The 114,703-nt window shown below is 45.9% G+C and overlaps 1 protein-coding gene and 1 long non-coding RNA gene across 4 annotated transcripts; both read right to left on the bottom strand.

The window, feature by feature from the left end:
• Positions 1-22,759: 22,759 nt before the first annotated feature.
• Positions 22,760-23,899, bottom strand: LOC135447233 (uncharacterized). Its single transcript, XR_010440027.1, has 2 exons — positions 23,368-23,899; positions 22,760-23,269 (listed from the first exon to the last, which is right to left on the bottom strand). It is a non-coding gene; the product is annotated as an uncharacterized LOC135447233 (long non-coding RNA).
• A 12,636-nt stretch (positions 23,900-36,535) lies between these two features.
• Positions 36,536-91,452, bottom strand: FGFR3 (fibroblast growth factor receptor 3). Of its 3 annotated transcripts, none has more exons than XM_064710178.1 (18): positions 91,387-91,452; positions 90,962-91,196; positions 70,673-70,936; positions 66,292-66,345; positions 60,298-60,467; positions 55,535-55,658; positions 54,928-55,118; positions 50,238-50,382; positions 47,446-47,639; positions 46,431-46,576; positions 46,217-46,338; positions 44,859-44,969; positions 44,534-44,724; positions 43,745-43,867; positions 42,081-42,151; positions 40,529-40,666; positions 39,909-40,014; positions 36,536-39,820 (listed from the first exon to the last, which is right to left on the bottom strand). In XM_064710178.1, the coding sequence occupies exons 2-18, from the start codon at positions 91,143-91,145 to the stop codon at positions 39,656-39,658; spliced, it is 2,499 nt and encodes an 832-aa protein (XP_064566248.1). In that variant the 5' UTR covers positions 91,146-91,196; positions 91,387-91,452; the 3' UTR covers positions 36,536-39,655. The 3 variants fall into 3 exon arrangements, with proteins under 3 accessions (XP_064566248.1, XP_064566249.1, XP_064566250.1); XM_064710179.1 differs by having other exon boundaries at positions 46,431-46,579; positions 47,452-47,639; XM_064710180.1 differs by having other exon boundaries at positions 47,452-47,639; positions 91,387-91,451.
• Between the last annotated feature and the right edge of the window lie 23,251 nt (positions 91,453-114,703).

Genomic DNA, 114,703 nt, shown 5'->3' with positions numbered 1-114,703 from the left:
ATAGGCCACAGCTGTGTCCAATAAGAAGACGAGTGCTACAAAAGAGTGGAATTTGTTGGCTGTGCTGTGAAGAGTGTTTGAGTTTGTTGGCTTTGCTGTGAAGGAATTAGTGCCGTGAGGAGGTGCCCATGAAAAAAATCACCCAGAAGGTATGGAACTTTTGAAATAAGATGACGTAGTTACACACTGGAATCTTTGCTTCCCCAAAACTTGTCTTGAACCTGATTGTGAGCTGAGTCCGTGCAATTAAGACTGAGCTTGGGCTTGTGTGGGCTTCAGCATGCAGAATACCTAGCTGAAAGATAGGATAGATGTCGGACATGAGTGAAGCTAATGAAAATACAGATGCACTGATACTTAGTGTTCTCAGAAGACACCCATGGGGTTGGTTCCTCAAAGGAAAAGTTGGTTTAAGCAAGTGTCTCTTCATTCCTTGCATCCTCTATTCTGTGTCTCTGGCCAAAAGCTGAAATTCATCAAACCAATTGACTACCCAGAAAGAGGCATTACTTTCCTTAAGCTTTGGTCAGTGTGTAAAGCACTTCTCCTTGTCATCTTGTTGGTTGAAATGTCTCAAGTTCTCTTGCTTACCTTCCCCCCGAGCCCTTCAAGTGCTCAGTTCTGTAAGGCACATCAACTCCAACCAAGAATCAATACTCTCTGCAGGCCAAATCCTTTCAGCCAAACCTGAATAGCTGCTTAGTTACAGTCCTCTCTATAACTGGAGCATTTTCCTCTGCAGGTGATCAGAAAATTTGTCTGCTTAGGGAAGATTTTGCCTCAGCCCATAAGTAATTTTAATTCTCATGACTGTGGACTAAACTTTTGTTTTGGCAGCTGCAGTGTCCAGCCTTGTTAATTTATTTCTTTGAGAGCCCTGAAGAGCTTGGATTAAGCTCCAAGAAGTGGACCATAGCAAATGTGAGAGAAGAGGAAATCTCATTTTCCCTGTCCTTCTGAGCCTGGGGACTGTGTCAGGGTTTGCTGGTGCAGAAACACCTCCTGCCCCTACACAGATGCTCAAGCAATTAACCTTTCCTACAGCCTGTAAATGTGGAGGATGGACGGAGATCTCCAACAGGATCAGTTCTGCAGGGTTCTAACTGACTTTGGGGGGTCTTGGTAGGCTGAATAGTACAGGCACACAGCAGAGAAATAGGCTATAAGAGGAAAATAAAACAGGAGGGTTTTGGTGGGCTTCTTGTTTATCATTCCATGAAGCATCTGTTTCATTTCAGCAATAGTAACAGGCTGGATGTTGCTTTGATCCCCGATTGCAATTCCTGTTTGTGTTACTGGGAGGGCTGAAGGTTGCTGGTGATGTCTCTCCTGATGGCTGTACACTGACACCAGCAGCAAAACATTCCAGTTTGTCTGGAGAACCTAACCAATCTCCTGCTTACACAACGGCTCTGAAAGCTGCTGTGCCCTGGGAACAGCTGTGAGCTTGGATTTTTGGGGCTGCCTTGAATAAAGGACTGCAAATACTGCTGTTGAGAAGCAAGTCATAGTGCTACTTAGTATGGCTTTTTGTTCTAGGCTTCTTTTCCAGCAGCCTCTCCTTCTAATTTCTCTCCTTGGTGACACTGTTATTTATGTAGGAATGATAATTTTGCCTTTTCTTGGCAATATTATTAAAATACCAATGTCATTAGCAAAACTTTTGGTTGAGAGTCACAAGGAGCATTGGACATTACTGCTGCTGTGAACAGCAAATGGTTAAATCTATTTAATTTGCTTGTATGTTTTCTGTCAGAATAACTGCACAGACTACTTCAATTGCACACACAAGCTATAAGAATGCCTCTGATAAGCCTTATCTTGGACAGTGTTTTTGCAAAGAAAGCCACTTCAAATGAATTATTGCAAGCTTCCTCCTTCCCTGGGTAAATTACTTCATTCATTGTAAATTATGTCCCTGCAAATTTTGAATTGTGTTCCTCTGAAAAGGTTTTTCCTCTGTATACGTTTTTTGTATTTCCTATTATTCTGTGTCCAGAGGATTCCTTCTTGGTGGCAGAGTTCTGTTGCCTTCTGATATAAGGCAGGCGGCCTGGTTTCAGGAGACAGCACGGTGACCCATTCCCCAGGGTCACTCGGGCCTAAGAAACACGCGGACACCAATATGGTGGAGGATCAAAGGCCTTTATTCTCTCTTCCCGTGGGGTTTTATAGTCTAGGGGGCTTCTACGTCAGGTGGGGGTCTGTCTTTACCATCTATGGTTAGTAGGGGATGGAAAGTTACCTGGGCAAGTGGAAAGTTACCGGAATCCAGTTTGGTGGGCTACATTCCTATGTTAATTTTCTTATCTAAGGGGGCAGGGGCCCTGTCTTCCCGTAACATCACGAGATCTTCCGGACGCCAGGCCCTATCTGCTACATCTCCCCCCCCTTTTTCACAAATGAATGAGGTAGTCATATACTGAAATGAGATATGAAGTTGCAGTTTGATAAGGAAAACGGGGTTTGGTAAATCTGAGTATGCTTTCGCCAGTCAAGGTTAGAACTTGTGGCTGGCAGTGTTCCCTGGTTGGATTCGCCGCCCGATGAACAGGATGTTGGCTCGTTCCAGGCGGGCCTGAACGAATGAGACCAACTTGTTCAGCAGGCAAGGTCCGAAGGTAACCGCTAGAAGTAGCAATGCCAGTGGACCTATTAGGGTAGAAATCAGAGTGGTTAGCCATGGTGATTGATTGAACCAGGACTCGAACCAGCCCTGTTGGGCTTCTCTGTCCTTCTGCCTCTGAGCCAGTCTGTTTCTGAGTTCTGCCATGGAGTCTCTCACGACTCCTGTGTGGTCTGCATAGAAGCAGCACTCCTCTCTCAAGGCGGCACACAGGCCCCCTTGCTGCATGAACAGGAGGTCCAGACCTCGCCTGTTCTGCAAGACCACTTCCGAGAGAGAGGAGACTGACTTCTCCAGGAAGGAGATGGATTTCTCGATCCTTTGCAGGTCCTCGTCGATGGTCATTTGCAGCTGGGACAGTCCTTGGTGCTGTGTCGCTAGGGCTGAGACACCCGTTGCCGTTCCTGCTGCTCCTAGCCCGAGCAGCATTGCAATAGTTACACCTGTTAGTATTTCTCTTTTGTGGAGCCGGCTGGGTTCCTCAAAAAGGTGGTACACTTCTTCATCTGAGTGGTACAGGACCCTAGGAACAATCAGAACTTGGACAAAAAAGTCATTAGAGTCATCGAATTTGGCAAGGGACGGACAGGGACTCACTCCAGATCGCTGGCAAACCCACATCCCAGGTGTGGATGGGACTACCCACTTATTGTTTTTCCTGTTAGGCTTGACAACTTTGGTGCAGATGTTGCCTCTCCGCCTAGCTAGGGTTTCATTGCCAAAGCATCTGCCCTGGCCTGTGACCTGGCTCAGGGTGATTCCTTTGCGAGGGGTTTCCCATCTGCACTGGTGAGGGGCATCGGCCGTGGAGTAACTGAAGGGAGTGTTTAAAGTGATTCCTTCATAAAAGGGAGGTTTGACATCGTAGCAAAGCCAGCAGGATTCGGTTAGGTTAGGGTTGGATTCATTCAGGGATATAAAGGTAGCTTCTAACATACGAAGGATTGGGTCTGAGTACGATCTGGCTGCACGGTCTGTCTGAAAGACCTCCGCATGGCCGGTTGGGACTTTGCTAACTCTAGTGGGTAGGGTTTTAGGGTAGGTTGCGTTTTTCCCTTTCGGCACGCTTTTAATCACTTTGTTTGGTCCGACCACTCTGCCATTGCACCGTAAGCGGGGATGCAAAATTGGCTACTCCCTGTGGGGGGATAGGATATGAGGGTCCCCTGCCCCACTGGGGGTTGCTGTAGCTGGGCCGCTGCATATTCCAGGTGGGAGGGGGCTGGACACGGCCTGGCTGCCCCCCCCCCCCTCTCCCGTTTCCCTGAAGCCTGGATCTGCATTCCTTAGCCAAGTGCCCCTTCTTCCCGCATGCCCAGCACGGTCCCTTAAGTCCCCCTTGGCGTGGCGGAGCAGCTGCTGATAGGCGCCTTGGCTGGGGACAGTTTGCTGCCAGGTGGCCTGCCTGGCCACACTTAAGGCATGCCATCACACTGGTTATTGCAGTGTGAACTGCTGCTTGGATAGGAGCCAGATGCTCTTCCTTTGCAACGTGCCTAATCATGGTTGCTGCATTAGCCTCAGGTGGCAGTGACCTTAAGATGTCCTTGGTGGCTGAGTTACACTGCTGGCGCAGGCAGTCTGCCAGCACGGGACCCTTAGCCTCCGACGGCAACGAGGAGGAGTCCAATGCTGCCTGAAGTCTGTCCACAAACTGAGTGAAGCTCTCGCTCTCACTCTGTTTGATGGTCGACCATGGGGCTGGACTGGCTACTACTTTAGCCGCTGCACGGATAGCTTCCCGGGCAGCACGGGTGGTTGTCATAACCTCATGAGCCCGCAAGCCCTCAGCCTGCGCCTGGGGTGTTATCATGGTGGGGTCTCTGCCCATGAGCCTTTGTAAGCTGGAGCCATGCAGTGGATGGTTAGGTCCTGTCACTCGGGCCAGCTCCTTTGTGCATTGATCTTCCCACTCCTGTTTAAAAACTATCATCCCCGCACCATCAAAAATCATCCTACACGTCTGTTTAATATCAAAAGGCAACATATCATCCCCTCCGAAAACGCCATCAATAAGTGTGGTAACCATGGCAGAATTAATTCCCTTGTCTGCAATCGCTTTGATTATTGCCTGGATTTCCTTTGGGTTTACAGGGGAGTAAGTCCTCTGTTGGTTATCGCCTGTTCCCCTTACGCGGACCGGGAGCACCAGGTTAGCAGACGGGCTCCACTCCGCACAAAACATCTTTATTTTCCGCCAATCCGTAAGCGGAGTCTGGTCTTTCTCTAATGATCCCTTCACCCACGCAGGAGCCTTGCGACTAGAAACCTTGTATGTCGCTGATCTCCCTCTGTTAAAGCTAGAATCCGAATCCGAGCTCTCTGAATCCGAACTCCCTGACTCCCCCTCGTCCCAGACCGAGTCAGAGTCAGAGCCGGAAACAGAGTGAGCCCGCACTTCCGGGCTGCTCTGCCTTTTTCCCGGGCTCCGACCCCGCCCCCTCCTGCGGGGGTCGGGCCGTTCCCTCCCCCTGGGGTCCCCCCGCCTCCTGCTGGGGGAGGGTCTTGCCCTATAAGGACTTAATTTGAATAGAGCGCTTTGATTGGTCTCACGCCGTACCGCGGGGGCCGCCCCTTCTCCCCGCTCTCCCGCACATGCGTTCTGGGGCGCGCTGACTGCATTTCCGCCCCCCGTCTCCTTACTTCCGCCCTCACCACGTGCTTCGGCGCTTTTTTCAAACCCATATGGCGGCGGGGAGTCCCTGCCGCTCCCGGCGCCACTCCCGGCGCCGCTCCCGGCGCCGCTCCCGGCAGGGTCGGCCGCGTTCCGCGCCTCCTCCGCCAACCCCCGCCAGAACGCCCGCGCGTGTCCTTCCCCCCCCGATGGCGAGCCCGCTCTCTGGGGGGTTTCCGCCGGCCGCGCCCCCCCCGCCCGGGTCAAGAGTCTCCGCAGTCTGTGTCGCCGCACCTACCCCGGGCTGTGGGGGGGCTAGCAAGCAGGTTTGTGCGGCTTTCCAGGCTTCCTGCTCTTGTCGAGCTTTCTGTAAAGCCTGGAGAACTTTGCCCCAGGATTTTAGGGCTTTCCCTGAGCCGGACGACATAGTGTCTTCGGCCAGAACCTTAGTAATATCGTCCCAAACCTCCGGATGGAGGATATCCGTGGGGCTTTCTATAGCCCCGAGCTTAACCAATCTCGGCAATGCGAGAGATAAATCCTTAATTTTACATTCTAACCCAAACTGTGCATGCATATCTGATACGACCTTTGCATAGGATTCCATGTTCCTTGCCGGTCCGGGGACGTCTCCCCCGCTGTAGTCGGACCTGCCGCTGCAGCCGCTGCCTCCTGTCCAGGCGAATTCCCGTTCCCCGGGCGCTGATCGGCTTCCCGGGTTTCGGCACCAGAATGTTGCCTTCTGATATAAGGCAGGCGGCCTGGTTTCAGGAGACAGCACGGTGACCCATTCCCCAGGGTCACTCGGGCCTAAGAAACACGCGGACACCAATATGGTGGAGGATCAAAGGCCTTTATTCTCTCTTCCGTGGGGTTTTATAGTCTAGGGGGCTTCTACGTCAGGTGGGGGTCTGTCTTTACCATCTATGGTTAGTAGGGATGGAAAGTTACCTGGGCAAGTGGAAAGTTACCGGAATCCAGTTTGGTGGGCTACATTCCTATGTTAATTTTCTTATCTAAGGGGGCAGGGGCCCTGTCTTCCCGTAACATCACGAGATCTTCCGAACGCCAGGCCCTATCTGCTACAGAGTTCAATCTGAACAAATCCATAGTGCTGAAAACTAATCATAGTAAATGCTGGGATTGTTTCAGCTGTGTTTTGTGTGTATTTGTCATGTGTATGTTTATCCAAAACTTGGCTTAACATTAAAACAGATGAAATGGGAACGGTTTGTCTTCCTGTGACTGCATCCATTCCTTGGATATTTCCATGTCATGTAGATTTGACTCTGGTTGTGTATTTTATTAAAGTAAGTATCAATGAATGTACTATTTTTAGACAAAATTGACAAAATAATAGATCATTGCATACACCCCCATATGAAATAAAACCTGTGTTGTAAACAACACCTGTGATTACCAGAAACAAAAACATTTTACAAATGTAATTAATTTGTTGCTATTTAATGCTGTTATAATAATATATGTTTCCATTGCTGATTTTTTTTTGCTGATTATTGAGAACACCACAATAATTTGGCTTCATAGAGTACAAGGAAACAGTGAAACGGAAAACTGCAATTCTTAAAAGCTGTCATGAAAATACTTCCAGTAGTGGGTGGCCAAATAAAAAGGTATTTAGTAAACTTGAAAACAGGCATACAAGGGCATGTATGGATGGATGCAAACAGATGTGAAATCTCTTGCTCTGCAAGCCAACTGGGCATAAGCCAGCCTCATCAAGAAGCCATGAAGCCATGTTCATGCAGTGCTGGGCTAAAATATTCCCCCTGCCTGTTAGGAGGCAGTTTCAGCTCCCTTCCATAGCCAGAGAGCTCATGCAAGCTCGCTGTGATGCTGAAGCCAGCTCAGTCGAGCTGGGTTGGAAGGCAGACAGAAGAGCCTGTGTGTGTCTGCTCCCATCTGTGCAGACATGCCCCAAACCAGGCTGGGTGAAATTTGGAGTCTTAATTAAAAACTATGTTAATTAATTCAATAGGCCAAAACTTTGCCTGCTGTTGGCATGGATCTGTATCGGACAAGAAGAATGTTTTTCCACTTCCCAAGCAGACAAAATATTGGAGCTTGTATCTTTGAAGTTGGAGATGACAAAAATGACTTGGATTATTTTAGCTTGAAGATGCCTTTGTCACCTTGTGTTCGTTGATGTACAACTCTAACACCTCTGTGAGAAGGGAACATGCTGGTTTTTCCCATTGGGCAGATGGGGAACAGAATCCCAGAGACAAAAGGGACATCTCCCCAAGGCTACCTGCTGCCTCATGCACTGGTATCCTGGACCAGCTCCTCCAAGGAGTCATGAAGTGTCTTAAGACTCCTTCAGAACTTCCCTTTCGCCTTTTTCTTACAGAAAATGTGGTGCCTTTGCTTTTCTAAACAGGTCACACACTGATCTGGCAGTGTGAGATCAGCACAGGCACGTCCCACTGCTCCATGGCCCTGGTGTCCATGAATGGCCAATACAGTGTCTTGGCCCTGGCCCTGACCATTCCACAGCTCCAGTGTGAACAAATGCCTCGGCACAGCTTTGGTCCGCATTAACTCACTCTCACCAAGAGGGTGTCCTGGCACCATCTGGGGAACACACAAGCACAGAGCTGTTCCCAAAACTCGTCCTCTTGGCATGAGGAGAACATTCATTCATCCAGCCTCTCTTGAGTGCCCAGGCTTGGGGGGACAGCCCCTTGTCCTGTTTTATTTGGATTTTTAAGCATCAGCTCCCTTCACTTGCAAAATGCTTCCATGGACTTCCCAGGGAAATGAGGAGGCTGCTTGACCTCGTGCTTGGGTGGGACAGGATGTGAGGAGGAACAGGGCACAGAGGGAAAACATCTGAATTATGAGCCCCTTTGGGGGAAGAGTGACTTCATGCTGATGACCTACAAGTAGCAAAACAGGCCAAATTACTGCAATAAACTATTAATTGAGAGGAGATTGCCATAATGCTACTAAAATATTGCTGTGCTGTTTTTCCAACCACTGCTCTCAGGGAAGCTGAGCTATCAGGCCGTGCATTCTAGACAGGATTATGCCTTTATTCAGGTAAAGCCTTTGGACTGGCACAGCTTTTGTGGCAGTATGCAGCAGGAAGAGCTGGGATGGGATGTGGAATGGGAGGGACTCAGACATCTGAGGACTGTGCAGTTGGCAAACAGGGCACGGGCACTCACCTCATCTCAGGCAGCACGAACTCTCAGGGTCTCCTGCCTTGCAGGTGCGGGGGGCAGATGTGTTTTTAGGGCACCACTTATTTCCCAAGGTAGACAGATGTGCTTTGAAGCAGCTGAGGTTTCTGAGCTGTTCTCATGGCTCCTCCGCTTGCCTAAGGACAGGGAACGGGGCTGGGCTTCAAACGATGCGTTGAATCCTGCCCTCTTTGAAGTCCCTGGCAGAAATTCCCAGCACCAGCTCTGAGGTCTGTGTGGCTGAAGGGGCTACAACAGAGCAAAATGCCTTGTCTGGCCAGTTTAACTGGAGAGCCTGGGACTGCTTGGTCTGGGGGGACAAGATGGGGCACACCAGCTGGGTTGGTCAGGCTGGGGTGCAACAATCTTCATGGATCCATGCCCAGAGGATGGCTTGAAGCACCCTGTTAGAATTTAATACAACTCATCCCTATCTTCTTTCTCTCCTGGGAGTCCACGCTTTGGTGCTGTGACCAACACCTGAGTCATGGCATGGGAAATAGTTTGGGAGGCTTCAGGCAGGGTTTGCAGTGTTGAAAATTAGAAAAATAAGAAGTCTCATAGAAACGGAGCCAATTGGATCTGGAAGCCATGGAAGAGAGAGAGAAAAAAATATCAGCCTCTTGGCATGGGGATGTTTGTGTGTGTTTGCTTGGCTGTGCTTCTGATAGATGCCTTGAGCTTCTGTACATGATGCCTGGCACAGCTGGGGTGGGGAGGTGCATCAGGCAGAGGAACCATGTGACAAGACTGCTGCTGGTTGGTCTTGACTTTTTGAATAAGTAAAGTGGCCCTGCATCCTCCACCTGCTTCTGTAATCTTGTCCTGCGCTTAGTTTGTAGAGGTCTGCAAAGCTCTATATAGGAATGTATGGTAATAGACCAGTGGGCTGCAGCCAGGCAGGAGAAGGGATTGTGGAACATCACTGTCGATGTATTACACTGGCCCAAATGTGCGAAAATAATTGGAAAAATTGACTTTACTGTATAGTCACAGGTGACACCAATCAAAGTACTCCAGGTGTTGTGTTTGCCTCCTGCCCTTCAATATGAAAGACACCAAGAAGGTCCAGAATCTGCTTTCATTTCCCAGGGCTGCACTAGCAGAGGCTGCCCTGGGTCCCTGCTGCCCAGCATTGCTCCAGCAGCAGCAGCAGTGTGCCGTGCTGCTCCCAAGGAGAGTCTGTGCTCCATCAGCTGCATGGATGGCCCCAGCTGGCTTGAAAGGCAACACCATGGCTCCACAATGTGTCCAATTCTTTTTAATTTGTTTCTCATTATGTGAAATTTCAGGCACATGTCTAATGCCATCTTACATTTAGACCCCTACAGTAGATGCTTGCAAGGCTGCAAACTCTGTGAGACTCTGGGTTTTGCCCTCTGCCTGTTGGACTGCTGCTGTTGTTCCCCTCTGTAATCTGCTCCTCCCCCTGCCAAGCCAGATTTGCTGCTGCTATCGAAGTCCTGCAGCTGACATATTTCTAATCATCCCTTCATTGCAGTCTATCTTCTGTAAACAATTAGTGAACCCCTTCTGGGATTCGGAGTCATTGTTCTGACTTCCTAATTATTTATCTTTTTTTGGCTCTTTTATTTCTTGGCAAGAAAGATTTAGTGGCCAGGAGACATTAATACACTTGCTCTCCAAGTTCCTGTGCTTTGGTTAATCACTCCAGCTGAAACCTGTTGATACTGGACGATTTCTGGAACTTTATTATGTGAGTCTTTACAGCACATTTAACAAAGGAGCAATAAATGAGGTCGGTGGCAGGCATATTTGTGTGATGGAAATTGCTTTTCCCTTTGGGATGGGATCCAAACACCACAGAAGTGAGTGAGATTCTTTCCAGCAGCTCAGTGGGTTTGCTCTGGTTCCTGATGGAGCGACTGCCACCCAGTCACTGATGGCTGAGATGCCGTTGCTCTCCTTGCACCCTTGGTCACATGTTGGTGCCTGGCAAGAACTGCTGGTGAAGAGCCTGAGTTACTGATCCCGGATCTCTTGGGGGTGTGGGGGAACCCAGTGGATGTGAGCTGTGCTCAGTAAATTTGCTTTAAAAACTTATCCCCCGAGGAATCTCACTCTTTACATTGTTCTAGACTGAGTTGGACAAAGCAAAATTATTTTTAATGTATTTTTCCTCCCGATGCAGCCGTGATTATCAATTACTACTTGCACAAATCCAGAGCACAGCCATTAGCCAGGTTTGCTGCATGAGATTACCTAAGGAATCTCCAAATCACCTTTGGTTGATCTCAGCTACATCAGCCATAACAAACTGACTCAGACTGGCCTGTTTTTACTGTTCATGCTGGCCTTCTGCTTTTATCTCCTCAGGTTGTGCCATCCTTGTACCTACATGCTGAAAGCTTTCTTTGTTAAACTGGTGAAAACTAATTACTCATCAGACTTGGAAAGGTTCTGCTGTCCTGTCCTGGCAGGCTGCCCCTCCCAGCTAGTCCAGAACACCATCTTCTGAACTCTGAGGAAAAGGGATTCCTCCCACCATTTTCCAGACATTTCAGTGTCAGCATTACATAATTCATGTATTGTTTAAGTCATGTTAACATTGCTCTTTTTCTTGATTACTCCTTATTAAAGTGCTATGTCAGCATATTAGTTTGTTTTCTTTCCCATTAGCTTCCAAGAGCTTGGCTCAGTCCTTTACATATGTTAATGCTCTCCTTTGACCAGTTACAGGTCAGTGTGTGAATAATCTTTATGCAGGAAAACCAAACATCCACACAAACATCCACTGGAATCATACGGGGTCATATTAATGAATTTCATGAGGGGAAGGGTAGAGGAAACTGAGATTTGCTGCCCAGGTTGCTCACTTCCAACCAAAACCATTTGATGAATCTTTTTTCAGCAGCAAGGAATGTTCTTTGCACCCTGGTGGCCAGGAGTCCCTCTTCCTTCAGTAAGAAGAGACACCCCCATCTGGAGGGACATTTGAACCTTCAGTGTTATTTTTGCCTTCTGGAGAAGCCCATCTCTGGCCAGTGACCACAGGGGAAGCTCAGTGGAGCCCTTATCACACTCACCACCTCAGAGAAGCCTCTGCCATTGCCTTTGGAAGTTACTTCTGCAAGGACTAGAGGTGTCTGTTGTGTCTGGAGGCTCAAGCATTGTATTGGTCTGTGATACACAAGAAGAGTTAATCATTTCTGTCCACTGAGGAGCTGGAGAAAGCAGTAATGCTGTGCTTCCCTCACTCCTTCCCATGCCCAGATTTATAAATTATCCATGTGGGACATGGGAGACTCCTATGAGTGATTTTCCTCTGCTTGATGGGACTTGAACTTGCTTTTCCCAAAAAAATGTCCGAACAAAGCTCTCAAAGCCTCTCCCAGACTCAAACTTTTAAAGATGTTCCCATTTGTATAAAATAATTAAATTGACAGTGGAACAGTCCAGGTTTCTCTCCTTCCCAGCTGAAAGCCCTAATAACAGGGTGTAGTGATTCAGGAAACCTGCCCACACAACCTGTGGCTTTTGTTTGAAGGTCTGAGATCTCAGAGCCTCCTGTGCCAAGAACCCTTTCCTGGCTGGGTTCCAGCCCCCAGCAGGCACTGTCCATCAGACAGGGGCTGTTAAGCACAGTGGTCCTCCCTTCCAACCAAAGCATCATGGACAGCACCCTGGGACCTCCAGAGAGGTGCTTTGCTTGAGGAGGTCACCTTGCCTGTGGGCCCCCCAGGCAGCTCTCCCTAGTGGATGGCACCTGTTTAAAGGGAAAGCTTGAAAAAAGGTGCTGGTCTGCAGGGAAAGCTTTTCCCCACACCAGGCTCAGAGGAAACTGCCTGAGTCCACAGTTTCATGAGGACAAAAGGATCCCACCAGGAGGGTGAACTTCATGTGCTCCAGCTCAGTTTTGATTTTCAAGCTTGCATCCAGCGAGACTCTGAGTTTTCCAAACCCTCTGTGCCACAGGTCTGCTGCTGAGGACAGCTTGGTGGGCCATGAAGACTTAGAGCCATTCTGTAGCAAGCATAATATTTCACTACAAATTTTATTTTCCTATTAGAAGTGATATAAATAAACAGTAAAAATTTTTTTGTGCAGTCAGTTAGAAGTCCTGTATTTCATCAGCATTTGAACAGGGATTCATTAACATTCTAGTTATATTTTAACATGTTTTTCTAAGCATTAAAAAAATCCATTCACTTTGCAGTAAAATATTTTATTTTCTGGTTGGGGGGTTTCTATTTTAAACACACACATTGTGTGTGAGTTTATATATTTTTATATACATATATATATATATGCATATACATAAAATATATGTGTATGTGTGTGTGTATTTTATATAATATAGGCTTGTGTGTGTCTATATTATATTTGGCCCGTATCCACTCTGGCCTGACTGCCCTGAGCTTAGAAACTAAACAGTTGCAGGCTTGGCTGGTGCTGGGCTCAGGGACCACCTGGGAACCTGGGTGCTGCAGGGACTGGCCAGGGAGTCGTGGTTAAACACGTGGTGAATTTCAGACCACAAAAATTGCATGAGTGGAAAGACTTCATTTGGCACCATTTTCGCTGTTGAGCTGATGGATGGGAGATTAAAAAAAAAAAAAAGAAATATATATATTAAAAAAATCCCTCCTCCTCATGGTGGGTGTGGTGGCTTAGATGTCTGAACAGCAGAGCCTCCCTACCCTCCGGAGCTTACACTCTGAGGCCTTGAACCTGAAAAAATAAAAACAAATATGCTTAACAGCATGCATGTGAGAACTTGAATAACTGTTCACAGGTCTGGAGCCCGGGGGGAGCTCTGAGAACTGCAGGGATTCAGAGCAATGCTGGCCCTCAGCATCCGTGGAGGCTCCAGTGAGGAGCGGGTGTCCCCTACATTTTGCCTTTCTGGCTTCAGTGTGGTGAGGATGCAACTGGTGCTGGCACTGGGGGGAAAGATGAGGCTTTAGATCTCTCTGCTTTTAAGGACTGCAGCTGTTTTTTACTTTTTTACATTTATTTTTATATATTTACATATGAGTGTGCCTGAAGACCAGTGTGTACGTATTTTCTGCCATCCTGTCCCTTTGCAGGCACCAGGGGAGAAGCACCCAGGAGGGGTGAGAACATGATCCCAGGGGGTTTGGCAGAAATTCAAGAGGAGCATTTTGCTTTGGTTTTTATCATTCCTGGAACTGTTTTTCCATTCCCTACAGATAGGACTGTGCCTGCACTCAAAGGAGCCCAGGGGACACCAGCACATGGCTGTGGTACAACACCCTTGTCCTGGCCAGCCTTTGGGATGCTGCTCATCCCCCTGGGGTCACCTCTGGGGTCAGTGGGGTGTGTTTGGGGATGCTTTCCTCAGCTGGGATGCATCTGCTGTGCCTTGGTGAAACCTTTCACACAACCTGCTGCCAGTGCTCTGACAAGGATGATTTCCTAGCAGATAGATATCCTCACAGATAGTTATTTATAGCTCTATACATCGCTGTGTCTGGCAGGTTTCACCCCCAGCGCATCGCCCACAAAGGCCCCCGGACAAAAGCAGAGATATGAATAAGGGCCAAGGATCATTACCTTGGGCAACAAAAGCTGTCCTGGAGAACAAAAATAACACAGAAAGAGCCCACAAAAGGCAGAAAATCCTTCCTTCCTGCCAGCTCCTCTGTGGGCCTTGCCTGCAGCGGTACCCGGGGCTGCAGAGCCCCAACAAAGAGCGCTCACTCGCTCAGGCCCAGCCCCGGCTCCCTCCGTGCCCTGCCCTGAATGCCGCCCCTTTGTGAGGGGACACAATGGCCGAGAACCCCACAGTGACACTGAATGGGCTACAATGCCAACATCTGTGAGACAGCTCCTTTGCCGGGCCATGGAGAAGGGGCAATAAATCGCTGATAGGCCTGCTCGGAGAGCAGTCACCCATGGCAGGGCCGGGGAACGCGGGGACGGAGGCGCCCATTGAGCGCGGCCGCGTGTGTCCCCAGCCCGCTGCCCGCGCCTGGAAACGGGGGTCAAACGCTGCAGCCCCCCTGTGACAAGGGGCTGCCGAAAGTCAACAGAGAATTAGGGACAGGCAGCAGCCACCGAGCCATTTAACTCATCTTCTTGGGGCCGTCTGCTCTTTGTTCGGCTTAATGTGGATTGACCCAGCAATTGTTGGACTGTCTAATTCTTCAAGCTGCAGGCTGGATGCCTGTTTTTTGGTTTCTGGTGGGTTTTATTGTGTTTTTTTATTTTAGTGAAATGACTTTCTCCAGCTGCCTTGTCTCCTCTAAAGGGGTGAAGCAGCCTGCAGGGATGATAGGAAGTATTGACAGCTGGAAGTTTGAGGAATGTGGGTTGAAATAAATTGAATTGAGTTAGGTCTGGACAGTGCAGATATCTGACCTCCCCTGTGCTTGCTCATTAGGGTATGAAGCAACAAGAAAAGGATATTTTCTATTTCAGAAAACTGCTGCATATGATCTTAAAATTGATTTTCCTCTTAATAAAGCCTATTTCTCTGTCTAATGCAGGTTGTGTGGTATCACCCAGTGACTCCTGTGGCCAGGCCATTCCACCTGGCTGAGATACATCAAGTCTTCAATAAGAATGTACAATTTCAACTATGGGCTGAGATAGTATTTTCTTTTCCTGTCAGATGTCCAGCTAATCATTATCAAAGATGAGTTGCCTACTAAAAATAAGCCCTGGCATTTACATTTCCCAGTTTCCTGAAGATCTTGTAAAGAACACAGAAGCGCTGATTAACTATCCTGCTGCTAATTAATTATCAGACTTTTAGGAGGCCATCGATATCCATCCCATGCATTTTTAAACATTCTTTCTGCTGCATTATGCATCATCCTCTTGGGACTACTCCCCATCTGAATTGGGAAGCATTACAAATTTCAGCTCTTGTTTTTTGCAAGGACTGAACTTGCTTTTAATGGTTGAACCTGTATGAACTTGTGGGAGAGCTAAAGCAAGTTTCCCTTCTGAATTCAAACGTCAGTATTTAGTGATGTGCAAAATTGTTTTTGGCAAAGTTCCTCTCCAGTCAACACACTATCTCAAGTTAATTATTATAATTTGACCTAAAACTGTTACATGTGCTGGAGACTCTCTGAGACTGAAGGGAAATCCTTTGAGTTCTTAATCCCTTAGCATGCCGTCTAAAACCAACTAAAAGCTGATGAATTGATCTGTCTTTTGATCTTTTCTCTCTGAGACTATAATAAAACTGCTGATCCATGGTACCCTCAATTTGTCAGCAAAAACACTGCATATTTGTTTATTTGTTGTTATATGGATCTTTAATTCAGCTTGGTCTCCCTAAATCTTATATCTCCTAGGAAAGATGCAAAAAGAATTGCAGAGGATCCAAAAATAAAAATCCCTTCTAAAAAGCCATTGATGGAGTTACAGTCAGTGGAACCAGGAGGGCCAATTAGATCATCCAGTCTCATCCCCTATAAAATACAGAGGTCACAGAACTTCATCCTTTTACTTTTGTATCAAGCTCAATACTTTGTGTTTCACTGAATTATATCTTTCAGAGAAGTAGGCAGTTTTAGTGTTAACATGGAAAGAGAGATAATCCCTCTGGGTAAAAGGCTGAGCATGCACAGAAAGTGGGGATGAAAGAAAAAATAACCCTTCCATTTCCCTCTATTAATACAACAATTATTTAATGTATATGTTCTGTCTTCTTTCATCCAGTGTCCATAAAACCTTCTGAAATGTGACTTCTTTAATTTCCTTTGACAAATTATTCCATTATTAAGGAAACTGGGAAAACAGCAGCTGACATTCAGACTGAGTGAGTTACATTTCATTCTGTTTCCTTAAAATGGCCATACTGGTTGTTATTACTCTCATTTTATTGCATGAGTTCCTATATTTGCCAGTCAGGAACAGTGGTCCCCTGTACCACAGAGGAATTATGGAATTATTGTCTCCCACAGGAGCTGCAGCCCCCCTGCACAGCAAAGGATAAAGATGATCCTTGCTTTAAACAACTCATGCTGCATCATTTTTCTCATTCAGCCCCTGTGAGTTTCCTTTGCCTTGTCACCAATGACATCCTCAATCTTCCTGCTTTCTTTCCACCACGTAGACACTGGAAAGGACTGAGCCACACAAAGGCCACAGTATCTGAAGATCTTGTTCAGTTTTACTCTGGGAGGTACACCTTGCTCAGTTACGCTCTTTGAGGTTCATCCTGCACCTGGGGATGGCTTGGTGTGGTAACAGGGTTTGTCCCTTCTCAGGTCCCAGAGTGCTGGGCAAGCTGCTTTGCCTTGACACAGAGCCACAGAGGTGACACCCTGGCTTTGTCTTGCCCTTCCCACATATTTAATTCTGTTCCTACATGGCTCAGAAGAACTGCTTGTCCCAGGGGAGGGAGCTCCTGTTATCTGCTTGAGTCACTGCACTTCTGAAGGACCAATGTGGCCTCCTGTGTGGGAATGGTGTTTGGGCTAAGTAACTTAACCTCTCCCCATGGATTGTGGTGTGAAGCTCACCCTTTGAATGGTGTATTTAAGTGAAAAACTTGAAAACAGGGGTTCTCTTCTGCTGAGAATATATTCAGTGTGTTTGAGGCTGCCTGGACACACTGAGCTAATGCAGGAGGTCAGGGTGTCTCATCATGCTGGGGATGGAGGTGGTTGTGGGTCTTTTGTCAGCATGAATGCATTGACAGGTTGGTTCCTGTGCTCAGACTCAATCTCCCTCTTCTGTGGGGTCCTGCATATTGGCCTGGATCCACGGCTGAGCTGGCGCTGCTGTGTTCCTTCATCTGGGCTCAAAGATGGCATGATCCTCCTGTACCGTTTCTCCAAAACTCCTGAGACCTTTTCCTATGTAGAGAAAAAGGAATTTTGGCTCAGGGATGACCACAGACTTTTTTCTCCTCTCCTTCACAGTGACACCTATGGCCTGTCCAGGGCTCTTAGGGGAGAGATCCCATTGCCAGCTGTGGGCTGTGGGCAGAGGAAAGTCCAGCCTGGCCCTGCTCTGCTGGTCCCCATGGCCACCCTGCTGTGCCTCTACAGTGGCACTGCTGCCATTGCAGCTCTTTGAACTGGCCCTCCACAGTCCCAGGAAAAAGGGTGTTCTTTGGAAGTGGCTTCATCTGCTTCTGAAAATTACTTTTTCTCCTAAAAGCAGTGGAAATCAGACATGCCGGAAAGGGTTAAGCACCCAGTACACTCACTGTCTGCTCTTTGAAAACAGTTCCCTGTATTACCTTTACAAAATATTTCAGGGGATTTTGGTGTCTGTCTGAGTCATTCCGTTAAAACCACCACAGTAAAGAGTTGAGGATATCTTGTATTTCCTAAAGGGCTGATTTTAAAACTATTCTGATTTTCCTTTTCTCCAGGGCTGAGTGCTGCAGTCAGGAGGCTGCAGGAAGCTCTTCCTTTCCTGCTTTCACTTTGGTGGTCACTGGGAACTTCTGGGCTGCAAAGATATCTTGACTCCTGTGCTGGAGGTTTCTCCTTTAGGCTTTTCCTCAGGATAGTAGTTGAGGCAGGCTCATGAAAGCAATGTTTTTGAGTTCCCTCACCCTGAGGAAGCAGCCAAATCCCAGTTTTTTATTTCTTGGCATGTTGCCATGGCTGCCATGGTGTTGAGAGCTTCACTTGGGATGTGTTTTTGGTGAAGGTGCCAGTGGCTGCTGTGCATCATGTTAGCACACCACATTCAATTGGCCCTGACATTTCATGCTGTTAGAATTCCCTGCTCAAGGAACTCATGTATCCCAAATGGATTTGTGCAGGAAATTGTTTTTTCCTGTTTTATCCAAGGAGAAGGTAGCTCTGGGCATGCACAGTAACAGAACTTTGATCACCCTCTTAAATATGATGAAAACATAATTGATTTCAGCAAATATTTTTTTCATCAAATAGGAAATTAAAAACAAGTTGTACCTTCAGAGTCACCCTGTTGTTAATCCAATATTGTGGCAACACAATTACAGCTGCCCCAGCGTGGGGTTGGCACAGCAGGATCCGGATACTCGTGGCACTGGGGATGGAGAGGAGTGTTAGGAAACCTGGCAGTGCTGTGCAGCAAAGCTGGGAAGGCTGCAGTGCTTTTGCTTGGGAAACTGTGAGATAATGTGCAGACCTAGAGGGGCAAGCTGAACTGAAAGCTGCCATGACAGCAATTAGTGCTGTGCTAGTAATCGGAGGACAATCAGGACTAATATTCTCATAGTTCTGGTCAGTCTGTACTCGAGTTAAATATTTCTTCCTGTGTCTGTGGGTTGGGATATGGCTCTAGAAATCTGTCCTGGATACTGGGTCATTTGCTTTAGCCATTTATTACTTGTAACTGCATTCAGATTTCAAGAATGTGTTTAGCAATCCCCTGCTTGATGTGTTGCACTGGATTTGTTGTAATGGGAGTGGAACCATGGGAAACAGAACAGAAATCAGAGCAGCCCAACTCACATTGTCTTTGCTGCTGTTAGATGTCTCTGTACCTTGGGTTTATACCCATCTTTTTGTGCCAGAGAGAGAGATAGCTCAAAATACACAAAATCTGGATGCAAGCAGCAGGTTGAGAGCTGGCTTGGGTATTTGGGCAAGTCTGCACAGAGGGAGTGTGGATCCAAGGTAGGAAACCTCTTTTCTTGGAACACTGTCATGAAAATAAATACATTTGAGTTCCTCAGGGATCAGATTAACTGATCCCTTGTTCCATATTAAGTAGAATTTGTACATTTCCCCTGCCTTTTTATTGTGTCTCCTCGGGGCTGTGTCAGCAGCTGCTTGGGTAAGTTCCAAGTGAGTGGGGCTATGCACAGAGAAAATCCAGCCAGTCTAACCCTGTGCTTGAAGTTCTGCTATGGATATTGATGGGGGGCATGAAGATGCCTGGGCTGGGTTTTGCTGTGGCTGCGTAAGATGCAAAATGCCAGCTTGGATGCCAAAAGAGCTATAGCAGCAGGATCTGGCAGAGATCAGTTTGAGCTCCTGAGGGGTGATCCCTTTCCTCTCTGTCTCTGGCTCCTGTAGTGGTCCCACTGCTGCAGAGCCCAGTGGGACCCACAGTAGCATCAGCCTCAGGAATCCTAATGCAGAAAAATCTTCATGTGGTCTGCCTCAAACAGCATCCTCAGACTGTGCTTGAGGAAGGTGTAAAAATCTTGGCAGTTGTGAACTCCTAAATCCCTTGGTTTTAAAAATGCTCCCATTAGAGGAGAGCTGCTTTCCCTCTCCTACCCAAAGTACTGCAGCACTCAGCTGCCTCCACAGATATTCCACCTCCCTCTCCTTGTTAGTTCAGCCATTCTCCTCCTCCAGGGCTTGTCCAGACTTGGCACAAAGGTGCTAACACGCTTGTACTGACACATTTCCAAATGAAAGATGACATATTTTCAACTGAGCAGCTTTATCTTTTCCTGCTAACACCTGCTAAAAAGCAGCTCCTTCTGTCCACACTGGGATTTGAAAACCTGCTTGTTCAAATATTTTAGCTGACACGTTCCAGAAATGCTCTTTTTGCTGCCATCAGACTCAGCATTGCACTGTGGGCTGTGCTCTGTCCCCACCTGGGAATGAGGCTCACAACAAAGCCTGGCTGATTTGAGTAGTGCACGATCAGGTTCAAAAAGAGCGAAGAGTTCTGTTTGCTTTCACTTAGCATCCAGGCTGTGTGACAGAGGAAAGGTCCACAAGCTGCAAACACTGACCTCCTGCAATTTAACATCTCTTTCAGCTGAACTTCCAAATGAAAACAAATTGTCCTGACCTCTACCTTCCTCTTCTACTCCTTTTGGATGATGTCTTCAGCTTTGACTCATTTCTCTTTGCCCATCTCAGAGTATCTAAACTTAATCAGAAAGCTGATGATTTCTTTATTTTCAAAGAAACTGGCATCAGGTATCTCTGGCAAGGTGCACTGCCTCCCAAGCCAATTGGAGTGAGCTCCTTCCTCTTGCTTTGTCAGGTCAGGATTACCTGAGGTCTCATCCCAAAAGTCCTCCAACCTCATCCACACATGGAACTAAGGGAAGAGCTGTGGGAGTGATGGCTGCAGGGCTGGACTCAGGCGTTCCAGGCATTTTGGGTAAGGAATCATGCTTCACTCTTTTCTTCACCACTCACACAGGAGCCAGCCAGCTGAATGGCTCTGCTAACAAAATGTGTAAGTTAAGGCTCAGTAATGATGTCCTGTCTGGGCTGAATTCCCCTGACTGAGCTCACTGACAGCACCTCAGGTGATCATGTTTTATGTAGCAGGTCCCTTCTTGGGAATAAGGAACTGCCCAATGTGCAGGAGGATTGGCAGAGTCCTGCCATTATTTCAGGAAATGAACAGCAAAGCCTTCCACTGCTCCTCACAATGCATAAGGAATGTAAAATATCCTGGGCCCAAAAATTTAGGCAGGGCTATGTCAAGATTTATTTCAGGGAAAAATCTGGTAGAACCTTGTTCAGTCTCTATTTAGCAATACCACCTCTTGCCTTGTCCCCATCCATGCCATGCCCCAGCCCACATCTCCTCAGGCCTTGCTTTGCCAGCCTGGAGCTCCACAGCACCTTCCTTGGTGGGAGCTCTGCTGAAGATGGGAGCCTGTGCTGGGAGGGGAACACAGCCAAGGGGAAATCAGAGAGCCACAGAACCTTAGAATGGCTTGGCCTGGAAGGGACTTGAAGCTTATCTTGTTCTAACCCACCTGCATAGGCAGGGACTTTTTCACCAGACCAGGTTCCTCAGAGGTCCATTGAATCTGACCTTGAACAGTTCCAGGAATGGGGATTTCACAGGTCTCAGGCATGGTGATGGATAGATGGCTGGTGGGGCCAGGTGGGGTTAATTGTCACTTATCACTGCCAAAAGACAAGAAACTTGGTGAACATTCCTTCCCAAAGGCCGTACTTTGTATCCGTGTGGTCAGTGGTGGAATAAAAAACATTCACTGTGTATAACCTAGAAAGAAGACTTTGCTTCCCAATATATTTCCTTGAAGATATTAATGTTCAATAGCATTAACAGGGAAAGGAGTGAGGGAAAAAATCCTCTCTAATTACAGCTGCAGCGAGAATTGACTGGCACTGGCTGGGTTAATTGGTTTTCTAACATTGTCCCCTACAGCTACTGATGTTTGCAGACAACTCAGTGTGTTTCAGCTTTCATACCTTCAAAGATACTTTTCATTTTGCATAGGAGCAGGATAGAGCTGTTTTAGAGGGGTGTCCTAAAATGGAATTTTTAAACATTACGGGGTTTGGGTCATGAAGCTCTGTAAAAGAAATCTACACCATACCATTACATTCCTCTAAGACATAGATTCCTCCAGCTTCCAGAATATACCAAATCCACCAAATACATTGTCAAACCCAAATGTCTTTGCAGGAGGGCTCTGCTGTGATGTGGTGACACATTTTGAGAAACTGAAGATTTTCGGTGTGTTTCCCTTGCTGCCTTGAAGTCCTCTGTACAAAACATTTGAAATCTCACATCACAAACCTTTATTTCTAACAAATTAATCCATGGCTCACCAATCCCAGAAAACATCCCCTCACTAATTCCCTCACTGAAAAACTGAGCTTCTTCTCCTAAATATATATGTAAGGCTGTAAGTCCACTTTAGCCATTAAAAGCAGATCTATTCACAGAACAGATGCATTTTTTAAACAGATTAATCTTAGGGGGACGATTGCGCTCAAGCCAATGGAGCGAAGCCAGTTTGCCCCCACAGGCCCCTGTTTTAAAATGAAGTGATGAAAATGGGTGACGGAAATGATAATTGCCTGATGATTTTCATTGCCCTGAGCCCACTGGTTGCTCTGTGTGTTTTGTGATCAAAGTGAGGCATGGATGGGAATCTCTGCTGCTCCTCACGTGCATTCCTCTCGCAGTCCCTGGGCTCGGTTGGTTTGCTGCAGAGGCATCTTTGACTATTCACACGTCATTTCAGCTCTGGATGTAACTACCAGGTTTTATTTGATGTGAGAAGGAGCAGCAAGCGCTGTGCTTGGAAGCAAAAGGCACTGTTTGTTTTGTGATGCTCACAGGGATTCCTGTTTTGCAGATATGGTGTGCATATTTCACAGCAGTGCAGACAGCTCCTGTCAATTGCAGTGAGTTATGGCTCCAGAAGCCTTCATTCACCATAAACCTGCACTGCATTAACTCCTCAGTTCCAACCCCTGCCAGTGGCAAACTCATTGCAATGCAGATAGAAATCACTTTGAAACTTATGACTGGAAAGACTTTTCTCTCATAGATTGCTGTTTCTGGTTCTGGGGGATGCTTTCTGATGTCTCTTGGGGTCACTTTGCATATCAGATTCAGGCTACAAGCTCCTCCTGAAGCGTGTGGCTTCTTGCCTCCCATTCTGTTCCCAGCTAGAGAGGGAAAATCCCTGCCCCTGGCATGGCAATGGTGGCACAGGCTGGTAAAGCTGGCCTGTCTCTCCATGTGCAGGAAGAACAGCTGAAGGGAGAGGAGAGGAGAGCCTCTCCCAGCACAGCCCAGGATCCCCTCACAGGAGAACACAAGAGCCCAAGGACAATTCAAAAGCTCATTTAGGACAAATCCCCAGTTTACTCTTCTCCTTCCTCCCGCCTACATGGGAAGAAGGAGAAGAGTACCCCAGGCTGCGTGGTTTCCAGCTCTTCCTGAGCCCTGGGGCTTGCCAGAGGCCAGCAGGCTTTATGACAGATAGATTAGTCTTCTTCTGGTCATTGAATAGGATCATAGAATAATCTGTGTGTGGCTTGGAGGTAGGAGATGGGATAAGGGATTTTGTGAAGCCACAGGGTTTCTGAGATCATGAATTAAATCGGATTTGTCCTCTGGCATTGAAGGCTGGGAGCTCTGGTCTCTTGAGAAATCTGAAGACCTCTTGGTAATGTTTGGTACCTGTCAGGGGGTAAAAGATTTGCAGGTGTAAACAAGAGTAAATCTTAGACAGCAAAGGGAGATGATTGCCTCTGGGCTATATCCATGCAGTAACTCACCAGCTCATGTCTTTTAATAGCAAGGAATGCAGGGCTTGCTTATGTTTACAAGCAGAAAGAGTGGAGAGAACTCTTTCTTTTTTGGATCCACAGACTGGATGCCATGTGTAGGTATTTAGGCAGTGTGCTCAGGCACTCAGCTGTGGAGGACAAATGGATTTCAGGTGGGGGTTCTGAACTGGAGCTCAGCTGAGCTGCCATCTCCACTCTGCTGCAGCTCCTTTTAGAGTCTTTGGTCCTTTATTAAATCTTGCCTGTGTTTCAATTACCACCTTTGAAACTAAGGCAAGGGAAAGCACTGATCCAAGCATGTCTTTGCAGTGCACAGGTTTGCTGCTTAGGGGATCAATGAAAGCACCTGGGCTGGCAGATAAAACAAAATGCTGGTTAGAAGTTTCTCCTGACTGTGAGGAAAAGGTAACTTCTACCACATGGACTTTTCTGGATGTTGGCCCAAGTTCTTTGCAACACCATCTCTCTGGCTTTTCTCAATCCAGGGCAAATCTTTCTGAATCTGGTCTTTTGACTCCTATGTTTGCTTTTATTGATGAGTTTTCCTAGGCAGCTGAGTAAGAGTCAGTCAGCCAGGGGAGCCACACCACCTGCTCCATACCACTGTGTCAGTGCAAAGCAAACCAGAAAAACTGGCTAAGCTGCTAAGGGAGAGAGCTTCCATGGGCTGGGGAATCCTCTGGTGGGGCAGAGTCAGTGCAGAGCAATTCCCTCTGCCAGCACGAGGTCTGGATTAGAGATGGGTAAAGAGCCAGTAGTGCCTATTGCAGTGTGTGACAGGTGAACTTGTGTAGGTGGAGCTCAGGTGATGACAGGAACCTTCAGAGACCTTTGATGGTGTGAGTTGGCCTTGCCATTGTCTGTAGCTCACCAAGTGAAGCCCAGATGGATTGGATGCTCACAGGTTGGTCCTCCAGTGCTGCTCTGATGCTGCTGTGCTGACTGATCTCTGCTGAACAATCATTTCTTTGCTGCATTAGAGCACTCTGGTAGCTTTTACATCTCCCAGGTGGGTTACAGAGTGGGTGTGTGTACTTTACCCCAACAGGTGCTCTTCACTGGGTGTGTGTAGGGAATAAGGAGCAGCTGGAGGAAATATCTTACAGACACAGCAAGGTTTGTTAGGTCCCTCTGACCAAACAGCTATTCCTGAGTGCACAGTATATTCAATTTGCACCTCATCTGTCACCTGCTTGCACAGGTAGAGTGCCTGCAACCACTGGAGAGGGAGCCTGTGCTTCTCAAGTGAGTAACATGATACAGCATTTGCAACTGAAACCTTTGCAGGATCAGCTTTGGGAAAGCAGTTTGATGGGAACTGGGGTGCACACAGTTGTTCCCAGGTCTGGGGAATGCACAGGGAGGAGATTTATGGATGTGGCACAGGCACAACCTGCTCTGGTGTCCAATAAGTCCTTTGCAGGGAGTGCATTGCTAATTTATCTGGAAAACAGACTCCAGAAATTCCCAAGACAGATTGGAGATCCCAGCAGTGCCTAATTCTGTGGAATTTTCCTGGGACTGTGCAGAACTCCTGTTGATGCTGCCCCTATTGAGGTGGGTGTTGACCCAGACCACACATTTAAAACCTCAGAAAGATTTTCATTTACTCAGTGGCCACCAAAACTGGTTCCTTTGCTATGGCTTGTCTGTTGTGGGAGAATGGAGAGGATATTATCTGACATGCCTTTGCTAGCACTGTGTTAAATGCTGCTTTGCCCAGCTGTCCTTGCTGATGCCAAAGGCAAAGTAAAATTGAATATTGTGGTGGTGTTGATCTAATCATGCTAACGAATATATTTGCCATGATGAACTTTTCCAAGATGAACTTTTCCACTGTAGACATAATCTGTAGTTCCAGACAAGTTGAAGAGTACATAAATGATTCATCTCTAGTTGTGCTCATTGTGGTTGTAGCTACAGCTGCTTTTACAGAGGTGTTTAGAGAGGAGAGCATTGGCCCATTTACCTCAACAGAATTGTTCATGGGAGAGGTGGGGGAACTTGGAGAAAAACTAACTGCTCCCTCAATTTCTTTTCCAACTTCAGGACAGGTGGGATACAGGCATTAGGAAGATGGTGAAAGTCATTGTAGGCACAAAGTAAGGAGCTGAGAATGTGCTCTTGCCCTTTCATTGCTGGTTTTTGCTGGCCTGACCCTGTGCAATGCACACACACTTCTAAGGAATTTGGTAAATTTTCTATCTTGAACTAGGAAAGTGGATTTTGAAAATAGTTTCACTAAACTCTGAGACCAAGACATGCACAAGGGCCACTAATTTATCTGGAGTATGTGAGCAGTTGTCACTTGGTCAGCCCAGTTCATGGCTGAAATATTAGCATTCCCCAGGAAGGAGAAGTTGTGGCTGCCCCATCCCTGGAAGTGTTCATGGTCAGGTTGGATGGGGCTGTGGGCATCCCAGCCTCGTGAATGGCATCCCTGGGGTGGCAGGGAGGTTTGGAACTAGGTGGTCTTTAAGGTCTCTTCCAACCCAAACGATTCTGGGATTCTGTGATTGCCTCTCTGGTAGTTGGGAGGCCAGAAGGTTCATGTGTAACTGCCCATTTAATCTTGCAGAGATATTGAGAATTTTATTAAGCACGACAGAGATGGAACTTGAACTGGATTCAAACAACTCAGTAACAGTTTTGCTCACTCTTAACTTTTCTCCTGCAAGCCAAAGTCAGCTCATCTCTTCCTGTGGGAGCCACATCTGAGAGTCCCAGGAGGGTGTGGGTGATGAGATGCATGGCTCTGAGGGTGGCTGCAGGGCTTCCCTGCACACTGAGTTCTTCCAGGGCAGTCCTTCGTATCACAAAGGGCTTTTCATGGCATGGTCTGGCATCTGAGGGGGCAATTCACTCACTCAGCTGCAGGCAGTGGCCTGGAGCATTTTAGAAGGTGGTGAAGCTGTGAGTGAGGCAGTGCAGCAAGATCTGAGATACCGCCATCACTCATGCCTGGATGCACTAATTGGTAGGAGACTGGAGGCAAATTTAAATAAAAAAACACTGCACAATTATGAGAGATTAAATCAAGCTGGATTTACCAAAGCTGTAGGAGTGAAGGGAAGAAGCACATGGCTGCAGTTTGAGTAGGTAGTACAGACACTCCCTGACCCTGGGCATCCCACCAGAGACAACTCGAGTAGCAGCTGAAGGGGGCTCAAGAAATGACACTTTTGGCCTTACTCTTGGACCAGATGACTAACTCTGCAAAGGACTAAGTAAAAGGGTTTGTAGAGATTTTAGTAGAGGGGTGTGGAGGTCAGAGCTGAGTCCTGAAGAGCTTGTGTTCATTTCCTTTCTTTGGTGCTGTCCACAGCCTGGGTTTTGATCTCAGCTGTGCCACAGCAGCCATTTAGAGGTCAGGGGTTGGGTGCCATGTGTTGAACAAAATAGTGCTTAAATAAAACAGTGAGACTGAGCCCAGGAAGCCCAGGAAAGGCTTTTTGCCCATGTCTGCTCAGATTCTGTTTGCAGCCAATGAGAAGAACACACAGAATCTCCAATCTCATAATGAAGCTCTGAAGAGCAATCAGCAAATCACAGAATCATTTAGGTTGAAAAAGACATTTAAGGTCATCAAGTCCAACCATTAATGCAGCTAAACCATGTCCCTAAGGGCCACATCTGCACATCTTTTAAATGCCTCCAGGTATTTAAATACCTCCAGGAATGGTGGCTGCACCACTTCACTGGGCAGCCTGTTCCTATGCAACAGCGCAGGGCCATTTAAGAGAAGGTTAATAATGAAAGACATAGAGTATTAAAGTATTACTTGCTTTCATATGGCTGAAGATTAAGTGTGAAGCACAGAAGTGACTGAAACAGAAGCTCTACAGAGATTTTAGTGGTCAGTCAACACCATAATTCTAAAACACCGTTCTACTGAAAGCCACATCATTGTCAGAGAGAAGGAAAGAGGGAGAAGTGCATTCAGAACTGAAACATTATTAGTTTTGCAAAACTTAACAGATATTTTCATGGCTGAAGATTGTCTTAAACAATACTTTTACATTATCTTAAGTGTGAGTGAAGAGCAGAGTTGGTAACTGTTATCTTTGCTTCATTTCTTTGAGACTTTAGGTATTGGGATTGTGACACTACATGGTGTTTGGGTCTTGTGAAGAACAGCTGTCCACACCTCTTGGAAAGTACTCTCCCAATTGAAAAATGAAAATTAAAAAAAAAAAGGTGTCCAGCTGGTGGCTTAGACTGAAAAGTAATCAGAATTAAAAGTCCTGCTTCTTTGGGCTGGAATTGTGACTGTGTGGGTCTATTAGTATAGAACATTGCTATAAACCCCATACCCTGCATTTGCCTGGCACAGCAGTGTCTCCTGCCATGCCCATTGAAGCAGGACTCCTCATCTTCCATGGAAATTCAGTCTTTGGTGCCAGGGATGGAGTTTGCTGTCACCACCAGGGACTTGGGGAGAGTTGGCCTAGTTGGCCAGACAGCCCATTTCACAAAAGCCAAGGTGGAAGCCCTGCTAGAAATCCATCCCCTGGGCTCTCCCTGAGCATGGATTCCCATGGGGAAGTGCAGTTCCCAGGGTGCTCTGCATCCACACTCAGGCCAGTGCTGACCTGGGTTAATTACAATAAATGCTCTTTGGAGCGTATTATGGAGAGGGAATGGCAGGTATTTCACCTTAACTGACTGAATTTAAGCTTCCTTTCCTTTTGCAAGCTGTTTCCCAAAGTACAGCAGTGTTAGTTTGCTCCTCTTCCTCCTGCAGTGAGAATAATTTGTGTGGAACGTGTTTTCCCTCCTGTTAAATACTTTTCCTTAGCATGTCAAGCGTGTACATTGCTGCTGGCAAAAAGCAACCAGACTTGCAGAAAGAAAAATTTCTGAAGAATGTGTGGGGTGTTTGGGTGGAGCACAAACGAGCAGATGTTCCCACAGAAGAACAGGGTTTTATGGTGAATGAGCAGAGGTAAAGCCCTGGCTCCAGGGCAGCTGGATGTGTTAGATGTGCTCCAGTGTAAGAGACACAAATGCAGCAGGATTGCAGGAAAATTCACTGCTGGGATGTGACTGAACCCTTGAAATGCTGTGTCTGGGTGTTTCGTGCTGAGGGGGATTATTGGGATGGTTGGATGTGGGATTACTGGGATCATCTGTGTCCAGCTCACAGCCACCCTCAACTGACACTGTTTGGCTTTCTGAAGCAAACTAATGTTTCATGTCTGGCAGAAGGATGCCTGTAAGAAGTTTCAGACCTGAGCATTTGAAGATGGGCCATCTAAATCCACGTTATTTGGAAATAGTAAAATGCTATTTCTTTGGCTTGCAATTACTTTATTTTTGTAAGTGAGTGGTCAAAAATTACAAAACATCTCTTTCACCTCACTCAAGCAAGATTGAGAAGCCCAGAATCCATCCGGTGTGGTCTCCGTGCCCCAGTTCCACGGGGTACTGCTGCAATGTGATCAGATAGTGAACAAAGCTATTGCTTTAATTTGCAACATATTGAATCTCTCAGCCCTTCTGAAAATATGTGCCTTAGCTTCAGTGTCTGTAAACTATGGTAATTAGCTGTAGAAACTCATCTCTCAAGTCTGACATCTTTGGCACCATCCTAAAAGATTACTCAGAGAAAGGAAAAGCCCCTCCAGTGCCCCCACTTGTGACTGGACCCTGCCTACATCCGAGTTCCTGGGAGATGTGTTGCCAACTCACTCCATTCCTTGAGCTTGCATTGCCCTACTAAATACTCTATTAACTTTGCCAAAGTCTTTCTTTTTCAGCACCTGTAAGATGTGAAAATAGAGAACTTAATCATTAACCTAATGGTTTCTCTGATAATAATTTATTTTCTGCTGAAATCCCCACTCTCTGCACATTAGATGCCCCACCCAAGATCTGCAGCATTAGTGCCTGAATTTCAAGGTGTGCCTAAGAAGAATGTTGTGAGCTGTGCATCTGGGTGTTACTGGGAGCTTGGTGATATCTGAGTTCCTCTGTCTTGTTTGCATCTTGCTCATGCATGCATTCTGCACAGAAATCTGGCAAATGTTTAGCTGGACTAAATTGAGATGTTGCACCTCATCTGGTGTTTAATGTGAACCATTCACACCTTTGAGGCTGGAATTAAGTGTCAGGTTTCAGTCACTGTAATTAGCAGTTGCTTGAAATGATAGTTAAATCCATTTTCTGAGCCAAACATATCACTCAGATACTGAGGAGAGAAAAATAAACTCAGATCAGAATTAGATTTGATCATTTGGAATTACATGTAAAATTAGCTGGAAACTTTGAAGAGCAAGGAGATGTGGAAGCTCATCCCATTGTATCCACAGATTCTCAATTCTCAGGAGGACAAGAAAGCTGTGTTATAAGCCATGGAATGGCTTTACTGGCCCTGACTGTCCTGTGTAGCTGAATCCTGAGGGAAGATGTGGACTTTGCAGGGAAGTAACTGCAGGAGCATTTTCAGGTGCTTTTAGAAAGGGGTTGTTGCCTTGATATGACTTGTGAGGAACTGTGAGGAGCATCTCAGATCAGAATCACAAACCAGGCAATTCCTGAGTGAAGAATGAGGTCTCAAATTAAAGTGTTGTCTTTTTTAAAATTTATTTTTCCCTTTGCAGGATAATCACAGGTTGACTTGTCCCTGAACAACCCCAGCTATAGCAGATCACAGGTCTTGGCTATTGCATGGAGTCACAGTGAGAAGCAAAACCTCCCTGGAGGTGTTTAGAAGGCACAGAGCACTTGGGAACATGGTCTAGTGTTGGCCACAGTGATCCTGGGCTATCTGGTGGACCCAGTGATCCTAAAGCTCTTTTCCATTCTCAGTCACTCTGTGATGACCAACACTTAATACCAGGAGGCAACATTGCACCTGAGAATTCACCCCTAACGCTGCATTGCTTGACTGCCTCATTTCTCAACTTTAATGTTGCATAAACAACTGTTTTTCTGCCCTGTCCTACATGCTCACACATGCACAGAGGCCTTGCTTCTCCAGTCCTTCCCACACAAGCAAACCTCTCTTGGCTTTGCTGGAAATTTTGCCTAACACCTGAAAGGATGGTGTTTTACAGGGTTCCTTGGGGCTGACTGTAATAATGAGGATGTGCCTCCCTTTAGGAGAGCTGCCCACTCTCCTTGGGCCCATACAGTTTGTGCACTCTTCTCTGTTCATAAAATCCATGAGACTCACTGATCTGGGCAAGGCAAATATGAGTTGTACCCCTGACGTGAGGATTGTGATGCACTCAGAAAAATTAACTAGCTGTTGATCAGCCAACCAAAATTATTTTGGATTCTGTAACCGCAGAGCAACCCCTTTTGCAAGAAATTTCTTGCCTTTTCTCTACCTTGTAAAAATATCTTAAATTCTACTTTTGAGTACAAGACTTGGAAAAGTCATGCCAACGGCACTCTGTAATGTTGTAATGAATACAGCACTTACCTTTCTGTTTTGTGAATATCCAGCAACAGCCTTGCTTTTGCCAACTCAATTCCTGAAAATATTATTAAAATCATTCTCAAAGAGTGAAAACTGATAGTGGGGTTTTGCATGACTTTCTGAAGGCTCTCACTGGCTCAGGTGTTTTAAATCCTGTTTATTTTTTTAAAAGAGAAAAAGAAATCATCATCACAAATAAATAATAATTTGAAATAAAAACAGAGTGTGTGTGTATCTCCTATGCTCTGAGACCCTTTGGATGAAAAATCTCGTCACAAGTAATTAACAGTTAGGGGGCACAGGTGGAGGCGAAAGGAAGTGCACCCAGAATGTTTCAGCCCATCTGAGACTTTCTCCAGCTTGAGGCAGAATTGGTCTTAGTGGTAAAGATCAATAAAACTGTAAGCAATACTAAAAGCATCCATTTTCCCAGAATTTTAACCTAACAACAGAACTGTTCCTAGGCTGAAATTGTACCTAGCAAGCATATAGATATCACTATATATTAATTACAATGTATTTGTTAATAGCAGGGAAAAAACCACTTGCAGAGAAAAGGAGAGTGATGCCCAACTGGCAGAGCTCCAGGTGTTCCCTCCTGCCCTCTGCACAGACATTGAGCTGAGCAGAAACACCAATTTTCTGCCATTATTAGGCTGCAGGAGGTCCAGCTCCACTCATGCATAGTGAACCTCTTTGCTCAGCCTGTACCAGGAGAGATGGAAGCTCCTTTGTCTTCCTCCTTCATACCCTGGAGCCAGCAGCTCTGTCTGGATCTCAGTGTTGTTTCAGCATCAGCCTCAAAAGGTGTGTTGCATTTATTTGCCTTTTTTGTTTTTTTTTTCTTTTTTCTTTTATTATGTTGTTGTTTTTTTTTTTTTAATCTCATAGTCACTGTGCTGTCCAGGAGCCAGATATGGTGGTTTCAGACCTTGGTAATTGATTTGCCCTGGTCATCAGGGTTATATTGCATATCCTCTCCTCTCTCTTGAGCTATTTGAAAGATGATAAAACTTGCAAAAGTATTACCTAATTTTCATGTTTTTGTCATATGAATATTTCCTTGGGTAGTTTGTAAAGGGCTTTTGGCAGATTATTTTTATCATTTGGGTGTTTATACACCCCAGGCTGAGGCAATAAGGGTTGTTCTGAGTGGAATGACTTTTTTGAAGAGGGAGACTCTGCATGGTCTCATCAAGATGGTGCAGGTGTTCTCCCAGAGTTTGACCATAAATGCCTTTGGGAGGTACTCGCAGAGGTTTTGCATGTGTAAACCATAAACCTCCAACAGAAGCATTCCATAGGAATGTATGTGCTGACAAGCGCATTTCCACAAAAGCATTTTACAATGCCAGATCAAAAAGGCCTAAAATTTACCTCCTGCATCCCTTGTAGGTTAGAGTTGGCTGCATGGTTTCTGTCCAAGAAAGAAAATCACCAGATATTTGCATTTTGTGTATAATAAGAGCTCTGCGATGGCTTTCAGACTACCACAACTTTGAAATTCTTATATGCAGGCTGTAAATGAGTGGCCCTGTCTGACAGCAGCACATTCCCAGTGTGTGAACTCAGAACTGGAAAGGTATTGCATGTTTCTTAGGAAACCATCTGACAGCTTGGAACTTTCCCTCCTTTTACAAAGATGACTCAGCTTCCCCTGTGCCCATCTCTGTTCTTCTCCTTTGGTTTCCATATTGGCTTTACCATCGGAACATCTCAGTGTCTTTACGCTGGCATGCCCAGCAGTGCCTGCTCAGCACTTTCCTGAGGGTTTAAGGTCCATGGTCCTGCAGTTATCACCTGCTGGAGTCCCTTGGCTGGGCCAGGAGGTGTGTGGTGGTCAGGCTGCTGCTAAGGCAAGAAACTGACATCAAATGGGAAAAGACATCCCTGGAAAATGGTATTAGGCAAAACCCTGGGACTGGCACTGGACATCTTCTGAAGCCACTGGCCAAACTGAATCAATCAGACACATCCAAGAGCTGATCCTGTCCCTCTGCTCAGCCCTCATGGAGGTGCATGAAGGCAAGAATGAAATTAATGAATGAAAATACAGTGGGCATCATCCATGTAATGTTCTTGCCACGTGGGAGATGGCTGTCTGTCACTCCAAGACAGGGAGGTGGTGGTTCTGGAACTCTGCAATGTGCAGTGAGCATCTGTCAATGCTCTTTGTTCCTCCAGAACGACCTCAGGCACCATCACCTCAGGGCCTGCCATTGCCTGTGGGACAGACATGGATGTGGGACAGACAAACGCTGCTGGGAGGCACAGGAGGATGAAAACAAATCTCTGTCTCCTGCAATATGAAGAGGTTACCTGTCAGCACCACTAAAGCAGGTTTAATTAGCAGAGTTTGCTTGAAAACTTCCGCAAAGACAAGCCCATTTCTCGTTTGGGAGAAAATTGGCTTTTTCTGCCTCCTCTGTATTATTGGTGTGAAAGTGGAAAAGTTGGCCGAAACCAATAAATGTGTTTTCTGCCTTGCTGAGCAGACTAGACAAGTGTCTGATGGAAGGTCAGCAGAAAGAGTAATTTCTTGACTAAGTTGTTTTCTCTGCTGGGGGAAAAGATAACTGTGCTACCCAGGAAAGACTAGGAATGATTTCTCTTTGGGTCTGGGCAATTCAGCAGGATCTCAGCTACCACATAGAGTAACATGCTGGCTCCTGGGAAAGTGGCAAGCTGCTGGCTGGATCCTGGGTGTCCAGGCAGCTCTTCTGGCTGTGCAGGAACATGTCAGGAGTGCATAACAGCACTTCTTCAAGGAGCTCAGTGCTGTGTCTGTGCAGGCTGTGAGCACCAAGTTATTCTCCAAAGCTGCTTGAGGCAGCTTCACTGAGAACTTTTAAGAATTCATTTGGGTTTTTTCCCCAGTTCTACCAGTCTGGCAGAGCCCTCAGGGGACGTGCTATGTTTATATTGCCTTTCTCAGCCTTGATTTTTCTGCTGCCCATAGTTCTGCTCCTCTCCTATTAAGAGATTTTGCTGGTATGAGTCAAAAATTTCACCACTCCTGCTTGTAACCTGCTCTTTAATACAGTCTGTAACATCTCGAAGTCTCTCATTACACCAACATCCATGTTGCCTTTGGCTCAGGCTTGGCTGAACCCAGTGCCTACCTGGCATGCAAGACAGTGGTAGCACCTCCCACCCCATCTCAGTGAGCACGCAGAGGGTGCCCAGGCAGCCCCAGAGATGAGTGTGCATGGCATTTAGCTAAATGCCAGCAACAAGGGCTAGGCAGGGTGTGTATCACTGCAGAGGATATGTACTGATTATCCATCTTGTTCTGCCCAGTATCAGTTTGTGCTGCCTGATTTTCTGGCTAAATGTGTATGGAGTGCACCCAGGTGTCCTGGAGGTTGGGAGGTGCCTTATGGTCTCCTGGTGCCACATTTCCTCTTGCTTTTACTGTTTAAATTTTGTGCCCAATGCCTATATGAATTTAGTGCTGGGTTGAAGATGCACTTGGCTTGGTCCCTTATTTCTGCTCTCTTCTCCAAGCTGGGGTCCTTCCTTCTTGATGGAAATGCCAGTTTTTCCTGCACCAGTGAGGAAGCTGGAGCAAACCATGGATGGTGAGTGTGATGCAGACTTTGGTCTTCAGCAAAATCATTCCTGTGCCAATCCCACTTGCACATTTGGTGAGATATATCTTTCTTCTGCTTGCATGCTTCCCCAAACTCTACTCCTGCCAGACACCACCACCCAAGGAAAAAAAAAATGGTCTGAGACAGAGCTGGTCTTTGATGGGCACCAAAACCCAGAGTTGTGTGTGGCCAGAAATGTCCCCATGAGGCTCTGATTGCAACACTGCACACTACAACAATGATTTCTTTCTTGGTTTTAGATAACAATCTTGTTGGGGCAGGGCACAAAGGTTTTTCAGCTTGACATGTTACCGACACCTGAGATGCTGTTTGTGAAAAACAACACGATGGTTATGAAACAGAGGAACTAAGTGAAAGCTAACATGCCTGAGAAAGTGAAGGAAAAAGAGGGCATAAACAAGAGTGACAAATAATTTCCCTGTCTCTGGTGAGTCCTGGGCCACAAGCGCCAAGAAAGTTCTTCAGCTCCTGGCATCTCCTCTGGCTGTTCCCCTGTGCCCTCCTGTTGTTATAGCTCTGCTGTGTTGAGCAGAGCCATCACTCACCCTTTATTCTCCTTTTTAATATCAGCACAACACGTCTCCATATTCCCTTTTCTGGAGATTATACAGCTCCTGGGAGGGATGAGTTTGCTCAGAAGAATCACCAGCAGGAAACACCTTTGAAAGTCTGAAATCACACCAACCACCAGGAAACTTTGCTGTTCTGGTTCTAGCTGCCTTCTCCTACTGACCTTGCAGGGCTTCAGACTTTTCTTCCTTTTGCCAAATCCTCCCTGTCTCACCATGGAGCCATGACCAATGGAAATAAATCACAATTTTAGGAATTTATTTGAATGTTGCTATGAAACACGACAGCCAGTGAGAGGCTCTATTTGTGCAGTCACCCACGGAGGAAAGAAGACGTTAGCTTTGCTTTGCTTTGAAAAATAACTCTTTCATGTGTAAAGGGCATTTTGGGTTTGGGTGGAAGGCTGCAGCCACTGAAGGGGAGATGAGCTGCAGTGGGATGTTCACTCAGTCACACGGCCTAACCAAGTAAATTTGCAAATTTTCCTTGAGGTTGTTTAGTGCGTTACTCAATGCACGTCACATACTGCTGCCAAATGTTCATCCTGGGCTTAGGACTGGATGCATTGTGGGGCAATTAAAGTCAAATATTATCCTCTTCTTCTGGGCCACAAGCAAACACGGCTGTGGGGAAAGGCCAGCAGAGGAAGAATGACATCATGAAACCCAAGAGGGAAAGCAAACACCAAGCCAGCACCATGTTCAGGTCAGCCACTGCACCAGGACAGATTTTCCTCTTTGTGACTTTGATTTCTGTGTTCTCCGCTTGCCCAGCAGGCTTTTATTGGGAAAGCTTTCAAGCGCAGGTGTGCTGTACACCACAGCTCACTGCTGCAGAAGGATCTGATCCTCTCTGCTTTTCCAGTCCTGGCGGTGGCAAATGGAGCACAACATCCTCACCACCCTGCCCTGATGAAGCAAGTTCCTCATGAGCCAGCAAAGGCCATTCAGCCATGCTCTGCCTGCAGCCCTGCATGGCTATGGCTGGTCTTCATGCTGCTCCTGCTGGGGGTGGGCTCAGGGCTGGCCACCAAAGTGTGTCCTTAAAGCAAGGAAGCAACTCATTTCAGGTAGCAAGACTCCTCTCACAACACAGTGGTACTAAAAGAATGGTGTCTTTTCTTACAGTGGCAAGGAAATTACCCCAACCTGATGTAATTTTTAGTATTTTTGTAATCTAAGATGGAACAGCGCTGGTGCCAGTCCCAGTGCCACAGATACAACCTCCTTGGATGCATGCCATGCCATGCCCAGCTGCTTAAAGCACAAAGGTTTGCTAGTGGGCAGGCTGTACACAGGTAGGCAAACTTGCATGCCCACATCCAGGTGTCTGGGATGCATTCCAACAGGACCACTTGTAGGAATCAGCATTGTATGAAAGTGCTGGTAGGATTGGCCCAAAATTTCCCTGCATTGTCTGCTAGCAGCAAAACCGGGTTTTACTGAGTTCCCTTGCTTGGCCTCCCCAAAGTCAAAGCCAGGGCTGACACCTCACAATTGCTGGTGTGGCTACAAATACGCCCACTAACAAATACAGGAGACTGCCCTTCAACCAAAATGGCTACCATTTATTATGAATACAAAACCTGAACTGGCCAAGACTTGCAAAGCAGCACTATAAAAAAAATTTAAACCTTTCTGGCACTACAAGTCCCAGTGCCTGGAACACTTGGTTTTGCAAAGGACCCTCACAACTAGGAATAAACCCCAAAATTTATCAACTTGTTTATTTATTTTTTTTTTTTGGTAGAAGTAAGTTTTCCATGTTAACAAAAGCAGAATAGTTTTATTTAGTGTTCATCTCACACCTTTGACAGCTGCAGCTGTCAGGCACAGAAGTACAGTATTAAAATAAACTGAACAGAGTTGCTCATTGCAAAAAATCACACTATGCAAACCTGTGGATTGTAACATCAACAGTATAAAATGTAACAAAATTGGAACTTTTAATTTTTTTTAAGCTTTTAAAGATAATAGTCCAGGCTATAAAACTATATAAGCATTGAATAAGAAATGTTAAAGTCAACAAGTCTACAACAGATACATCTTGTAAAAACTCAATAAATTATATATATATTTATAATATCTAGTAACATTTAAAACCATGCACAGTTTTGTACATTTTCTTTTTTCAGTACAGGAAAACTCTTTGCTTCGAGTACTTGGAATGTACACAATTAGCAGACATTTGTAAGAAAATACCAAAAAATTCTTTTTTTTTTTATTCCAACAAAACAAAAATCTATAGAAATCTACCTTCTCAAACTTCCACTGAAGTAACCTCAAACTATAAATTATTTATTTTAGGATAAGGATTCTGTGGCTCTAAGAAGAAAAAAAATCTTTCAATGAGATGCTGTCATCCTGTTATTCTGAAACATTGATATGCAATATGCACCAGAGAAAAATGAAAAGAACGAATTCAGGATGTAATTTGCTTTCCCTCTTCTGGTAGTACATAAAGAAGTCTTCTGGACAAAAAAAAAAAAAAAAAAACAAACCCACCCACAAAAAATCCTCAGCCCAAACATCCCCCACCGTCAGCTTGATCCATGCTAACATTCTTTAGGTCACTCCTGTGCTTTTACACAGCTATCTGGTGTTGAGGAACAAAACAGCATAGCATTCTAAACACCAAAAATCAGGCATCACTGGCACTTTCCAATGTGTTAGATGCAAAAGAAATATGCAGCTGTAGCAGCTCTCCTGCAAACAGTGTCACTATTCTGCTCACATGGCATTTCTGAAGCCCAAAATACAACAGTACTGGCAAAGGGGAGAGAAAAAAACCTACCCTGCACCATCCAAAGTCAACATTTCACTTTGCTGCATACTTGTTATTAAATCGACCACAAAGAATACCTTCATTTGAAAATAGAAAAATAAACACCCACACCCCCTTAATGCACAGTGGTTAAACTGATGGAAGAATTCTTGGCCCTATTTTTCTGAAATGTGTAAAAATCATCTCTCTGCTGCTATTTGTTTGGTTTTAACCACTGGTGATGTATTGAAAAATAAACTTACCTTTGCTCACTGCAATCCAGGATAAACTAATATTTTTTTAATGAATACATATATATATTTATAACATTAAATGTAATTTGTTAAAGGACTGTACATCTATACATTCTTTCAATATTTCCCATAAACACAAAGGAAAAACTTGATTAATATATTTTTTCTCCATTTTAATAAGTTAAAAAAAACACCCTTAAGTTTGGTGAAATTTAAAGTTTACAGTAACGCTATGCTATTTAAACCAATGAACAGATATGTTAATGTCTATAAATAACTTTACAAATATACATGTTAAGGTACAATTTTTAAAACAAAACTGTGAAGATACAAAACAGACAATCAAAAACATCTTTTCTTTTGCCCAGATCAGTATATCCTAGATTGCAATGCTCGTATTTTGAGACTCTCTCTCAGTACTGCTTTACGTTGCATTAGTATTATACATTCTTTTCTTTCAATATATTTATTTATATATATACAAGATATATTTATAGATTTATACACAGATTCTCTGGAATAAACCTTTTTGATATAAGTTAAAGGCTCTTGCCTACAGGTACCCGTAACTTCTTTCTCCAAGTCACTGCATGTAGATGGAGCCAAACCTCTGGCCTCGAGGGGTGCATGGAGGAGCTGCTCCCCCCACTCACCCCTGGCAAGCAAGAACAGGCAAACCCCCAAAAATGAGATTTATTCCTTTTTTCCCCCCCCAGCTGGCTGGTCTCAAAGGTCAGGGTGTGATGCTCTGCTCCCCAGGGATCCCACAGGTCTCTGCCATCCCTGGGCTCTGCTCCTGCCCTGGCACCGACTCGTCGCTCCCAGCCCCGTGCAAGGGCCAAGGCGCTGACACTTCAGATGACTTGACCATCTCTTTTTCACCATTTTTACTTTCATTTCTCCATGACAAATTTGCATTTTATTTAGCTTTGCTCTCTGTTCTTCCAGAAAGGATTCCTTCTATGTAGCTGGGTAGTATGATCGTGAAGCTATAAAAACGACGACAACAAAAATATAGGTATTTTTATAAATATATGAATCCCTGCAGGCAACGTGGCTTTTCAGCTCCAACAAAAAGGTTCATGTACAGATTGCATAAGCGAAGAATTTCCACATTCTTGACACTTTTTTTTTGCTTTTTTATAAAAGAAGTTTTCTTTTTCTCTTTTCTTCGTATTGCAGGCACAGAACGGTTACTGTGGCACTCGGAACGCGGAGGCTGGGAGGTCAGCACCCCCCAGGTTCAACATTCTCCTTAGTAAAGGAAAAATCCCTAACAAAATGGAAAGTAAACAAAAAAAACCCCAAACAAACAAACAAACAAAAAATCATCTAGGACAGATCATCTTGGCAAGAGATTAGTTCCTTCAGGCCAAACAGTGCTTCTTGACTTTTCATACAGCAATAGGGGAAAAAAAAAATTAAAAAAAAAAAATTGACAAAAAAAAAAAGTTTCTTTTTTTTTTTTCTTTTTTTTTCTTTTTACCCTGAACAGCTTGTCAACAACACAAATCTCCAGGCACCATCACACAGTTCCACTGGAAGATCCTTCAGTACGGTTTCACGCTCGGCGCCCCGCACTCGTGCCTCCACGGGCACAATGCCCACCCGCCCGTCTGTCCGTCTGTCTGTCCACGTGCCCGGGCTGCTCACGTCCGGATGACGCCGTTGCAGGGCGGGTGCTTGGGCAGGCAGGGCTCATCAGGCAGCAGGTCATGTGCAAAGACCGAGTCATCCCCTGAGGAGCAGGTGCTGTGGGTGTCCTGCCCGGCCGGCGAGTACTGCTCGAAGGGCACCGAGAGGTCCAGGTACTCCTGCCAGGGTGACAGAGACATCAGTGCTGGGGGTTCTCCATGCCACGGCCCAAGTGACCCCCTCCCAAACCCATCACACCACACTCACATCGGTGGATGTCACAGTGAGGACCCTGTCCAGGTCTTCCACCAGCTGCTTGAAGGTGGGTCGCTGCGAGGGGACGGCGTGCCAGCACTCCCGCATGATCATGTACCTGCACATGGGGACATGGCACAGTCACATGTGGCCAAGTGACACCCACCCACCTGCCCATCCATCTCCAAATCACTGAAGGAACAGCTGTGGCCAATGCAGCTTCAGCCATGGCCAGCTGTGGGGAAGAGGAGGGTTTTGTGGAGCCATGGTCCGCATCACTGATCATCTGATGGTTTTGTGGAGCCATGATCCTCATTAGTGATCATCTGATGGCTTTGTGGAGTCATGATCCTCATTAGTGATCATCTGACACATGACTGTGCCCCCAGAGCAGGAGGAGGACCTGTCCTGAAGGTGACACACCAGAGCTACACCCCAGGTGCCACCTGCCCAGTGAAGGGAGGTGCTGCATGTCACTCAGCAGCCTCGGGCTGAGGAAAGTCTACCTGGAGATGGCCACACCATTTCCCAGTGGGGATGTCCCAACAGCCCAGAACGCAGAGCCCAGTGGGGTGTATTTGGCCTCAGAGGGAATGGGGAGTGCAGCAAGGTCAGCCCCAGCACACACTCACAAATCATGGGTGCAGTTGGCAGGTTTGTCCATCCGATGGCCTTCCTTCAAGAGCTTGAAGAGTTCCTCAACAGGAATTCCTGGGTATGGAGACCCTCCCAAAGTGAAGATCTCCCATAGTAGCACTCCAAAAGACCAGCTGGAAACCACAGAAAGATCTTTAAAATTCAATGAGGTTTTTTTCCAAGCCCCCCCATATCCCATCCCCCTTGCCTGGCTTTATTTCTGTGCAGCCATGCATAGCTAACAAAGTCATCAATAGCATGACTAATTGCCTAGGCCATTTTTACTAGTTACTTGGAGATCTCTGCTGATCCAACTCAATAGCAAAGAAATCCCAGGCACCAAGTCTGAAATTGAAATGAGCATTTAATCAGATAGGTGACAGCCCATCTATCACCGCCAGCTCTTTGTTAGGTCTTCCACCAGCTCCACTGAATGGAACAAATCAAATTATTCATGCACGGCTTCACTGAATTGCAGGCTTGGAACCACAGGCCACTAATTGTGCAAGCTGATACCAAAACTTGCTTGTTACAACACCCATTTCACTGGCCAAGCCGGGGGAAAAATACCCCAACAAAAATCAGCAGAGCACTAATGTTACACACTTCAGTCCTGCAGCTGTGCTCTGGTTAAAAGTCCTTTTTTCAAAACTATCTTTTGCCTTCTTCATTTTCTTTCTAAAAACAGGGATTATCTGTCTCTGTTTCACTTTCATGCACACTCACTCTCCCATTCTCTAGATTTGATTTATCTGTCATGCTCTCTGCAGCATTATCTAAGCAAGGAAAGTATGATTTAAGATGAATAAAAGTCAAAATATCTGAAAAATACAGAAATAGAAAGGATTTGTTTGTCCAGTTGTGAGTGGTGAGCTCTGGGGAGAAGGCAGGCTAGCTACAGAAATGCTATTATTGATCAAATATTAAAATAAAAAGCTAGTGTATATGTGGAGCTGCTTCAGCCCTTGCAAAATTCAGATGTGTTACTGATTTACATGTAAGGAGTGCTCTGCTGTTTGGTTACTGTGCAGAGGCACTAAAACAGATGAGACAGGATCAGAAAAAATGAAATAAATGAAATGACAAAATTAATCTGAGACTATATTTGTTGAATATTCTTTGATCAATTTTAACAAGAGGCAGAATATTTCAAGCTCATTCCACATCCCTGACTGAAGTGTAACAGTCTGGGACAAAGTGTGGAGGATGCTGAGGGTAATTTTTTTTCTCATGAGGTTTTTTTGGCACAGTATTTTTCAACTGCTGGATGAATCACCTCATCTACAAAGTGGACGAAATACCTGTCCGCTTTCCAGTAATTTTTCAGCAGCTCCCTAGAGACCCTCAGATGAAAGCAACCAGATAACAGCAAAATAAAACCACGTGCGTGAAGATGCAGCTTGGAATCAATTCCTGCACTTTTGCATCCCCAGGCACTCCAGCAGAGAACAAGCCCGGGTCATGGTTAGCAGTACTTTTGTCTGTAAGATACTATAGGTGTTGATTTCCCCGTTGTATTTTTTTTTTAAAAAGTGAGGGTTTGCTTACACATCGCTCTGGTGAGTGTAGACCCGGTCAAACAAGGCTTCTGGAGCCATCCATTTCACAGGCAGCCGACCCTGTAATTAGGAAGACAATGGGAACATCCCATCAGCATATTCCCCCAGCCACAACGGCACCATCTGAATCTTCTTTTCTAATCCAGTTTGAGACATTTTCATTAACAACCACATCTGCCTTCCCGGTCACTGGGCAAAGCAGCAGTGGCCATATAAACAGATTAGAGCATTTGATCCCCTGGATCTTCACTGACAATCTCTGCAGTGAATGCTCTCTGTAGAGGACTGTATTTCACTGCCAAGGCAGGTTTAGCATATCAGTGCATCTAAATCTTTGCATGGGAACAGCATCCAGGGCTCATAGATGCAGTGAACTCTGTGGCAGAGCATGGGACAACGCTTTCCATCTCTTTGTCTGGAAAGTACAGTTGACTCCAAGTCCAAACCCAGTTTAGGCTCAACTTGAAGGGAAACTTCCAAAGAGTGAAGGCAAGGGCCAGGTCCTCTAAGAAACAAATCCTGATCCTGCTGGAGGCTAAAGGAGGAGGTCAGATCCCATCCTACATCAGGGTCAGAAACACAGACTGCCATGTGAGAAATACAAGATGAGAAAGGCTAGATTAATCATAATTCTCTAGGGCTTTTTGTTTGGTCCCTGGAGGGAGACAGAAAGTACTGTTTTTTGTTTGAACCATGATTTGGATATGGAGGAACTTTGTCCTCTCCTCACCCACTGTGGGAGACAACTAGAGATGAGACACAGGCAGGATATACAAATGGGATTATGCTCTCAGTTGTTCCACACAGCTCAAACAGAGAAAAATCCATCTAATCTGTGATTAAAATTCCCAAGAATTGTTATTAATTTATGATTAAGAAATCCTGGCAATTAAGGAAGATTTCTGATATGCTATTGAAGTGGATCAGGATGGACACGGTAGACTTCAAACGATTGCTTGGACATTTAAACCCCTTGCAATCCCAGGACCCGCAGGTTCTGCACTGCCCTCAATCTTCCCCTGCCATCCCTCACTCTGTCCTAGTCAGGGTTTTCCCTCAGGGCTCAACATCTGCTGCAGGCTCTGAACCAAGACACAGGGCTTCTTCTCTCAGCCCTTCACTTGTAAATTCATCTCTACAGAAAATATAAACAGCTCCAGGCCTCAGCCCTTGTCTGGGACCATCTTCTCACACTTGGCAGTGGAGTCAAGAAGCTCAGATGCAAAAAAGAGAGAAATACATGAAAGACAGGTAGATCCAGGTATACAAGAAATGACATTCCTCTGTCAAGGGCTCTGGTGAGACAGAAGTTAGCTCCTTGGGTCGTTTATGAACAGGAGTGGAGCAGACTGGAAAGGGCTCCACTCCTGTTTGGGAGAAACCTGAGCTTCTCTTAGTCTAAAGCATCCTGGTCAGAGCTGAGACCTCACAACCAGCTGCTAGCAGGACCAGGATCTGTCAGGATAAAAACACGGTGGATAGACTCCTGGGACCAGCCTATCTACAGTCCCTCACCAGGTGAAGTCCTTGTCAGATTTCTTCCTCCTAAGCCCCTCTAGGAAGGGAGATGTGGGACAAGGGCCTCTTGCTGCAGGGATGACCGAGCCCCCTGCCAGAAGGAGAACTGTGTGTGCTTGGCAGCTCTGTACTTACATTGGTGGTTTTCTTGTAATAGTCAATGTTGTGAACGTCTCTAGCGAGGCCAAAATCAGCAATTTTCATCACATTATCTTCAGTGACTAACACGTTCCTGGCTGCCAAGTCGCGATGAATGCACTGTGAAAGGTGAGCAAGCCAATAAATTCAGGCTCGTTAGCTGGAACCAACGGCACCGTGTGGTTTATGAGCTGAGCTGCTGTTTCATTGACTCCCAGGCTCATAAAGCTGTGGCACTGCTCAGCTTCTGGCTCTGTGTGTCACCATGCCACCGTGCCTGCTCAGTGGGAGCCACCTCTTAGCAACACTGAATTGGTGGCCTTTTCGTGCTTTTCGTCTCCAGATGGGATTTAGGGGTGAGAAAACCAACTTCCCTCCCCTGGGATGGGCAGCTGCTTTTCTGTGCTGGTTCCCCTAGGAAGGGGAGTGCAGGGTGAAGTTTGGGTATCTTCAAATTAAGGTACCCCTCTACATCCAAAATGCACAGACTCACAGAATGGTCTGGGTCGCTGGTGCTTTTATAGGCGTTTTGTGGGTGCTAATGATCCTGGCAGGTGAGAGCTGTGCAGCTGCATGGTTCAGGAATGCAGCCTGCATACGGGGACTTTGCATATGGATGAAGCCTCCAGCTTCAAAACCCCAAGATACTTCATCCAGCAATATTTGGCCTCTAAAGGGAGAAGCCTGCAATGTTTTGCCTGGGGTTGTCCCAGACACAGAGCATTCCCTGCCTTTGAACGCGTGGCATTGACCAAGGCTTCTACCAAATAAGGTTTCTCAACTCACCTTCTGAGATGCCAAGTACTCCATGCCCCGTGCCACCTGGTAGGCGCAGGAAACCAGGTCCTTAAAAGTCAGCTGCTCCTCGGGCAGCTTGCAGGTGTCAAAGGAATAGTCCATGCCAGGTGGGCGTCGTGCCCTGAGGTATTCCCGCAAGTTCCCCTTTGACGCATACTCCACCAACACGTAGAGTGGTCCTGCAAGGAACAGCACATCAGCATCCAGCAGGGGAAGAGCTGACCACCCAAATCTCATCTGGGCCAGTTTGGGCAGCCAGTGATTATAAAGAAGGGAGGGCCAAATCTGAGCCTCCCATGACCCCGCTACGTACCATCCTGTGTGCAGGCACCAAGGAGGTTAATAATGTTTTTGTGCTTCCCAATCATTTTCATCATTTCCATCTCAGAGACCAGGTCAGAAAGGTCTTTGTCTGTGGCATCATCTGGACAAAGTAGAGGAGGAAAACAAAAAAATGTCAGGAAGAAAATGAGTGTTTAGGGGTATAGTTACAACTGCTGTGCAGCCATGTGGGGCTTTGATGGGGAAACAGTACTCAGAATATGGAAGTATTTGGCTTTATTCTACTTTGGAAAGAAGAATCAAAATAAAAACAAAACCTACTACCACGGCAACAAAAAAAGACAAAAGAACATATAAGTGGAGGTAAATGTTCATATGGAAATCAATAATGCCTTTTGTCTTCTGTTTCATCCTCACAAGTATTAAAAAAAAAAAATCACATTTTGGTACCTGGTACCTGCTCTTCAGATAGCATCTGTCCCTCAGTTCTAGGGGACAGCAGTTAATGATGGTGGAAGGTCAGGGCTGGGATGGAATGTATTTTTTGGATGAAAAGCTGCAATTTCTCTACAAAAATAGAAAAATCTATCTACAAACGTAGAAAAATTGGCAAAACCTCCCCAAAGGAATGTTTTGGTTTGTAAAGATGGAAATGCTCCTAACTTCCAAAACCAGCTTCAGAAAAGACTGAGGGAAGTGTAAACGTACGAAACCTGTTTCAGATAAGAAATGAAGGAAATGTAAATTAACCAAACCCATTTCTCATAAGAAATATTACTTTTTTTACCCAATGTCCCCCCATGTAACCTCAAGCCCAGGCTGCTCACTGCCCTGCTTGCTCCAGGTGAACTCCTCAGCTGTCTGTGGATACTGTGCCTGGGGGCAGGATGGGAAATGGAGACTTATCCAGAGGAGCCCACTGAATCCCCCATTTCTGTCTCTCTTTAACTTCTCAGGTGTCTGGGACCAAGCTTCCTCAATGAAAAAGTTCCTCAAGAAGGAGTTTGTCAGCTGAAATTCCGCAAACTCCATCTGAGATTGCTGCACAAGCTTTTGGTAGAACAGGCAGCGCTGGTTAGGGGAGGAGTAAGGAGTGGGCTGATTCATGGAGCTGGCTAGAAGTGAGGGGGATTCCCCTTCATGTCAGGGATGCTATTACCCCCTGGCAGAGAACTGGGTTAATTCCCAGTCCCTCTTCCTGATGGGATTTGCACTTTTGCCTGCTCTCCAGGGACAGCCCTCACCCCCAGGCTATGTGGGTAAAGGGGAGGAGAGGCTGTTCCTGCTTTCTTCTGTTTGTATCTAGTTTGAATAAAAGACTTAAAAGAGAGGCAAAGAGAGGAAATCCCAGCACAATATGCTGTTCTGTCCTCTGTGGACTCCCCGTACCTTTCAGCATCTTGACAGCAACTGTGATGGCCTTGTTTGGCTTGTCCTTATCAATCCCAATGGCTTCTGCCATCACCACTTGGCCAAAGCAGCCCTCGCCAAGCGGCTTCCCCAGGGTCAGGCTGGAGGGAGGAACAGACAGGAATGTTAGGGGGTCCTGGTGTGGGGACACTCCCAGCAGGCACAGAGACCCCAGCCCGTGGCTCTGACTGACCGAGAGCGTGTCAATTCCCACTTGGGATCTGGAGGTAGCTCCAGCTCGGAGACGTTGGCCAGCATGGGCCCGTCGCTGGAGGAGAGGCGCGTGATCCGGACCAGCGGCGTGTTGGAATTCATGGAAGAGTTGGACTCCAGCGACACCTGCTTGGGTAGAGCAAATGAAGTGTTATTGCCAACTGTATCTCCAGGGCAGGCTGTGGCTGAGATGGATCACTGAGGAGGTTTGAGCTCTCTGGGCCCATGGACAGATTTCTGGGAATTTCTAACTGGGAAATGCCCCAACCCTTGCAGAAATCCACTCCTTTAGGCACTTGTGGTCAAGTGTTTAGCAGATGGAAAAGAGGGACAGGTCAGCCAGTGCCCTCCAGTATGAGGAGGTGTAACCCATCCAGTTTTGTTGCCTCTCCACAACCCATACAGGCTATGAAGTGACTTCTCCATCCTGGCACTGTCAATGCCCACTGGGAGCTTGCAGCCAAAGCTTGAAATCTGTACTGTACCCCTCACTGTGGGGTTTCACAGGGTGTCTTTTGGTCCTGCCCCTCTGCAATTTCATGCAGCGGAACATCTCTAACTTCACAGAGGACCTTTGCCACCACCACAGGAACAGCTCTGGGTTCACCAGTGACATCTGTGAAAGCAGGAATGAGCACAACCAGTGCTTTTTCTCCCCAAATCCCCACTCCTCCAGGGAGCCTGGACTGGACTTCCCCTGCCAGATGTGCTTTCTGTGGCACTCACAGCTGCACTGCCAAAACCTCTTGGACACAGCAGTGGGGGCTGCTCACAAACCAGTCAGCTGCCACCTCTGCCAAAGCTCCATGGGCATAGAAACAAATAAAATATTATTTATTTTACACTTCTAGGCTGCAGCCAAACTACGTCCCTCTTGGGCAATGTTTTTTTGGTGGAGCTTCTCACCTAGAGAGAGAATTTCAAAGAGATGGAGGAGGAAAAAAAAAAAAAGGAGGGATACCATAGAGGGGAATAGGAATCTTGTATCTACTTTCTGTTACCTGTCTCTTGAGTGGGAATTTGGAGACTTTCTGAACAGTGGGGGTGTTCATGGCTTTTTTGTTTGGCATTTTCATCCTCCAGACAATCACCAAGACCAGCACCAGGAGAAGGAGGAAAAAGCCAGTGCCATAACTGAGAATGCCAGTGTACACTGAGCCCGAATCATCCATCTCCATGAGCTCCTCGGCTGCAGGGTGACAAGAGATGGCAGTCAGGACAGGCTGGGCAGCTGCCCACACACAACTACACACATACAGCACAGGGAATCTGGGCAGGACTTTTTCAGCTACGTCAGTGTCAGTGACTTCGGTGAGGGACTCTCCCAGGCCAGTGGTTTTCCACCTGCAGCTGTAGCTAAAATATTAGCTCAGTTTGCCCTTTTTGGGGTCATTTTACTTTGGGTTTTTAAGAGCCCCCAGCCCACAGATTGAAAACCACTGCTCTAGGCTGAAGGCATCTTCACACATCTGTGCTGTCCCTCTGACCAAGATCTTGCTCTCGCCACAAATCCACACAAGGTGGCTGGGATGCCTTGGATGTTCAAGATTGGGGTTTGCTGCACTTTGCTGATTCAGATTCTCCAACAAACATTTCCACCAGACCGCTGCCTGCCCTGAGGGACCAAGGGGCTTGAACAGCACCCTGCAGTGAGGATGAAAGCCTCACAGGGAGAAAGTCCCAAGGGAAAAATCTGCTTAATTATTTAATGAAAACTTAGTTCTGCTGGGAAGAGGCTGGAAGGTCTGTCCCAGAGAGGTGGCATAGCCAGGAGGGTGATGGCATGAGCCCATCAGCAGTGGCTACCTGCTTGCAAGGCTTCTTAGAGACCAGCATAGGTCAGCTGAGTTTTCCCCCTTGTTCCTTTCAGGACAGGCATGTTGATCAGAGGAAGGAGCCATGGTGGGACTGATTTTCTGTCCCCCAAAGGTGTGCTGGCATCAGAGGGACAGTCAGCAGTGGGAAGCTTTATGATGAAGTCATGCTGGTGCGGTTTGCTCAGGAATGGGTCATGTCCATTGCTGAGCAGTCCCTTCAGCAAGCAGCAGGAGCCTTTCCCTGGCAGCAGCAGGCTCTGTTTCAAGTGTTTGGTGGCAGAGCCCAGGAGGACATGGAGAAAGGGCTGTTGGTGACCTTTGGGGCTGCTCCAGCCTGTGTGCCAGCTGTGAAGGGCCTGACCCTGCCAATGGCCATCTCCTCCCACATGACAGGATACCAGATTTCCTGGGATCAGGCACTGTGGTTGGCACTGCAGCTGCCTTGCCCTCTGCTCTGTCCCTCCTCCTGTAGCATGGACAGGGCATTGCAAGCTGAAGTTCCCCAGGTGGGCTGTATCCTGCACCCCTCTCTGTGGGGGCCTGCTGCTGCTCAGACAGCTGTCCTTCACTGCATCTGACTTCAAAATAAAGTTCTACTTTTTGATTTTTGGTCAGTTTTCTCCTGCATATTTCTTGCTTAAATAAGAGGTGTGAAATCATAAACTGTAAAAGCAGAGTGTGAGTCAGATGAGACAATATCATGATATTCTGAAAATAACAGAGAAATTAGTCTTCTAACCAAAGGAAATGTTTTCTCATCCAGTGGATGCCAGAAACAGAAACAGGATCAGATCAGCTATTACAGAGCTGGCAAATAAACAGAAAAGATCAGCAGATCCCACTGGCAGCAGGGTTGGGCATGGAGGAGACCTTCTCAAGCCCCAGTGAAAGTGATTACATCCAAATCACCCGCACAGATAAAGTCAAGATTAGAAATGCCAAAGTTCCCGTTTCCTAAACACATCCTGAGATGGATGTGTTGTGAGATGGACCCCAAATGTGGTCGTGACTGGGTAAATCAAAGTGGGCTCTTCAGGACTTTGGGTGCCTTTTCAGTAGGGGGGTATTGAACATACCCAAGGTTTGCTTCTGCACTGTCTGCAAGGCACAGCACCTATGAGATTCAATGTGAATACTGCTGGTACTTCCCTGGACCATGCTCAAGCCGGCCCTGCAGCCAAAGGCAGATCCAGCAGGTGAAGGGGGCAGCACAGCCTCATTCCCCCTTTTGCAGAACAGCTCTCTCTGTCGCACATTCTGCGCTGGCTTCATTGTCAGTAAGAGCTTTGCACATGAAAGGACCACAAAATTGAGGTCACTCCGGCCTCGGGTTTCAAGCCCACTGCAGCTTTCATCGATCCCAGCTGGAGCAGGCAGCATGCAATGCCCCTGGGAGCCAGGACTCCTGTGCTCTGCCTACAGATGACTCTCCCTGACCTTCTGTTTGAGATCGCTATCTCGGCCTGCTCATCCGTGAAGTGGAAATAATGCTACAGGCAGGGAAGGGTGTGCTCACACCAGACACTTATGCATCTAATTTTAGGTTAAGATATGAGGTCAGACAGAAAGGATCCTTCATAAGATGATCCACAGTTCATGTCCAATTTAGGTGCCCTGGATCATCTGATGGGGAGATTTTCTTCTCCCACTGTCAGTGTAAGAAGACAAAGCTCCTTATTTTGGCACTTAACAGCCCTAACAAAGAGGCTGTTAATACCTCCCTGTTATTAGACAGAAAAAAAAAAAATCTGTGCATTTTATTGTATTATTACTGCAATAATTTAAATTTTGAGATGCAATGCAAAAAGAGTCAGCTGCAAGTATGCAACAGGGGTCTGCAGCAAATCCCAGAGAAGAGACCTCTCTGGAAAACACCCCTGCTCCAAGCAAGGGGCAGCCTCCGGGAACTTGGCATTTCCAAAGCAAAACATCCTGGAAAGGGAGGGAGAGGCCAGCACAGAAGGAAATACCTGGTAGCACCGTCAGCCAAGCAGAGTGATGTGAGAACCCAATAGAATTCCCTGCGAGACAAGTATATTCCCCAGCATCCTCAAAAGTAACATTTCGCAAGTACAGAATCTCTAGCTCCTTATCCGTTGTGTTAACACCTGCCGTCTAGGGGGAAAAAAAACACACACATATAGAAAGAGGGAAAACAGAGAATAAGCCACATTCCCAGCAAGTGTGAGGACACCACAGGCAAATTTCAAAAGCAGATTAAGGTGGTTCTTTTTTTTTTATTTTTTTATTTTCCAATGGCCCATCTTCCGCATTTATTTATTCATTCCCCTCTGCAACCTGTAGTCAAAAGCAAAAACAAAAAAAAAAGTTCCCTTCACCAGGTTCTTACTCTGTCCCACTAAAGAAGCATGCAAGCAAAAGCATCCAAATGAAAAATTGCCCCCACAATATGACTGACTTTGGGTTAGTGAGGTGAGTACAAGGGTGGGGAAAGAGAGATGGGAAACGAGGACAGTCAGAAAGAAAGGGGGAAGGAGGGGAGATGTAGTGGGGAAAGATTCAAGTGCTGATCAGAGGAATATACGAACATTATGGTTCATGAGTTCATTGAAAATACAGAACTCTAGAATTTTTTAGAATTTCTTCAGTGGGCATCTCAAATCCATATATTGATTACACAGACCTTGACACTGCAGTAGAAATCTGGCTGATAACCAGAGGGTGCCTGTAAGGAACTTTCCTGCAGTGGTACTGAATAATACAGCAGTCAAACCCTCTAGGCTGGAGTCAAACCCCAGAGCCCATGAGACTGGTTCTCCTCTCTAGTTAACATGTTTGCTTGCATGAGCCAATGTTGATATTTATTTCTCCATTACTTCTCCAAAGGACAAAACTGATTAACTCAGTTTTGTAGGTGAAAACTCAAAACAGTTTGGTTTTCCAGAGCTTGGAACATCACAGGTCATTAACATGCAATTCTGTTATCAGCACTCAATTGTAAAGAAAGGAAAGGAATAAAAGTATGAAAAGTTGATAAGAAAATTTGACAGTCATTTTATTGTGGGAATTTTTCCATGGCAATTGCTGTATAGGCGTTACAGTCTTGTAAAAAAAAAAATTAGCAAGAAAATAAGATAAAGCCATTCAGCGTCAGTTGACAGGGTATAATACAAAATGAATAGTAATTTTAATCACTAGATTCTTAAAAATGTTATAGCTCATTCTTGCAGTTGCCAGGGCCTTGGGACAGAGTCTGTGGTTTACCTGGTTTTGGTTTGCGAATGTGGAGCCAAAATGGCTTTTCGGCTATGCCTACGAAATTGTTGGCTCTACACAGATATTCTCCTTCATCTTGTTCTGTCACATTGAACAGATTTAGGTTAGCATCGGCTTCAGCGTTTTTACTGATCCAAGACTGCAGGAATAGACAGAAACCTGAACTTCAGTAAACCAAACAATAGCTGCACGGCACCTACATCAGCTAGGATTGACTGCACGGCTGCGGTGACATCCCCGGCTCACCCTGCGCTGGGACACCTCACCCAGCACCTGGCTGGCGAAAAGAAGTTGCCTTTGACCCCCAAACCAGCTGCAGGTGAGCTCCCTTCCCTTCACACATGCCATTTCTTTGTAAAAACAGACCAGTTTGCCCCTTCTCCATCTGACAGCACTCAAAGGCTCCATGGTTTCCGAATAACTCCACAGACAGGAGCACCAGAGAGAGGGCTTAAAGCAGAGATTTGTGTTTGCAACCCGGCTCAGCAAATACTGTTTCAATTATCAGATTCCAAAATAGAATTTGGAAACAAAATATAAGCAGTGGCGGTCTGAAACTTGCTGCTGACTTTGCCTTTCAGAAATTAGCTGTAATTTTTTCCACTGCTTATAGGAGCCTCTTCTTTACTAAATAAAGTGGTGTACATAAATCAAACAAACTTCAGACTTTTAAGCAATGGGTTTATTTCTCTTCTTCTATGCTGCCACAACAGCACACCAGCTTTTTCCCTAAACACTAAACAGTTGTTTTTATTTTGGCTGAAAATGCTTTACTGTTTTAAGTGGCTTCAGAAGAAGCTTCAGTTCTGGAAATGAAAATAAAGCAAATGTCTTTCTGTTTTGGTCTTACACTCTCCAGTCCAGGCTTGATGCCTTTCATTTCCAAGGCTGATCCTGCCAATATGACTTGCAGCTCATTAAAATCATTGGGGCAGCCAGCTCTGATAGGTTATTAGGAACTGAACCCAGAGGAGGCACCAGAGAGGAGCCCCATGTGTCCATGTCTGATGACAAACACCACCAGTTTTGACCTGAGCTCATCTCCAAGGCTTACGTGCAAGTCTGTCTGCCCTGACTAGTGGGGAAACGTGCCTGCCTGCTGCTGCTGCCTTGTTTATAATTAAACCAGGCATGTTTCAATGCAGAATGTACTATTTAGCTTTTGACAAAGCTTGGGCACAGTGTTGCCAGCCCCCCTCTGTAACTGGAATGCATTTAGTGCTCTTCTGCAAAGAAAAAGGGGTTTTCTTTGATCACAAATTAGCTCAGGCTTTCAGGAACTGATGCAGGTGATGGCTTGGTTTTGTCAGGCTGTTTGAAAAATGGTTTGAAAGTACAGCATTCAACTTATCCATCTGGACTTGGGTGGGGTTTGACACCCCCTCACCCTCCCCCCCTTTAGATGTGGGGGGGGGGAATTTCACATGCTGGGCACCTCTCTGTCTCCCTTGCTGCGATGGAGACTGGGATATTCCCCACGCTTAAACTGCTCCAAAGCAGTTTAAACAGCTCCTACACTCCACAAAATCTCCTGAAAGCAGGAGGGAAGGGCAGGCTGATAAAAAAGCCTTATCTCCCTCCCAGGGCAGGAGAGAGCAGTTCTGTGGGCAGGGGGGCTGTTAACAGCATCCTTGCCCTACCAGGATGCTGGGGCAAGGCAGCAGCGCTGCATGGCATGAGGGAAACAGCTCCATAACACCAATGGACAGCCCTGAGACCACAGCAAGATCATTTTATCACATCTTTACATATAAAAAACAAGCACACCACATTTAAAAAGGCAAAGAAAAAAAAAAAATCCCTGCAAAGCTGGGCCTGACACAGCTCTGTGGAGGCCCAGGACTGGCGCACAAAAGATGCATCCCAAAATGGAAATGCTCCGTGCCCCAGCGCTGATGCCGGCATTAACACAATTCAAAGCATTCCTGATTAACCAGAAGTAGTAAATAGACGTGTGCTGGTCCTATTCAGCAAAAAAACATAAAACCAAACAAAACTTGTGCTTTCAAACGCCTGCCTGTGCTCCCCTTCGAGGAATGCGGAGCCTTTGCCGTCCACAGAAGAGAAGGTATTTGGCAATTCTAATTACCTACCCACCCCGGTGCTGCTCCAACTTAATTTTAAAACACTATTTATAAGGACTATTTATATGTTCTCTGCCACAGCAAAGCAAAATGGGGGCTTGTGCTTGTGACACAAGGCACTGTTCACAGCCGCTTTGCAAACTTCCAAAAGGTAGCACTTTATCCCACGGGGACCACACACGGAGCTCGGAGACTATATGAGATGGCATGTGACACAACCAGCTATTCAGAGCTTGGTGCTGGGCTGTGAAACCAGAGGGAAATTCAAATATGCATAATTCAAACACATTTGGAGAGGTGGCAAGGAATAAAAAGTTTTCTAAGCTCGCGAGAAGCACATGTTGCCAGTCCTGCAGAACTGTCTCCAACCATTTCTTCCAACCAATCTGTTATTTCAATCTGTGTAATTATTTCCAGGGTCTCTGGCTTTTATTATAATGTATCTGGCTGCGTTACAGTTTTGTAGATACTGTCTGATAAGTGGTGGTTGTTTTTTTTTCAAACTTCATACAAAGAGAAGAAGGGTGTGTGCAGCAGGATGTGCACAGGGAATGTCCACACACAGGACAGCCTCAACTTGAAGCTGCAGATACAAAATCTGCTTTCAGCACTAACTGCAGAGCCAGAAAAACTCCATTTGGCCCTATATATTTTAATAAAAACCACCACATGATGCCTTTAACTGTTTTTTTAAGTATTTTAGAAGTCCAATGTGCTCCTCACTCCTTATTCCCTGCTTTTATATTTACATTGGTTGAGGGGAACCAAATCCCCTGGCTTTGTTATGACTGTAATCTGAAAGTTGCCTTTCAAGAAAGCATTTTAACAAAGTAAAGTCTTGCTACGTACTTTTTGCTCAATTGAAAAAAAAGGCTTTTCTGAGCATTGATAACAGCAATGTTCACAAATTTAGTGGCTGGAACAAGATTACGTTGGCTCTCAGGTGCTGGTAGTTCAGCATTATTTGGTATGTGCACGCTGCAATGTGCTTACTTGGAAAAGGAAAAATGTGTTTTAGTTGGGAGACTTTTATTTTAATAAACCCTGAAAGTACCTCCATTGAAGCTGTAAAAAAAAAAAAAAGGGTATTTTTACAATTTTAGGTCAAATGCAATCTGACAGCTCTTTCATTATGCTGCATTTCTCACAATTGCCTCAGCTCTTACAACTTTGCTTATCTGTGCCACCACAGTAGTATTGTTATCTCTGGCAAACAGAAGAGTTTGGAATATCGATTTCAGGACATTTTTGCTGTATCCCCTCCAAAAAGAAGAGTAATCCACTGGGCAGGCTTACAGAAGGACTGCCCTGAGGGTGAGAAGGAGGAGCTTGTACCAACCTTCAGCACTGTGACATAGGGGGTTCCATCGGGTCCGTACTTGCTGCCATTGACTTCCACGTGTTTCAGCCACTGGATGTGAGGCTGGGCATCGCTGTAGACCTTGCAGTGAAATTCCACATTGCTCCCCACCACCACAGTCTGGTTGGCAGGGAGCCCTGCTTGCAGGATTGGTCGGTGGGGTGACCTTTCTGAAAAACAGAAAAGAGGGGAAATCCTAATTTACTTGCCTTATTTTTCCCCCAGCAAGTATTCTCCTCTGAAATGTTAATCGTCTGGCTTTTAAGGGGAAAGGGCACAAATTAGGGTGTCATGATCGCTGCTCTACCCAGGGCTTCTCAAGCCAGATGGGGAAGGACCACTTGGGAAGGGAGGTGGCATTTCAGCCCTCCCATTCCTTCTCCGGCCCTCTGCAGACCCACCAAGTAATTTACTGATCACAGATGTGAGCCCAAATTGTTGGCCAAAAAGAAGCTTGTTCTGGTTTTAGAAGACACACAATCCAACACTTAGGGAAAGAAACCAAGCTCCTGCTTCCCATATCCTATCAGGCAGCTATTCCCCAGGGCCACAGATGAGCTGTTGAGGGAAAGCAGAGGGGTCTCACCTAGCACATCGAGCTGGTAGGTGTGCCTGATGTTGCCATATTTGTTCTCCACGACGCAGGTGTAATTCCCTCGGTCTGACGGCACGACGCTCTCCATCACCAGGCTCCACTGCTGGTGGCGCAGCTGGGAGAAGAAATCAAAACACTTAAAGGCCTTGGAAACCAATGAAAAATCACTGAGCTTCCACACACTCGGACCCCAGAGGAAGCCTGAACATCACAAGGACCCATGTATAAGGTTAATTACAGGAAAAGGAGAAAGTTTTTGACAGAAAGAGCCATAAAGTTCTGGAATGGTCTGCCCGGGGAGGTGGTGGAGTCACCATCCCAGGAAAGACTGGATGTGGCCATGGGTGCCATCGTTTAATTGAGGTGTTAGGGCATGGGTTGGACTCGATGATCTTTAAGGTCTCTTCCAGTCCAGTGATTCTGTGAATTCTGTCAAGTCTTAGTGAGAAAAGGCATTAAGACCAATGCAAAAATGATGCAACACAATGTAACACATTGAGATTTCAATGGGGACTTAATCACAGTAACAAAGCCAGCTGATAACTGAATGTGGCACCTCCCACTAGATAATGACTTCAACAGGCATTATATAGGATCTATATTTTATGTATTTTATATATTTTATTATTCTGAGCTGTATTTTAAAATGTGTGCGCTCCGGAGGCAACAGGTTATGGCATTTGTCTGAACAGAAACAGGTTTCTCAACTGAGTTAGTCTGCTGAATTCCCTCTAAAAAACAGGAGCAAACATGTCCAGCCTCTAATCTGGTCCCTAGGATGCTTGGCCAGCCGTTCTATTTTGGCACCAAGTTTTATACTAGTTGGTTTTTTGGATGTGGCTCATGTCCAGAGCTGATGGTGGCTCAGCAGCAGAAGGGAAAGCACAGACCCTGCCTCCATCCTGACCTGCTGCCCTGTGATCTCAGCTAGAACGTTTGTTTCCAATGATTATAGAGGAAATAATGGATATGGAAAGCAAATCCTGAATTAATACAGAAAGCAACCTACAGTAACAAAGATGACTTCAGGGTGCATGGCATATGAAAGCTCTCCAAATCTCTGGATATTAATTTGATGCCTTCTGCCGCCCAAAGCAGAACATTTAACTTTATTAAACATTTTGAAGGTGACCCCAAGGACACAGAAATAGGAGATTTACAATAATGCTGCACTACAGAATGTCAGGGGCTGATGGAGAAAAACAAGGGTGTAATTGCTTCTGGAGATTTCTTGCTGCAGCAGGTGAACTCAAATATGAAGTCATTTAACCTCTTTTGCTACACATAAGTTGCATCCACATGCTTTCCCTAAGAGGGCCAAGTTGCAATCAAAGCCAGAACTTTGCAATGAGCAGGTTTAAAACCATAGGAGACTAGACAGCTTAGTTGCAAGATAAGCAAGCAAATGTAATTTTAACAATTTGTAGACCTCTACAGCCCTGAAAACAGCATTGCTGAGCACCCCATTTTTCAGAGAACACTGCATATGGCATTTCTTTTCATTTTAGAGTATGGGTAACAGGAGGCTGTGGCCAAACATTTTGTACAGACATCTCAGCTGTGGCAGATGTCTGGTCAGCTCTGACTGCACCTCTGCCCACCCAGGCATGGCACAAATGGAGGAGCTCAGTGAAGGAGCAGAACCAACATCTCACCTTTTGTAAAGCAGCATCCATCCCCCTTGCTGCATCTCTGTAACTGTGTGGAAATTACAGAGTGAGAGAAGCTCTGAGAACAGAGCCTGGACCCCGAGCCCACAGCTGAACACACCACACTGTCAGGGAAGTTTCAATGCAAATTTGTGGCTGCTCAGTGGCTCATTTCCATACTGGCTTGTCTCATAGTTGTGTCTAAAGGCTTCTTTAAATCCTCTTTTCAGCATTGCAAAATGTTTGCATCTGGAACCCCCAGGAGCTACTCCAAGGAAATGGAGCTCCAGACACATGGATGACTCCCTAGTCTGACCTATATTCTAAAACCAGGTCCAAATTAGATGTTTTACAAAGGATGCACTTTCAAAGACACTTTTATGACACTTCCAAAAACTTCTCTTCGCCAGGTTTGTGATGGGAACTTTGAATAGAGAAGAACCTGGGGGCACAGAACTTGTTTGGAAACTTGGGAAGACATTTTTAGTTTTGAAAGCCTTTGGCAAAAGATAGTAATTCTCATGTTAGGATAGTCACTGCACTCGATAAAACACTAGAAACATGAAGTGACTTAGTGCAGGCATTAATCAAGTGGGTGAGATACTGGAAATCCCTCTGGTTTATTTGGTGTTGTCATTCTTGGCTCCTTGTGAAACAAACACATTTACAGACACACTTGGAACCTCGTGTTTGCCAGACTGGTATGCAAGTCAGTGCAATGGTCTGGGGAAGGGATAATCCTCCATCTCCCCTCCCCCTCAATCTTCCCTTCTAGGGTCATTTAACACACACAGGCTTACAATATTAGAGATTCCAACACGGATTTAACCATTAATGCTCTTTGGGAAATTTCATATGATAAGTCATATGAATTTCTTTCCTTTACCAGTTAAGGATGAACTGTAACAAAACCAGGTTAGCCTGCCTATCATGTTTTCAACACTCACCCTTCCCTCTTGCCAGCTTTACACTGGCCAGTCACACAGATCTAAATGCTATGTGCAAGGGGCAGATGTGGAAGAGTGGTCAGCTTTGTTTGCTGACAACAGACTTCTCACAATCAACATTAAACGTCTTTCACGCACTGAAAACAAATGAGAACATTCCCAGCTCAAGGATTTCTGGGTTAAGACCAGATCTCCAGATGAAGCAAGCCAACCAAACTCTGCCAGATCTGGATCTTGCCCATTCTTTTCAAGCTGCCTAATCCTGTTATGAAGTTAGGTTGTAACAGGGAATTTAAATCTTAAATACATGAGATACCAAGCAAGTTTTCAATCCCCTTTTCTGGTTCAAATCTCAGCTGATATCTATCAGTATATTTATACTGGATGAGATTTACACTAGATTACGTATATCTAACTGTGGCTCATGACCAAAAGCAAGCAAATAAAGGAAGGAAAATTACAGAGAAAGATGTCTTTCTATCAAGAATGGGACAAAGAACTACACCTAGACAGGGAGCTTAAACCAATCTTCCTGTAATTGTCCTGACATTGCCTTCAACAGCTCTTTTAAGCATTGACTTGCTGCTGGAAGGTGCCCCCAGAGAAACAAAGCACAGCAATGCCAAAGACTCACTACTGTGTTTCGGAGGATGAAACGTGTCAATTTAAACTCAAAGATAGATTAAAACTACTGGAAAGTGGGATGGGGAATTGCTTTCAACTTCAGATTTTTTTTCTGCAGGCATAATTTAGTGCAGCTGATGTGACACAGTTTGGTAAAAGCTGTTGGAATGGCGCACGCAAGCCTGAAAACACTTCAGGATGATCCTTACAGTCTGCAATTAGTAAAAGATGCTTGCGCTTTGTGAATGTCATCTGCTGAAGAGCAGCTTACCCCCAGGAGCTGCCTCCCCACTTCTTTACCCTCCATGGCTTTTCAGAGGATCCAAACCTGAGCATGCTCTCAGCCTCATCCAGACTGGAGCAGGGACAGGACTGAGGAAGGACCTTTAAAGGCTTCACTGAAGCCATCACAAAAGGCTCTTTCAGGAACAGGTCTGAGCTAACAGGAAAGAAACAGCCCAGAACTGTGGGGAGGGGGGGCTTCTTTTGAATCCTTCTCTGGTTTCTGGAGCATGGCACACTTTGCATGCCCAGTCCCCTTTCAAAACACTACGGATGTGGCAGGCATCAGCACACAGCTATTCCAAGTTCTGATGAAGGTGCCTTCCTACAAGGCACCTTCTCTCCTTAGTAGCAGAGTCCAGGGATATGTCAGGGCTGGGAGAGAGCACGCAAAAGTTGCTGCTCAAGAGTCCCTCCTGCTATGATGATTTTGCTATAATGAGCTACAGCAGTTTTATTGTCCCCAAATAAAACCAGAAAAAAAGAGTTGGACTGTGACCTCAAGGGGACAAAGTAATAACAACAGCACCAAAATGTGAGAAAAGCTGATTTTCCTTTCAAAATCCTGCCATAATTCGTCATATAAAGTAGCACAGAGACTTCTGGCTAATTAAATAATTTGACTGCGGTGAAGTTTTGCGTCCCTGAGCTCTATCTGTAAACATGAGCCAGAGCATTTTCCAGAACACCTCATGGTAGAAAGGAAGCAGGAAGAAGAAAGCAGCCAAGGAGCAGATGCTATTACTCTGGCAACAAGGGAATCCAACACTTGACCAAGGGTCAGTGATTTATACCACAAGAATGTTAATGACTACCAGCATGATGATCCAGCTCTTTGGTGAGGTCTTTCCTATACCTTCAAAGGATACTGAATAGGTTTTCTTTGAGGGCTGGGAGCAGCTATGGCTTGGTCCAACACATCTCAAAGCACTGGGCTCACCTCCAGAAATTAGGACAGAAGTTTCTGCTCCTGCTTTTTCATCCCTGTTCACAATGCAACCATAAACCCAGCCCCGTTTTTACCTACTCCCTGAATGACCACTATAGACAAACTCAGAGGGAATTAGCCTTTGATCCCAAAGGACAGCAGCCCTTTTTAACACTTTTGGTGCCAAGCAATTCTAAAGAGTGCAAGGACCACCTTCATTTCTACACACTCAGGACAATGCTCTTAAAACTACCCATATGCAATACAATTTTCTAGTTGGTAGAAACAACAAAAAAAAAACTGAGATCCAAACCAAGACCTTACCTTAATGCCCCCAATCCTGTGCTCCCCTTTGAACTCCTTGCCATTTTTCAGCCAGTAGATGGAAGGGGTTGGGTTTCCACCCGCCGGGCATCGGAAGCGAACGGTGTTGGCGGCGGGAACTGCCAGCAGCTTCTTCTCCATCTTATCTGGCCGGGTCCAGAAGGGGACACCTGAGAAAGGAAAAACCAAGCTGAACAGGCCCCTTTCTGCAGCAGAGGATATCAGCTGGTGAGCAGATGCATTTGAGGAGTCTTTGGCGTGTGCAGATTGACAGTTAAATTGCTACCTGCTGCCGTTAAGATAAATGACACAGAAATGCTTTCCAGCTAAATGACTCTCATTGACATAGAGAGGGTGTTTGCATTTCAGTTTTGTGATGAAAGGTTCATGACCAGGTTCTTGTCTTGGTAATGCCAGTATAAATCTAAAGTGGCTCCTTTTAAATCAACAAGTGGAGTTATCCCAGATCAGGATGAGAATCTGGTCTCAGTGTGTAAAAAGATACAGATGTACCTTTGGGACATTGGTAGCCAAGAAGCATAAACAGCAGAAAGATGTTAGAACTGTAAAAGAATGTTGATGGGCCAGCAAGGGAGCAGACAAAATGTAGGAGCTAAGTGCACTGCAAAATGTTCCTCCTCAGTGAGTACAAATGTAGTGTAGCCTCCTTAAGGGAAGGAAAGAAAAAAAATGCACCAGTGCCAAACTGGTTTATCGTGTTTATGTTCTTTAAGTACAAGTGATTTTAGTTTTAAAGATTCATGTTACCTTTGAACACGGATAAATTTTAAAACACCAGTGTTAGCATGAGATACTTTTTATAATCTGCCTCAAGTACAGCTACGTTCCTTGGCTGTGTTACAAACATTACATATTAACTCCAAATTAAGGCAGCAGCAGCGGCAAACTCATTATGCTGGGAAGAAAGAAAAAGTTTTTTTAAAAAAGCCTTCCAAGCTTTCAATTCTGCTTAAGGCAACACTGCATAGCTGCACATGCTGTGTTTCCCCTGCCACACCAGGGCCACATCCAGCCCCCCAGATCTGTGCTCCACACCAAGGGCAAAGGGAGATGGGGCAGGCAGGGTCTGGGCTGCAAACAGCAAGAAGGGGGCAAGGAGTGTAAATGGCATCTCCTCACAGACAAGGAGCACCTGCTGCAGAGGCACACGTGCCTCTGGCCAAGACAAACTGAAGGCATTGGTCCTCCAAGAACTGCCCTGGAGAACATGACAGCCACCAAAGCTGTTGGGACAGCCTTGCTGCAGCCTCTCCTGCAGTGGTGACAATGCTCAGAAACACCAGCCAGCATCACAGCCCCATCTCAGTGCTACTCTGAAGCCCCTGTAATTCCCTGCTTAATGACAATCGTGTACCAAGTTTTCCCTCTTGTTGCATCCCTTTGAGATGCATGGGAGCTGCTCCCTTTCTCCAGCACTCTCTGATGCATTTGGCTGCATGATTCCCACCCCATTACAACTCCAGTAAGTCAGAGATTGACCCCACCTTGGTGTAGGTGCCCACTGTCCCCCATGCAGGCTCCCTGCTGCATTCCAGCTCCAAGGATATTGCAGGGAAGGCCATACTGCTCAGCCAAGGCAAACCATGCACCCATTGGTTTTCAGCACCTGCCAACACTCTCCCTATGTTTCCTCCACCTTGCAAAGTCCATGAGGAACTGGATGCCAGGAGCTCCATCCAGGATGCCCCTCCATGTGCTAGACAGAGCCCTGCTGGGCACTCCTCATGTCCCATCTGCTTTCCCAGCTCTGCAGTGGGATGGCTGGACACAGGTGCTTCAGTAACACCATCTCAGGGAGGGAAATCCACCACTACTGAGGGTTTGCATGTGGCCTCAGCCTGCCTTGCACAACGGTGTGATGCTATCAGAGTCAGCCCCACGTATCAGAGGGATCTGCGCTCGCACACCCCGCGTACGCCTCACATTTCAAATAACGAAACTGCTTAAGGCCCTTTTCTTGCCAGGATCCTGCAGGAGCATGGCTGGCACAAACAACAGCAAAAGGAGGAATCCCCGCCATTCCCATGGCCCTGGAAAATCCCAGCCACAAACTTTGCTGTGAACACACAGCACATCCAGGACGCCTGAAGTACTGCATGATAAAGTGAGCTAAAACGGGACGTCATGCAGCCATCTACCATTCCACATGGCAGAACTACACAAAAATGGGGAATATTCCATGCAATGTTAGAAGAGAGGGTGCAACTCCTATAGAAAGAATAGGTCTTGATGGTAAAAGGATGACGCTGTTATAGCATGAAGGAAGGGCAAAAACCAAGCAAAGACTGGGCAAATCCCCAGGCAGTACCAGGGGAGTGAATGCAGAGGACACTTGGGGTGGTGTTGGGAAAGCTGGAGAGGAGAGGGCTCCAGAAACCCATGCTGGTCCTTGGTTTCTGACACCTGGGCCATTTTCTGGCCAAATGCCTCCTTTTGGCAATGCACCTTTATTTTCTGGGGATGTTACAAGAGGTTAACAGGGCTACAGAGGAGAGGTATGGCAAAGGCCAGGCACGGATGGAAAAGCCCCCCTTTGCCATGGCCACAGAGGGCAGCCAAATAACCTGTCCTGTTGTTTGATTAATGTATCTGCCCACAAGAAATCCCATTTTATGGTGTTGATGACAATCATCTAGGCATGGAGGTGTAATTACATCACATGGTCACCTGGTCAGGACCAGGTTCCTCCTTTTGCTTTTTGGGGCTCTTCCCTTTTACAAAACATCTGCATGTGCTGCAGGGTGACATTTTATCACATTTTTTCATTCAAAAGATGAGTTTGAGTCTTACAGGAGACCCATCAACCCATTGGCTGCAAATGTAGTCACTGAAGCCAAAGGGGATTTTGCTATCAGACATCAGAGAGGAGCAAGATGGAGCCCAGGAAAGTTTCCAGCTGGGGATATTCTCCATATGGAGCAAAGGCAGGATTCACTCCTGCCTGCTGCAATTAGACACGACTTCTTCCCTGAGTGCTTTCCCTCGCTTCAGTTCTCTTCTGTAAGATTCAGGGCTTGCCAGGGCTGGGCACCCCTGGATTATTGTGCCAAGACTTAAACAGTGCATTGCTCTCAAGTCAAACTGGAACTGGAAGAAAGCGTCTACACATTGAAAACAGTGCCTTTGTTCTCACTTGCAGGAGCAGCGAACAAAACATCCCTGCTTTTGCTTTGCTCTGCCCTTGGAGTCCCTTCATTACCACTTTTTAAGGGCCTGAAAATGTTGCTAACTCTTCTTTTCAAGCAAAGCTCCAGAGAGTTTTGGGAGCGGGAAAAGAGGAAGGATGAAAGACAGGAAAATTTTCTAGACTAGCTCTCTGTAAATTAATTACTAGCAATGGTTTTGCATGTGCAGGTGTGGAAAAAAGAAAGGGACCCCCAAACATTATCAGCAGCCCTTTCCCATCATCAAACACTAAGCCTGACGGTCCGTTTTGTTCGTCAAAGACACCGGCCACCCATCCAACTGGAATGACCAATTAAAAAAAAACCTGAGAGCAATACTTGGAATAATTAATACAGCCAAGCACTCATTTAGCAATTAGGAGCTGCCACCAAATTCTGTGGCAGACAGAATCAACCCTAATTGTGTAATTTCCCCAGCTGACGCCTCGGAGGACAGAGCCAGATTTAATTGGAGATTATGGGGGCTCTTTGAAGGTGCTGGGGCTGCACAGCGGGGGCCCCAAACAAACAGATACAAGAGGGGTAGGGAGCACTGGGGCAGAAGCACAGTGTGTGAAAAGGGAGTTTTGTTTTTGTTTCAGGGCCAGGAAAAACAGCTGTAGAGAACAGAGGTATTAGAAAGCCTCTTTCTGCAAAGGTGGATCACGGCTTGAGACAAGGCTGCAACAAACAAGCTGATCTGAAGCTGCAGAAGTTTCTCCTTTTCTGCTGCCCATCCCTAAAGGATGCCCTGTTTCTGTGCTGCCCTTCAGAGAGGAAGCTGAGAGTGAGCAGAGCAGGGCACTCCACACGGAATTTGGTATTACCAACCCTTAAAATTACCCAGATTGGCTTCAAATGCATGATGCTATTGGAATCAGCTTTCTGCACTCTCCACTATGTGAGGATGAGAAGCTCTCTTGAGTAACACAAGCCAGAAAAGTAACTTAGCATCACAGGACAAAAGGATTTTAGTCAGTGATATGCAGCGTGGCAACACTCAGTGAGCCAGTCCAGGCTGGATTGCCTCCCCCTAAATATGAAACACTATCAGTTATACTAACAAGATACCTTTAAGGTCACTTCCAACCCTAACCATCCTATAAGTCCGTGGTATTTTTCTTTTGCATGAAAGCATTTATTGCCTTTCCTCCTCTAACTACTGACCACAACTGTGTCTCACACACGACATCAGCAGGGCACATTTTTGCCACAGGAGACAGAGGACTTGGGGCTGTTCACAGAACATGGCACTGGCTACACCGTATGTGCCTGCCTGGGATGGTCCCTCAGCCCCTGCTCCTGGTGGGATGTCCTGCCAGTGGTGGCACCAGGGTTAACAACACAGCTCCCACGCTCAGGACACCTCTGAGGTTAAGTGGAGGATCTGACATCAAAGAAAGCAACACAAAGCACACCTGTGTCACAAAACATCACCGTGAGGTTTCACCGCACTGATGCATTAACCTAATCAACCATTTTTAAAGGACAAGAACTTCTTATAATGAGACTTTTAAGCAAAGCCAGCCATTACCTTCAGGTCTAAAACCAGAGACAGCCTCAAAGTCAAGAAGACCCAGAAAACAGGCTATAAATACATGTGGTGAAATGTGTGTTTTCCTTTCCAGTGAAGAAAAACGTCTTTCTGTACCATAAGCCAGCTGATGTTTTGTGATACCTGTTGCTAAGAGATTGAGTTCTCTGCAAACCACATAAAAAAACTGTACAGAACAATCAGTTGTCCTCATCAGAAGCTGCTCTGCAGCTGGAAAAAATCCTGACCAAACCAGACCTTCCCTATGTCTGTACCATTCTTCAGCAGGTACCAGGAGCCCTGAGAACCTCTGCAAAGGTGCCTGTCACCCGGCAGAATTTAGCCCTTAATTAGAAGCTATCAGAAAACCACTAATTGCTGCTGATGGGTCTACTGGCACTGTAACTCACCATTAATGTCCTCACACTGCTCACACAGCAGTATTAACTCATTGCAGTGGCAGATCTGTTTGACAGAGTCCTGCATGTGCAATGTTATAGGCAGGAGAGATTTTCCAGCCATGTTGAACTTCTGCCAATGCACATAGCTGATTGGAAGTTCAAATGCAAAGACATTTATTTATTAAAAATACATACACATGGGCAGCTCACTCTGCAGAAGTACAAAGAGCAGAATAAAACCCAGCACTAACACTTCTGAAGCCTGTAATGATCCTGATTAATGCTATTGCACTTAAAGAAAGCAGCACTGGGATTGAAAGAGATTCACTGTGAAAGCACCAAGCACTGACCTGGGACACTCTTCCTCACAGGAGTCAAAGAAAAAGCCAATAAAGCCAAAGAGGCTGCTCTCACTTATGGCATCAGTAAATTTGGCCCTTGGCTAGTCTATGTTTTGTACTCTGACTCCTGTCAAGATGCTGGTAAGGACAAGAATCAGAATAGTTAAAAGTACAGCAGTCAAGGTTTGAAATGGTATAAAACTGGTGTAATATTAGTGCAGTAAAACAAATTTTATATATATATATAGTAAGTGGGTTTGTCTGGATTTACATGCAAGGAGAATTTGTAACTACCCATATATTCAGATTCTCAGCATCAAATCTTCAAAATACAGTAGGATTCCACAGCAGCAATATCATTCTGTCAGCTGTTTCTAAATTTTTTGATAAATTTCATTCATCGTGGTTTCATCCTAAGGTCACTGATTTTTCAACACAAAGCTGCTGTGTGTGAACACCCAGATGAGCTGCACTGCTTGGGAGCCACAGCTTTTGCAAATTAAAGGCCTCTGTATCCCAGAAAAATGAATTACCTGTATCTTCTGACTCATCATCGTCATCCTCATCATCACCTGACGAAGGCGAATCTGGAAAGAGACAAGAAAGGAGTGCAGCAGAAGGAGGATGGCGCATGGGGACACTGCTGGATGAGGCTGCTGGTGTCACACAAGGGACATCCGAGGGGTGGCTCACCCTTCCCTGCAGCCCCACCAGCCCAGCCCTCTGGTGCTGCTGGGCCAGGCACAACTGCACAGGAGCTGTCTCAGTGGGAGAGAGGTGTCAGGAGTTTGCCAGTGCTCTGAAAACGTGCTCCAATGTCAAATACTTCTCCCTGTGAAATGTTCTCTGCCTCATAAAACACAAAAGGAATTGTAAACCGGAAAATTTTGTTTTGCAGAACAAGCTCTCTGACTGCTTTTTTTTTCCTTCCCTCTAGCATTCACTCTGAAGACTTTTTATTTTACCATGTCTCAAAACGGCAGGTCAGCATTTCTAATTCACTTTCTCTGCATTTTTGTTTTAACTCAATATCCTCCTGCCACACATCCCTTCATTAACTCCTTGTTCAAACACTAAGACCAAAACTTTTGACCTTCTTGCAATCAAACCTCTCTCCATCAACATTTTGATGGCTATTCCAGTTCCCTTCAGTTATATTCCTCCCACAGAGGCACCTCAAGACTGTAACTCAATACAGGTAAACAGGTGGGAATTTTCCATCTGTATCTCTCCAAAACATTCTGAAGTGTTTCTTTTAATGTGGTCTAACATTTCACCTTCTCCAAGCCGTCCACAATGAAGGCTCAGTCCCTCTTCCCCCCATCAACTGACTACTGTAAATGTAAATGCCATTATCAAATAGCAGCTTAGTGTTTGATTTAGTTTACACAGTTTAGCTTAGTACAGTTCAGCATCTGGAAGATTTAGCATCATTGTTGTTACATAATCTCCGGGAATTTTTCTTTCAAATAAAGGCAAAATGGTAATAACCCAGCAGCCTTTATGTTCTGAGACAGTGGTAAGAGAACTTGGCCTTAAACACTAGAAAACAGGAAACATTATGAGGGTTCAATATGTGGCCAGAAATGTAAGGAGCTGTTTCAGATCAAGCCAGGCAGAACATCCTTCATTGCAAGATGCACTTGAGTTTTCTACTATCTTCTGACCAGCACAGTAGAGGTAAAAATGGAGAAAGAAAAAGGTGGGGAGGGGATAAAAGAGGGGAAAAAGAAGGAAAGCTAACAACAAATAGTTCTTCCCTGCAGAATCTGGAATGGCCTTCCAGGCATTTTCACCATCCACAGCAGCAACACAGGAAACATCTCCCTGCCTTGGTCTGCAGGGGCTCATGGAGCTTTGCACCTTCTCCTTGGCAAAGCCTCAAGGACGACTCCAAGCACGTCTCTAACTGCAAACCTACACTTGAGGTCCTGCTGGCAGCAGAACTAGGGAAATGCCACGGGGCTTGCTGAAAGTGAAGGGGATGTTTAGGTGTTCTGGCTGATCCAGCAGGTTTACTCAAGTCAGGCAGAAACTGAGCCAAATCCCCACCAGCACTGACGGAGAAATCAGCACCTTCTCAGCTCTGCTCTCAGATTAGGTTACCCACATATTAACACATGATTATAGTTTACTTCTGCTTTCCAATGAATCCATCATGACCAGAGGAGTAGAATCAATTTTTAAACTAATACAAAATCACTTTCACAAGGTTGAAGGAAGTTTTTGACTTTGCTTGTTCTTAAGATGAGAAGTGCAGCTTAGATTTTAAGAGACCAAATATCCCATATTCATAGCTACTGTCCTATTCAAGTTACTAAAACATCACCTTTTTTAAAAGGTGACTAAAAATTATAAGCTATTTGTTCATCATTTACTAAACGAATAATCTTTAGCAGAAGTTGTTGAAGTTTTGGCAAGAACTGCTCAAAAGGGCTTTAATTATGAATGAAAAGGGACTTTGTTCAGTCACCTGTTTTGTAATGCTTGGCCTTGGGTATTCTGAAAGCTCTGTTTGCTGGTACCAGCCTGCAGTCCAGGCTCATCACAGGGGTGCTGCTCAGCCACTAAATCCAAAGGCTGTTCTGTGCATGAAATGGCTGCAGAAATGGAGCTTCTGCCAACAAGGCTGGATATCAGTTTGGGCACGCAGCCTCTACGCAATCCTTTCCAAGTGCTCAGGTTTTTAGGGGACAGTATGTTTCTTTTTGTAAACAAGCAAAACACTCAAGCCCTTGTCTGTCAAGGGAGGAATTTTAAAGAGATCAAATCCTGCTATTATTAATCAGCCTGGTTCTCAGCCCCTGAATGCCAGCTCCAGCATCTACTTGCTCTGCTTCCAGCATCAAACATCCCCCTGTGCACAGTCAGTCACTGCAGCACAATCAGTTTGTTGCAGACTCAAATCTCAAGGCTCTGTGTAGGAAAATCCTCATATGCCCCTAGGACATGGAAGCATTCTCCAAATGGAACTTGTATGTGGATCAGCTATTCCAAACACACCTAGCCTAGCTTTGCTCAATTAAGAAGAGAGATCAGAGCAATTCCAGTCTGTTAGTACAGCTTTAAACCAGTTTAATGCAGAGAACAACTCCAGCCCCAAACATCAGATACCCACATGAACACCTGACCAGATACCCGAGCTAATTGCTGGCATTACCTTTAAGAACTGGGGACACAAACCACAAATCTCTGATCCCAATCTCACCTCTGCAGTGCCACGCTGAGCAATCAATACTAATTATGAAGAAATATCTGAGTATATGAGAGGCGCCACTATTGCCACATAAAGCAGAGCTTCAAAGTTTAAAACAAGTGCTGCTGACAGCTAAAAAGGAGGCTCCCACATTACCAGCACTTTGGTGGTAATGACAGTGGGCTAATAGAATCAAAGACTCATAATGTTGTCAGAAAGCAGGTTCAGGTTACTCGCTAGTTCTTAAGCTGTTATTAGCTATTATTAGTGAAGAGGAAAAATACAGGGGCTTAAACTTTTTAAAAGCAGAGGATTATCAGTCCTTCCACTATTAAAAACAATTTCTCACTTTACAAACTTTTGGGGCTGGCAGCTGTTTCATTCGAGCATGTAACCAGCTGCCCTCTCCTGCCTCTCTGCTGCCCCTTGAACTCAAAAGCATTTTCATGTCACTTAGGAAAAAAAGAGAGAGTAACATTTCTAACAACCTGCAGTTTGCTGGATAGCTCCAATAATCGTACCTAGTTAAAGAAAGCCTTTCAAGGGCCAAATACTTCTTTAACCATTTAATTGATATGACCTTGAAGCATTCACAGCAATCTCCAGTAATGCTCAATAAAAAGCAGATGTTGCTGAAGGCTTGGTGAAACGAGCTTTTATTCTCATGATGGTTTTCTCTCACACAAAATCCTATTGCACAAGAAAGCTCTCTATGGAGTGGTTGTGATTCACAATCACAAACATCTCTGTGTTTGGTTTTCAGAGAGAGACTCTTACTTTTTGAGGGAACTCAACTTTTGGAGAAAGGACCTACTATTCAAGGATTCTTGAAAGAGCTCCAACAGTTTAAGGGCAAATCAAAGTTTTCAAAACCTGAGATCTCAAAGGGGCTAACTCTCCTGAAAATTCAGGCTTTTAACCTTTGATCAGGAGAGTTTCTATCTGCTCACAGTGATCCACCTACCAATGCACCCGCCTGAAATCATGAAAATGACCTTTGTGTTGGTGGTTAGCTATCTGGAAACAACAGATTTTTCTGGCACTCTGTGTTTAGTGATCCAGGCCTGGACAGCTTGTAGCTGTTCTGTTCTATCATCCTCATCACAAAAAATATGGCCAAGCAAATGACAGCATGTGCTTTGCTAACAGCACTTGTTTGCAATGTATGAATCCCAGTAAGTAACTTTGATGAAGCACATATTTCAGATATACACATTTTACAGATAAGCTACCTCTAAAACAGGCTAGCAATTTGTGATGACTGTGATGGAGGGCAGAGATTTACCAGCTACAACAGAGAAACAGCCTTCAGGAACTTCCAGCTCTTACGTGCAACTTTGCCACTGATTTGTCACATAACATAGAACACATCATTTAACCCCTGTGAGCCACAGTTCACTCACTCACAAAAAACTTCAAAGCCACACGTATCATTGCATCTATTTGAGTGTTAAGGGGGATCTGAGGTTTAATCTGACCAGCACCCTTTCTAAGTCTCTCTCAGCATTAACATCAAGCATTTGGTATGGACATACAAACATTCTTCAATTGGTTTGTTTTGCCAGTCTAATCACTGTCAGGAGCTACCACGGAGGTACAGACCTTCCAAGGAAAGACAAACACCACAAACCACCAGTTGTGCTGAACATGTGAAAGGGCAAAAATAAAAAAAAAAAAAAAATAGAAAGCCACTGAAACAGCTGCATTTCTGCACATACCTGTAACTCTGACTGTAAAGTTTCCCAGGACCTCATTGGAATGCCTTGGCTTGCAACTGTACAGCCCCGAGTCATCATATGACACATTGATTATCTTCAACAGTTTTTGTCCAATATGAGTTCTGTTGGTAGGTGCAATTCCAATACCATCTTTAAACCAGAAAACAGACACAGAAGAGCCTTGGGTGTTGCAGGAAAGTTCAATGGTATCTCCATTTCCAAACACCAACTCTTCCAGAAAGGCGGTCTCGCTCCTCAAGTATTCTGCAAAGGGAGAAAGAAATGGAGATAAATAAATAAGAACAGGCGTCAGGGATAGAGCGTTTAAAAAAGAAACACATCTTGTATTTGCTCTGTTGTTGATGCTTCCAGGTGCCCAGACCTTCCCCTTGCCTACCACAGGCTATAAGAGAAAAATGTATTGCTTTTCTCTTCTTGTCATGTGCGTTTTTATTCTTGTGTGAATGTAAAGATTCAAAATATAAAATTGTTGCAGTCAATAGCCTTGCAGGGTAGAAAGAAAGGATTCTGAGAGCCTGAAAAGGTGGTATTTCATGGGAGGTATTGTCTCACAGGAGGCAAATCCCACACTCACTGGGATTACTAAGAACCTTTCCTCATACCATGGCAGCAATTCCAACTCAAATATTTTATGGTTTGGCCAGAATATTGTGGTGTTCATACAGTCAGAGGTTTAGGGCATTGGGGTTTTTTCCCTTTTAATAAAATTTTTCCCCGAAAGCATACACTCTCAGTAAATAAAAAAAGAAGCTCCATGCAGAATCTCCTTGCTATCAGACCAGCACTCATTACTACACTTAAGTGCTCATCCATGGTCTCTTCCCAACTGGGATATATCTCTGGGGAAAATATGGTCAAGAAATATTCTGGTTTAAATGTTCAAGTTTTTTCTTCCTTCTTCTAGACTATGAGGATTTTTTTCACTGGTACCAACCTTGGCTTCAAATTAAAAAGTCCCGAGGACAGCTTTGCACTTGCAAAACTGAGTACTGGTCTAACTTTGATGGAACCTCTTGCTAATCTCATCTACTGGAAAACAAACCCCACACAACTGTACAAGCCCTCCACACTAAACACAGTTCTACCAAAGCTGTTTGCCAGACGATCAAGCCTTGTATATTTTGGCTTTTGTATTATAAACCCACTGAACAGGAACAAGCCCAGACTAAGCACAGCCCAAACTGTACTGGTTAGCTTTTTAAAAGGAAATAACTCTTTTTCAAAAACCATAATGAACCTGGGTTAATGACAAAGCAACAAAGAATTTTTATAAAATGTATACAGGGAATGCTGCAATGAAGAGGAAAGTAAGACTCAGCAGATGGACTGAGGTCGCAAGCTTCTGTGGAATGAAGCAGCACCTCTTGTTTCTGACAACTTGATTTTGGCACCTCTACCTTTAATCTCCCCAGCAGATGTTGTGATGCAAAGTTTGGTTCTAGTGAGTTCACTTGTACTGACTGGGAACAATCTCAGGGTAGATGTAGCAGTGAATTAAAAGGAGAACACTACAAATGGTCTTAATCTCACTTCTGTTAACTGTTTTTCAAACTTTTATTTATATACTTATGGCTTAAAAAATAAACAGGACCCAAACTAGAGATCTCCACAAAGTATTTAAATGGGCACTCAAACGCTTTTAAGCACTTTGCCAACTGTGACCTTGGAGAACCAATTTTTACTCTCACTCCTTATATAGCTTTCAAGTACAAAGATAAATCTGAAAGCAGAGACAGTCTCATTTTCATGCTTGAAACAGCAGGAGTTCAAAGCAGGGAGGCAAAGCTCACATCTCCCACAGGGTGGCCAGAGTCCAGCACCTCCTTCCCACCCTCCAGCTCCATGTGCCTGGTGTTTCCAACACCTTTTCAACCAGACACACCAAGACATGAAGGAGACATGAAGTTGCCCCCTCTGAAGCCAACTCACCAGCTACAAAAAAATGGGAGGCGACGCAGCCAGGACAGCTGAGCCCAGCTGACCCAGGGATATTCCAGACCATATGGCACCATGCTCAGCAATAAAGCTGGGGGAAGAAGGAGGAAGGGGGATTTTTTTGGGGTGGTGGCATTTATCTTTCTCAGTCACCCTATGAGGGAGCCTGGCTGTCCTGGGGAGGGCTCAACAGCTGCCCCGGGGAAGTGGAGAACTAACTCCTTGTTCTGCTTTGCTTCTGTGTACAGCCCTTGCTTCTCTTATTAGACTGCCTTTGTCACCACCCTTATGGGTGGTTTTCTCACTTTTACTCTTCCAATTCTCTCCTCCATCCTCAGAGTTGGGGTGAGCAAGCTGCAGTGTGGGGCTGAGTTCCCAGACAGGATTAAACCATGACACACAAGTATAAATTACCAGGGAGTTAACCCATGTAGGGGCTACAGGAGCCCACTCTGACACTTGCCAGTAGAGCAGGGAATAACACATTTGCAGCTTTAAAGGGCTCTTTGAGAAAGAGGCAATCTGGGTTGTGGGCTCCCAAGGTATGACTAAAACTCCACTAATTATTAGTTTAGCCAAAGCAGTAATGACTTGAGAACCACCAAGAGATGCCTCTGATGGAGATCAGCACTCGCAGCATCATCACTGCTCGTAGCAAACACACTACAGAGAAAGAGACCATTTTTAAGCTGTTCAGAGGAGCAAAAAGGCAGCAACTGGCTGGAAACACCTTCCACAATGAGGAGCAGTTGGCTCAGCAACGCTGAAATGCTTTTGTATGTATTCACTTATAAGGATAAGATACTTCATCTCCTTGGCTGCTTGGCTCATCCCAGCAATAATTCACTTTCTGTGTGGTTCACAGCTCCAAGTACTTAAGTGTGTCAGTATTTCCATCAGCTGTCTGCTCCTCTCAGACATCAATACTTGTTTCTGGCTGAGCCTGGAAATGTTTTATTTTGGTTTTAACGCATGCAGCTCCCAAGTTATTTTTTATTCAGGCAAAAAGGACAAGGAAGAGGTGGAGGGTGAAAAATCCAAGCCAACCTTGAGGCCGCCTGATGCCCTCCTGGGTGTCAGGGATTATCTCCACATGCTGCTGAGGATTGCTGCTGGGCAGCAAAGGCTCACAGCGAGGGGTGAGGGAGCCCCATGCTCCCATGTCACCTCAAGGGCACTGGGTTCTGGCTCCAGAAAATTTCTTCCTCTTCACCTTTGATTTTTTTCCCTGTAACAACTTCCCACAGCCCTACTTTTTCAAACACCAAAGTGTTGGGGAGTGTCCTGAGGAACTGCTCTGGTGGGACACATGCATTCCCCATCACCACCATCCTTTTCCCTCAGTGGGCATCCTGCAGCAGGGGAGCATCCACCACAGCTCAGGCTACACTGGGACTGCCCCATAGAGCACTTGAGGCACACAACACCTTGTGTACCACCAGCAGGAGATTCCTCACCCCACCCTGAACCCCAGCAACCCCCAGAGGCTCTCCAGCATTGCTCCACAGCCCAGTGCTGGAAAGGATTAAGGCTCAGTTCTAAGCAGATCATATTTTTCCCTTTTCAAGCTGGACAAGCTGTATTTGGCACATTAACAAGTACAGAGACAGCGGCGCTCCACGCATTTCTCTCGTCAGGTTAATCTGAAATTGTTTCTTGTTCTATGTATTTTATTGCACCAAATCCACCGTGACAGGACACATTATAGGATCACAGAGCAACAGCCATGCCAGAGCTTTCTCCTGTTGAGTTTGTTACCCCATTCCCATGGCCTCAGCCAGCAAGCCGGTGGATAATTGCTGGAGGTATATGAAAACCTCCAGCATTAGGAGGATGAACACAGCCATGGTGGCAAAGAACATGTACACTGTCTCCAGACTCAGACAAGCACTGTGTCCTGTCTATTTAGCCCTGCTTTACTCTAAATAAGTGTCCTACCTGTGTTAACTGAGTATTATTCACCCACTGGATAACATTCAGGTGTTTTTCACAATACCTGTGAGTCTATTCTTGGGATGGAGTCACTTCCCTACCTCACCTTGGGGCTTCTGCACTGGGAAAAGCAAACTTCCCAAAAGGGAAATAAAACACTTACCTTACCAAACATTGCTCATTTAAGATCTGTCTGAATCTAAAAAGCAGCCAAGAAAAGTGACAAGTGGCCTCAGTGTCACCTCCCCACAGGAACCACGCCATACATACATATACATACACACACACACATATATATTTTTATATATATTTATAAAAATATATTTTATATATAAAAATATATTTATATGTGTATAAAACTATATATTTTTCTGCATAAATATTTTATGTATATTTTATATTGATATATATTTTTATATATTTATATATATTTGGCAGTGCTTTATGCAGGGCACAGCTTCCCCTCCTTTCTGCACAGATGTGATGGTGCCAGAGGTGGAACATTCCTGTCTGGCTATGGCCCTGTCACCCCAAAAGGCACCTCACCAGCCTGGCACAGTACATATATCAAATACAAACATGATATTATATAAATGTGTACGTGTACATATTTTCTATTATTTATAAAATAAAAAGTATTACATAAAGCCTTCTGGTTTTTCTCTTCCCCAGCTCCTCTCCCCTTGTGGGGTCAGGACCCCTCTTGCACCACACTTCCCCGTGTCAGGCTGCAGCCATCCTGGGAAGAAGGGGCTTGCTCTGGCAATCACAGCAGCACAGGATGCTTTGCTGAAGCAGTATCACCTCCCAAAGTGTTTGTGCTGGGTTATCTCCCCTGCTCAGTGGGGCTCACACCCAGAAATAAATACTGCAAAAACAAAATATCTGTATCTGCAAAAGTCTAAACTGTGATATAAAAATATGTCTTTAGATAATCACATCTAAAAAGAGTTTGCCTCCATTATTTCCCATAATCATAGAACCACAGAATGGTTTGTGTTGGAAGGGATCTTAAACATTATCTCATTCCAACATCCCTGCCATAGGCAAGGACACCTTCCCCCTAGACCAGATCACTCAAAAGTGCCACTTCATCTTTCCTATATTGCAAGTGTTTGCTTGGGAGGAGGCAGTTCTCCTGGAAAATCTTAAAACAGCTGTAATAATAATAATAATAATAATAATAATAATAATAATAATAATAATAATAATAATAATGTTTATACTGTATTTGCACTGCAGTGGCCTATGCAATTGTTACCAGACATTTCTTTCAAAGACATTAACAAGTAACTGCACTGTGTTAAAACCCTGTGGGGGTTTTCTTAGATCTGTTTTGGGAGAAAAGCAAACCTTTTTCCTAGAGAATTAGCAAAACAATAACCAGGTTTAGTTCTGTCATATGCAGCCTTCTTTATAAACAAGAGATTATGGAAAGGAATTAAAAAAATCTCTACTGTTTAGCTTGGCTATCCCCGACTTTGGAAGAGCTTCCAAAATGGAAAAAGCAGATGTTGCAAATCTGCCTTATCTAGAGAGCAACTGTTGACTCTGTTGTGCAAATCCTAATTTACATCTGCATGAAAGGTTTCAGAGATTAAATGGCATTCAAGGAGGAATATTAGCTTTTCTCCCTCCCTCCAGCTCTCCTTTGAATGGATTTACTACTGGCAATTAGCTTTCTGTTCCATCGGCCAAGTAGAAAACAGGATTCATCAGGACTCTACAGTATCCTCCTTTTAATGGTCTGTTTTCATAGATCACCCAATTCAGGCACAGAGAGTTTAAAGAAATAAATTGTCACAGAGCTAAAACAGTTACAAAAACACTTTGGCCAGGAGAATTTCCCTCTGACACTTGGAAGCCCCGAGGAGGACAGGAAAAAAGCCACCAGAGAACAAATCAAAGGGGTCTCCTGGCTACACCTAAAAAGATGGGAATGCAAACCCCTCCAAGAGGCACAAAGCTTTGGTTGCTGCTGAGAGCCCAGAACTGACCCCAAGCCTTCAGCTGGGGATTGCTGGCTTAAAAGAACAAGCAGTGATGGTGAGTTTTCCCTAAAATCTGGCCAGATTGTACAACCATTCAGCTCCCCACTGAAAACAGGGAAGCCAACACCCCTTGTATGTATCTAGTTAGCTCAGAGCTCTGCATTGAACTTTGTGAACTTAGCATGGAACTTGTTTTAGAGAAATAAAATAACTGATATGAAATGTCTCCGCTCCATGAATGGTCCCCAAGGGCAGGGAGCAGCAGATGGGAGGCAGCATGGGCACGCTGTGTCCCCAGACTGTGACAGCTCCTGCTCAAGGATGCCCGTGCAGATGGTCCCAGCTCTCCCAGGTGCCAAAGTCTCTGTGCTTTCCTCCAGGAGGGCAGCAATGAGCTGCACCAATCCTCAGCAGCCCACACTCACAGCGGGGTGACACCAGCCTTGCAGCTGCATCCCACACCCTTGCAGCTGCATCCCACAATGAGCACACCCTTGCAGCTGCACCCCACAGTGAGCACACCCTTGCAGCTGCATCCCACAACCCTTGCAGCTGCATCCCACAATGAGCACACCCTTGCAGCTGCATCCCACAATGAGCACACCTTGCAGAGCTGCACCCCACAAAGAGCACACCCCTTGCAGCTGCACCCATAGTGAGCACACCCTTGCAGCTGCATCCCACAATGAGCACACCCTGGCAGAGCTGCATCCCACAATGAGCACACCCTTGCAGCTGCACCCCACAGTGAGCACACCCTGGCAGAGCTGCACCCCACAATGAGCACACCCTTGCAGAGCTGCACCCCACAATGAGCACACCCTTGCAGAGCTGCACCCCACAGTGAGCACACCCTTGCAGCTGCACCCCACAGTGAGCACACCCTTGCAGCTGCATCCCACAGTGAGCACACCCTTGCAGCTGCACCCCACAATGAGCACACCCTTGCAGCTGCACCCCACAGTGAGCACACCCTTGCAGCTGCACCCCACAATGAGCACACCCTTGCAGAGCTGCACCCCACAATGAGCACACCCTTGCAGCTGCACCCCACAGGTCACACAGAGCACCTCACCCAACCCGGGTGCCAAACGTGGCCATCCCACACTGCTCCCTGCTCCCGGCAGTGACGGAACTCCCTGGGCTGATGCTTGGGGAGCACAAGAGACTGTGCTGTCACATCCTTTTGGTGTCTTGCCTCTTGCTGCCTCTGAAGAGCAGCGGCCAACTTGGCCCCAGCTTTTGCTCAGCACAGCAGGGGCATCCCAGCTTGATGCTGACAGACAGATCCCACCACAATGCAGCTGATGTTTTACATTTCTGCACTACATGCCTGAGGAAGTCCAAAAAACCCTCACCACTGCAGCAAGCAAGCAACTACCAGGAGCCCTTTCAAAGCCAGTGGCAGCAGCTGTGTAAACTGAGGCACAGAACGAGGCTCCCCAGCATCCCAACAGACTGGGCAAAGCTTGCCCCAGATTCCACTGGAGCAGAACTTGGTCCAAACCACAGTTTGGCAGGACCAAACTGTGGAGGTTCCTGGTCAAACCTGTGCTCTTCAGCACCAGCGCACCCACAGCACCCCTCCTACTCCAGGTTACGGGGAGGGTTCTGCAGGTGGCACACCCCAAGCAATTAGCAGAGTTTGCTACCAAGACACAGCTTTCACAAATGGCTGCTCCACGAAGCATAGCAAAAAAGACAGCAGCTGTATCTTTGGAAATATTTTCAAACTTTCTTACGATGTTGCTGAATGATTCTTCTGCTTATTTCTTTTCCGGGGCTCTCTGTACCCTCATTTCTTTCCGAAAAATCTTTCAAATATTCATTACTGCTGGAGCTTTGACCTCCAGGGTGGGCTTTCAGCTACTTGGTCAGTTCTATCAAAATTTCACCACCTCTCAAGTGCTCTTGCAGATGAATTTTTGAGAAGTACATAAGTTTCCCAGGTTCAAAAGTTTAGGTTTACCTCAGAAAAACTTTCTAAGGGATGCAAATGTTCCTGCTCCCTTTGCAATTCCCAAGCCAGTTTTGCCCTGGAAGCTACTTGTGCTGCTTTCTGAAGTGGGCTTTAAGATCACATGGCATCAGAAAAAAGTTGCCATAAAGCCCCAACCTTTCCCCTTCGGTTCACAGCTATGCAGCTCCCAAATCCCAGGTCCTCTGTATTTCCCTTGCACTTTTAATGTGCACTCCTCTAATCTTCATTTAATGCAGGCAGCTGGCTGCAAATACCCCCAAACAATGACTTTAATCCTAAGTATCCTGAAGCCCCCCTTTCCTTCCCGCACCAAAACTGAAGGGAAAAAAAAAAAAAAAAGAACAGCCTCAGGACAGCAAGATGGAGAAATCCAAGCCATCCACTGGGCCAAAGGATCAGAAACTCACAATGAGCTAAATTTTGCCAGGTTTGCTAATTAAAAACGGAAGCTACCCCACTTTGGAGCCAAGGCAAGGAGGTGGGGGGAGTTCTCATGCTATTCAAAAAAAATCAGCTTCCAACTGGGACCATATTCACTCCACATTAATTGTCATTCCAACTACGAGTGTCCTAGTTTCAAAATGAAAACTACTCTCCGGTGTAGCTAGTGAAAACTAACACCAGTTTTGAGGCATTAAACAAAATTTATTGATTGCATTTTCCCACCCACTAAAACTTTAATAAGCATTAAACCTGAAACTCCTGGGCCCGTTTCCTCTCTCTACCCTCTCTCTCCATAAAAAGGGTCAGGCTCCTCTATATGGAGATTAGGACTTAATGTTTGGTATTTGTTTATAAGCCTATCAATTGCCTTTATTTCACGGGGGAGAAAAGGACATCTTAAAAAAAAACCCCTCTTGTACAGGGATTAAGAGAGGGCAAAGGTTTAGGGTAGTTTGGGTGGGGTTTTTTTCAACTGATTGTGGGTTTTAGATATATGAAGGATCATGTTCTCATGAATGAAAATAAGAAAATATTCCCCTTTTTGCAAGTTTCCCTTGAGTAACATAAAATGCTATTTCCAAAGATCCCTATTTCTCAGTAATAAGATGCAGAACTTCAAGTCTTCTCTGCTGGCCGTTTTCAGCTGTGTAAAAGGGAAAAATAATAATAATTTGGGGGCCACTCTGTCTGCATACTTAGTAAAGAAAACAAAGGTCAAACATTTGAAATGCAAAGGTCGGTGATTAAGCTCTGAAATCCATATCTATGCATCAAAATGAATAGCCAGATTCTGAGAGTGCTTAAACGATTTAAATGCAGAGCCTGACCTGGCTCAGCATCTTTCAAAACCAAGCTTGTTATTTCAGAGTCTCAAGCGAGATTTAGGTGCCAGGTACCCCAGTCGGAGAAATTGAACAGTAATCTCCTTTTAGGAAGTCTGATCCACTTTAATGTCGCAAATGACAAACGAAGATTTTGTTATTTGTTAGAAAACACCTCTAACTAAAGCTGCAGCACTTTGTCCTTGTGCTAAACTCCAGTTTTATCCTTTAGCATTATTAGAAAGAGTTGTGAGAGATGGCAAAGAAAAGTAGTGTCAAAAATTATTTTATTTCTCCTCTTTAAAGAAGGCTGCTAAAGGGATTAGACAGCTTTGAGTTCACTGCTCTGTTAAATCAACCTTACAATATTTTTTCAGCTTGTTTGACTTGCTGTTTCTGTATACATTTGTGTTTTCACCTTTCTGCATTCAAATCCCACCCTTTGCGTTTGTTCTGCGCTTCTCACAGGAAACTTAGTCAGTTCTTTATTTGTACTAAGTCTACAGGGTTATAGAAAACAGACTTGGAAAACAACCCCTAAATTAGCAGGACTTACCAGCTCCCATACATCCGTGCATACACGCAGGGCATGGCATACCATCCAACCTGAATGCAGAGGTTTATCATTTCCAGCAGCAGCACCAGGGCATCAGGTTCACCAGGAGGGACCTTTTAATGGTCTCCTGTAACCCTATCTATTACAGCAGGGCTGGGACTCCACTTTACAAATTAAGAGAGAGTTCAGAGAAGTCATGCGTGTCTTGGTTCCCACTGCCTCCAAGCAATTTTAGGGCTCCCAAATAATCATCTACAACCTGCACTACATTAGGATCCAGAGCTTCCAGAAGCAGGCTAGATACCCCTATGCGGAGATATTTTAGCACTGCTGTAAGGAAATGCAGACGCTCTTCAGAAGGCTATTTCCACCTTCCTACAAGAGGACGTGGCTGGTCCTATCTGCATGAACCAGGGACCTTCCACAGGCACTTTGGGATATATTCCCCATCCTTCTGACTCTCATTTCCCCAGCTTTTCCTTTCCTTTCCCCATCAGAAACACTTATAAATTCTTCTCTGTGCAAATGAGCCTCTAAGAATCAGATGGATGCTGCTGTGATGCCAAAGATGGTCAGTGCAACAGGCAAGGCAGGGCAGGAAGAAAACAGCTCTCTGCCAGGTAGAAGACAGAGATGATAAAAACTGAGCCCACCAGCCACTAAAGGGCTGGATTTGTCTGAAAGTCAGGCACCAAAGCTCCTGCCATGCTCCCTTGGGTGGGATGAACCATCACTGTGCATTACTCATGAAAACACGAGGTTAAACAACCTCACTTGATGCATAACCCATACATGGAGCAAGAGCTGCACACAGCATTCTGCCTCCCCCACTCCCTTTCCAGGGGTGGGTGGCTAATCCAGGGTCATCTCTTCTTCCTGCTTGCCCTGAAACATCCTCTGTCCCCCCTCCAAGTGCTCTGTCTCATGCCCAAAGCAGCTGGGATCAAACACTGGGATAAGTTATTGCTGCAAAGACTGCACCTCTTGTCTGCACTTCATTGCTATGCACTGGGAGGAGGGGACAGAGAGGGGGAAAACCTCTACTTCAAACATTTACATGTGTTTTGAAAGCACCTGAGGAGGCTTCAGGCCCTTTTTTGCCAGGACTAACACATTCCACCCACAAGACAATCTTGCTCAGAGCATGCAGTGACTCCTCAAAGGAAGGATTTGCAGGGCATGGGGCCACCAGACCCAGGCTCAGGCAGTGACCCACCACTAAGACCACAGGGATGGGTACAAGCCTGCCCCTTTCTGTCCCTGCACTCAGGGGGACAGGGCAAAAGGAGAAGCCCTGCTGCCCCCTCTGCTTCATGAAGATTTTTGCAATGCAGGAGCCCACTGCCTCCTCAAAATCAAGATGTCAGCATGCCTGCACTTAAAAATGAGGCAGAAATCTTACTCCTTCAGTAAATAATTCACAGGCTGGAGCCCCAGCACAACTCCATTAACACTTTCCGGGAGTTATTTTCCTTTTTTTGCCTGGGCACATCACAAACCATTTCTGCAGTGGGAGGCTCCGTGTTTGGGTTTCCTTTGGCTCCTAGTTCAAATAATGGCAATACTAACTGAACCACTGGGCAAAAGAAAATTGAGTGGGACCCTTTGTCAAAACTCTGGTGGTTCCCATTTGCTTCTCCAGCTCTCCTGCCCTAACTGCAACAAGGGCAGAAGGTGCTGCTGCTGTCTCTGAGGTACTTTCCTTCAGAGTGGGATATCTGTAACACAGTACTCTGTATTTAAACTCCATTTAATATGTTTATATTTATACAATATATAATTATATATTTACTATATTTATATATTAATATAAATCTATTTAAAAGATAATATATTTATATTTATATATAAATGTATTTATATATTTATAATATATAATATTAATATTTAATATGTTTAATATATTTCTATTATCTCCCAGGATGGCAGCTGGAGTGCAGGAGAGTGGTTTTACCCAGTATCTTCCAAGTCTAATGCAGTATCCCCCATGAGCCACTTACACCCTTCTTCCCAAGCTGGGTGATCCAAGAGCCTGGAAAACCAATCCACAATCCTATGGTTCTAAATCCCAGCTAATTTATGTACCTCCATTTACCAGATCCCCTCAGCTCTGCATGAATCCCCAGCCTATTAACATAACTATTTAAACTGGACATGTTTTGTTAAAACATTCTTCTTTCATAAACTGCCAAGTGACAGTTGCTTACTGTCAACAAGCCTGGGTACTCCAAGACAGGGAGAAATATGCCCTTGCAAAAGGCAGACACATCGGCTACCAAAGAGAGATTAAAATCTGGCGCTTCTCTCCCTCCTCAGAAATGCTTTATTCGTACAGATACTCATGATACTGATCAGGAGAGATGATACTGTGCTTAATTCCAATCATTCTTTTAATTAAAGAAAGGCTCATTGAGGATTTATCTTCACTCGAACATGCTAATTGTCAGGGCACACTCAGAACTCCTTAACCTTCTCACTGCAATTGGTTTCTCCTCTTCACTTTTAGCTGTGAGACTCCCATCTCCCAAGGCACATCTCACACAGATCCTGCTACTGCCTAGAAACAAAATGCTTTCCTGGGGGAATCTATAGAGAGAAGTTAAAAAACAAATGAAATCACCAGTTCGTTCAGGCCCCACAGTCTCCACACAAGCTGCTGAAGTATTTTGCTGGGAGGGAATTGCTTGTACTTGAGTCTTGCCCATGGAAAGCGGGGTTAAAAAAAATAAAAAAATCCTGTGGGAAAACTTTTTCTTGTGCTCTGTCTGCCCAGGAAGTGCCAGGAAACCTTTTCCACAGGCTCCTGTGTGGGGCAGGGTCCCAGGGCTCAGCTCACCCACAGAATTATTAATAGGAAATTATTAACACTCTCCTGGTGCACTGTGCTGCCTGCAGGTCATGGCACTGGGGCTGATGCTGGCAACACTGATAAAACAGCAGCAATGATGGGGCAGGAGGGGACAGTGGCCAGCACAGCCCCACACAAAGGCAGGGGGAGCTTGGGGTGGCTGTCACTGCTGCCTCTGGTGTTGAGCTTGGGCAGTGATGCTGCCACAGGCTCCCATGGAATCCGGAGTTACAGAAAGCAGATGGGAAGTGAAGGTCTGTGTTACAGCTGCCTGGAGAGGAATGGAGGTCACTGAAAGCCAGTTCCAGGGACCTCCACCCCCAAACTGGGAGCCCTTTTACTCACCAGTTTCCTCTGCTTGTTAAAATGTTTGGGTCATTAGAAAACTTCCCAAACAATCCCTGCTTATGCTAAATAGCTGCTCCCACCACGAACTGTGAAGAGCTTCAGCCTGCTCTCTTGGAAATCAATGGGGGCTTTTTTTGCCTAGGATTGAAAAGGCACAAGATCAGGACCTCATTATTATTTTTACAGGACAAGAAGCAGAGAATGGCAAAACCCCTAAAGAAAGCAATGACCCTCCAAACTGGGAGCCAAATTTGCTGTGAAGGATCTTTACAGGCTCTGTCAAGCATCAAAATAAAATTAAAAATCTAATTCTTGGGATCTTTTCAGTTTTCTGACAGGGAAGCGGAAGGTTGAGAAAGGCTGGCCCCATCATTTGGATCCAGAGACATCCCCTGTAGCTCCTTTTTACTCCAAAGAAAAGCACTCACAGAGGTGTATTTCACCTTCCCCAGGGGCAGAGAGCAGGGGGGGATGAGCTGTCAGTTCAGGGTGATGCCAGTTACCCTGCGGTGCCCTGTGGAACAGAAACAGCTCCAGGGCTTCACATGACCTCCTCTGACACTCACCACAGTGAAACCCCCAGAAAATCCCCTCTGCAGAGGCACCACCAGCCACACAGGGCACCAGATGGCTCCTGGGACACGGCTCTGCTACAAGGACCATGCCTGAACCCCATTTTCAGAGCCAGGTGCCACCTGCCTCTTGTGAGAGGAGCATCAGAGATGCTCTCATCCTCAGCACCCTCCTTGGAGCCCTCTGACAGTGAAGTCCTCCCCTTCTCTCCTGTTACTTCACACCACTCCTCCCTCTTGGCATCAGTGAGAACCCACACACACACATCCCCACCACAAGGTCTGGCAGCTAAGCAATACCCAGCTAATCTGCTGTCTCCCCTACACCCAACTCGAGCCAGGTCAACTCCAAAATGCTTAAAATCCATTGCTTTTGGATAATAGTCCAATCCTTACAACCCAGCATTGGTCTCCAAAGCTTTACTGATTTCACTACTCAGCTGAAATACTTTAGTGAGGTTCCTTGTGAACAGCAAAAGGTAGCTCAGTGAAATCAACTATAAAACACTCAAATTTCCAGGGCAACAGTTTTAAATTAAGATAAACTCACAAACACTTTTATCAGTTATGAAAAAGCAACAGTTGGGAAGCCACCTCTGGAGGTTTCTGGCATGCCTATCTAACCATCATTGTCTATCATTGTCTGTTACTGTCTTTCCCTAAAAGCCTCATACTCAAGGAACTTAACCGATGGCTTGGCTCCTTGGGTGAAAATGAAATGAGGGGAGAAAATCCAAGCCAGCGTGCCGCTGTGTGTCAGTGTGACACCTGCAGGTGGTTCAGGAGGTCAGAGTACACCCCTGGCTGTGCTGCTGCAAACAGCAAACAGGTCCTGGTGCTGTGATGTTCCCAGGAAAGAGCCTTTGGCACACACAGCAGCCTGTGCAGCAGAGCCTGCTCCCCGAGAGCAACCCTGGGCTCCATCCCTTCCTCACCCGAGAACTTGGAACCCTTCTCACTTGAGTTAATAATGCTTTTAACCCCTCACAACCTGCAGTAATGGCACAGCCCCAAAATCTCACAGATGCTAAACATGTAAGCACACGGCAATTGTTTTGCATACAGTTCTGCATGATAAAGAGATCTACTTCCAAGTTTCAATATAACCTTTTTATTTAACCAGCTCGTTATCTTGCCTTGCTCTCTGGATTTGAGAAAGCAAGATGAGCACACTAGACCTACCCTCCACCTCTGCAATAAATACCACCCCTTTTTTAGATTAATACATCTGAAACTGAAGCAGTGACAGAAGAAATGTTTTCTTACTTGACTGTGCTGCTATTCTTCAAAAATAGCTTTGCTACATTGAGTAACCTGAGTGACACAGCACAAAAAAAAAAAAAAAATTGGTTTATCTATCTCCTGGCTAGTTCCTATCCACCTGAATGCAAAAGCCCTGATAGCCTATCAGAATAATAGGGCAGGTTTACATCTGATTACCTTTCACATTTTAACTACCAAGTTTGCTAAAGGTTTTACTCAGCCCGTATCGCACAGTTCTTGTTTGCTTTTGATACTGCAGAAACTTCCTGGTCATTCCAGCCAAGGGGCAGATACTTCAGGGGTAAGCACACCAGGAACACAGCATTCAGTGCAGGAAAAAAAGCCCTTCTTCACACATACAGAGCTTTAAATCACACTGTGGCACTTGGCAACCTGAGCTCTGAGCGTATGAGAAGGGAGACACTGGGGGAGCCAGCTTTACCTCAGTGATAAAGGTTTTTTTTTTAACAAGACCAGCAGATAAACAGCCAAAAGAGGAGTAACAGCTAAACTGACAAGCTATGTAGGAGACCAAGGAAAAAAAAATTCAGGGTGTAACAAGGTATTTTAAGGTGCTTTTGGCTTTGTATGCAGCTTCAGACATGGTTTTAGCCCAGCCTTTGCAGAGAGGTGCTTTCAGATTTACTCCTCCAGTCTGGGCTGCCTGCTGCCACATACCACGAGTGGCTGTGCTGAACCAAAGTCCCATTTGCTGAAAAAACCCAGTGTACGGCAAGCTTTTAGCAGGCACCATCCTCTCTGGCACACAGTCTTGTACATATACAATCAAGTTTATCACTAATCACTGCTAAAAGAGATGAAATGGCAAACACTGAATCAGCTACACCAAACCACTCTATTCAATGGCTTGGGAGTCAGCAGGCAATTTCAAGGCTGGAGTGTTTTTTAAGGGTCAGAAAAAAAGGAAGAAACTGACTCTGATGCAGAGTCAGACAAACTCCCAGGACACATGAAAATTTACGAGCATGTAGTCCATGACAGACAAGACAGAAATCTATTCAAACATAAGAAACACAAGAATAATAGCCAGATTCATTGCTCAGCTGCGTATCAGGCTCAGCTGAGCTGGAAAAACTGCAGAGGGAATTTCAACTCTATTTTCAGTATAAATATCTGAATTTGTTATAAGCCTGATGGGTCTGGTCTACCTTATATATAGCAAAAACTGCCAAAAGCTAAACCATGATGACAACACAGCCACTTCTCCATGAATGGCTCATGCTCAGGCTCCCGCTCTGAATCCTGCACACTTCAATGACCAACCAGAAAAAGCCACCAGCAGGCCATGCCCTAACCTTAGCTAAAATTAAGGTGCAGCAAATGTCTTCAGTCACAGCTCTGCATGCCAATGAGAGATCACTGTCAGAAACACCTTGATCAAAAGCTTTTATAAACTGAAAATTGTATTAATTGCTCAGAAACCAGGCTGACTCCCTATCCTTTAGGATCCTTCAGTGAATAGCAGATGTACACAGTAAGTATTCAGAAAGGACAGCTTTCTAAGCATTCAGGTGGATATCAAAGTTCACTGTTATTTTAAAAGGAAAAATTTTGTTTCTCAGCCTTATAAGGTGTGGGGGGAGAATCTTCCTCCAGCTTTATGAAAACTTTCAGCTTTGAGCAACCAGCAGACTGGGTTCCACTGCATGGAAATGGTCTGGATAGAATGGGAATGCTGTAATCAAGAGTTCTTTGGTGTTCAGCTAATTTTCACCATGTTCAGTCAGGCTTCAGGACAGGTTCACCTTCCCAAACAGCACTGAGGATTTTTTTTGGAGGGAGTTGTAAAAGTTAACATGCCAGTTACAGCGGCTTACTTTAATTGCATAATTTAATTAGCAGATCAACACTTTGCTACACAATTTTCAGATCTACTTTCATCACGTTTCCTACTCAGCAGCTGCTAATAAAGTCTTTATTAAAAGAAAAAATCCTCAGATTTAATTGGAGTGACCCTCGTCAGTAGGTGTAGAAGAAATCATTTATACAGCTACTACTGAATATATTGAGTCCATCTCTGCTCTGGAACAGAGTTCAGTTTCTAGTTCACTATTTGCAAAGTAAGAAATAGATTTTTTTTTAAGAAGTGGTATTTCATCATCTTTTATTTGTGTCCTCTTATTTTATTGCATATAGCAAAATAGGCTAGTCTCAATGTTAGACTTAACTAGCTTTAGCTGCTACCGTTCATGAGAACAAATGGATCAAGTTTTAATCTCAAAACTATCACTCACAGCTGCCCACTGAATCTAAAACATTTCTGGTGTAAGGCACAAAGTAAGCAGCACCATCAGTATAAGAGAGACTCTCTGCAGAGGGTTGGAACACATAAACCCCAAGGCCAGCTCCAGGAACAGCCAGGGCCACTTGGCACTCGCTTCAATACCCCTATAACTTCAGGATGAACTTTGAAACACTGAGATACACAAAGCAAAGTGACACAGATTGGCGTACCCTACACCTTGGAGCCCAGCTGCCATCAGCTGCATGAAAAACACTGCAGCCAGCACATCACCACTTCTTTCCACACAAAAAAAGTCACAGGAATTGGTACATGCCCTCCCATTAAACTTCAACAAAATCCCTAAACGATCCTTGTTCTGTCCTTATGGAAAAAAAAAAAAAAAAAAAGCCTGTGCAGTATTAAAACTCTGGGTGACAATTCCACTCCTTCCACAAGGAAACTTTGGTTCCTGCTCCTGACAGACTGGGAGAGCTCTCCCCTCCCCTCCTCGCACAAACCTGATCAAACATTAGCAGCTCTCTATACAACTCTTTCAATGCACTCAGACAGCCTCAGCAGCTAACTAGTGCAACACAAATCCTAAAGAGCCCAGAAACTGCCTTTTTCACATCTACCGTGTGCAGACACGCACACAGCCAGTTATAGGAGACAGGATGGTTGGTTATCAGAATTTTGTAAAAGTTAAATGCTGCTGTTTCAGTTGGGCTGCTCTCTAAGAAAACAGCCAGCATTACTTGACATTCACAAATCGTACGAAGTAATATCTTTATCTGAATACTAATGCAAATTGGACGGGCTTTTTTATATTGATGTCTATTCTGTGGCTGCTGAATAGAGTGACCGCATGCTCAAGGCTGCAAAGGAGTTCACTGACCTCCCTAATCATCTCTGTCATAGCCCCTGAATGACATACACATTCAATCCTGCCTCGCCTCTCTCACTTTCATTCATAAAAAAAAAAAAAAAAAAAAAGAAGGAGGGGGGAAATTTGACATTGTTCTTCCTACAGCAGCTCCGAGAACGGGAGAGAAGAGAAACTCAGCCCAGATGAGGCCCCTGGTGTTTTTAGTTTAGCTTCTATTCAGCAACAGCCCCGCCATCTGCCTCCTTCCTGCCAACAGCCGAACACCTCCCTGCGGAGATGTTAAAACCTGCACCCCCTCCACCTCCGCTAATAGCCAGTATTCATATTAGCAAACATACACATACCTCGAGAATGCCTCCCTTCAATGTGTGTTTTATGTAGCTGAGTATAGGCACAAAGCAGTAGCTGTTATAGCCTTCACAGCCCCGTGTGGAGAATTAGATCACTGGGGAAAAATCCTTCCAAGCCCCTTTATGGAAAATAAGGCCTTAGACTGTAAATGCAAAGCCCAGCGAACAACAACCCTCAGTAATGAGCCAATACCCCATGGCCCATTTGACTAGGAGAAAGAATTTGCTTTTTACCATTCAATTCAAAAAGACTGAAAAAGTAAAATGTGTTTTTACTTGGCTCTGAAGGTTTATATTCTTTACAGTTTCTTTTGCACAGCCTTTCCCCCCCAGGTCGGACAGGCAGCGGGTGCCCTCTGGGTCGCAGAGCCGCTGGCTTTGGCACTGAGCTGGGGAAGCAGCGCTGGCTTCACGCTTCCCCATCCATGTGGAAGATGATGGTGGGACGGCCACTGGCACTGAAAAGCTGTCTCTCCCTTCATAGTCCCCATCCACAGGAGATTTCAACAGCCCACAGTGATGGGGCAACTCTTGAAGACATTGCTAGGGGTTGGGGTTGGTGGGAGCCCTCCTGGCTCAGGGAGGAATCCCATTCCAGGGAGCAGAGCGGGTGCTGACAGTGCCACCTTGGCTTTGGAGAAAGCTGAGCAAGAGGGAAGAGAGCCTGTCCCGAGGATTTCCACGGGAGGCTCTGGAAATCCCAACCCATCCCTCACTTCACAGACATCACTGGAAGGATGTTTCCCACCGTGTGACCTCGAGCGTGCCACTTGCTACGATTCCAACAGCGTCCCAAAGCTTTAACCTGCAAAACTATCTTAGAGCACGGGAAGGGTTTAGCAGCACTTCAACACATCACCGACCCCAGCTACGGGCTGAAGGTGAGGGTGGAAGCCCAGGGACCACTGAGGCGGCCACCGAGGCTGCTCCTCACCCCATGGAATCGACTGTGCCTGAAGTGACAGCACCAACGCGCCCTTCAGGCTAAGCCAGAGCGAGCTGGGGACACTTCGCTTCTGTCACTCGCAGCCCTGTGGCCAGCACAGGCTGCTCGCTGCCTTCCGCACACCGACCTTATCTGCTCCGACCAAGTCCCCGCGATGTTGCCCCATAAATCAATTCTTTTGGCTGTGAAAAATGAGCCAAACGAGTTACACTAAGAATCTGGTGTTTTATTAGGACTTTCTTGAAAACAAACCCAACCCCCTGTGTGATTTATAGCTTTAACCAAAAGGGGTAGGAAAGTAATGCCCCCCACCCCCCAGCCTCCACGAAGTCCATTTATTCCCCTGTCACTTTTTTGGCAAACAGGCTTCAAACCCTTTCCTGAACAATGGAAACTTTCTGCCGGGTACATGCAAACCGGAGGACAGGGGGCTGCGAGGGGGCTCCCTTCCATTAAAGAGCTTTAAAAAATAAACAGGGACTCAGGTAGCAGCTGAGGCGGATCAGAGAGACACGATGTTTCAAACCCGCCGTATATTACTTGGAAAAAAGAAGGCAAAAAGCAAAACCCAGCTTTGCCCGACGTGTTAACTTTTTTTCACTTGCAACTGCAGTGCTGCCACTCCACGGGAGATCGTCACCGGCTCCCCCGAAACGCGCTTCCCTTCTCAGCACAGCCCTCATTCAGCTGCAACCCAGCTTGTGCCTACCCGGAGCTGTGGAAGCACCCCTTCTGCTCCCAATATGAGGATATAAATGCCCTTTCCTTACTTTTCCCACCCGAGCACACGCAGTCAGAGCATTCCCGATGAGCGCCGAAGATGCGCCGCTACACACGCACGCAAGCATCTTCCCAGCTGTTACCCACGGGGCGCCCCATGCACTGCCTTGCTGGGAGAGGGCTCCTGGCAGACAGGGATCCTCTTAAAAGCACTTTGTCCCTCCTGGGCGCCTCCGAGACTACCCCGAGCCACGGCGAGGTGCAAGCGCCCCGGCCCCGCGTTCGTAACTCCCGCTCCGCAGCCGCCTCCGGCGCTCTCCATCCACCCGCCCCACTCCGCTCGCTCAGGGACGGGGACTCCGAACGAGGCCGGGCCGGAGCGTTCCCGCAGAGCATGTTGAGTGTGTGTGCGCGGCCGCGCAGCCCTTACCTGCCGGCTGCCCGCCGCTCCTCGCCGCCGCCGCCTTGCCGCCGCCTTGCCGCCGTGCCGCCGGTATCCCGCCGACGGCCGCCGCCAGGCACAGGCACCAGACGGAGCCCCAGGCCGCCCGCATGCCTCCGGAGCGGCGCCGGGGCAGCGCGGCCGCCGCCGCCGCACCGCCCGCCTCAGACATCCCCCGGCCGCCGCATGCTGCCGCCGCTCACCGCTCCGCTCCGCCGCCGCGCTGCCGGGAGAGGGAGAGAGGCGCTCAGCGCGGGGAGCAGGACGAAAAAACCCCCCGCCCCTAGTGCCCGCACGGAGGAGGAACAGGAAAAATAATAGTAAAAAGGCGGAAAAAAAAGTGGTGCGGGAGCAGTAAAAAAAGTGCAGGGGGCCGGGCGAAGCCGTGCGCCGAGGGGCGGCGGGGCGCCTACCTGCGCAAGCCCCGCGGCCGGCCGCGCACCGCGCATCGAGCGAAGGAGGGAGGGAGGGAGGGAGCGCCCGCAGGAGCCGCCGCCGCTGCCGCCCGCCCGCCGCCGCGGCGCTCCTGCGTCTGCTCGGCGCGCAGCGGGCGCGGAGCGGGGCGGCCGCGATGTCCCCGCCCGCCGGGCCGGACCGCCCGCCCCGCCCCGCCCCGCCCCGCCGCCGCCGTTGCCGCGGGGGGCCGCGCCCGCCCCGCTCCGCTCCGCTCCCGCCCGGCCCCGCGGGTGCGCGGGGGGGGCTGAGCCCGCCGAGCCCCCCCCCCGGGGGGAGCGGCACCGCTTCCCATAGAGCGGGGTTAAAGTTGGCGCGGGGCTCCCGTGCTGCATCCCTCGGCCGTCACCCGCGCGTCCCCTTCTGCTGGCCCGGAACAGCGCGATTGCTGAGGAGAGGCGGAGGGAAGGGGATCCGTGCGTTGGAGAGAGCTCTGTGCGTGCAGCAGCCCGGGACTTGCCCATGCACCCATTCCCCCTGCATGGCTGCCACTCTGTACCCCAAAGTGAAGCCGCCCGCTTCGAGCGCCCTTCACGCATAATCTTCACTCCCCCACACGCATAATCGCTGCGGTGCGTGTATGGGAATAATGACAGACTCCGCTCCACTCTGCGTGTTCTCCTCTGCCCGCTGGACTGGCTGTTTTAATAAAGTCTGACTAAATGGATCTAGTCACATTCACAGTTGCGATTACCGTGTTCTAGCCACTACCACAGTTAGGGTTCGGGGTATTGTGGTCGTCTCAGAGACCCCCGGCACGGCCGAGTTGCTGAAGTGACATGCATCAGTTCCTGCTGACAGCGAGCTGAGCTGCCTCATACAGAGGAGTCAGAGCTCCGCTTTAATCCCACTTGACACAGCAGCTCATTCGCTGAAAATAGACGCAGATATTATCAGAACTGAAAACGCCCTGCAGAAGGGGCCCAAAAAACCCAACCTGCATAAGAGTCAAGGGGAGTTTTTGTGGGTCAGAGGAAAGGCGGGCAGTGCGGAGCTTTGGCTCGCAGCGAGGGCAAACAGCGGGATCGCTCCTGGCCGCCGTGGCGGGCTCGGCGTCCGCAGTTGTCGCTGCAGCCGGGATCTCTCTTGACACCTTTATCAGGCACAGAGGCTCTGACATCTCAATACTGTGGCATTGTGTGGGGAACCATTGAGACGGGGCTGCGGCGAGGAAATCCTACATGTCAGCGGAGACCCTCGCCGGTGACACCGTCGGTTCTAAGTGAAAACAATGGAGAGAAAAGCAGACATATAAATAAAATGTGCTTATTTCACCGTCACAGAGAAGGTTTGGCAGCGCATCAAGCTGTACAATGTTTGCTCTCATAACTGCTGTGCTGGAGGTGCCAGAAAATCACTAAAAATTAAAATAACAGTATCATAATTATAACACTGCACAAGGAGTTGTTGGCGTCATTACTTTGAAGACAGAATTGTGAAAGCAGAGCCAAATTCTGCTCTCAAGTAAAGCCACCAGGGTAAGATTGTTGTTGTGACGTTGTTCCTATTGCTACCAAGTGTTAGTATTGTTACTACCACTACCCAAATTTTCCAAGGAGAGAGTGGCAAAGGAGGACCAGGAGCTTTCCTAAATTTGCAGAAAAAATAAAAACGTCCATGAGGAATCAGTGTGTTTTTTCACACTGTGAGTGTGAAGTTTTAAAAGTGCCACAGTGATTGTTCCTTTCTGTCAGGTGAGGGTAAACACGGTCATGCTGCTCCTGGAGTAACAGGATGGAAACAGCAGATCTGAACCCTGAGAGTTTTAAGGTTGCTGGGAGATGTAAAGGTCTGCACTGTGGATCAAGTTAGCTCAGTCCTTTAATAGTTTTGAACTGGTTTTCATTTGGAAAAAAAACAAGAGCTTATAACATTTGGAAGCCCTTTACAACAGGAAATCAAATGGGTATTGAGATAGTCCTGTACGAAGGACTTCAAGGTTTCCAGTTTTCCCTACAGCAGGATATTTTTAGATTTTCCCATTTATTAACCATGCAGAACACTCATGTGGTGTTGGGGAGCACAGACCCGATTAAGTACAGATTTCTTGATGTTGCTTTGTCACAGTGGTGGCCACTGTAAGACAGCCCAGGATGTAGTGCTGTGCAGCAAAAACTGCAGCTCTGGACTGTGTCTCAGCCACTTTCTTACTATTAAAAAAAAAAAAAATCCATGTACATAGGCTAGTAAAGCCTCCACAACACAGTTGCATTTATTTCAGCACTGTTATGCCATAAGCCATATATTAGTCCCAAAGTTTTTCTTCCCCCTCAGGCATGCACCCCCCTCCATTGTAGGGATACTTTCTCTGCCAGCATGTTTGTTCTCCTTTTACCCTTTATAAGAATTCCCTTCCCAGAACATTATATTTGTTTATCCCCTTAATATCCAAAGCTGTCTGTGATGAAAATCACCCCCCTTTCAGCAGCTCAGGGATGGTGAGTGGTTGCCCTTTTTTGAGTGAGTGGCTCCAAGCCTGTCATTGTCACACACCTCTGTCTGCCCAGACCCCACCGAGGGCTCAGCCGCTGAGATTGGCTGCCCTGGGACAGTTTTTGGAGACCCTTGCAGACCCTGGGGGCATTTGTATGGCTAAACCCCCTCCCTCCATTCGTGCCTCTCTCCAAAGCCCTACATTAGAGGGAGGCTGCTAATCTCTCTCTGTGAAAGTGCAACCTGTTGATAGTCTCAAATTAAGTTACATGAAGGATGCTGTCAAAAAAACTGGAGCAAAATTGGCTCCAGGTGTGAATGCTTTAAGCAGTCCCTTCTGCCTCTCTGTCCAGGAGATGGGGACAGGACAGGCTGTCAGAGGTTTGTCCCAAAGCCCTTGGGACTGAGGCTCTGGAGAGGCATGAAGGGAGAGAGGCTTTATTCATGCCAATGTCAGCCTTGATGACATCGCTGTCAGAGAGCTTGCAATCACTTCCCTTCCCCTGCAGTCCTCTTTCTGCTCTGTGCAAAGCTCCCCCTGCGCATCTGAGCTGTGCAAATTTCTCCCCTGCACATCTGAGCTGTCAGATGTACCATGACAGCCAGAACGCTCAAGCAAAGTTCTGGCCTCAACAAGGATCTTGCAAAAATTGCACTGGGGTCTGCTGCCCCTGTACATCTGATACACACAGGAGCTGCTTCCTCAGTCAGCAGAAAGCAATTCCTGAATCAAGACTGAGTTGGAGCAGAGCAGTGAAGTAGGGGAAACTTTAATTCACATTTTAATATGCTGGCAAGTTTGATCAGAGTCTCGATCACATGAGTTGCTGAATCATATCAGGTTAAGTACACACAGTAAATACTCCCAAATATTTCTTATCAAAACTGGGTCTTGTTAGGTGACTTGTGAGCCAGACTGAGTGTTGTGGCCTCACAACGCTGTAACAGGCTGTTCCTTCTGCCCAGCCGAATGCTACGGGCTCACATGAAACTGAATTGAAATATTGGTTCAGAGGTCAGTATCAGTGTGCATGAGTAGAATCCCAAGCTGTTCACCCTTAGCCTTCAAGGGTTAAATAGCATCAGTGTATGCCAGCACTGGGGTACATTTTCCAGAGCTCATGTCACTACCCATTTATATCAATAAGGTGCATTGGAACGGCTAAACCCCTTTTTATTAGCTAGCCCGCCCTTAGAACTGCGGTTCCAGGCTGGTTTATTGAATTTCCAGCTCAAAAGTCATTGTTGCTAAGATTAAGGATTCAAATGATTGTCAGGGTAAACACTGTGAGCAGTCAAGCACCTTGTGAAGGATCTCTGTGTGCCTGCATCCTCTGTGAGCTGGTTGCAACAAAACCTTATCCTGCTGGATTTGTTTCCCACTGAGCAGCATGGAACAGACAAGGAATAGAAGGCTCTGCAAGGAGTGCGTTGTTTTATTTGAGGTGAAATAAGAAGGAAGAAGTGAACTGGAGAGGCAGGCTGGATCTCTTTTGCAAGAGCAGCACATGGGGAGGTGCTGGCAGAGGTAAAATAATTTGTCAGCCTGGTAAGCAAAGCAGGCAATTGGAGAAAGTAGGGAGAAAAAAAAACAAAAAGAGAAAAAAAAAAAAAAACTGGAGCAAGCCTGTGGAGGGTGTGAGAAGCAAGGATTTAAAATCAGACCTTGAAATAATGCTGACTCAGCACAGCAGCTGTGGCACTGCACCAGGGTCACAAGTGGCTCTCAGAGGTGTCACTGACCACCTGCACAGGCTGGGTGTTGCCTGTCCTTGGAGTAAACCAAGGCAGCATGCTGGAGCCTGGAGGGGATGAGACAGAGATCACTGCTGCCTGCCAGACCCCTTCACGCCATGGCCACAGGGATATTTCAGGCAAATGTGTGTGCAGCAGGGTCGCACTTGTGGCTGTAGCAGGGCACCTCACTTTGAGGGGCATTTGAAATGAAGCCACAGCCTGTCTAATCCCTTACCTTTGCAGGCTGGTGCCTGCAAGGAGAAATCACACACTGCCAAGAGGAGCTTCTGGGAGTCCAGCAGCTGCCCTTGAAGTCTTCTCTCCTGGATGTGGCCACCAAAGGGCACCAGCTGTCTGCTGCTGCCATCCACCCTGACTGCTCACCTGCACCAGGGGTTGCAGAAACTTCCCTTTTCTGCAGCCCTTTAGAGCTCACACACACGCTGGACTCTTCCCCAGGTCCTGACCCCACTGTGCTGCCTGGTGGCTCTCCTTTCTCCAGGGGTTTTCCCCTGTTCTGCCCCACTCCAAGGTAGGGAAAGGGATGAGTAGTGAGTGGCCTGGGAGCTTTCAGAACAAGCAGCTGCATCCTAAAATAAATAAATAATAAATAAATAAATAATAAATAAATACAGGTTCAGGTCTTCCATCTGTAAGGGACAGCAGAATTGTGGTCAATATTAGTCATTATTGCTATGACTTTAAGGCAAGCTCTTTTTCAGTGGAAGATTGACTTACTTGGGAGGAAGCTCCAATACGGGGACAATTCAGTCACGCTCAATTCTGCTTCAATACATACTGTATGCTCCCTCAAGCCAGTGCAGACACAGTCTGACATCAGACCAGCCACATTTAGAGCCTGATTTGTATGGCTGTCTTCCTGCAATTCCCATGGTAGTTTTATTTTTCCAAAGGGCATGGTGCAAGCTCTGCTCTGGGTGTATTCTGCTGCAGAGGTAGGGTGGGTGGATCAAACATGTATCAGCATCTTAAATATACAGGATGAATTACAGAATTGGGTGATTCCACAGCTTTTACTGGCCTTTGAAATAAGAAGAAACAGAAATATGTATTCCAGATTCAGTGTGCATGTCCAGCAGCTCTGCAGAGGAAAAGCAATTGAGGGCCTTTGCAAACAGAGATAATCCTGTAGGGAATAGTTAAGTGCTATTATCCCTGTGGTACACTCAGTCATTCCAAAGCCCAGGAAGGCAAAATGCCTTCCCAAATATCAGTTCCTGGTCTGCAGCGTGGCTTGTGGGACCATGTCCAACTCTGTCACAATAAAGTGATAACTACCTCAGGGATCTTGTGCTTTTGCAGGAATGTGATTCCCCTCATGCAGCGTGCTGCTTGTCCAGATCAAACACAATGAAGAATGCAACCTGTGGTCAGGGAGGTTTGGCCTCCATCAGCCTTAAAAGGCCTCTGTGTAGTAATTGTGGCATAAATAATTTCATTTACCATTAAGGGGAAAACATTTGTGGTGTGGAAAGCAGCAGTTGCCTAAGAAATTGGATGGGAGGCAGGTAGGCATTGACTTCAAGATGTTTCACGGAGCCAATGCCTTTAATCAACAAGGGAAATGTTTGAATGTTAATAGAAATAACAATGAAACCAGACTCGTGTTTTGACAAGTATTTCCAAACATTCCAGGAACACTGTGATGCTCTAGCAGCCTCTTTCCTAGGGAGGGAATTGATTGCTTGAGTTGTAGTGCAGTTTGCAATGTTCAAGCAGCCTTTCCAGAGGAGCTGGAAAGGAGGAGCTGCCATGGGCAGGGGCAGGTGTTTGTCCTGGTGGTACTGGGAGAGATGGGCAAATTAATGTTTTTAATAAATGACAGCACTTTCTTCCTATACTGGACAAATTTCCTCTTCTTAGAAGAGAAGTGAACTCAACGCTGGGAGCTTTTCTTGTGATAGAAATTATCTTCCTTATTATCCTTTTATATGAAAAAATTGCTCGTGATACATTTTTCCAGAACATGGTGATGGCTCCATCCTCTGTTGCACTTTGCCCCAATTATTTTGCGTATACTTTTAACACATTGGCTCTACCTGTTCTGAAAGGAAGCCCTGACTCATTCAAAATGTAACCAGAAAATTTCTGGGGGACAAGTGTACCAGCCCTGCAAGGCCTGCATGGGTTTGCCATGCTTTTCACAGCTATTTTTTTCTTCAGGTCAGTGGATCAGATGAATCATTAATAAGCATTTGGAAACCCTGGGTGCCAGGTACCACTCATCTTGAGCACCTTGTAAAAGATTCACCGGCAGGTCAAAGGTTTTTATTTATGGAGGAGGCCCAAAGCTTACCCCAGATTTGCCATTAACTGTGTGACTCTAGAAACTCCCCACCCTCTCTGAGCATCTCCTCCCTCTGTGACACTGTGTTGTCCATGTAGGCTGAAAAACTCTCATGATTTCAAGTGAAGTTAGCAAACACCTGAATTAGGAACATGAGGGATCTCAGCTATGGTTAATAAGGACAATATGCCTCCAAAACCTGACTTTTTAAACTTACATTTCTTCTAATGGTGCTTGTTTCTATCTACTGATAGTGGAGGGATGTGGGATGCTCAGCTGATGAGGAGGGGTTGTTTTTCACCCCTTTCTCTCAGCCTCCAGGGCTGCTTTCTGGTGATGGAGGGGTTTGAAGGGTTCCCTGTGGTGCAGAGAGAGACAGGACTCCACTGACTCCATGGACACTGCCTGGAAGTGCCACAGGTGGGTCCAAGGCAGGAGTCCCATGGTCCCTTAAGGCTTCATTTCATACAGCACCATTTCTCATTTGTGCATCATCTTTAAATCTAAAGATCACAATTTCATTGCAAACCTCACTCAAATATATTTTCAGTACTAGGGATAAATAGGACCTTCTGAAAGCATTTTTACAGCATAACTCCAGTCCTCCTTAAAAAAAAACCCAAACAGCCAGAGTAGCCAGTGGTTTTCAGTCAGTGGTTTTCAATCTTTTCATTTGCAGGCATTCACATTTTTTACCAGCAGAGCTTCAGCCCCTCATAGAGTTAAACTGAAGCCTACTGACAATATGCTTCTTTTTCTTGTGAATTTTTGTAGACCATTCGGAAGTCAGTGCACCCCAAAGACCTACAAACTGCAGTGAAACCGATTGAAAACTGCTATGTATTTATTCTTTTGTTACTAAATAGGATGGGCAATAGATATTGCCATATATTTATGTGAACTGTCTGCTTCAGTCTCTATAGTGTCTAGGATCTGTGGGCTTTCTAGGTAGGTGGGAGAGACATTTCCTCCAAGGCTGGAGGCAAATATTATTTAGATATTTTCAATTATTTAGTGAGTGGAGTGTAAGAACTCCTATGTGGAGTGTAAGAACAGCTGTAACTGGGAACAATTACTAATGGACAAAATCAAGTTACTCCTCTTAATCACCACTTTCTGAACTTGTTGCAATGAAGAGAGAAAGGACTTTAAATGGATCAGAATAATAGCAATAATTGCCAAAATGCTTAATGTAGTTTACCCAGAAATTATTCCTTAATTGCTTATGGTGAGCTCATGGGAGACAGCAGCAAACAGTGCAGATCCAAGGAATCTCTGTAGCCTAGATGGAGAAAAATTCTCATTTTCTGTGAGGAAAAAGCACAAAGCTGGGCACTTTGGAACAGTGACAAGGAGGTGGCTGCACAAGGCATTTGGTTGTGACAGCAAATTTGTGTCCTTTCCCAAATTTTAGGCGTAGTATTAATCATTTGCCATGGTAAGACAAAAGCGTTGCATATTGCCAGGAATATATTTGCTCCTCTTTCAATTGAGAACACAAGTAGGAACTTGGTTTAAAAGGGCATATTTTCTCTGTGGCTGTTGATGCCTCAAACCATAGAAATATAAAAATATTTGTAATAGTTTGTATTTTACTACGGAGTGGAAGGGGGATAATCACTGATTATCAGCCTGATTTCTCTGCAGACAGCTGTGCAGCTCATAACAAGGGATATCTGCACATGAAAAAAGGATACCAAAATCAAATTATCTGAACTTTGAAAATATATTCCTTTCTGCAGCTGACAGTGCTAGAGTTAACCCGGGAGTCAGAGAGAATTCTGTCTGCAAAGAAAATTAAAACCACTATTTGCTTCCAGCCATATGACTGGTTCATGGGGTAATAAAAAAGACAAGGACACTAGAGTAAAGTTATCATTTTTTTTCTTCAAGGCTGTGTGAAAAATTTTCAGTCACTTCTTTGCCAAAATAGTTTTGTAAATACTGGAGACGCTTGATTTTATCCACCCTGAACTCATCAAAATGTTGAAGCATGTTCTCACAGGTAGCCACAGTTAATCTGTGTAATCTTGAAATGGCTTCCAGCTTTTAGAAGTTTACATTAAGTAAAGATTATCCAATTATAGTTTTCCTTAAAGATAATAAAGATAAGGTTGATGGAGAGACATGCTAGGTGACAGAAGTATGCTGCTTTTATTCCATACATTTTTTTGCAGTGTGCTGTGAGATGATTCAAAATTTCGGCACTGATTTTGACTATGCAGGAGTGTATGACATAACACAGTAATGAAACACACACACAACAAAAGATTACTATCATGGTCATCACTGCTGGTATCTCAAACACTTTATGGCACAATGGATATCATCCAGAGTTATACATTAGCTTTCAAAATGCCTCACTTCATGTTTTTGTTTCAGCCAATAAATTACTTGAGGCCTGACTCAGCCACTTGAAAAATAAATGTTGACTTTTCAGGAAATTGCAAGCATTACTGGAAGGTCTGAAGTCTGATAAACAGCTGCTTATGGATCATTTTGTAGGAGGAATATTATGTTCAGAGAAATTAAAAGAGCATTCGGGAGTTTGGTGGCAGGAAATGGACTCATATGGTAACTTTGAGTTCTCTTAGCCTCTTACAATGTGTGAAATATACTGTATTTGCTTCTACCTCACTTCAGCTTTCAAAAACATTTCTTTCATAAGCAGGCTTGGGCTGATTTGAGATACCAGGTGAATATTGGTCCCAAGAAGACCAAACATTAAGTTAATATCCATTAAGTTAATATCCATTTCAATTGTATCAGTAAGGTATTTCATGGAGTGATTTGAAAAATAAATATTAGTGTAATGTGTCAAACTGGTAATAAAAACAATTTAAAACAAGGTATTGTGGCTTATCAGAATTAACCTCCCAGCTGAAAGCCAAAGAAAAACCTACCTACAGGTGGAAACACAGGATGTGCCTTAGGGAAAAGGTGTTTCTCCTGAGGATGCTTGCTCCCATGTGGCCAGGAAGGCCAGAGGCATCCTGGCTTGTATCAACAGGAGTGTGGCCAGCAGGACCAGGGCAGGGATTGTCCCGTGTGCTGGGCCCTGCAGAGGCCACACCTTGGGCCCTGTGCCCAGCTCTGGGCCCCTCACAGCAAGAGGGGTGAACTGAGCACAACCCTGAGGCGCTGGATGTGCCCAGAGAAGGACAGAGAGGAGCTGGGCAAGGGGCAGGAGCACAGGTTTTATGAGGAGCAGCTGGGGAAGGTGGGGTGTTTAGTCTTTAGAAAAGGATGCTGGAATGCCAACCATATGATCAGGCCTGAGAGTGAACAGAGAAAATTCTCCAAATCAAAGAGGCTCTTGCAGCACTTTTAATTTCTCAAGTCTTTGGGGGGGTTTTAGGTGGATGATGCTGGAAAACTATAGATCTGTGAATTTAACTGGTGTCAGCTAAATTTTCAGGGTGAAATTCATTTTACTGAGAGACTGTGGTGCTTATTTGGGGAAAAATAAGGAGAAATATTTGGACTTTATCTTCTTCTTTGTCAAAAGTACTGGAGGGAGGAAGACTGAAAAATGTTATTTTTCCTTTGATTGTTATATGCAATAACCACTTGTCCTTATACTGGCTTCTTTTATTCTGTTGCACTCAGTCTTTTTCTCTGCCTTCATTTGATGTGCTTCAGCCTCACCTGTGTGTTTGCAATGACCCATGTGAAAGGGAATAAAAATGCTGTGCCACTTTCCCACCTGCAGACTAATCCTTATTTATACAAAGCTTCTGTGTTTTGGGACCTGGCTGTGCTCTGACACCACAGGTCACCACTGGCAAATTCAAGCTAGAAGTTATTTATGGGGAAAAATATGTTAGAGGGCATTGCCTGTCCCATGGCAGTGAGAAGCTCAGGGGTGTCTTGAGGGCTGTTCTGAGAGGAGATCTGGGGGAAGAGTTGTGGGGGATTCATGCTGAGTTCTGCAGATCCAGAAGAAGCAGGAGAGATGATGCCTTGTTGTCATGGTTTGAGCCTGGCACAGGCATCCCAGAATTCCCACTTCTTCCTGGTCAAACCACCACACTTGTTTAAGTCAAATGTGGTTTTTTGCTCTAGTACACCTGGTGGTACTTGCTGTGGTACTTGCTCTTTTCTGTGTTTCCCTCCTTGGTCTGTACTGTAATTTTTGCTTCTCAAGGATGTCAAACCTAAAGGGAAGGCCCAAGGACTGCAGTCCTGTGCAAAGGCAATGAAAGGTAACCCTTCTCTTCCTCAAAGCTCTGAGTATGGCCTTTTCACTGGGGCAGAAAATGCAAGAGGTGAGCTACAGGGAATTTGGGCCAGAATTGGTGCAAAGTCAGTTTTCACATCTCACCTCTCCATATTCACAGCGAGTCCAGAAATTGCCTACAGCAACTCTATTTTTAATTCCAGATGAAAGACTTTGCAGATGGAGGAACTGAGCTGAGGGTGAGTTTCTCAGAAATGAGAGAAGGTGCAAGAAAACCAGGGGAGAAGCTGAGTGGGTGGGTGGATGGAGTGAGGGTCTCTGCTTTCATATCCTTCAGTGGGATCGTTTCCACTGACCAGCGCAATGATACACCCTGGAAGTGGCAGTGCAGTCTGCCAAGGGAATACCAGAGTTTAGCAGAAATGTGAGGATTGTGTCCACAGTAAACGCAAATGTGAGGAGAAAAGAGGGCAGGCCAAAACCTCAGTGGTGCACAACTCCATCGTGGCTGGGTGAATCTTCAGGGTCTTGCAAAGCAGCCAGCAAATCCCTCTGCAATATCAGGTGTCCTTTGTCCACAGACCTACCTCAGAAAGTGGAGTTGTTTTCTGACTCCCTGCTCTGACCTCCTTGGGATGCTGTGAATCTTCTAAACAGGAGAGGGCTTGGTCATGTTTGTTTGCAGTTATTTTTCTCTGAGGCCCTTCCTCGGGATTTTGTTAGCATTGCAAATTCCCATTTCACAATCTGCATTCTTCCAGCAGGCAGACAAAGGCGTTTGGAAGGAGCTGCATTTATCACTAATGCTCGATCCGGGATAAAAGAGGGCTGGATGGCTCCTCAGGCACTGGGGTTTCGCCATCCTCCATCCACCCTGGGGGAGCCACTGATTTACCACAGCTCGGGGGAATTTAATCTGGGGAGGGTTTGGTGGTGATCTGGTCAATGCCAGCCTCTGCTGGGGCTGAATTCCAAGGGCTGAAGGATGGGAACACTGGGACATGCTCTGCTCTTGCCCAGGAGATGGCCCAGAGTCCGGCTCAGCCTGTTGCACAGCAATGCTGCTGCAGATAACAACCATCTGCATACTTGGCAGGCTCTCTCCCATTGCATGTCCACCCCCGAGGCAATCACTGTCCCTTGGATGGCCTGTTAGACCAGGTTTAGGCAGACTGATAAGATTAAGGAGGTGAGAGAAAAGATAGGGGCAGCAGCATTTACCCCTGAAAGCGCCTTTGCTCAAGGGCCATCCTGCAGAGAGGTGCTGGGGAGGACCTTTGCTCCCAGCTCTGTGCCTGGGCAGCTGGGACCTCCCCAAGGGATGTGGTGAGCAGGACCAGGCTGCTCCAGCAGCTGGGAGTAGGATTATGTCCATGCAGACACGTCCTTGGGGTCCAGCAGGTTTTAAACTCTCAAACTAGTTGCAAATAAGCAGCTACTAGTGATGTTTTCAAGAAGCAGGCTGGGTTTGGGGTTGGTTTGTGTTTACCCAGCTGCTCTTCAGTCACTTAGTTTTAGCTCTGAGGGCACTGAAGGACAGTAGTGGGAACAAGCTTTAAAATTAATTATTTCCTTTTGTCTTCAGCTTCTGCTGAAGTTTCTGCTTCTGCTACCCACTTACAAGAGTGAAGAAACTGAATTTCGATGCTTCCCTCACCATCGGGTACTCGGGACAATTTCTTAGTCAGCCCTGTCTGTCTTGAGCTGCTCTTTGAATGTCTCTTCCTTTGAGGAGAGTGCTGCAGCCATCCCCATCTGTGCTTCCTTCCAGGTGCCTGGTGGCAGGACAACCTCTGCAGTATTTGAGACAAGTTCTGCTTTCATTTTTGGCATCTATCTGCTGTGTGCCTCTCCAGCACTGGATAATGCTGGAGTCTCAGAACTCTGAGAGCCCTTTCTGCCATCACTGTTGTGGCTGAAGCATTGAGCAGATTAATCCAAGCCATATAATTTTAGCAGCAGCCAGCTCCAAATCAGTGACAAAACCCACCCAAAGAAGAGGTGTATAGTTACCCCACTATGCTTTTGGCTTAGGCTGCTGCTAATTATATGTTTAGAGCTGCTTCAAGGTATGGCTACAGGTTATCTCTTCTACCGCAGAGCCTTTGATCAACTTCTGTACTGTCTGAAATAAACTCCTTTAGTCATATATCATTCTTCCCAAGGAGTTTGCATCCAAAGTCCTTTGGCTGGCTCTGGACCTTGAGAGGATTTTTTCTGGTTTTCTACCCATTTGCTAACATGGGAATAACATATGAACTGGAGCCTGAGTGATGGCAATTTAAGCTGTAGATTTTTGAGGCTCAAATCTTGGTTAACACTGCTGTGCTGACTGTGGATGTGATTTCCTTCCAGACATTCCTACTGAGCTGCACATTGCTGCCAAGATATGTAAATTGCCTCACTTAGATTCCTTTGCTTTCTAATATCACATTCAGTTAGGCATTACCTGGCTTCTCATTAAGTTTGCTTTATTTTAAATAGCTAATTATTTAACTTCCTTTTTTGCTGATCTGGACAACATTTTGAGCTCTGTTTATATGTGAGTACAGCTCTCATGTAGAAACTGTGCTGCTAGTAAAATCTGAGTGATGTAGGGCACTGCTGCTGAGCCACACGAGGCCTGTGTTGCATCTGTGTGTGATTTTTCTCCTGATGAAGTCCTGGGCAATGCCAAGGAGGAGAAGTGAAGGGAACAAAACCCTTGTGTGACGTTTGTTGTCAGTGTGAAGGCATTTAATGATGCACTCTGCACCTTGATATAAAACATTAGTAATGCTCCTTCATTTTGCTGGCATACAAAACCAGGGTGAATCACCACGATGGCATTACCTGAGACAAATAAAACATTTAACAAGTCCTCCAAAGCCAGTGACCTCTGTAGACATGCCACAGTCAGCACTGCTGGTCATATTTTACTAACATCATTCCTAGAGAGAAGTGTCTCTTTCCTTAAATAGAGCAGCTGACTTTAGGGAAGGAGGCTGGAAAAGTAAAGCCCCAGTTAATGGTTGATGGGTGGAGCTCACAGGGAAACAACCCAGCCAAGCACCTCAGAGCCTCAAATAGGAATCAGTTCAATCCAAAACTGACCTTGAGAGATTGTTCTCCAAACCCTGTGTTGCAAAAGCGTTAGCTGTTCTTGACAAAAGGAAGGTGGATATTTGATTACAAAGCTTTTCCTCGGTTGTTTAATTAAGAGAATTAATGATTAATTTCATCAGCAGTTTCTGGGTTGTTTTGTCGGTGCCCTGTGGCTGAAGGACAGCAAAGCTGTTTGAGCCTTTGGCTGGGAACAGCCATAGTTTATTGTGCATTTTGCTTTTGTCAGCATTTCCAATAATTGAACCAATTTCTGATAGGAATGACTCCCCCTCCCTCTTCACCCAGCAGTCAATATTTGCAGCAGTTTCCTTTGGGTACACTGATACTTTCCTATTCATTTGGATCCCTCTGTGCTGTATCTGGGCCACCACGGTTTGGTTCTTCAGAAGGAAATAAAAATGCAAGTTTGAGGATGCAGAGATGCCTTAAAGGCTTGGCTTTTGGGACTCTCCAGTCTTCAGAGGCAGTGGATCTGCTTGGAATATATGTCCATCTGCCATTTGTTGCTTACAGAATTGTATACTTAATTTCTAGGCTTCCAGAAAGTTAGTCAGTGTAAGAAACAGTGTTGAAACCTCTGTTTTATTTTGAGTTCACCATAATGTCCACCTTAGAGCACTTTGGAAACTCCTCACCTGATAAAAACCGAAGGTATCAGCCCATAACTCTGTAGAAGTGTCCAAAGCTGTACCCCATCACTGGCTGCAGGTTTGTTTTCATTGGGGAGCATGAGTCAGTGTGGCTCTAAGTACACAAACTGCAGCCTTGTGTCCAAAAATGCATTTGAAGAGTGGGATGTATGTCATGTAGTTTGAGTGGCTATGGGAAGGCACTTTGTAGGTTTGGGACTGGTGACTCCACAGAGTGAGTCACAGAGCCCCTTGGACCTGATGGAAGGGGATTTTCAGGCTCCTTGGACTCCTCTGGGGGATGTCCTTGACTGAAGCATTTCTGGCTTTAGGTCAAAAAGCTGATTCAGTAGAAGTCTAAACTTCTGTCCTTATGGTGTTTAGGAAACATCCTGGTTTACTTAATTTAAACAAAGGCAGATATCCGGTTAAAATCCCTGGAGCTGCAGCCAATAAGTGCCTTATTTCAGCACTGTGCTTCCAGACACGGCTGCCCAGCACAAAAACACAGTGCAGGGAATAAGAGCATTAGGAAAATAAATGGATGTAATACTTGAATTAGATGCAGATTTGAAATATGTGAGGAAAGATGGAGCAAGCACAAAGAGCTGACAAAGAATAAACAGACAGGACCCGGTGACAGCATGCTTAAGCCAAGCTGCTGCTCAGGGTGTGCTTTTATCTCATGTTTGATTTCTTCCCTCACACTGTGTAGGTGAGAAAGGGGCTTGCACTGCCAGACATCTTGGAAAGAATCTGCAAAAGGGTGATCCACAGTGTGGAGAGGGCACAAGGAGATGCAGGGGAAGAGCTGACTGTTGTTAATGGATGCACTGAGGAAGACTGGATATGGGCAGGTTAGGGACAGTGATACAAGACACTTTGAGACAAGTAGGTTACTCAGGTTACTCTTGTAACTGTCCATACCTGCTGGCCAGATGGATACTTCATGTCTCCAGCACAACCATGTAAGTATCTCACTATCATGAATGGATGTCATGGTTTAACTCCAGCCAGCAACTCAGCCCCACAGAGCTGCTCACTCACCTCTCAGTGGGATGGAGGAGAGAAGCAGAAGAGTAGAAGGGAGAAAAGTCATGGGTTGAGATAAAAACAGTTTAATGGATAAAACAAAAGCCCCAGACAAGCAAAGCAGAGCAAGGAATAAACTCAGCACTTTCCCAGGCTGAATTCAGCCATGCCCAGGACAGCCTGGCTCCATCACACGTAAGGGTGCCTTGGGAGGACAAATGCCACCACTCCAAACAACCCCCCTTCCTCCTCCTTCCCCAGCTTTATATCCTGACCTGGTGCCATCTATGTGGTGTGGAATATCCTCGGGTTATGTGGGGCCAGCTGCCCCAGCTGTGTCCCCTCCCAGCTCCTTGTGCACCCCCAGCCCCTCGCTGCTGGGGTGGGGTGAGGAGCAGGAGAGGCCTTGGCTGTGTGTGAGCCCAGGGCAGCAACAGCACAAACACCCCTGGGTTATCAGCACTGCTTCCAGCACAAATCCAAAACACAGCCCCATAGTAGCCACTGCGAAGATTTACTCTATGCCAGCCAAGCCAGCACTGTGGGTCTGTCAGTACATATTATCATGGGTTTGGAAAAGCAGGAAGAGGTCAGATGTGCTCCCTGGGCTCATACAGGAGATTTGGCATAAAGACCCAATCTCCCCAAACCCACATCTAAATGAAACAAGTATGTCGAACTGCAAAGAAAATTATGAAGACTGAAAAGTTGTCAAAGACCTTGAGTGGTCAGTGAGTCCTTCCCCCAGGCCCTCCACTGGTAAATGAAAACAGTTGATCTTGTCCCTCTCTTTGACACAGCTCTGGGTCACTGCTTTCGGAAGAGAAACAGATTTGGTACTGGAGTAGGGAGGAGAGTAATTTCTTGGTTTATTTTCTGCCTCTTTCTAGTGACTGGGACTCATTCCTGATTAGGATATCTGTGTGTGAGACAGTCTGACTGCAGCCTGGACCCTTTGTCCCTGCTGAGGAGAGTCAGTGGGTCTGCTGAGACAGCAGGATCAGACTCGGTGTCCCTGTTTGAGCACTTTGTATACTAGCACTGAGACTTGAGACATGGTCTTTTCTTTGCCTTAGGCTAATGATACGAGCTGGAGTCATCCTGGCTCTGAGGTTAGACTCATCTGGTATAAAAAAAGGCGAGTTCAGAACAGGCCACCCTCAGACTCTAAACAAGAATGCTGTCGCTCCGTTTATGAATTCAAGATGTCAGGTTTTACATCCCCAGATCTATTTTCTGCTATGGTTTCTATTCAAGAAGGGCTGTGCCTGTGTAATGAGTAGCAGCTGATGAGGTCTTACAGCTCAGCATTACGCAACCAAAATCAATCACATGTTATGCAGGAGCCCCTGGCATGGCACGGTGAGGAGCTCAACCTGGGGCCAGCCCTGTTTTAGGATCCTCCACATTGTTCCCTTGTCTGTCTGTCTGTCTGACAGCTCTCAAGTGTATGGACAGGGACAGGATTTGCTGCCTTTTTTCTCAGAGGGCAAGTTGAGAAACCTGTCCATCCTGATTTTCTTTCCAAAGCCCATAAAATCTACTCTGTCAGGATGCTATGGTGTCCTCTGGGACAGAGCTGTGCTTTAGCAGTGACCATACCTCATCTTCCAGGCAAGGTAAGCCTTGTGAGTGTAGATAACATCTTTAATTATTCTTTTATTTTAGTCTAATAAAAAAAATCTCACTTCTCCCCACATCTGCTTCTTCTCCTGAGGGCACTGTGGGAAATACAGCACCTAAGCACTTCTCCTGGGATCAAAAAGCCCAGACCCCACATCAACCCTCCTGGCAGCAGCTCAATGTGGTCTCTCTTAATCCCCTTGATCTCCTTAATTCCCCCTAGAAAAGGGTGCCAGGGAGCTGATGAGTTGATCTAGGTAAACAATGGCGTTTCATGTTCCAAGAATGATAAATAAATTGCTTCAGGTCAAACCAAAACAAATTATTTGCATTTTCTTGGGAAACTGAGGGAAAAAAAGGGAAGAGATTCCTGTAGGGTCAAGACCAAGTATTTTCTTCAGTCCAAACTCCAAATGTTTTATTGCATTTATTAACCTTTTCATTTAACTTTGTTTTCTTTTGATTTATATTAGTTAGTAAAACAAAAAAGCTGTTTTGAGACCCGAATGGGAAAATGTCGAAATGCAACATTTTTGTACTTCAGAAAAAACTCAACCCATTTTGTTTAGAAGATTTTGAAACAATGTGTTTTGAAATTTTTTCAGAATTCTCCTCCCACTCTATTCTCTTAGTTTCTTTTTTTTATTTCCCCCCTCTGGCTGAAACTATTAGCCCAGATCACCCTGAATTTGCAAGCAAATTAATCTTCCAAAATCTTTAATTTCTGATTTACTTGCTGTTACTGAAAAGAAAAAACCCAACCCAGAATAAAACAAATACGAAATGCCCTGCAGTACCTCTGAGAATCATCTCTAGACGCTGCTGTTCAATGGATGGGGAGGAAGAGCAGCTGGGCACCTCTGAAATGGACTTTGCATAGGCCCAGGACAAGGACAGTGGATAGCTCTGCCTTTAAATCCTCTGCTGCAGCCAATACAGAGAGTTTTTTTCTGACTTTGGGGGATGTGAGTGCCGAATTGGTCTTGCCTCCTCATCCCCCTCTTCAACAGTCCAACCTCCAGCAAACTTGGTGGGGATGGTGACTCCCTTACTGGCTCAAAGGAAGGCATTCCCCAGGGGTGGAGGTGATGCAGTCGTGAGATTGGTTACTCCACAGATTGCTGGTATCCCTGAGAAATTGCTGAGAAGCAGCAACTTGAGCTGGTTTGCAATCACAGAATCATTGAATGGCTTGGGTTGTAAGGGCCTGAAACATCACCTTGTTTCCAACTCCTGCCGTCTTCCAGTAGACCAGGTTGCCATCCAAAGCACCCATGGTCATTGTGTTTGGGTCATTGTGTTTGGGTCATTGTGTTTGAGTCATTTCCACAACTCTCATGGCACCCAAGGCCTGCAGTGCTGTCGGCCTGGAGCTGATCCTGGCTGCCTGGCCTCTCTGGCAGCCAAAGCCATCCTTGGGGAAAGGCCCTGGGCTGCCAACTTGGAAAGTGCAGTTGGGGATGCTCAGATCTTCACCACGTGCAGTGCCCTGAGACAGGCAGCCCCAGGTTTTTGTCTCTGACAGGGCAGCCTCGACCAGCAACACCCAAAACTGAGGGAGAAGAGGCAGGAGGAAGAGAAGGAGCAGGAGCATGACCCTGGGTGAGATCACTGTCTCCTACCATAGGGGCTAGGAGAGACAAAAGCCAGCTTTGAAGATTACTGCTTTCACTCGTACCCAGCTGCTGCTCAGACCTTTCTCTCTTCTCTGTGCTGGTATTGTCCCTGCTCTGCTCTTGCCCACAAGAAGAATGGCATGAAATATGAGAGCTAGAATAATTAAAAAAAAAAAAAAAAGCTTTTCTTTTTGAATAAAGCAAAAACAAAGTAGCCAACAAATTGGTTCTTTGAAATTGATGGGGTGGAAGGAGTCAACTGGAAATAATTTTTGCTATATAGCCTTAAGACTATTTCCCTTAAGACCTTGGCAAACAAGTAATATATTTTCTTTTGCATTTATAAACAACAAGTTGCCTTTTTATTTTGGAATGTTTGGGCAAGTAAGCACAGATTAGTTTGTGGGACAAAGGGTGATGGCGCTGGTGGGGGGTATAAGCATAGTTAGGGTTTTTTAACTCTGGTGTCAGAGAGCTCAGGGAATGCAAGGAGGGGTGTGGTGGGAAGGGATGAGGTTGTGTTGTGTGTGATGGTGCCCCTCATACACATCCATGGTCTTTGCTGGCATGGAGGGAGAGCCCAGCTGTCTGCAGCTCCCCCAGGGAATTTTTGGGACTGCATCCTTGCTGCTGCCAGCCTTCTGCTTATTGTCTCTATATTCATTGACCACAGAAGTTTTTTTGCCACAGTAACAGCAAAATTCATCTCCAAACTCTGGTGCACCTCTGTTGTAGGGGTATTTGAGTGCCTTGATGGCTACAGTCACATGAGGAATGGTATTTTGTCCCTGAGAGCAGAATTAGAGCTCCACAGAAGCATTTAAGGAGCATCAAGTGGGAAAATGCATGGCTCAGTCATGGCATTGGTGCTTCACATCTGCCAGTCCCCTGCATCCCATCCTCACTAGCAATTGGCATCTCTGGACCTCTGCCAGAGCTCTGCCATCACACCTCCTGCCAAAATTAGGTGACTCAGCCAGGATCCTACAGGAAGTTTGTGGCAAGGGGATGAGTCCAGAACCTGCCTCCCTCCCTTCCCCTCCTTTCCCAAGCACTGTACTTGTCCTTTCCCTTTAATCTGCTGATCCACACGCAGCACAAGGTTGCACACATATATTCAGGGGGTGTAGGAGGGGACTGAAGGAGGACAAAAGGAAGAGATTTGGGTTTGGTAACGTTTTACATCCACTTCACACCACTTGGAATAACTGCATGCAGTGCAGAGCCGTGGAGAAAGAGACTCCCTTACCATGGGACTATTATATTACATATCCCATAAAACAAGCCCTTCATTTTGCTCATTAAAATCAGGCATGCTTGTTTGTTTGAGTTCAGCAGTACAGTATTTCTTCTATTTGTGAGTTTAGCTATAAAACCGAAAGAAAACTTTTCTTATGGTTAATTTTCTTTTTAATTGCTCGTAGTAGAGTCCTTCTGACTCCAGACCATTTCTATAATTACTGGACTGCATTCTTGCCCCCTGTACCTCTTTTATAGGGTAGGAGCACTATTTGCCTCTCCTGGGTCCAGAATCTTTGTTGAGATGAAACTGTAGAAGTGCAAACACAAATCAAGGCTCTCAGCTCTTGTGTGTTTGTTATTATTGTAGCCAAACTGAAAATGGCCTTTTACTTTTTTTCTCCAGAAAAAAAAAAGAATTTTTTAAAAATCGAGTTAAGATACTTTTCTTGCAATCTGGGTCTACAGTTGAGTGAGAGGCTGTGCTCTGGCTGCAGTGAGGGGATGGGGACTCCAAAGTGGTTGAGAGTGCTGCTTTGGCCACCAAGCTGCTGTGTGGCCCATGGCTCTCCCCAGCAGGCAGGGCTTCATGGCAGAGCAAAGTGCAGCTCAGCACACCAGCCCTCCCAGGCTCCCTGAACCAGCAGAGCTGCTTCTCTGTCCTGCTCCAGGCATGAACCCCGGCTGCAAACCATCTGGGCAGTTTTTCACAGATCTTTGGAGGTCAGGAACACCTAGCTGGTCTTTAGGGTAGTTGGAGGTGTCTATTCTTTGGGGCAGATGAAGGACTTCATAGAAAAGCAATATTTGGGATGCTTTTTGTCTGCACCTCCATGGCAGAAGGAAAGCAGTGCCCCAGCTCCAATCCCTGTTAGCTGAGCCTCTACCTCTCACCAACCTCCTTGCCCCTTTTTTGGGAATTGTTCATGTCTCAAGTAATTTTTCCCACTCTGCATGTGCCAGAGACTGATCTCTCCTCACTACAGCTATAAACAGTATGAGAAAAAATTCAATTTAATTCCCTACCTGCTGCTGTGATGATTCCAAATGTGAACTCAAGGCATAGCCTCAAGACTCGAGTAAGCCAACCAACAGGACTGGCACCCTAATTTTCATCAGCCCAAACTGCACAGAGTCAAATTCCCCTAAATCTGTCTGAAGCTCAGTTGCTGCTGCCATCAAGGTGGCCAAGGATGCCCCAGGGCTGAGGAATTCCTGCCATGGATTAGTCAGCCATGAGCAGGTATGACCAGCAGTAGTTCAGCTGAAAGGAGCTGATGAGCTCACATCAGCTGCTATCTCTAGATTGATGTGTCCCTATGATTGCTGGAAAAGGACAGGTTCACCCAAAGGCACTGAAGGTGGGACAATGAGGGCAGACTCTCCCACAGCTCTGGGGGAACTGTGGACAACATCTTTCCTAGAAAGCACAGTGAGCCCCCATGGACATCTCACCAGAGAGACAAAAGATGAGGCACAAGCTGAATACTTGTGGTCTGCTCCAACCAGAAGAGCCTCAAAGTGGCTGCTTGTGCTGCAAAGGGTGTGCTGGCCATGCTGGCTGGGTTGAAGGTGGGGTATCTCTGGCTGCCCTGCCATGCAGGCACCCTTCCCAGGCTGCACAGAGTCCTTGAGCAGCAGTGACTGCTCAACCCATCTCACACCCAGCCAGGGAGGGGACGAGACTCCTCTAGTGACACAGGCAGAGGACTCTGATGGTTCCCATTTTTCACCTCGGTCAGCTGCACATCTGGTCTCAGCTGTGGATCTCGAGTCTCTCTGCTTGTGCTTTTTGCCATATGTCTCTGAGCTTGTGACAGCTTGGCTCGTGCTCCAGGGTAATGCTTATTTACTGGCAGTAGGTTCAGCAGTTGCCAGGGTAGGCAAGTTATTTGCAGAGTTTCTATTTCCTAATAGTCTTATAATGCAGCCCACTGTTGATAGTTTGTTTGAAAAGTCAGTTTTCATATATAAACATATTCCAGTCAGTTATTATTTGCTTTTCTAACTCCTGTTATCAATAGAATTTATTATTAACACCCCTCCCCACTTCATTAGAAAATGTTGTTCTGGAATATTTGTGTGTCTGAAAATGATAAATATTGAGATTTCTGCTTTTTATATTTGTGAAAGGGCAATTCATTTATTCAAGTACTCAACTTTTGACCCGATCTTTGGAGTAGTCACTTCTGCTGGTTGAATTATTCATTGTGAATAAATTATCCCATGGATTTATCCCCTCCTGTTTGTGAAGCGTATGCTGAGTAATCCTGATTTCTGAGAACAGAACCATCATTTGTGAGAATTCACTGAATACTTGCATATCCGACGCTTTCCGCGGCAGCCACAGTCTGGTCACCTCCTTCCCCGTCTGCTCTCCTGGAGACAGCCAGGAGAGCTGGAATGGAGGGAGAAGATTAAAGACAACACCCTCCTTCTGGGGGAAATAAGACCACCCTTCATACACATCAGCCTGGAGGGGCTGGGGTTGAAACCCACACTCAGTGGAGCAGATCCTACATCCCAACTCCATCTCCTTCGCTTGAAGTTTCTCCGCTTCTGCGTTTGACCCAACATGGGTATTTAAGTCCTAGGAATCGGGATTAAAAATAAAAGGAACTCAGCATAAAACCTAAATACAAATCCATTCTGCAGACGGCCATGCTTTCAAGCAAGGTCCTAAGGAATGTTTTTCGTCACTCCCAGTGAAACTCCAGGACTTTCATCTCTGAATGCTGGCAGAGCTGCAGATGAAAGGCTCCTGACGTGGAGCTCAGCTTTTGATCTCCCCATTGCCTGCATGCTTGGCTGAGGAGCTCTGCTGCAGCTCCATGACCCTCTTCCAAAGGAAAACAAGTGTTTTCTTAGCCTCTCACCATTTAATATTATCCCAGTTTACCCAAGGGACGGATAGCCCTATTTTCTGAAGGTCAAATATTATGACAGCTTTGGATATCAGTGTTCTCACAGTACCTCTGGCAGTTGTCTTCCAAAATAACTTCACTTGTCCTTTTTAAGGAATAAACTTTCCTGGATACTTCAGCTTTGATTCTTGCTGGGTTTTGGGGAGGGTTTTTCTCTGAGGAATGGGGTTCAGAGCTTTATTTATTTTTTCAGAGGAAAACTCTCTGGCTGTTTCGAGACAGCTCTTAAATGAAACATGGAGCATTGCCAATCTCTGTGGAACACAAACAGCCTCAGTGATGCTGAGCTATCACTTGCTGTAGGAATTTTGAGGGCCAAGGACTAAAAAAGTGAAATAGGAAGGATTTCCAAGGGAAGTTGTGTGTGCATAAGAGATTCACTGCTGGGAATGGTCCAAGTGAGGGCTGCTCACCACTTAGAGATCTTGCAGGTAAAATTAGGGAGGGAGGA

Source organism: Zonotrichia leucophrys, chromosome 4, assembly GCF_028769735.1.
Source record: "Zonotrichia leucophrys gambelii isolate GWCS_2022_RI chromosome 4, RI_Zleu_2.0, whole genome shotgun sequence".
NCBI classification, from domain to species: Eukaryota; Metazoa; Chordata; class Aves; order Passeriformes; family Passerellidae; genus Zonotrichia; species Zonotrichia leucophrys.
Note: the sequence above shows the minus strand (reverse complement) of the source record. Positions and strands in the feature narration are given on the sequence as shown.

Coding starts and splice junctions, on each gene's coding strand:
- FGFR3 (XM_064710178.1), bottom strand. CDS start 91,145: ATGTCTGAGGCGGGCGGTGCGGCGGCGGCGGCCGCGCTGCCCCGGCGC. Junction 55,659..60,297: donor ACAGGATTGGGGGCATTAAG/GTAAGGTCTTGG, acceptor TTCTTCTCCCAG/CTGCGCCACCAGCAGTGGAG. Junction 40,015..40,528: donor GCCAACTGCACCCATGATTT/GTGAGTGTGTGC, acceptor CCCCATGTGCAG/GTACATGATCATGCGGGAGT.